The 144,179-nt window shown below is 43.5% G+C and overlaps 3 protein-coding genes across 3 annotated transcripts; 1 reads left to right on the top strand and 2 right to left on the bottom strand.

Moving 5' to 3' along the window:
- Positions 1 to 39,426: 39,426 nt before the first annotated feature.
- On the top strand, positions 39,427 to 67,104 carry RAB1A (RAB1A, member RAS oncogene family). Its single transcript, XM_060116819.1, has 6 exons — positions 39,427 to 39,677; positions 54,672 to 54,744; positions 59,813 to 59,908; positions 64,443 to 64,538; positions 65,897 to 66,028; positions 66,285 to 67,104. Exons 1-6 carry the CDS (start codon positions 39,655 to 39,657, stop codon positions 66,480 to 66,482), a joined length of 618 nt encoding a protein of 205 aa, XP_059972802.1. The 5' UTR covers positions 39,427 to 39,654; the 3' UTR covers positions 66,483 to 67,104.
- Positions 67,105 to 67,895: 791 nt separating this feature from the next.
- CEP68 (centrosomal protein 68) lies at positions 67,896 to 92,509 on the bottom strand. Its single transcript, XM_060116818.1, has 6 exons — positions 92,399 to 92,509; positions 80,377 to 81,906; positions 78,817 to 78,939; positions 76,072 to 76,168; positions 72,360 to 72,532; positions 67,896 to 71,404 (listed from the first exon to the last, which is right to left on the bottom strand). Exons 2-6 carry the CDS (start codon positions 81,904 to 81,906, stop codon positions 71,381 to 71,383), a joined length of 1,947 nt encoding a protein of 648 aa, XP_059972801.1. The 5' UTR covers positions 92,399 to 92,509; the 3' UTR covers positions 67,896 to 71,380.
- A 17,254-nt stretch (positions 92,510 to 109,763) lies between these two features.
- SLC1A4 (solute carrier family 1 member 4) lies at positions 109,764 to 136,035 on the bottom strand. Its single transcript, XM_060117306.1, has 8 exons — positions 135,226 to 136,035; positions 124,090 to 124,132; positions 122,094 to 122,156; positions 119,403 to 119,569; positions 116,926 to 117,159; positions 115,195 to 115,389; positions 114,758 to 114,892; positions 109,764 to 112,694 (listed from the first exon to the last, which is right to left on the bottom strand). Exons 1-8 carry the CDS (start codon positions 135,750 to 135,752, stop codon positions 112,466 to 112,468), a joined length of 1,593 nt encoding a protein of 530 aa, XP_059973289.1. The 5' UTR covers positions 135,753 to 136,035; the 3' UTR covers positions 109,764 to 112,465.
- Between the last annotated feature and the right edge of the window lie 8,144 nt (positions 136,036 to 144,179).

Genomic DNA, 144,179 nt, shown 5'->3' with positions numbered 1-144,179 from the left:
TATTATAGAGTTAGTTCATTCATTTACTCAATCATTCAACAAGTATAAGCTCCAGGCATTGTGCAGGGTCTCAAGAATATAGCTCTGAAGGATGCATGGAGCCCCTAGCGCAAGCCACCTCCCTGGCCAGGTCCTCCCTTGGTTGGGTGCTGCCCCTCAGAGGAAGGGTGGGCTAAGAAGGCTGTGTTCCTCCGTGTCTGCCTCCTGCCGGCCCTGTCCTCTTCAGTTCTCTGAGGGCCTCCACCCCTATCTTCTTCCTGCAGGGCATGGCTCCTCCCCTCTCCCAAGTCCCAGGATAATCCTCAAACCATGATGATCCCAAACAGTCCATTTCCCAGGCTGCATTTTTCAAATAAGCATGTCGGGGTGAAGCAGGAGTGGTACACAGGACTGGAAGAAGCCAAGAGAGGGGTTGTACAGGGCAGGGTGGGAGGGAGGAAAAGAACCCTCTAGTTTCTGTCTTCTTAAAAGCGCAGTGTAGTGAAATGGGTAAAATCTGGTGCCTGGAGGTCCAAGTTGCCTGGGGGTTGGAGCCTGGGCTTTTCCACTTGCCACCTGAGCCACCTGAGATACCTGAGACACATTCTCGAACACTCTCTGTATCCGTTTTCCCAATCATAACATTGGAGGAATATTGTTATTTCCTAAGGCCGTATTCATAATATGGACAAAGCATTCCAGCAGCACCTCAAACATAATAAACATTCTATGTCGGCTGAAAGCACCATTTGGGGAGCCCTCTGCCACTGCGACATCAAGGTAGGTCTGCTCAGCTCTCTGTCTTCCTCTGCAGCTCTATTCCTGGTGACCCGTGGGTAGCTCTCAGGCAAAACTCAACATACTCAATGACTTAACAACTCCTAGGGACGACAGTCCAAATTCATAATGAGTGGAAAAGAAATTTGCATCAAAGGGACAAATCTGCAAATGTTTGCGTGGTCCCACTGTGGATAACCTCTGAGGTTATTATGCAGAGTGATTTCATTCCTGTTTTCTCAACTTCCTGCTTCTAGTCTTGGCCCAGGAGCCTACCTCTGCCTAACAAAGCCCATTGCAGTGCCTTTCCAACAAGATTCCTCCCTTGGCAGCCCTCCTAGTATGTTCAAGCAGCTCATTTTAAAATAGAATCCTTTTTTCCTTTGGTCCTTCTGCCTTTAGAATTCAGGGTTCTAAGTGGAAAAATAGAGTCATCATAGTCCTTTCTCCCATTTTCTTCCCTCCTCTGTCCCAACCCTTTTCTTCTAGGTCTCTTTTCTTCCTCTTTTATTGTCTTTGCTCTTTGTTCCCTTGAACTTCTCAGAATGGAATGACTCAGAATGGAGCTGATATTGCCCTGGACTTGATATTGTTCTGAACCAGATAGATGATAGTCTAGGTAACAGTACTTTCTTTCTTTTTTTTTTTTTTGGCGGTACGCGGACCTCTCACTGTTGTGGCCTCTCCCGTTGCGGAGCACAGGCTCCGGACAAGCAGTCTCAGCGGCCATGGCTCATGGGCCCAGCTGCTCCATGGCATGTGGGATCTTCCCGGACCGGGGCACGAACCCGTGTCCCCTGCATCGGCAGGCAGACTCTCAACCACTGCGCCACCAGGGAAGCCCGGTAACAGTACTTTCTTTTCTGAACTTGGTGCTTTTCTGAAAAAGGAGAGATGAGAGGTTCTTGGATGAAGAATCAGAGCTGGAGAGAGAAGCAACCTACTCCAGGGAAAAGACATTCTGGGAGCTGATTGGTTCATTTTTGGAGCAATCACTCTCCAGCTTCCCAGGATGGCCAGACTTAGTTTCTCTTAGACTTGGAGTAAAATGCATCATGCTGGACCCAAGTGTTCCCCTGGTCTTCAATCCAGTGTCTTTTATCTCTGGGTTTCAGGCTGTAGATAACATCAACTGTTTTATTATTTATTGTAAAGTGACTGTCTCATCTTGGATCCACATATGATTTATTTTGTTGGTTATTATTTCCTGAGTCATGAAGGGAGGGGTTCCAGTGTTCAGGAAGCCCAAGAATGGATGAGATTTGCTTGACTGCTTAGGAAACTCTGTCTAAAAATGAATCTTTTCAGAGATATGCCCAAGGACCAAATACAGGGTGGAATTTTGCTCTTAACCTACAGGTAACCTATTTATCTCAGTTATGGTTAGACTATGAACAGTATTTCAAGGGAAAGAAAATATTTTTAGTTTTTAACCACAGTATATTTTGTGTAGGTAGATGTGAACAGCACCTTTGGGGGGGGGAAAAAGGATAGCTGTGTGATTAAAACAAAAAATCAAGTTGTCATCCAACCTCTTTTTTTTTTCCCTTTAAATTAGTCTTTTAATTTGATTGATTGATTTGAGTTAGTTCTGAAAACTGAACTGATATTTTACCAGTTCAGACACAGCCATGTTGAGACTTGCCCTCCTGATCCTGTAAAGGAGGAAAAATAATTTTTCCTCTACTCTTCTGAGTTCTTGGTTGAGACCCCTGTGATGAAAGACAGATTAGTGAGAGAAAAGCAAACAGAAGTTGATTAACATGTATACCTCATCTACACATGGGAGACACCCAGGGAAAAATGAGTGACACTCCGAAGTGGCTTAGAATTCAGGATTAAATTCCATCTTAGTAGGGAAAAGGGAGTAAGTCCCTTAGGGAGAGTAAACGATTTTTAGGAAAGATGAACAGGCCCTTAGAAGAACAGATGGGAGACAGGATAGTTTGATGTCGACTTCTAGTCTCCTTTCCTGTGATAAGAGTCAGTCTTCTCTGGTTGATGAAACTCCTGGGGCAGGAGATTTATGACAACTGAGCTCCTTTTGGAGGGTCTGTCTTCAGGCAGATAAGAAAAGTCTATCCCAGCATTTGCTGTTTTTCAAGTGCCTTCAGCTCAAAATAATCAACATACCAGAGTTTTGAGGTGGCATATTCTGCTACCCTTTGACCCTTCACAGAGTCTATGACCTGGGGCTTATTAGGTCCCTCATTTAAAACAATCCAAGGGAGTTACCAGATTCCTCACATAATTACTCCTGTCTTAAGTAGACCAAGGAAAAACTAAATTATCAGTTCCACAAGTGTGAAGGAGAGAAACTCTGAAGTTAGAAGGACAGGTCCCATGAATGGCTTTTCTGTCTCTTTACTTTTCGGTAAATGTAAGCAGTCAGAAGAGAAGGTCTGCTACTACACTGCAGCTCGACATCTTTCTTGTTTTTTTCCTCCCTCTGTGGCTGTTCCTTCTGGTTCTTCCTCTTCCCCCAGAACTCTTACCCTTGGGGAGCCCCAGGGCTCTTTTCTTGGCCCTAGTCACCATCTGCTTTCATTCCCCTGTTATCTCATTCAGTCTTGTGACTTTACATTCCACTCGGGAATTCAGGAGTGTGCAAACTTCAAGCGACAAGATGCCCACAACTCTCAAATGGTTCCTTTAAACAAAGAAAACACAGCGGATATAAAAAGAGAAACATAAGACAAATGTGGCAAAATGTTTATATATATATATATATATATATATATATATATATATATATATATATATATATATATATATTTTTTTTTTTTTTTTTTTTTTTTTGCGGTACGTGGGCCTCTCACTGTTGTGGCCTCTCCCGTTGCGGAGCACAGGCTCTGGACAAGCAGGCTCAGCGGCCATGGCTCATGGGCCCAGCCACTCCGCGGCATGTGGGATCTTTCCAGACCGGGGCACGAACCCGTGTCCCCTTCATCGGCAGGCGGACCCTCAATCACTGCGCCACCAGGGAAGCCCGTTAATAATTATTGAATGAAAGTAGAAAGTATATGTACTAAATATATGTACAATTCTGTGTTTATAAACGTACATGTTAAAAGAATGGAAATAGCTAAATAAATATCATCTATAATATAGATGATATATACTGACGACTCCCGAATCATGTCTCCTGCCCAGACCTTTCTCCTGAACTCCAGACTCCAACTGCCCCCTGACTTCCCCATTTGGGGGTCAGAGTAACATACCCCAAACTGAACTGATCTGCCCTCCTCTTTGCAAGGCGTCTCCATCAGTAGCTTCCCCACCTCGGTTGATAAGAGCTCCATTTTTTGTAGCTGTTCAGGCCAAAAACTTTGGAGGCACACTGACTCCTCTTTCCCTCCCAGCCCACATCCCATCCTGCAGGAAGTCCTGTCGCTTCTGTCTGCAGAGCGTATTCAGGAGATGGTCACTTTCCCCACCACCTCTCTGCACCTCCATCTAAACCACTCCCAGCCCTTCCTTGGCTCACTGCAGTGGTCTCCCAACTGGTTGTCCTGTTTCTGCCTTGTTCCCCTACGTCTATTCTCAACTGAGAAGCCAGAGAGACTCTTTAAAAATGAAGTCTAATTGTGTTCCCTCTCTGCTCAAAAGCAGAGTCTCAGCCAGAGTAAACAAGGAAAGAGTGGAAGCTGAAATCCTTCTACAGCCCTGGGCCCTACGTGGTCTACTTCCACTTCCCTCCTGGCCTGCTGTGCTCCAGTCACCCTAGCCCCCTCACTGTTTCTGGGATAAACCAAAATGCTCCTGCCTTCTTGGGACTCTGTACTGGCTGCCACCCTTTCCTGGAAGCCTCCTCCTCTAAACATTTACACCTTTCCAAGTCTTTGCTTACAGTTACTTCTTAACAAGGCCTCCCCCTGTGACTGCAGCCTGCTCTCCACACGGGCTAGATCCATCTAGTCCTGCTCTCATTTCCCTACAGCACTCGCCACTTTCTAACACACTTGCTATTTCATTTCTGTATTGATCACCGTCTCTCCCACTTGAATATCAGCTTGGTGAGGCTAAGGATGTTTTGCCTGCTGTTAAGTGCCCTGTCCAAGAATACTGCCTGGCCCAATTATGAAGGTTGGAAGGCAGTAAATATTTGTAGAATAAATGAATTCAATGAATGGTGACACTTTGGTTGTATTTCTTGAGCCAAAAACCTATACTGTGAACTTTAATAGGCCATAAATTAAACTTAAGTCAAAACTCTTTTAAGTTCAGAATCCTGAGCTACACTCTCCTGCCACTCCAGTTTGTTCTTTATTTTCTTACTACAGTGGTGCAAAGCTGTCTGTGAATGGCCTCTTCTATGAATGATTTCATTGTTCTTTTTATTCGTTATGTTGCAATTCTTGGAACTTGTATCAATTCAGCTGTTTCATTGATTTCACTTAGTACTTCCTTAAGGTGAAACGAAATTACTCAATAGGTGAGAATCAGTGTGAGTTAAGTGTGAGTTAAAGTCCAAATAAGAATAATCTCCCTTTGAACTGGCAGAAATTAAACAAGTGTCCCATGGGATATGAAGATGCACCTTTGATATCTATTCTCCCTAAAACTTGCCCCCACCTCTACATGCAATGACAAGCCAGGTTCTTCCTAAATGTTATTAGTCCCTTGAACCAGTATGAAAAATTCTTTTTGATAACATAATAGATTTTCCTCAGTCTTCCTTGGCTGATTCCTTATATAGGAGATGCAGAATTATCATTATGCTCCCAGAAAGGGCTATATACGTAATGCAACATTGTTCTTTTCTATAGTAATTCTGCTACTAAAAATAGTCTATTCTAGAAGATGGCCCCACTTTTTTCTAGCTTGACCGTATTCATAGACATTTTAAATGACTTTCTTGGTTTCTCAAACTAAATCTTATAGTTTTAAATGGATGAAAGCCCAGTGGCTACTGAACAGAATAAGTTCATCTTATCCTTTCTACTTCATCTCTTCCCTTTCTATTAGACATCAAAATTGGTGAATTCAGAGAGAAAAGACAGCTAATAAAAGCACTAAATGGAAATGAATTTTACAGCATTAAGTTGAACAGAGGTTTTAAAAAAGATCTGATCCCTGAGAGAGAAAATGGTAACATTCATGTGGCAAAATCCTCACCAAAATCCAATTGGTGAATCTGGGCAAAGGGTATCTGGGAGTCCGTTGCACAATTCTTGCAGCTTTTCTCTAAGTTTGGAATTATTTCAAAATAAAGAATTTTTTTAAAAGGTTTGATCCTTTTGGGCTAAGTATTAGTAAATAAGGCATCAGCATGTATTAAGCATTTAGCAGTCTTGCTGGGCATACATAAAGATGAATAGCATTCAGATCTTGTCCACATATTTTTCACAGTCCAGAAGGGGAGAGAAACATGTAAATAAATGTCGCAGGATAATAAAGTGGGGTATCTCTGTCTCAGCTTCAACTGAGGTACCAGTGAATAGATATCAGTGTAATAAAGAAAGTTGATGGTAAGACTCACCTCTCCCCATGCAGAATTTACACAGGAAATGAGAAATAATGAAGTCCTAGGCTTCTTAGTCAGTTCAAAGCTTAGTCAGTTCAAATCATCCTGTCTTCTAATAATCACTCCTCACTAGAAAACCCACCTAAATTCTCAAACCACTTAATAACAACAAAGGTAGAACACAGAAAATCCAGAAGCTGAAAGGAAAAGACAAGGAAGAAGACCAGGTAAACTGTGTTGGACACACGTCTCTTGTTTTCTCCCTGGGCACTTTCTAATGTTCTACTAGGGACTAGGCACACAGGAGACAATTAATAACTACTCTTTTGGGCAACCAGATATTATTATGTCTTCTGATGTAATGCAAGGAAGTACCAATATCACCTATGACACAGTCTAGCCAAAAATGTTTAACTGGAACACATGAAATATTTCGATCTAATTTATAGTTTGCAGGAAATACAGGGGATAGAGGATCAAGCTAATATACACAAGCAAGCAATCAGACAAAAACCAGGAGGTGGGAAACCTGGCCAAGTCTCTTCATTAAGTCAGTGCAATATTGCAGCAGACCAGGCTACATTAAAAGAGACTTAAGGGGCAAAATAACCAGATGGGATGGAAATCCTGGACTGAATCTTCTTGAACAAGATAAGTGATAAAGACAGTTAGGGATGTTGAGCATCCTTTCATGTGTTTGTTGGCAATCTGTATATCTTCTTTGGAGAAATGTCTATTTAGGTCTTCTGCCCATTTTTGGATTGGGTTGTTTGTTTTTTTGATATTGAGCTGCATGAGCTGTTTGCATATTTTGCAGATTACTCCTTTGTCAGTTGCTTCATTTGCAAATATTTTCTCCCATTCTGAGGGTTGTCTTTTGGTCTTGTTTATGGTTTCCTTTGTTGTGCAAAAGCTTTTAAGTTTCATTAAGTCCCGTTTGTTTATTTTTGTTTTTATTTCTATTTCTCTAGGAAGTGGGTCAAAAAGGATCTTGTTGTGATTTATGTCATAGAGTGTTCTGCCTATGTTTTCCTCTAAGAGTTTGATAGTGTCTAGCCTTACATTTAGGTCTTTAATCCATTTTGTGTTTATTTTTGTGTATGGTATTAGGAAGTGTTCTAATTTCATTCTTTTCCATGTAGCTGTCCAGTTTTCCCAGCACCACTTATTGAAGAGGATGTCTTTTCTCCACTGTATATCCTTGCCTCCTTTATCAAAGATAAGGTAAGCAAAAGTGCATGGGTTTATCTCTGGGCTTTCTATTCTGTTCCATTGATCTATATTTATGTTTTTGTGCCAGTACCATACTGTCTGGATTGCTGTAGCTTTGTAGTATAGTCTGAAGTCCAGGAGCCTGATTCCTCCAGCTTCGTTTTTCTTTCTCAAGATTGCTTTGGCTATTCGGGGTCTTTTGTGTTTCCATAGAAACTGTGAAATTTTTTGTTCTAGTTCTGTGAAAAATGCCATTGGTAGTTTGATAGGGATTGCATTGAATCTGTAGATTGCTTTGGGTAGTAGAGTCATTTTCACAAAGTTGATTCTTCCAATCCAAGAACATGGTATATCGCTCCATCTGTTTGTATCATCTTTAATTTCTTTCATCAGCGTCTTATAGTTTTCTGCATACAGGTCTTTTGTCTCCTTAGGTAGTTTTATCCCTAGGTATTTTATTCTTTTTGTTGCAATGGTAAATGGGAGTGTTTCCTTAATTTTTCTTTCAGATTTTTCATCGTTAATGTATAGGAATGCAAGAGATTTCTGTGCATTAATTTTGTATCCTGCTACTTTACCAAATTCATTGATTAGGTCTAGTAGTTTTCTGGTAGCATCTTTAGTTTTCTGGTAACTACTTTACCAAATTCATTGAGTAGCTCTAGTAGTTTTCTGGTAGCATCTTTAGGATTCTCTATGTATAGTATCATGTCATCTGCAAAAAATGACAGTTTTACTTCTTCTTTTCCAATATGGATTCCTTTTATTTCTTTTTCTTCTCTGATTGCCATGGTTAAAACTTCCAAAACTATGTTGAATAATAGTGGTGAGAGTGGGCAACCTTGTCTTGTTCCTGATCTTAGAGGAAATGGTTTCAGTTTTTCACCACTGAGAATGATGTTGGCTGTGGGTTTGTCATATATAGCCTTTATTATGTTGAGGTAGGTTCCCTCTATGCCTACTTTCTGGAGAGTTTTTATCATAACTAGTTGTTGAATTTTGTCAAAAGCTTTTTCTGCATTTTTTGAGATGATCATATGGTTTTTCTCCTTCAGTTTGTTAATATGGTTTATCACATTGATTGATTTGCATATATTGAAGAATCCTTGCATTCCTGGGATAAACCCCACTTGATCATGGTGTATGGGAGAAATGCAAATCAAAACTACAATGAGGTATTACCTCATAGTGGTCAGAATGGCCATCATCAAAAAATCTACAAACAATAAATGCTGGAGAGGTTGTGGAGAAAAGGGAACCTTCTTGCACTGTTGGTGGGAATGTAAATTGATACAGCCACTATGGAGAACAGTATGAAGGTTCCTTAAAAAACTAAAAATAGAACTACCATATGACCCAGCAATCCCACTACTGGGTATATACACTGAGAAGACCATAATTCAAAAAGAGTCATGTACCACAATGTTCAGTGCAGCACTATTTACATTAGCCAGGACATTGAAGCAACCTAAGTGTCCATCGACAGATGAATGGATAAAGAAGATGTGGCACATATATACAATGGAATATTACTCAGCCATAAAAAGAAATGAAATTGAGCTATTTGTAGTAGGGCGGATGGACCTAGAGTCTGTCATACAGAGTGAAGTAAGTCAGAAAGAGAAAAACAAATACTGTATGCTAACACATATATACAGAATCTTTTTAAAAAACAATGGTTCTGATGAACCTAGGGGCAGGACAGGAATAAAGATTCAGACGTAGAGAATGAACTTGAGGACACGGGGAGGGGGAAGGGTAAGCTGGGACGAAGTGAGAGAGTGACATGGACATTTATACACTATCAAATGTAAAATAGATAGCTGGTCAGAAGCAGCTGCATAGCACAAGGAGATCAGCTCGGTGCTTTGTGACCACCTAGAGGGGTGGGATAAGGAAGGTGGGACAGAGATGTAAGAGGGAGGGAACATGGGGTTATATGATTACATATAGCTGATTCAGCTTGTTATACAGCAGAAACTAACACAACATTGTAAAGCAATTGTACTCCAATAAAGATGTTTAAAAAAAATAAAATCATTTAAATTAAAAAAAAGACAGTTAGGGATCTGGATATTGAAATAAAATTTACTAAAATGAAAAGATTGAAAGCATTGACTGAAAAAAGAATTAGATTACAAAGCAGTATGTAAAATATAATCTAATTTATTATGTAGTTAATAATTACAAAGATAAAGATTTCGAATATGAGCTAATGTGATGGTCTCTGGTTTTGATTTTTGCTTATCTGCATTTCAATTTTTTCACTCCATCTATACTACATCTGTAATAATGAGGTCATTTTTTAAATGTTAGAAAATATTTTTTTTACTTCAATAGGTTGGACCCACTCCATTTCCTCTCCCTGTGATTTCTCACAGTTTATTCACTATAAAAAATAACACTGCCAAGCAAAAAGACAATGTTTAATTGGTTTAATTGTGAGGGGAATTCAACTTCACATATAACACTCCTGAGTTAGTTATTTATTGAAATTTATGAATGTTGCAACAAATGATGTTTAATAGTGTACAGACAGCTTATGCACAGCAATTATTTGTGCTTCAATTTATATTCCAGTGGCTTTATTCATTGTTATGTATTTGGTGATAATTCAATAAATACTTGTTGATGATTATGTGAAGGAAAAGTGAAGTTAGAAGATTTGCTTTTTCTTTTCCATCAGCACTACAGTTGGAGACCAAATTATATGTTTCTGTCCTCATTTTCATTTTATTCCGTGGTTGAAGCAGATGACCCAGTTACTGTTTCCTGATTTTGAAGTAATTATATGCAGGCATTTGTGCTATTGCTATTTTAACTTCTAATAGCTCTATAGAGCAGAGACAGCAGTGGACTCAGAGCTATCGTACTTAAATTCTAATCCCAATTTAGTCGCTAGCTAGCTTAGTTTTTCACATATTTGAACAAGGCTAGATGACATCTAGGGTTCCTCCTAGCTCCAAAATTCCATAATTCTAAAACATTGCATATTTTTTCCAGAGTGAGATTCTCCAAGCAAAAACAAACGGACAAACAACAAAACCCTATATATATTGTGAGAGCTTAGCCAGTAGCAAGTTGTATGAATGGTGTCCCATAATTTGCACACGATGACTCCATAAAGAGATTGAAACAAGAAATTATTGTTATTTTTTATATTTCCAGGACAAATAAAAGCAGTAGGTTGCCTCTAGGTCTACAGATGATCTAGTAGATTCCAAAATAACTATAGTCTCAAGCAGACTCTAATAAAACTAGCAATACAAAATGCCCTATTATCCATCACAGGGAAATACAAGTTTATAATTCAAGTTAGATCATGTTAACAAATGTAAGATATCTATCTTTTATTTTCATGGGCTTTGGTGTCAGGCTAACTTGGGCTTAAATGACAGTTTTGTTACTCTGGTTCATTTTCCAAACCTTCTATAGAGTTTTTTATTTTTAATTTCCAAGACCATTCTCTGAATGTTTTCTTTTTTCCCTAGTAGCATACTGTTCTTGTTTCATAGTTACTGATTGTCTTCTCCCTGCATCACCACTGTTTCCAACAGTTTCTTTTTCCTGTTTGCTTGTCCTGGTCCACATCTTTGACACTAGAAGCTTTCTTCTGATGTCTATTAATCCTCAGGTGTCTGCTTTTATTTTTTATTGAATCGTTTGCTTTCTTGTTGTTGAGTTGTGACTTTATTAAATATTATGGATACTGGACCCTTACCAGATACGTGATTTGCAAATATTTTCTCCCACTCTGTAGATTGCCTTTTCACTTTCTTGATAGTGTTTTTTTAATACAGAGATGTTTTAAAATTTGACAAAGTCTAATTTATCTATTTTTTATTTTGTAGCTTATGCTTTTGGTGTCATATCTAAGAAACCATTGCCTAATCCATGGTCATGCAGATTTTCCTGTTTTCTTCTAAGAATTTTATACTTTTAGCAGTTACGTTTAAATCTTTGATTCATTCTGAGTTACTTTTTTAAAAAATAATTAATTAATTATTTTTGGGCTGTGTTGTGTCTTCGTTGCTGTGCACGGGCTTTCATTGCAGCGAGCGGGGGCTACTCTTCGTTGCAGTGTGTGGCCTTCTCATTGCGGTGGCTTCTCTTGTTGCAGAGCATGAGCTCCAAGGCACGCAGGCTCAGTAGTTGTGGCTCGCAGGCTATAGAGCGCAGGCTCAGTATTTGCGGTGCACAGGCTTAGTTGCTCTGTGGCATGTGGGATCTTCCCAGACCAGGGCTCAAACCTGTGTCCCCTGCATTGGCAGGTGGATTCATAACCACTGCGCCACCAGGGAAGCCCATTCTGAGTTACTTTTTAAAATATGACGTGAGGTAGGGATCTAACTTTTTTCTTTTATGTGTGAATATCCAGTTGGCCCAGCACCATTTGTTGAAGTGATTATTTTTTTCCCACTGTTGGGAATCAGGCACACTTCTTAAGACTCAATTGACCTTAGCTGTATGGGTTTACTTCTAGACTTTGATTTTATTCCATTGATCTATATGTCTGTTTGTATGCCACTACTATACCACCTTGATTATCGTAGCTTTGTAGAAAGTTTTAGAATCAGAAAGTGTGAGTCTTCAAAGTTTTTGTTTTCTTTTTCAAGATTGCTTTGGCTATTCAGGCTCTCTTACAATTCCATATGAATTTTAGGGTCAGCTTATCCATTTTTGCAAAAAATGCTGCTGAGATTGTGATATTGAATCTGTAGATCACTTTGTGTAGTATTCTCATGTTAACAAAATTTTTTCCAAATCATAATCATAGGGTGTCTTACTACTTATTTAGTTCTTTAGTTTCTTTCAGCAATTTTTTTTTTTTTTAGTTTTCAGTGTACAATTCTTAGATTTCCCTGGTTAAATATGTTCCTAAGTATTTTGTTCTTTCTGATTTTATTGCAAATGGAATTCTTTTCTTTTCTTTTTTTTTTTTTTTTTTTTTTTGCGGTACGCGGGCCCCTCACTGTTGTGGCCTCTCTCGTTGCGGAGCACAGGCTCCGGACGCGCAGGCTCAGCAGCCATGGCTCACGGGCCCAGCTGCTCCGCAGCATGTGGTATCTTCCCGGACCGGGGCACGAACCCGTGTCCCCTGCATCGGCAGGCGGGCTCTCAACCACTGCGCCACCAGGGAAGCCCTGGAATTATTTTCTTAGTTTCATTTTTGAATTGTTCATTGCTAGTGTATAGAAATATGACTAATTTTTGTGTGTTGATCTTTTATAACTTTGCTGCATTCATTTATTAGCGCTAATGGTTGTGTGTGTGTGTGTGGTTTCTTTAGAATTTTCTATATATATGGTCATGTCATCTGCAAACACAGATAATTTTATCTCTTCCTTTACAGTTTCTTTTTCTTACTTAACTATTCTGGCTAGAACTTCCACTGTAATATTGAATAGAAGTGGTGAAAGTAGGCGTGCTTGTCATGTCCCAATCTTATAGTACTCTTGTTTGAATGTCTGGGTAGACAGAAAGTCTGATTTGAAGCTTTGAGTGCAAACATGGACCTTACTGACTGAAATTCTCTGTAGTTGATCTGGCTGGGCCAGTTGGTTGGGTGACCTTCAATGTCATTACCTTTAGGTTTCTCTGTTCTGCTAAATCCCTTGCCCCCTGCTTTCCAGCTTCCAAAACTGTGATGCTGTTGTCTCTTCTCCCATTCTTCCTGTCCTTGTGAGTTTATACCTTAAAAAAATTCCCTTTAAAATGTATTACTGGGCCTCCCTGGTGGCGCAGTGGTTGAGAGTCCGCCTGCCGATGCAGGGGACACGGGTTCGTGCCCCGATCCCGGAGGATCCCACATGCCGCGGAGCGGCTGGGCCCGCGAGCCATGGCCGCGGAGCCTGTGTGTCCGGAGCCTGTGCTCCGCAACGGGAGAGGCCACAGCAGTGAGAGGCCCGCGTACAGCAAAAAAAAAAAAAAAAAAAAAAAAAAAAAAAAAAATGTATTACTATTGTTTTACTGGGCAAAAGTATTTACTATCTTTCCCTGGAACTCTGGGAATGAAATTAATAGGTTTTGTGCCAGTTGCTATTTGTCATTCTTGACTCAGGCACTCAGGCTTAATCCAGTTCCATGGATAAAATATGCTTTTCACTTCTTAGCAGACTTTCAAAGTTTAGAATGGCCTGAACTTTCTCCTCAGATCTTTTCATAACCCAGAGACACCACTGACATGACCTACTGGCCCTGAGAGGAGTAGTGGTGGACTGTGCCTTGGGAACACCAGAGTTATCCAGCAATAACTCTGGAAGGAACTAGTCACCAGCTAATGGAAACCTCCAGTGTGGTTTCCATCATACTATCCTTGTGCTCTTTTTGTTTATCTGCACCACAAAATAAACTCTAATCACAAATACTACTCGTGAATTCGCCTTATATCCCATCAAGAAAAGCCCGTCTCGTAATCTAGTTTATTGGAAAGCTGTGGCACCAGGAAGCCACTAAAGGGCCTTCAGCAGAGCCATATTTAGACACTTATCTTCTGATCGTTCCTGGGAGTCATTGGTTTCTCTGGTTTTAGGGCATGGGTTCTGAACCCTGACTGCAATGAGAATTATCTAAAACTTAAAAATAAAGAAAAACAAAAGCTTGTCCTCAGCCCTCACTCCATACTAATTAATTCAGAATATCTGGGGATGGAGCACAGACAGTGGTATTTTTTTAAGGTCCTCTGGTGATTCTAAAGCACAGCAGGGGTAAGAGCACTGACTCAAGGGGCTACTGGAGGGAAGTGATTAGCTGAAGTTTTGGGGGCTTCTCCAGAGCTTATTAAGATAGTTCCTCTAGATAGGGCCAAGCCAGAGGAACCCAGGCCACCTCACTTCAACTCTGAGAGTTTGGAAATGAAGCAACAAGATCTTTTGATGGTTTTCCTTCTGAAGAAATTGTTTGACCTATGCAGGTTTTTTTTTTATATATAAATATAAATTTATTTTTGGCTGTGTTGGGTCTTTGTTGCTGCGTGCAGGCTTTCTCTAGTTGTGGTGAGCAGGGGCTACTCTTTGTGGCAGTGTGCGTGCTTCTCATTGTGATGGCTTCTCTTGTTGCGGAGCATAGGCTCTAGGCACGCAGGCTTCAGTAGTTGTGGCACACGGGCTCAGTAGCTGTGGTGCACAGGCTTTGTTGCTCTGCGGCATGTGGGATCTTCCTGGACCAGGGCTCAAACCCGTGTCTCCTGCGTAGGCAGGTGAATTCTTAACCACTGCACCACCAGGGAAGTCCCCCTATGCATGCTTTTTAATTACTTACCCCTTGAGTGTGGCAAGGAGTGCTTAGGAATTGTATGACACTCTTGAGCAGGCAGTATAACATCTCTTAGCCTCAGTTTCCTCAAGTATAAGAAAAGAGAATTAAAGTCTCATAGAGCTCAATAAATAGCAACTCTTCCATTGTTTAAAAATAAAAATAAAATAAGAGGCAAAATGAGAGCTTGAAAATGGTACTACCGAGGTCAAATATGCTACTGAAGAGCTGCTCTGAACGTAATATGTCTGGTCAGCACTGTGTCTGGTAGGGATGTTGCAAGGATGGTGTTGCAATAACAGTGCTTTGCACATTTTAATGTTCCTACAAATCACCTGGGGATTGTGTTAGGATGCAGATTCTGATTCAGTAAATCTGAGGTAGACCTGAGAATCTGCATTTCTAACAAGCTCTAGGTGATGCTGATGCTGCTGGTCCAGGGACCACACTTCAAAGGGTAAAGCAGAGGACACATCTGCCAGCCTTGGTATCTGCCAAAACTGACCCCCCTCCTCCATTGTCTTCCATTCAGGACTTTTGTGAGGGCTGGGGAGAGGAGGATACTGATTGAACCCACGATGGGCCTCTGACCCAAGAAAGTCTTATCCACAGGGGGGGCTTCAAAATATAAGTTGGCAGAGTGTAAGGGGGCTTGGTCATTAGCTGAGCCACTCAGACTAGGAATTTGCACCAAAGCAAAGGCCAGGCCCCAAAGGCAGTACCTGTAGGTCCCAGAGAGCCAGATAGGCACTAGAGTTCCATTCCATGTGTATCTAAAACAACCCTCCCTTTCCTTCAATGAGCCTGGATGCATTCACTCACTCATTGTTTGTTCAACAAGTATGTTCCGAGTACCTACTCAACTCCAGGCACAGTTCCGGATTCCAGAGCTACAGCAGAGAACAAACTGAGGCCTCTGTTCTCAGGGAGTTTGATTCTAGGGGAAGACTTGTTGCAACCAAACAGGAGAGCTAAATGCAAGAGGAATCCCACCAGAGGGCATCCAGGGTCGCTCTGTCATGTTCTGTTAAACACTTGGAATGTGTTTAACTACGTCAAGGGAGCTTGTTATGGAGGAGACTGTGTAAGCCAAAAGTGTGAACACATTTTAGAAGGATCAGACACAATAAAGTAGGATGGAATCTTAACTGTCAATGTATGAAGTATATATGCACTCAGACTACAAAGATAGTGGGAGGTACATGCAGGCACCCTTTAATTTTTCAGAACTGTACTTTAGAGAGCATTTGTTTTTAAACAACTGGATCTGAAAATGGTTTAGGATAGGCACTTGGCCTCGCTTTTATGCTAAACATTTTTAAAGTACTATATAAGCTACAAAAGAAAGACAGTCACTTATATTGAATGTGTAAACTCGTGAGAAAGACGATGAGTCTTTTTCTACAGCATTTAGTAGCAAAATGACAAAACCATGCATATATGCAACCTGCAGCATTCTTAAAAGTGTTTTATAAAGCAATAGTTAAAGCATAAAATGGAGCAATTAGCAACATTTAGAACTCTGATGCTCCCAACCTGTCCTTGTGTTCTGCTTTAGGAAGCAGTGAAGCATAGCAGTTATGGACATAAGTTTTAGAGTCAAACGTACTTGGGTTCCAATCCCAGCTCTTCCTCTTGGGAGCATGTGGCCTTGAGAAAGTTACCCAACCTCCCTGAGCCTCAATCTCCTCATCAGTAAAATGGGAATAATAAAAATACCACCCTCACAGAATTATTATAGGGGTTAACTTTAAAAACCTATACGTAATTCAATACTCTCTGACTTTCATGAATCACTGTACTCACTGTACTCACAAATCACAATACTCTCATCTCCTCCCTGCCCAGTGACCCAGCATTACTAATAGGAGTGTTTCAGTAGAATCTGTCATGACATCCTTCCCCATCTTCTTCTCCATATTTGAATTGCCTTATCCACTGCTGCTGTCTGTAGCCTCATGGTGGCACCCTCTGATTCCCATACCTAAGCTGTGGTCTCTGGGTTTTCTCGACATTTCCAAGTTCTCAGAGCCCAGAAACAGTGCTGAAGCAAACAGAAGGGGGAGGAAGGAGCCTCCTCCTCTTTCTTCCCTGTTATTGACAGGTCTCCCAAAGCCCCTCTTGAATAGTTCCATCAACTTCTGCTTCTAACTCTCTGTCACTAGTGAGCTCAAAACCAGTCCAAGGAACTAGGTGGATACCGGAAGCCCTTCTATTTCCCTCCATTCCCCAATTCCTTAACCTCAGCCTCTCCCTGTCCCCAGACTTCCTCTCCACATCCTGTTATAAAATAAGAACTCCTTACTTATGAATGTGTACACGCTAACTGATATGAACCTGGGTGTAGGATTGGTGATGGAAGTAGGGTGTCTATGTTGACAGTAGCCAGACAATAAATGCCCTGTTTTACACAGAAGTGTTTGGATAGTGATTGCACTTCATCCCACATATGACAACTTTCTTTTCCAACTTTTAATTTCATTGACAAGTGTAGAGTATCATTTTGTACACAATGCACTCTACTAGAGACAGACACTAATTCTTCTTCTATTACTGATGGAACAAATCAATTCCACAGTGTCAGGTATTTATTAATAGGGTTTGGGGCAATGAAAAGAAATAGGGTGCTGCTTCCCTTGTTTTCCCAGTGGGTGAGAGAAACAAGATTCATTCTCAATTCTTAATGATCTGAATGGTTTTTGAGGCTAGTGAACTGAATCCAAGGTTGGCACTCAGAAAAAAAGCATAGAGAGGGCAGTTCCTGTTTTTGAATTGTCCACATGAGCTTAGTGAGTTTATATGGGCTTGACTTGCCTCAGCAATTGGATTTCAGGGATGACTGAAATGGCTGAATTGGCCATAGTGCCATTCAGCAGAACAGCTGGAGACACATTCAACCAAATTCCAAGGAACACTGCGTGTGTCCCTGTATATCACAGTAATGTCATGCCCTTTGCTCCAGAGAAAAGGGCTTTTTGTGAATGAGGTATTATGTTTGCACATTCTTTATGTACATAGTCTTTTTATATTGCTGAATGCTACAATTTAATTTTTTATCGTGACAAAACACACATCACATAAAATTTATCATTTTTATCACTTGAAGTATACAGTTTATTGGCATTAAGTGCATTTTTGTGCAAATCATCACCACTATCTATCTCCAGACCTTTTTTTATTGTCCCAAAGAGAAACCTTGTACCCATTAAATAAAAACTGTCAATTCCTCTAGCTACTGGTAATCGCCATTCTACTTTATGTCTCTAAGAATTTGACTATTCCAGGTACCTCTTATAAGTGGAATTGTACAATATTTGTCCTTTTGTGATTGGCTTATCTCACTTAGCCTAATGGCCTCAAGTTCATGCATGTTGTTGCATGTGTTTCTTTCCTATTTAAGGCTGATTAATCTTCCATTGTACTTATATTTCACATTTTGTTTATCCATTTTGTCCATCCGTTGATGAGCTTTTTCTTTTTTTGGCTGCATTGGGTCTTTGTTGTTGCATGCGGGCTTTCTCTAGTTGCAGCGAGCCGGGGCTACTCTTCTTTGCAGTGCATGGGATTCTTATTGTGGTGGCTTCTCTTGTTGCGGAGCACAGGCTCTAGGTACCTGGGCTTCAGTAATTGCAGCATGCGGGCTCAGTAGTTGCAGCATGAGGGCCCTAGAGTGTATGGGCTTCAGTAGTTGTGGCTCGCAGGCTCTAGAACACAGGCTCAGTAGTTGTGGCCCATAGGCTTAGTTGCTCTGCGGCATGTGAGATCTTCAGGACCAGGGATCGAACCCATATCCCCTGCTTTGGCAGGCAGATTCTTAACCACTGCACCACGAGGGAAGTCCCTGAAAGGTATATTTCTTACTGAGCACTTTTTAATTCTATCAAAGTATCAATACTTTGAAAGTTACTTTTGCATGAAAAAATTAAAAAGAATTTGTGTAAATCCCTCAGATAATATAGTTATTATACTTAAGAAAAAATGAAAGAAAATATGTTATAAATCTAAAACAAACATAAGAAATTATTGAAAATGTTAGAAAAATATCAAGAAATGGCATTCTATGTATCATAATAGGTAGATGAATGCAAACCTGTTGTTAGGTGTATGAACCATACAGTTCAAAGATAGTTACCTACTCTTGGCTGCCTGTCTGTTTTAATAATTCAATTTGCATTCAAAATCCAGTCAGAGAAGATCATGGGGGAAAATTTTGATCAAATTATAGAGTTCTTTTAATGAAAGAATCTTATATTTTCTTTTCTATACACATTCCAGTTCTCGGCTGCAACTTTTTGGTCCTTGGGTATAAAATGAATTGAGTTTGAAAACATGTTTCGAGCAAACCGACTAAACTAGTGGTTCTCAATTGGAGAATGGTCTGAGATGTTTGCCAGTGTCTGAAGACAGTTTTGGTTGCCACAGCTCCAGGGGTGCTGTTGACATCTGGCTTCTAGGTAGAAGCCAGGATGGTGCTAAACATCCTACCGTGCACAGGACAGCTCCCACAAGAAAGAATTATGTGGCCCAAAATGTCAAATATCAATAGCACCACTGTTGAAAAACCTGGCACTAAACAGACAAACTATATCGTACAATTACAATCAACTCAAACAGAATTGAGGTTTGAAAATAGTTGATCACAATGAGGCTATATTTCCACTGATAAAAAATGCTGATTATGGGGCTCTGATATTTCCTTTTCTCTCTCCCTCTCACTTCCCCTTCAACTTTCCTTTCTCCCTTTCTTTGTTTAGTGACATGAAAGAAACTTATCTACCATCTTCTCCACTCATTTTGGACTTTCAGTATTATTTTAAAGTGGTAAGAAATGTGGTGGGATGGATGGGGTTTGGATTGGAAGTCAGGCAGCCTAGAACCAGTCCTACCACCTTGAAGTGGAAAATATTGACCGTGTGACCATGAGGCACAGTTTTCCTGACTATTTCCTCCTCTCACAAATGGGTGGAGCCAGTTTTCCTCATAGGCTCTGCTCCAGCTGCAATGACAGTTCACTGCGGGTGTCACTTCTTATGGGTTCGTGCCTCATTTAGACCCGTGGCGCCCAAGCCAAATATTTTTACAATTGCCACAGAAAATGGATATAATAACTATACCACCCACCCCAAAGAGTTTGGAAGGATCTTGTACAGTAACTAAAAATACTTTCAAAGAATAACAATCATATAAATGTAAGGCCTTAGGGAATGAAAGGATATTAAATTACCAAGGATGAAAACCCAAAGATCAAAATGTGCATGGCCGCGTCTGGGGGTTCAGGATGAGATTATTTTAAATTTGTTTTGCTTTTTAAGCTGAGTCTTTATTTCTGTTACCATTTAATTTTGGGAAAACAAAGGCTGCTATGGCCTTGAACTTTATCTCAGAGTAGTTCAAATCCTTTTTTTGGTCACAGGAGAGCAAATTATGACAGAATAGAAAAAAATCTTCTAAATAATCGGGTCTTCATAGCATGGATCCATGTGAGACCTTCTGGGACAAGATTTAATCACTTTGTAAATTGTGTATGGTGATTGTGTTATAAATAATAGTCCTATGTGCCTCATTAAGCCCCAAATGAAACTCATTGCTCTCCTTGCCCCCCGACTAGATGCATTATCTTTGAGGTTGTCTTGGGAAACAGGTGCACCTGGTTCAGAGTTAGGCAGGTATGAGATATGTCAAGAGCAGTGAAATTTTATGCTCATCAATTTTGACAATCCATGCTGTAGATCAACTATCAAGGTGTGCTCTCTCTCTCTCTTAATTAACTGGTGGATCAACTAATAAAAATTGCCAGATAAGACAAGTAGCTTACCTCCTGAGACTCTGGATATCTGTCATATTCTATATTTAAGGCTTGAGATGGAGTTTTACAAAATGCCAGCCTATCCTAATTTCTTCCACCAAAATCATTTAAAATATATTTGCTTAGAATGAGCCAACTTCTTTGATGCAGCAATGAAAAAGAAACATAGATGTTGAATTCCCCTCTTTCTATAAGTAGTTCATTTACAAGAGACCTATTTATTGTGAAACTGGAAAGTAGGAGATTTGCTTCTTAAGACAGCTTTGTAGGGCATTGCTATTCAAAGTGGGATCCATTGACTGCGACCCATTGGCAAACTATCTGTTACTTGTCTGTGACAACGTAAGCACAGAAATTGAGAGTAAGTATCTAGGAAGTTTTACAGCAATCTAAGCACGTGATTATTGTTCTTGTACTTTATTTTCATTTCATTTGGTAAAAGTGTCAGTAGATGTTGGACTGGAAATTTTAAAAATCTGGTCCTTCACTGAAGATAGTTTGAGAAGTGCTGTGGTAGGGAATCTTTCAGCACCATGCTATCTTCTCCAAGCATAACTGTCTACATAAATTTTTCGTAGGCTATAGAATAATACTGTTGGGCTTCCCTGGTGGCGCAGTGGTTGAGAGTCTGCCTGACGATGCAGGGGACACGGGTTTGTGCCCCGGTCCGGGAAAATCCCACATGCTGTGGAGCGGCTGGGCCCGTGAGCCATGGCCGCTGAGCCTGCGCGTCCGGAGCCTGTGCTCCGCAACGAGAGAGGCCACAGCAGTGAGAGACCTGCGTACCGCTAAAAAAAAAAAAAAAAAAAAAAAAAAATAGAATAATACTGTTCTGTCCTTCTGAGCTGCTCTACTTCGAAGTGTGAAGACATACAACATCCGGTGTTTTCACTGGAGCAAATACCAGCTCTTTGATGGAGAACCAGTTTCCGTTCCTTCTGCCCTGCTAGCCTCCTTAATCCTTACCCGGTAGTCTCCTTAATCATTTCCTTCCAGAATTTATGCAGTACAAAAGTGTGCCCTTTGTAATGTGTGTGTGATACACTGGCCGGGCCCCTGTGCTTAGAGGGTGCTGAGGAATATCTCCTCTCTCTGGTGCCTCCGCATTCCTCCGTCCCATTCCAGGAGGAGTTGTGTATTATTATCATTCTTGTATCAGAGACGAGTTAGGTTAGCTGAGATGTGACGTAACCCGTAACGGGAGATGAGATGACCTTCCAACATTCCGTCATAGATTGTGAAGGAAGCGGCGCTGACTTCGGCGCCCTCCTAGCCTCTTTGTTATCCTTTCAGCCCGCAAGCCCTTCCCCACCCTGAGAAGCACAGACAAGAGCCTCTCATAGCTTCAGGGCTCATCTGGCAGGCGACATAGTATCTGATTAAAACTCATAGGTTTAGGGTCCCTTTTGTAGACCTATAACTGCTTTTAGGAGGAGTATGTGTATATTGCAGGGTAGGGGGGAAATGGACAATTTTTTCATTAAAAACTTTCAAACCTAGAATTAACAAATGCCAGTTTTATCTTTCTTCCAGATATTTTTTTGTTTGTATTAAAAAAACGAACACATTAAGTTCTCCCCAGTCTAAATCTTCTTCCCTCCCTTCCCAGATGTATTTACTATCATGAAGTTGGCAGGTACACTTCCTGTCTCTGTTTTTATACTTTTACTGTTTTATTTATTTTAATAAACACATATATACACCATACAGTTATCTGTTGCTGCATTACATATCACCCCCAAACTCTCTGGCACAAAGTAACAATAATTGTATGATTATCTCTCACAGTTCTGTGAATTGACTGGACTCAGCTGGGCGGTTCTCTAATAAGCTGCAGTCAGATGGTGGCTGGGGCTGGAGTTATGTTGAAGGCTTCCTCACTCACAGATCTGGTGGCTGATGCTGGCTCTTGGTTAAGACCTCAACTAGGGCCATCAGCTGGAACACCTACATGTGGTCTCTTCGAGTGGCCTGGGCTTCTTCACAGCACGGTGGCTGGATTTCAAGAGGAGCAGGTAGAAGTTGTAACACCTCTTATGATCTGTGTTTGGAAGCACATGACATTATTTCCACCATAGTCGTAGGCCCATCCAGATTCAAGAAGAGGGAACATAGACCCTCCCGCTTCTTGATAGGAAGAATGTAAATGTCACAATGTAGGATGAGAAGTCTTGTTGTGGCTATCTTGGAAAATGCAACCTACTGCAAGCACTTATTATGTGCCAGGTACTACTTTAAGTGTTTTACAAATTGTACATATCCACAATCAAGATGTGATACTATTTTGTCTGTTTTTAATCTTTTAATAAATGGCAGCATATGTTATGTATAATTTTGTATCCTTTTTTGCTCACCTTTATAGTTTTGAGCTCTATGTAGCTGATACATGAGTGTTAATTCATTTTTTAATCCCTATTTTGTATTGCATTGCAGGAATATTTCACAATTTATTCATTCCCCATGTCCATATACCTTCATTTTCTAATTGAAATTATATAGTATGTATTTCTTTGTGACATCCTTTTAGAAAAACTACAGCAAATGGTCAGCACTTTCCCATGCCACCAAATACTCTCCTCACACAAAAATTTTAGTGGCTACATTGTATCCATCTATCATACAAATGGAACATAATCTTTGACTAAACCCTTAGAGTTGAAATTTTAGGGGGTTTGTAATTTTTCCCCTGCTATAAATAAAGCCACCACAACCATCCATATTTATAAGTATTTGTGTACATTTTTATTATTTCCTTAGGAAAGTTCCTTGTAAGAGGAATGAGCAGATAAAGGGTATAAACAATTTTAAGGCTTTTAATACAAATCACCAATCTTGGATCCACTTTTGTTTATTTTTACATTATGATCAGTACCAGAAACACACATGTATCCCTCACCCAACTTAAGTAAAACAATGCCAACAGTCGAAGCCTTCCGTACATACTTCCCATTTCATCCCCTCCCTCTTTCCAGAGGACCCCACTATGCCAAATTTGGTATTTGTTATTCCCATATATTTTTATATTCATATAAAAAATTAATCTGCACATATAGAGATGCTTTCCATGTATTCATATTTTATATAAATGAAATCATACTATATGTATCCTTCTGCCACTTTTAAAGATTTTTTTGATGTGGACCTTTTTTTAAAGTCTTTATTGAATTTGTTACAATATTGCTTCTGTTTTATGTTTTTTGGCCACAAGGCATCTTAGCTCTCCAACCAGGGATCGAACCCACACCCCCCTGTAATGGAAGGTGAAGTCTCAACCACTGGACCGCCAGAGGAGTCCCTCCTTCTGACACTGATCAACATTACATTTGTGAGATTTATCTGTATTGATACATGTAACTCAGGTTCATTGACTTTTAATCGTGTGTAGTATTCCATTGTTAGATATATCCTTCAATTTATTTACCCAGTAGCAGTTTGCCACACTTAGTACTGTCAGATTTGCCAATCTGATGGGTGTGAAGTAGAATCTCATTAGGGGTATCACGTTTTAAAAAGCCTCTGAAAACTGGTCTTATATCCAGTGAGGAGTGTTGAGGTTGATGAAAATTATGCAAACATATCACATTAAGAAACAACTGAAGAAAATGAGGCTACTTAGAAAAATCAGAAAGCCAAAAGGGTTATGTTGACAGTCCTCAAATATAGGAAAAGCAGTGATATGGAAGGGAACTTGAGTTATTATTTGTCACTCCAGAGAACAGATTTACTTAAGGACTCCATCTCCCAGACATGGTCAAGCAGAGGTGAGTGGCCAGCTTTCAGGGATGAAGTGGAGCACTGGGAATCTGGAGAGTGGGGTTAAGGATGGACTTTGGGAGTCCAGTGATGCCCCTAGAGATGTTGGCAAGCTGCTGCTTCTTTGGGAACAGAGTTCTTATCTTTTTGTCTCAAAGAGGTATGACCCAGCTGAGACAAGCAGGCTTAAGATCCACCCCAGGAACCATTTCACCAGCTTTGGGGTTTTGTTTTACTAGTGGAAGATGCTGAGAGTTTATTGATGGGGATAATAGGGGGCATGGAGAGTAAGGTAAGGGACAGACTGTGGAAGGAGATTAGGAATAGTGAGTTGAGGTAGGAGTGGTTTGAGAAAGAGAACAGAGATGTCTAATGGGAACGTTCTGTTGTTTGGCCCTGTCTCCCCATGAAAATGTCAGTGAAATCAATATGATTCAACAATGCTTTGGGAACAGTTTTGGTGGGTATATGTATAAGGAAATAAATGTCTGGTCTCAAGGCAGGCCAAAGGACAAAAAAAGGTCTAACCACATAGGCAATTTCAGGTTACATATGCATACACACAATAGGAATGTTTGCATTTTGTATGGAAGGTTGTACTATTTGGTCTCCAAGCATCCTTCTAAATCCAAAACTCCAACCCATTCACAATACTGGTTCTCCCAGAAAGGACTGCATTTTGAAAGATATAAGCAACACAAAACGCCAAGGAATGCCTCATTAATTTCAGAATTTCAATCATAGGCTAAGATAGGTAGATGATTCATTTTAGGAAACTTTGTTCCCCTCAAATTGTATAACTATAGAAAACAGCCTAGAAGCATAGAATTTGGGGGCTAAACTTCATTGCAAAGATGAAAAACAGAAACACAGGGACTTCCCTGGTGGCGCAGTGGTTAGGACTCCATGCTCCCAATGCAGGGGCCCCGGGTTCAATCCCTGGTCCGGGAACTAGATCCCACATGCATGCCACAACTAAGAGTTCACATGCCACAACTAAGGAGCCGGCAAGCCGCAACTAAGGAGCCCATGAGCCACAACTAAGAAGCCCACCTGCCGCAACTAAGACCTGGCACAACCAAATAAATAAATATACATTTTTTAAAGTTAAAAAAAAAACAAACGGAAACACAGAATTCCCCTCCTCATGAATATGGGCTGGGATTAGTGACTGACTTCTAATAAATGGAGTATGGGAGGGAGTAATAATTTTATAATGGAGAAATCTGGCAGACACCGTCTTAACCAAGAGATCAAACAAACATTACCAGTAATGTCATGTTGATATCATGTACCCCCTGATATGATGAGAAGGGTACATCACCTCTGTAGTCTTTCCCCCCAAATCCATAACCCCAGTCTAATCATGATAAAACATCAGACAAATCCCAAATGGAGGGAAACTGTACAAAATACTTCACCAGTACTCTTCAAAAGTACCAAGTTCATGAAAAACAGGAAGAGACTAAGAAGCTGTCATAGATGGGAGGAAACATGATGAGTAAATGGAATGTGGTATCCTGAATTAGATTCTGGAGCAGAACCTGGATGTTAGTGGAAGAACTGGTAGACTCCAAATAAAATTTGTAATTTAGTATTGTACCAATGTTAATTTCTTAGCTTTGATAAATGTGCAGTAATTATGTGCAATATTAACATTACGGAAAGCTCAGTGAAAGGTGTATGAGAACTCTATCATCTTTGGATTTTCTATAAATTTTAAATTATTTCAAGATAAAAGATTAAAAATATAATTTAAATGAGAAAAACTACTGAAGCACTGAGAGGTTAATTGATTGCTTAGGATCACACAACACATAAGCAGTTTATCTGAAATTAGAACTCAGGTCTCTAGACCCAAACCCAGAATCATTTATCCCAAAAGGAATCTCCAGCAGGTCACCCTAACCCTGGGTCCATCATTCTCCTGCTCATCTTGGTGGATATATCTATGAATTAAACTTCTTCTGAACTTGCTGGGTAGGAACCAAATAAGATTCTTCCAACTACGGTTCTTCCTGCAACACTGCAAACCCACCCTCCCATTCTTGGAAGCAACCATTTCAAACTTACTCCACTCCTCCGTCTTCCGATCCTATCACCGTCTTTCTCTCTCCCTCAGATGGTCCAGTCTACTTCACAGCAAGAACAGAAGCCATCATAGAACTTCTTCACTTTCCTATGACCCAACCTACACACCCACCTGCCTCTCTCCATCCCTACCATTCCACCAAAAGAAGTGTTCCCCATGATTGTGCCTGTCGCCTGTACCCTGGATTTTCCTACTGCCGCCATTTCAGGGACCTCTATCTATCAATAAACCTCTCTCCAACTTCTCCCCTCTACTGACATCTTTAAACATAGTTTCTCATCTTCAATCTTAAAAAAATATTTCCTCAATACTACATCCACCTTAGACCTTGCCCTTCACAGCCAAACTTCCTGAAACAGTCATCTCTTTCTTCACCTCCCACTTCACTGTTCTTTTTCTGTTTGATTCCTCTGAGCATTTAATACTATGAACCAGACCATTCTTCTTTTTCTTTAAAAAAATTGAGATATAATTCACCCATTTAAAGTGTACAATTCACTGGTTTTAAGTACATTCACAGATATGTACAACCATCACCACAGTCAGCTTTTCATCACCTCACAAAGAAACCTAGTACCCTTTAGCTGTCACTCCCCTTTCTGCTATCCTCCACTCCCTTCCCTAGGCAGTCATTAATCTACTTTCTATCTCTTTACATTTGCCTATTCTGGACTTTCATATGAATGGATCACATAATATGTGAACTTTTGTGATTGGCTTCCTTCACTTAGCATGATGGTTTCAAGATTCATCTAAGTTACAGCACATATGGGTACTTAATTCCATTTTATCAATTAATAATATTCCATTGTATGGATATATCACATTTGTTTAACCACTCATTAGTTGTTGGGCATTTGGGTTGTGTACACCTTTTACCTATTATAAGTAATGCTTCTATAAACATCTGTGTACAAGTTTTTGTGTGGGCATATGTTTTCATTTCTCTTGGGTATATACCCAGAAGTGGAATATCTGGGTCATATGGTAACACTGTTGAATCATTTGAAGAACTGCCATGCTGTTTTCTGAAGCAGCCACTTTATATACCCATCAGCGCTGTATGAGAGTTCTGATTTCCTTGACAACTCTTGTTAATATCTGACTTTTTGATCTAGTCATCCTAGTGGGTGTGAAGTGGTTTCCATTGTGACACATCATTATTCCTTTTTTTTTTTTTTTTTTTGGTCAAACAGCGCGGCTTGCAGGATCCCACTTCCCAGACCAAGGATCGAACCCGGGCCCTCGGCAATGAAAATGTTGAGTCCTAACCACTGGACTGCCAGGGAATTCCCCCATTATTCTTGACTATAAATGATTACCTTGGTTTCCATGAAGCTACACTCTTAGGATCAAAATATAATTTTCAAAAAAGTTTAAAAACATGACCCTTATACCAATCTAAAATGAAAATGTGTCAAAATGTAATCAATTCATTAATTAATGAGGAAACAAGTAAGATGGTACAGCTGGCTCAAAAAGTATTTCGAGAAACCAGAGTTTATATAATCCTTTTTAAAAAAGTATTTTAGAATAATATTGCTAGGTTAGAGACAAAATTGGTTAATGTCCTACAGGATAATAAACCATAACTTTTGAGGTTGCCACGTGTTGTGCTGGAGCTGGGTCATACCAGCTGATTGTTAAATATTCAGGAACTTTGTAAGCCAGTCCCTCTTCCCTCAGCCAGTTTATCAGCATGCCATTTCTAGTGGAAATAAATTATTCAAATCTCTACCAGACACAAATTGACATGTCAGTTAGTAATTTTACAGAGTCTCAGTCCTTAATCAGTAATAAAGAACAAAGCCAAACATGGCACATTCTTCTCAAAAATTGAATCATCCTTGGGTGGGCCTGTTAAATAGTACTTCACCATAACATTGAAAGAACATGCAAGGACTTCCCTGGGGGTCCAGTAGTTAAGACTCTGTGCTTCCACTGCAGGGGGCAAGGGTTCGATCGCTGGTGGGGGAACTAAGATCCCCCGTGCTGCACAGTGAGGCCCCCCACAAAAAATTTTTTTTTAAAAAGAAAGAAGATACAGTTGCCCTCTTCACCTCATTTCCAAAGTTTTGGACAATTTTTCTAAATACTAATTTTCCTCCAACCTCTCTAGCTCCTACTTTTTAATCTTCTTTGAGAGCTTCTTTTTCTCTACCTCCCCTTAAATAAGGGTGTTTTTCAAGGTTTTATCTCCAGGGATTGTCCTAGGCCATCTCTCTTTTCACTGCTCTCAGTCTTCCCCCGTTGCTGCCTAATTAACTACCACTCATCCTTTAACTTGCCTCTCTCTACAATAAGCCTTCCCCGATTCCCCAGGTAGGATCAGCTTTCCCTCTTTGAGAGCACTTACCACAATTCTAACAACAATTCATTGTGTAATTAGTTGTTTAATGTCTGTCTCTTCCACTAGACCATAAGCTCCTTGGCAGCAGGAAACATGACGATCTTTTCTACTTCCAAAACCCTCAGAGCCTAAATAATTACTTGTTGAATAAATGAATGAGTGAGTGCATGAATGGAGAAATAAACAAGTGGTTTGATGGTGATCTCATCATCCCCTTTCATGGCCTCAATTTTCAGTATATTGGTGACTGAAAAAAAAATGTATCTTTCCCATTCTCTTTCTCTTTTGAAACTGAATAATAAAATGATATTCAGGGAAAGTCTCTTATTATATTCTAAAACAAGTGCTAGGACATCAGAATTCCATGCAGATATTTTGAAAATGCCAAATGTCAACAAAGGGGGCACACGATTCAGCGATTGTTTGATCTAGGAAATAGGATTTGATTTTTTTTTTAACTTATTATTATTTTTTTGGCTGTGTTGTGTCTTCACCGCTGCACGCAGGCTTTCTCTAGTTGCAGCAAGCGGGGGCTACTCTTCGTTGTGGTGCGTGGGCTTCTCAGTGCGGTGGCTTCTCTTGTTGTGGAGCACGCGCTCTAGGCACGCGGGCTTCAGTAGTTGCAGCACGCGGGAAATAGCATTTGATTGCCCACAAAACGTTGGGAGACAATTCTCCATGGGTCTCTAATGTTTCTTCATGTCTTGTGAGCAAAGGCACCAACAGGCTTTTGTTCTACGCTATTTTTTCAAGGATAGTGTAGCATGGGAAGGTGGAGATAGGGTCTCCCTCCAGAGCAGAAAGTTTGTTTGCTATGCAGTATAATAAAGATAGTGTCTTCCTTTGGGACACCTGTAGGAACTGGAGTCAGAGAACCGATGCAAGAAAATGATAGTTCTCTGGCTACTGCTATTGCTCTGAATGCTAAAGTGTCCTTTGTCACTAACCCAGGAGAGTTGTCTTTGGTCAGCCTCCACAAAACTGTGGCAGACTAACTTGTTAGCTTGTAAGTGGGATAAAAATCTTGAATCCTTCACAGTTCTTGACACAAAGCAGCTATTTATAAACATTCATATTAATTGTCTGATGATCAGGAAGAAATGTTTTAAGCATTTTACACCCTAAAATAATTGACTGTCATTCATATATGGGTGCATTACAGTGTTTTAATTTTGACTGAGAATATTGCTCAGGAGTTTGGAGTTGATGCATAACTGATTATAATTTTTCCCCTTTAAATAATACAAACTGGGCTCCCAGTTGGGGTTTTTACACAGAGTTTCCACTTTTCAAAAGAGCTTTTCTGCTCCTGAGTGGAAGCTGCCTGTGCATTTCTCTATACTGACAGGTATGTAGTTTGGGAAGTACCTTAACTCATTCTCTCAAGTGTTTAGCGTTGCCAACAACCACCTCAGAGGCAAGAGCCATGCACGTTATTCTTTTGCACGCCTCTTCTCCTTCTTATAAGGCTTGGCACAAGCTTCTGCCCAAATATTATCACTATTCTAATATGGTAGATCGTACTTTTCAAAGGTTGCTGCAGTGATATCTCCCACCCCACCCTGTTGCTCTTGTGCAGTGTGACCTTTTCCCTCCCTCATCAAGAGATGGAGTCTATTTCTCCATCTCCATGAATCTGGGAAGGCACTGTGACTTCTCTGACCAATAGAACATAGCAGAAGTAACACTGGGGAAGTTCCACCCATTGTCCTTTACTGGCCCAACAGCTTCTGCTCCTGTCTCTTGGAAGGTTACATTTGGGCCGCTTCCTCTCATAATTCAGCCTTCATGCGGTGAGAAGTCCAGGCCATGAGGAGAAGCCATATGTAGGTGCTCTGGGTGACAACCTCAGGTGTACTCCTGACCAACATTCAACATCAACCGCCAGCCAGGTAAGTGAGCCACCTGGGTTGTCTAACTTAGTTGAGCAGTTAGATGACTGCAGTCCCAGTTGACTTACAGCTGCAAGTGCATCAGAGACACCAAGCAAGAACTGCTGATCTGAACCCAGTCAACCCACAAAACCACAAAAGATAATAATAACTTGTTGTTTGAGGGTAGCTTGTTACACAGCCATAAAGAACTGGAACAAAGAGGCCCTGAATAAAGAACTTCACTTGACCATGTAGTTCTAAACCCATCCTCAATTGCTTAGACTCTTTAAAAACAGGGAGCAGGTTTTATTCAAGGACTAGCAGAGCAGCTGGTACCTAGCAGACATTAGTGAAGTATTTTTATGAATTAATGAATGATTAATCCCAGATTTTTAAAACGAATGTTGACTAGCTCATTTACAAATCAAACACATGAGAATTACTCTTCTTCCTTAATTTATCTGCCTTCCTAGGCATGGCCAGATCTCCAGACCAGTATCAAGACAACCTGTTTGATCACAAGTTTGAGTTCATGTAGGAGGATATCCTAGAACTGGTTTTGCTATTGTTGGGCAACAGTTTGAATCCGATGTTATGAGCCTAGCATGGAGGCTCATTCGTCAACCCTTTTAAAGCTTTGAGAATGTTAGATTGAGATTCTGGGGATACAATCTTCAGATCTAAGAGCACAAAGTGTTTTTTGTCTCAGAAAAAGAAAAAAATCATTCTGAAGCAGTGGACAGCAATCTCTTCCCCACGCCCCAGCCAATTAGCTTATCTATGTGCCTCTATCCTCTCAATCCTTGTGCCCCAGCCTTGCTGACCTTTCAACAAGTCCTCGAATACACCATGTTCCTTCCTGCCATGGGACTTTTGCACATGCTATATTATCCTCCCATCCCCACTTGTCCATTTCTTCCTCAAGCCAAACTCATCATTTTGCATCAGTTTAAACACAAGTTCCTTAAAGATGCTTTTCCTGACCTTTGCAGGGTAAGTGAGGTGCCTGAGTTACATGCTCCCATAACACCGTATATTTGTCCATCACAACATATTTTGCAATTATAATTAATAATTAATTGTGTAATTACTTTATTTCTCCTAAGATGCATGTTTTTCACATGTTTATAAGCCCACCTACATAACTTACTCCATACATTAACATGACTTTACTATTCCTCTGCTGTCATCAACATAATTTTACTATTCTAGGAAACTCTTGACCAGGAAGATAAAAGTTACAAATTACTTTATTGTTGATTCCAGGGCCTTCTTGAAAGACCCATAAACTCTTCAGAATAAAGCATCAAATGACAATTTATACTCCAAGACTCTTTGAGCCCATTGCCTCAATTTCTGTGTCTACCAATCCTAAACTATTTTATCATGATCCTTATCCAGTGCTAACCAAGACTTCCCTCTTTCCTCAGTGAAAGACCCACCTTAAACCAGACTTTTAAAGTTCAATAAAAAGTCCAATTTGCCCTTACTCCTGTTTGAGATGCTATGAAGGCTGTCTAGTGTTCTCCCTTACTTTGGTAAGCAATAAACTGAGTTTTGTCATAGCAACTCGTTGCCCTGGTGATATTGGCAGGGAGGCATTTTTGATGCTAACATCCAATCAGTGTACACGTTTAGCACTTTTTTTTTCTTGAAAAACTGCTATTAAATCCATGATGGAAATCAATGATGCCTTAGCTTTGAGGAAATACAGCAGTTCACTGATAGACCTCTCAGGAGAATTTACATTCTTTATAAGGACATAGACCTGGTCAGTTTTGTTCATTGGTTTATCTCTGTGTCAGAGCAGAATAGGTGCTTAATATACAACTGTTGTATAAATGAGTGGATCAAAGAGTAGATGAGAGACCAAGACGGATTTCATGGCGTGCAAAGGCAACTCTTAGTGATGAGACTTCCTGACTGAGACTCTTGTGGCAAAGTGACTCAGAAAAGATAACTCCACTTTCTTACCTTTCCACTCTAGCCCAATTCCAGAGAACATCATGCAGTCATACAGGATTTTACATGGAGTGCTTATGGTGATCTCATATTGTCCTACAGCTACTTATCTGCTAGATCATAATTTTTATTTGCTCAGCCTACTTACATGGTATTGCTATTATATGAAATAGAAGTTGTCCACACAGGTTGCCATTGTTTGAAAAGTGAGTAAAAATGAGTTCCTTGCATATGATATGTCATTGTAGCTTGGCTGATTGAAGAATGAAGGGGAACAGAATATGCCATCCCAAAATATGCCACATTGGCATAAGGATTATTTTCACCTGAAGGCAATAGAGAAGAAGCACATGTAAGAAAACTTCTCTACCCTCCCATAGTTGCCTAAAAGCAGGACATAAATTTGTAAAGATGTACCAGTCTCTCCTCCCTACCTGGAAGGACAGAAGTTAATCATCAGAGACAACTCTAGACCCTTATCAGCCCAGAGATGGCACCAGAGGAATCTACGTAACAAATCTCACTAATTAGCCCTCTTCTTCCATTGGTTCCCCCATATGTATACCTTTCCACAATTTGCTGCTGCTAGAAACTCAAAGTCCTTTCCCTTCCTCTTGACACTTCTCTAAAAGTTTATTATTCTTTTGTTAAAGTCCTAACACCTATGTGAGTAACTCAGCTCTGAGTTACTTTCTCTGAGTGCGCCCATGTGTGTGTACAATGCACATGTTAATAAACTTCTGTTTGTTTTTCTCTTGTTAATGTCTTTTATCCGTCTAATTTATGGGGCACTAGCCAATGAACCTAAAATGAGTAGAGGAAAAAGATATTTTCCCTCTACAAGAGCATCAGCTGAAATTTGAGTGATCCTGTGCAGAAGTTGATGGTGCTATGCCCATAGGTGGTGCCATGGCAGCAGCGCTGGGACATGCCGCATAAGAAGAGCCATCACTGAGATTTGTCAATCAATGGTGTGGTTGATAAAAGCCAGTCACTGTTATGTGTTATACATTCAGCCTGTGTCCTGGATATAGTCTCTCGTGGAGAAAGACACCAACACCTGTGTGTTCAATATAACTGAACGTTTGTTAAAATATATTTGTTGATTTTACAAACAAGTCAAACACTAGATATTTACAGAAGATCTGTTATGGGCTAAGCCCTGGAGACATAAAGAAGTTTACAATCCTCAAGAAACATACACGGGTGGAAATGTAAATTGATAGAGCCACTATGGAGAACAGTATGGAGGTTCCTTAAAAAACTAAAACTAGAACTACCATATGACGCAGCAGTCCCACTACTGGGCATATACCCTGAGAAAACCATAATTCAAAAACAGTCATGTACCACAATGTTCATTGCAGCTCTATTTACAATAGCCAGGACATGGAAGCAACCTAAGTGTCCATCGACAGATGAATGGATAAAGATGTGGCACATATATACAATGGAATATTAGCCATAAAAAGAAATGAAATTGAGTTATTTGTAGTGAGGTGGATGGACCTAGAGTCTGTCATACAGAGTGAAGTAAGTCAGAAAGAGAAAAACAAATACTGTATGTTAATACATATATATGGAATCTAAAAAAAAAATGGTCATGAAGAACCTAGGGGCAGGACAGGAATAAAGATGCAGACATAGAGAATGGACTTGAGGACACGGGGAGGGGGAAGGGTAAGCCGGGACAAAGTGAGAGAGTGGCATGGACATATATACACTACCAAATGTAAAGTAGATAGCTAGTGGGAAGCAGCCGCATAGCACAGGGAGATCAGCTCGGTGCTTTGTGACCACCTAGAGGGGTGGGATAGGGAGGGTAGGAGGGAGATGCAAGAGGGAGGAGATATAGGGATATATGTATACGTATAGCTGATTCACTTTGTTATAAAGCAGAAACTAACACACCATTGTAAAGCAATTATACTCCAATAAAGATGTTTTAAAAAAAAATGATACCACAGGAAAAAAAAAATGAAGCATACACAGAAGGGTAACTAACAAAATACCCAGGCCAGCAGAGTCGTGAAGGTCTCAGTGGTGTTGGTAGTGGAAGTTCAGTGGAGAGAGAGATCATTTCCCACTGGGTGGTCAACAGGGACTTCCTGGAGAGAAAGGGGACTTTAAATTGCATCTTTAGAATGGGCGAGACTTAGAGGAACGAGGAAAGGAGGCGTAGCTCTGGGCTAGATGCCAGAGAGGGAGACAACAGCGGAGGGAGTTGACATTTTTGAGGTCTCGTCCGTGGCAGGTACCTTCACAAACATTGCCTTTATTTAATCACCTCAAGAAATGTGGAGGACAGTGATGGCAATGAGGTCTCTGCTCTCAAGGGCACAAGTATTACACTTAAAACAATTAGAAAATAAAGAAGTTCTTAGAGGAGAAAATACTGGACTGAATATAATCAAGCATGGATCAACTTTTACTTGCTAGTGGATTTCTGGGAGAGATTAGGTTTTAATAACTGAGTCCAGAAGCCCGACTGATTGAGATCAGGTCGGTACCTGAGAGCTGGGGAAAGTCAGGCTGTTGGAGGTATGCTCTGTTGGAGGTCCAAGTTCACTAGCTGAGCCCTTTGTCACTCTGGGCCTGGGGTGTCTGGAATGGTTCTGAGAGTTATTTAGGGAATTTTCAATCTGATTTTATTCGACACACCTGTGGCCTGCCCTACTGATTGCTGAGCACTGTGATGGTCTTAGCAACACAGAAATATTGCAGATTGGAGACAACTCCACAGGAGGTGGAAGTCAAGGAACTAGGCGTTCAGAGAGAGTTCTTTTCAGAGGGTCAAAGGCCTGGAGTTTGATATCCATGCCAGCCTTAGTACACTGTAGCCAATCTCTTCCTGGTGGACAGGAGTTTCTTATCTGTTAGGCTTTGGTGCATTGTTCCTGTTTCTGGGAAGATAGACTGAGATTTATTTTTGGCTGAGGAAAAAGCAAAAAGATTTAAGTAATCCTAGAGCTTACTAATAAGGCAATGCTTTCCTGAGGACCCAATCAGTGAATATGTTGGATATTTATTAGGTATAAATCACTATGTTAAGTGCTGGTGGGAAGGGATATAGAGTTTGGTAAGGTGTGGTCCATGCCCTCATGGAGCTAGCTGGAAAAAATAGTCTAGCTGGAAAAAATAAAATATATACATAAAATATTATAACTAATGGTATGTAGTCTAATAGAACTTTCCGTGATGATGGAAATGCTCTATAATGTGCATTGTCTAATAAAGTAGGCATTAGCCACATGTGACTGTTGAGCAGCTAAGTTGTGGATAGTGCAATTTTTAACTTACTTTTAATTATTTTAAATAACCATATGTGGATCATAGCTTCTGAATTGGACAGCTTTGTATGAGGAATTATGTGAGCACTAAAACAAGAGCTGAGGTAAACAAGAGGGCAAAGGTAACCCACTTCAGGCTGATGTGGACAAGAAAGGCTTCCAGGAAGGGGTGTGATTATAGTTGGGTCCTAGGAATATGTGGAATTCTGACAGGAGAATAAGTAGAAGATAGTGCCAACTTCTGGGAGTTTTCAGAGCCCTGTTAGGGGTACTAGAGAGTAAATATTGAACAGAGTAGAGTCTTCTGGTTTTCATTTCATCTATTGTGTTAAAAAGATGGCTGGGTTTGATGAGACAGTTCTCTTTTTTTTAAATGCCCTCTGACACTTCCTTTCCAGGGGCCTCAGCAAACAATCCTAAGGGCAATGGGAAGAGCTCTAGAATGCGAGTTAGGAGGGATGGGTTCTACTCCTCCCGTGTCGTTAACTCACCCACAGGCTTTAGTTTTCTTGCCTAAAATTAATCAAGTGTTCTTTAGTAAATATTCTCCAAGGTTCTCTCCTGTACCAGTGTTCCCTGATTCCCACCACATTTTAGTGAAACAGGATGGTTCAGCCAATGCCATCCAGCTTCAAGTCTTGCACAACGTTGAGAAGACTCGATGGGGGGGATGTAGGGAAGCAAGAGTCTACATCCTCTCCACCTTCCTGTTTTGGAGGGAGAAAGCAGAGGTGGAGTGGTAACCTCGCCTTGAAACTCTCTCTCAGCCCTAAGGCAATAGGAGATCTTCTGTAGGTTGGGAGAGGTGAGGAAAAGTAGAGGAGGAGTGGAAAACCCCTTAAACTGAATTGGGGATGAGCTGAATGTGTGTTGTGGGTATACTTTTAGGGTAAAGTTGGGTATGGGGAGGGGGTATCTGGAGGAAGGGGCAGGTGGTGACAGAAGTTCAAGTCCTGGAAACCTTTTCCAACTTTACTAAGATTTTTCACCATTGCTGCCTACTATCTGTATCAAATGTGGTACTTTAGAGTCATTGAAATAAAGGGATGGTTCTCACACAGTTGTTGGACATCTTAAAGCCAGAGTTCTGTCTTGACAAAAACTCTCTCCTTGGCCAAAATCTGGTCAACTTCCTTTGAGCCCTCTTCTCAACTAGGTCTCAACCTTGGCCTGTAAATACTATGGACTTTCAGCGCAAATGATTTTGTCTACACCATCCACCCCACCCACTCACCCCTACACACCAAGAGATTTGAACAAACACCAGGATCGTTTCTAACAGCTCGAGGCCACATTCTTAGGATGACCCCAGCCCCCCTTAAAATGCCTGCCTGAGAAAGCACAATATTGCCTGGAGAATTTACCGTTTATTCCAGCCAAAACTTGGTGACAGCCAGACAGGCCACAGGACCCCCTCTTAGAGCAGTTACTTTAGAAAGCTTGCAATTATAAATCCTTTTCTGCTTCTTATATCTTTGAAATGCAAACATTCAAAGAGATAACTCTTACTCCCAGCTCAGTGGACAACTTGCTCTAACTTGCTCCAAGGCCTCTTGTGATAAAGATGCAAAGAGTTTGTCTTCTGCAAAATTCAACATCCATTCATCATAAAAACTCTCATCAAAGTGGGTAAAGGGAACATATCTTAACGTAATAAAGGGGAGGAACAGGTTAGAATTTTTATCTTTGGCTCAAGATGAATTCTTTTTTTTTTTTTAATAAATTTTATTTATTTATTTATTTATTTATTTATTGGCTGCGTTGGGTCTTCATTGCTGCACGCGGGCTTTCTCTAGTTGTGGCTAGCAGGGGTTACTCTTCGTTGAGGCGTGCAGGCTTCTCATTGCAGTGGCTTCTCTTGCTGCTGAGCACAGGCTGTAGGTGCACGGGCTTCAGTAGTTGTGGCATGCGGGCTCTAGAGTGCAGGCTCAGTAGTTGTGGTGCACAGGCTTAGGTGCTGCGTGGCAGGATCAAACCCGTGTCCCCTGCATTGGCTGGCGGATTCTTAACCACTGCACCACCAGGGAAGTCCCTCAAGATGAATTCTTTAGAGATTTTCTTCTGTGGAAGAAGCAGGAAGGGACGAGAGTCTAGGGTAATAAACACTTTTTGACATCTATCACTGATCCATTCAGGGTCCTTCTGACGTGTTGACCACATTCATTTCAGAAACCAACATGATGAGAAGGAATTCTAGTGTACTGTTTGATGAGGTGGTCAACTAAAGCACATGCGTTAAATTTGTGCGTTAAAGGGGTGTAGTTAGTAAATGGGTAGAAATAAGAATTGCCTTCTTTCCATATTTTGGTGTCATGGGAATTTAAAGTGATCATGCAACCACTCTTTTGAGATAATTTTCTCGGTTCTTAGAACAAGTTGGAAGATAAACTTTGGCCAATGTATTATACTATGCCCTGTGTAATTAAGTAACCCAAGATAATGTGTTAAAGTTTAGTGGAGATTTAAATTCCTGAGCTGATTAAAGAGAGCTGTTAAGACAATAAGCTTTTTTTCAAATGTAGTGTTAATATTACTCCTGAAGTTTCCAGATATTGTATAGTGATGACCTGTGCTATTGCTTATTACTTGTCAATCTTGTAGAATGGCTCAGAATTAAATAACAACTCAAAATAAGTATAACTCAACCCGAAGGCTGGAACCAGGGCAGGAAGATCACGATTTTTGTCTGGCTCCGGGTTGTGCTCCATCCACGCAACGTGGGGGCACTGAAAGATGTGGGGTTAGGGATGGAAATGTTGTTTCAGGAAGATACGTCTGGATATGGGTGCAAATGGCATGGGGCAGAGAAGAGACAGAGGCAGATAGTCCACTCGGAGGCTGCTGCAATATCCAGGCTGACAGTGATCAGAGAGGGGCTGGAAAGGGAATGATAAGAGATCAGAAAAGAAAATGGTAGCGCTTGCGGCCAACACTGGTCGATGACCAGACCCAGTGGGGTTGGGTGAGTGAGGAAGAGAACTGAAAGAACTGCTTCGTGTTTTCCAAAGACCCAAAGTTTTCCGCAGAGGCCCCTGGACTCTTCTTCCATCCTTAGAGCGGAGGTCCTGGGACCAGCCGGGAAGCTCAAGCCTCAAGCTGGTCAGGCCAGCAAAAGGCGCACAGGAGGCAAGACCTTCCCTCCGCCTAGACACTCAGGCGGTCCCTCGGGTTCCAACCCCTCTCTCCCCGCCGCTCAGGGTCCCCTGATCCCCACCCCCTTCTTCCGCCAGAGGCCGGCACAGCCCTCAGTCCCTCCCCTCCCCCGTGGGGTGCTGACTCGCCTGGCTGCCACGTCTCACTGATGACATCACCAGGGCCGCTCGGCCTTAGCCAATCCGCTAGGGGGAGTCCTAGCGAAGTCCTAGCCAGCGAGTCCGAGGGGAGGGGAGCAGGGAGGGGCGGAGCGGGGGGTGTTGGGAGAGGGGGGAACAGGGCGGGAGACAACCCCTCAAGTACGCGTGCGCCAGAAACGCGGGGCTTGGCGGGAAGCTGAGTCCGGGTCGCGGCGCCGTACCGTCGTTCCCCAGCGCCCACAGCGACGCTCGCAACTCTCTTTCCCGGCATGCCACGCGGTGCGGCCGCCCTTTGGGCTGTGTAAAGGCCCCTTGGTCTAAGGCTTCCCTATTTCCTGGTTCGCCGGCGGCCATTTTGGGTGGAAGCGATAGCTGAGTGGTGGCGGCTGCTGATTGTGTTCTAAGGGGACGGAGTGGGGGAAGACGTTTGCTCTCTCGGAATAGCGTATCTCATTCCTTTCCCTTCGACTACCCGTGGCGCGGAGAGTCAGGGCGGCGGCTGCAGCAGCAAGGGCGGCGGTGGCGGCGGCGGCAGCTGCAGTGACATGTCCAGCATGAATCCCGAATAGTGAGTGCAGGAGAGCGCCGGTCGGCTGGGTCCGTGGGCCAGCTTGGGAAAGCTTAGAGGGGGCGAGGAGGGCGGAGGCGGGGGCCTCGGCCGGGGTGAGGTAGGGGTGATGGGGCAGGAGAGGTTGGCGGCGGGGAGTCGGGCCCCATTGTCTGACGGAGGAGGGGTGGTCGGGGGGAGGGATCGGGTCGGAGGGGTGAGCCGCCCCGGGCCTGGACCCGATCTGGTTGGAGTCCTGGCCTGAGTGCCAGGCCGGTGCGGAGGAACAGTCTGGTAAGGGGGTTGGGGCGTCGGGGAGTCGGTGGTGGGGTCGTGGGAAGGGGTAGCTTCTCTTGGAGGCAGTGACTTTTGAAGTAGGGCCTGTTTTTAAGGGGAGGGAGGGGATGGGGTAGGAGAACTCTCCTAGAGGACACTGTTAGACCCTGCGCCCGCGGTCTGCGGAGCTGTCAGAGCCGTCGGGGTGGAAACCAGCGTTACTTGCAAATCTTGAGCTTGTTGGCTCTCTCTTCCACCCTCCGCGCCAGGTTGTAGGTAATATGGATGCTTTTCAGGATTGCGTGGGATTTAGGGGAATGGGTAGATGGTGAGAAGCGATTTAAAATTTTTAGTTCGCTTTTTTAGTTTTTTCCTGGAGTTCTTTACGAACTCAGCGGTCCCATTGCCTTCCGAAAAACCTGGGCATTTGAGAATTTTTTATTTTTTTTGAGGACACTACAGTCATTTTGCCATGACCTACAGGTCAAGGGAAAAACAAAACACCAGCACTAAAACCTAGGGACATCTCTGTGATATTACCAACTAAAAGGAAGACTTTGCTTTCAAGTTGAAAGAGAAACGAATGGGCCCTATGATAGATCTGTAGGGTTTGGATTACCTACTTGAATGCTTGCAGATAGGGAATGAGGTTCCATGACGTGTCATGAAAAGTTAATGTATTTCTTTTTCTTGCTTACTCAGTAAGTCACCGCAGCAGATGTGACACACCTGGCACCTTCCCTGGGACCTGGTGTTCACTTTCCTTGGGAAGACTTTCTTGGGTTCTCCTTAATGGCCCTTAAAAACATCCTTCTACAGTTTGCATATTGAAATTAAGGAATAATTGAAGGAGATTTAATTGGTATTCCTCTTCAGTGTCAGAGGCTTTGAGGGAAACGGGGGACTTTTTTAAAGCAAAGATCAGTATTTGACCTAAATGTTGAGTTTATTTGCTGCTTTGGTCAGTTACTGCTGAACATTTCCCCTAAAAGGTCCGCCCATGGGTTTAGCTGACTGTCATGTGTGTGTCACATGGCTCTTGCAAAATGCATTCTGACTTCAAGTTTTGTAATACTGTGGTTTGACACTGAAACGTCCCCTTTTTTTGTTCTAAATAGAAGCCATAGTATTTTATTAAAATTTTATATACCTTAAGAAGTTGAAGACAGTGTTCTAATAGGGACAAATTTGCTGTGTTGGCAGTTTTTTTATCAAGGGCTCCAAGGACAAAGTTGGTTTTGCATAGTTGGGCAGAGTTGAACTTGAGGTCCCTAATTTAGTAGTTTTCCTGGCAACAGTAAAGTACATGGATTTTCCATTTTATGGAGGTTTGTCTTCTGTTCAGGGAGTTTCTTAAATTTGCTGCATATATTTAGTACTGTAAATAGATCTTGAAGATTAGTTGGACAGAACCATGACAAATGATTTAGACTCTGAATTTGTTTCTCCTTTTGTAAAATAGGACAGTCGTCTTTATTCCTGTCTGGGTAGTTGTGAGGCTCAAGTATATAGAGAACAATTTGGTAAACTGTAAGAGCACTGTAGATGGTGTACATCATTATGTGAGGCATTCCAGTAGTGCTGGGATTTAGAAATATAATCCTTACCTGCAAGGAATTTATAATGGAATATAAAAAATATATTTTATATATGTTAAATACCAGTACGTATGGTAAGTTCCAGATGTGTGGCATGGATTGGAGCCACAAGATTTTAAAAGAAGGCATGGGATTGTGGTTGGCTAGTAGGGTTTAGAAAGACCTTATAGAAAACAAACCAGTACGGGAGTTACTAACATTAGATTTGGAGAAACAGTGGGAGTGAGAAGGATTGTTCAAGAGGGAAGAAGAAAGGAGAATGGTTAATAAATGGCAAGGGTAGTAATTCTTAAGTAAATAGAGTGCCAAACCATTCTTTCTTTTGAGGACTCTAGATTAATGACCTCAACAGAATCAGTCCCAGAAATCATTTGTATATTTTTATGGCCTTGAGTGTGCCTGTACCTGGGTTACTGTATTTATATTCTAGACTGTCTCTTAAGTAAAATAACCTAGGAGTTTGGAAAAACGTTTGGAAAAGCACTAGTGAAAAGTACTAAGGTGAGAGGAGGTAGTATTTTATTACAGAAGGTCACAAAGGCAACCAGCAAGCAGATTTTTAGAAATCTGAGTTCAGCGGTTTCTTCTTTTTATCTTTAATAAAGTTTGTTACCATCATAAAAGTAGAGAAAAATTGGAAAATAGAGAAAAGAAGGAAATTCTTAGAGTTTAATCACCCAAACACAAGTCCATTTGCTTTAAGACCTTGTTCTAAACTTTAAAGTCGCATGTTTTTTTCTTAAGTTAAAACTTTTAATGGATGAATGCCTTTCATGATTCCACAGTGTTATCCTAATAGCTAACATTCATGGCCACTTATTATATGCCAGGTACAATATTGTACATTATAATACATGTATATTATAGCATACACTTTATATACTAATTTGAAATAATAGTATACTAGGTAATGTTTACAGGTGCACCCCCAAATGTTCCTTGTTTTGGTTTATCATCTACTATTTATCTTAATCCTTTTAGAAACTTTCAAAATCTGCTTTATGGGTGCTGCTGAATTTGGTACTGAAGATGTGTTCTTGACAAAAGAAAAAGTGTGGTTCTCTCAGAATGAACAGAATTTTAGATTTATATAGGTTGACATACGATTACCTGTTGGTAGCTTTATCATGGAATGCTTTTACTTTATGATCTTTAGTTGTAAGCTTTTGGTTTGGGAGTGAGGAGAATAAGAAATATGTCAATCAATGATTACATTTTAAGCTTTTTCTTTTACTACTTTCTTTGTTATTTGGCTGATTTGGGAGAAATGATGGCCCTGGGTTATCTTTATGGTAGAAATTAAGGGTAATGACTGACTCACTTGAATTACAAATGCTACAGACAAAAACAAAATGCAACTGAAGTGGAATCTGAGCGGTGGAAAAAGTAGATGGAAAGGATCAGAGCTTTCTTTTTTTTCTGGAGATTTGAGGAAAGATTTTGATTTTCCTGAGCTAGGTGGTAAAGCAGGCAGTGATTATTTCAGCACACTGCTTAAGAAATACTTAACATTATTCTCATATCAGAAGCATTTTTCCTAATCCATTAGCTTCTAGCAGATTTTTTTTTTTTAGTGTCAAGAAAATAATTCTGGCCGCTTCATCAAGGAGTGTGTTAAGAATAAAGTAGGTGTACCTATCGTGAATATACCAGTTAACTACGGTAGGAAGAACTATATGTAGTAGTCTCTTTGGATCGACTAGTTTAATGTAGAAAAAATTTGTTAAAAAATTTTTTTTACCTTGTTTTTAACTTTTTAAAATATCATGGTTTAAGTTTTAGTCAGTCTCTTAAACTTTGTTTTTTGTCATGGTAGACTCAAGGAACATCTGACTTTTTTTTTTTTTTTTTTTTGTCAGCACTCTGCTTTGAATAAATCTGTCTTTTAACTTAAGGGTTTAAAGGTAAAAACAAGTTAATCAGTTCTGTTATCTGTCTGACAGTGTAATTTCATTAATAAGTATATCATTACTGCCTTTTACATAATTTTTAGTTAGATTTTTTATTAGAAAAGAAGCAGAAATCAACTAAAAATTGATTTTCTTTTTGTAGGTTGCCTTGATGACTTTTTCGTAGTGTTGGTAATGATTTGAGAAATTCAAAGAAGTTTAAAGAAGAGGTATTCTCACTACTCAGAATACGATTATTTAATGTCCATAGAGAATCAATGTATGTAATTCTTTGGGTAATGTAAGTTACCAGTAGCTATATAGACTTTCCATATTAAGAGTTTTGTGTGAATGGATGATCTTGAAGGATCATTGAAAGAAACAGAAATTTTGCATTTAAAATTTTCTTCTTCCTTTTCATCATAATTAGGTTAAAGTATAAGATGTTGACGGTTTCTTACATATTCAAGGTTTGTTTTTTTTTTTTTTTTTTTTTTTTTTTTTGTCCTAAAGATGGAAGAGCTTCAGAATCAAGTGTTCTCTTGCCGACTGTTTAGTTGACTTTTAAAGAGAATTTTGCTTTCTGAGCAATTTCTTTCTTTTTTTTTTTTTTTGCGGTACGCGGGCCTCTCACTGTTGTGGCTTCTCCCGTTGCGGAGCACAGGCTCCGGACACGCAGGCTCAGCGGCCATGGCTCACGGGCCCAGCCGCTCCGTGGCATGTGGGATCTTCCTGGACGGGGGAACGAACCCGTGTCCCCTGCATTGGCAGGCGGACTCTCAACCACTGAGCCACCAGGGAAGCCCACTGAGCAATTTCTTTAATATTTCAGTTTTTATTCTAGAAGCAATCTTAGTGATTTATCTAAGTGATTATGATTAACAAGTGCTAAGCATCTTGCTGTATTCATATTCTATCAGCAGTCCTTTGGCCATGTGTGTTTTCTCTCCTTGGCAACTTTTGATTGTACATATATGATGGTTTTACTATTTGTAGTTGTAATAGTTAAGTTTCATTTTTGATAGTTAAGAATAGCTTCCTTTTGCTAATGTTACCTACTCTTGTCTCTTTCCTAATATATAAAAACAGCGTTAAATAAAATGCTTTTTAAGATTTTGAGATTTTTAAAGGTTTGCTAAAAAATACTTTTGAGTGTTTTAAGATGAAGAGAAACTGAAAATGGGTGTAGGATGCCAGTGCAGGAGATATTTTAGATGTGTAACTTACCTGCTTTTTACCACTGTTTGTCTGAACTACATTTTGGAGTTTTAGTAAGAGATTTAGGCAAAATGTCCCCCCCCTTTTGTTTTTTAATCTTACAGGGAGAGGGGAACAGTCAGACTATTCCACTGTATTCTTGTAGAAGGTGGGGCTGAGAAGAGATTGCTTCTTTGATATCTGGAATAGAATTTAGGGGAAAAAAACCAAAGTCTTGGCTTTTCTTTGGAACCACCCTGTGATGTTTCAGATTATAAAAGGGTAATGGTGTAATGATATTTTGGGGAAAAAAATAATCCTGAGGCCTTAGGGAACCAGAGAACAAGTGTTTGTTGGTTTGTTTACTGACTTAAACATGTGAAGAAATAGGGTACAAAGGAGAGGTAGGAAGTGAAATATTCCTTGGTACTTTTGTGACTGATGGCTCAGTTGGTCAGAACACCCCACTTTATTAAATCCAAGATTGTTGATAGGTTCCAGTTGTTTACTCTGTTCCATGTTTATAGATTCCCAATTCTGACGGGTAGTGTTACCTTTGCTCACAAAGGTGACCACTCTTTGGAAACATTATTTTCAATAATAATAGCTACTATTTAACAAATGCTTACTCTTTGTGCCAGCTACTTGGCTAGGGTCTTTACCCAGGATATTTTCTGCAGTCTGCATCTCAAACTAGTGATCTTTACAAAGGAAATTGAGTGAATTATATAATTGACGTTTTCTAGGAACAGTGATGGATTTAACTTGTCTGAATGTATTTTCTTTGAATAACAATAGTACTTAAGTGGAATTGTTCTTTGTCCTTGCTACTCTGCCCATAGATATTTTCCAGTAACTTGGTTTAGGGCAGTTATTCTTAACCCGTTTATGGTCATGTACCCTTAGGAGTATTTGATGAACCCTGTGGATCTGCTCCATATGTGTATACGTACTCGTAACATTTTGCATGAAGTTGCAAGTTGTTCACATTCCCTGAGCCTATTCATGAACCTCAAGTTAAGAATGCCTGATTTAGAAGATTGAAAACAGAAAAGAGAATGTTCACTACCAATTCTTAACCCAAGAGGGACAGAGTTTAATATTAAATCTGGTATCCTGAACTGATTAATTTCAAAATGTGAGATTTATTTGGGCGTGGCTTTGTTTTGATGACCTAGTCTGTGCTTTTCTTCTCCTTTTATTAAAATGCTTACCTGTTTGTTTCTCATTAAGTTACTAGTATATGAAGTGTTACCAAGATTCTTGAAACAAAGGCAGAGTAAATTCACAGAACATTAGTGTTCACATTAAGAACAATGTCATCTCTGCAGTATCTTTACTACCTTAAAGTTCATATGGGTGTAATTAGGATAAATGCATAGCCAAGTGTAATATGTAATAGTCTTAATTGAATTAGATGGGATTTATAAAAATAGTTAGGTAGCCAGATTTATAAAAGGACGTTTGAAGCAACTTTGTCAAATATACACTGGCTGATTATTTAGTGCTTAATTTTTGGGTTGGTGGCTGGCATCTGTCCTCATAAAGAGCAACTGGGTTCATCACTTACTAAAGCTAATGTAGTCTGAACTCCAAAATTTACCATGCTCTTTTGAGCTGAGCTAACTTATTCTCTACTAAGACAAATGTTCTAAGTTAATTTAAGCAGTGAATTACACTTTTCTTTATATTTGGTCAGGTCTGTGTGCTAGTTCATAGGTGGTTTGATTCATTCTGATAGGTTTTATATACAAAGTAGGACTTAACACGTTTACTGACATTTTTATCATATCTGAGTATATATCACTGAGGGAATGTGGTGAGATATGAAAAAAACAGAAGAACCCCAGCATTTAGAGTTGTAAACCCTAGGTTTAAGTTCACACCACCACTTACCTCATAAAAGTCATATATGCCTTTGGAGCCTGTTTCTTTATAACGTGATTAGTACCGCCTCAGTTCTGAGTCTCAAGAGTAAACTGTACAGTGCTATGCAGGAGTTGACACGTGTATTCCAGTAAGGGATGTTAGAATATATGTAAGAATATATGTAATATATATATGCAGGTGGTTTCAGTTTTAATGTTTTTCTAACACATTTAATGATTACACGTTGATCTCTGACCTTGTCTATTTGAAAAATGTTTTCAATACAGATATTTAAAATCTTCCAGTGAATGTACACCCATACACACACACACACACATACGCACACACAATTTGATTTCCCTGGGGAAAAAAAGCTTGGTAAAGAATATAGCCAGCCCTTTCTTTCTCTTTTATCACTTAGACTATGCTAGGAGTTGAGGGGTTTTTATTTTTTAATTATAAAACACGGACTTTGCTCCCAGGTGCTTACCAGTTAAGATGACTCAAGCTCAAACAAGCATAATCAATTTAACAGTATTAGCACAAATTAAATCTTGTGATATTTTTAAAGAATAAGATGGCATAATAGTGCAAAAGACTTGGGGAAGGGGCCTAGGATTTCTATTATTGACACAAAGTTTTAGTTATATTGCTTTAGCTGGAGAGGAACACAGCACCGAGGAGGACTCTCCAGAAGCCTTGACACTCGTCCTGGGATAAGGTCAACAAATAACAATTTGAGTTCCCACCACTAGTCAGAAATTTTATGTATGTCCATTATTTCCCCTAATAGTATGAAGAAATAGTGTCCTAATTTTACAGCAATCAGAGCCAGAGAGGAGTTAAATGGCTTGCCCAAGGGCATTCAGAGGAAACAGTAGAATTGGAATTTTAACTCAAGGGCCTGTGATTTTACAGTCCAAGTGTGCTGTTTCCAGCTTAGTGTGTGTGTTTAACTTCTAGGAATTTAAAATTAATCCAGTTAATTAGGCGACTAGCATTTTTGTGGTCAATTATGTCTAAAATTCGTGATTGGAGAGGCCTTTTTAAAAATGTTAAGAAGGGTTTGTGAGGTATGTATTGTGAATGGCCCTTTGACTTTCTTCACATCTTGTTTTGGGTTGATATTTAAAGCTTCTCTAGGCTTGAAGTTAATTATCTTATCCATTCTCAGTTTTTCTACCCTCATGACTATTCTTGAATACTTATACTTGGGGCCTTAAAGTCATGGATGTCTTTCTGTGAGAAAAGCAAGTAAAGCAGAGAATGCCTGTCTCTTGCTGGAGAGGCAGGCACATTTGCTGCAGACCGTGTTACTGTTTTATGTGTTGCTAGACTTTGGGAGTTGTGATCATAGTACTTATAACTGTTAGCTGGTAATTTTTACACTTTTACTTTAGATTATACTGGTAAACTCCTGTGATACTTTGTCACCCATCATCTGTACTGAAACTTTGGATAAATAGCTTCAAAGTTTTTGTCTGTAGCTCTTGAGATTTTTTCATCAGGTTGCATCCTGATTTGGAGGGAGGAAGGAAAAATAATAATAATTGCCACTTATTGTGCTCCTGTACCAGACACTGTGCTAAATGCTTTAGAGGCAATATTTATAATCTTGACCAGAGCCTAATTGGGTGGTAGAGAGTGCTAATTGAACCTTTTTACAGATGAGGAAATAGAGCTTCATGGTGATAGATTAAGTACCTTACCTCAAGATCTTGTAGCTAGTATGTGATGAAGCCTGAATTCAAATACAGTTCTTTCCAGGTCTAAGACCCATGCAGGCTTTGAAAGGTCGGGAGGTATGGACACTCCTTGGTAAGACCATTTACTCTTTTGTCCTGTTGTATGGCTTACTACTTCTTCAGAACAACCAAAGTTTCCCTCATTTTCAGAATTCCAGCTTTGGATTTTTGGAACACTGTTTTAAACAGAGATAAAGTGGAACCTGGAAAATTAAGCTATTGTCTCTAAATATTTGTTTTAATGTAGTTTTAGGGGTCAGTTATGGGGAGAGTTTTTAAAAAATTGCTTGGCTGTTTTCTTAAATATGGAGGAAAGACTGTTGCCCTCTCAGATTCTTGGTAATGATTTATTTTGACTAACAGCCTGCTTTTGTCCATAGCTGAAGGTTTATTTAGTTTTTTTATTAATTTAATCACAAAAGTAATATGTACTCTGTAAAATTCAAATGATATAGAAGCATATGAAGTAACTAAAAGTTCTTACTTCTTTTATCCAGCCTGATGGGCAATTTTGTTGTTGTTGCCGCCACACCACATGGCATGTGGGATCTTAGTTCCCTGCCCAGAACCCACGCCCCCTGCAGTGAAAGTGCAGAATCTTAACCACTGGACCACCAGGGAAGTCCCCTGATGGTCAGTTTTGAATTGCGTTCTGTGGAGCATACTTAAAGTGAGTGAAGAAGAAAAGTAGATGTCAAGCACAATTATTGCAGCTCAAGTTTTATTAATCATTCCATACCCCAAAGACTAATAGACTAGTGTATAGTTTAAAAGTGAATTCAAGTTTATTTGGCCACTATATCATAATATAACCATGATTTTGTTTTAAATTTGTTATGTTAGCTTAGTTTTAGGCTGTTTTCAAGTATGATTTTATAAAAAGATAAAAACTAAATGATTCCTATCATGCAAGTGAACTTGTTCTAAGTGAAAGAGAACGAATTTAGGTTCCATTGAACTTTTTAAAATAGCAGGCCTTTTCTAAGGTATACTTATAGCTGACACTGTGAAATTTGTATTTTGGGGGTACTGTTTGGATAAAAACAATTATATAGTTCTCCACTGTTTACTTTTGTCTTCCTTGGTGTGTTTCCAAAGGATAGTTGAAACTTGTATTAATGTCAGTCAGCTATCTCTTATATTCATTGACAGGTGAACTGTGTCTGGTAATCCAAATTTTGTTTCATAAAAGAAGAAAAAAATGTTTATTCTTATTTAATCCAAAAAGTTGACTTCATATCTTTGTGGCTATATTGGGAATGGGCCAGTGCTGTCTGCTTACAACCTTGACCTACTTTACCTACTTAGGTGTCATTTGTGTTAGGACAGGTATGCTGAAAGAACTTGTAAGGTTGTTCACTCATTGAATAAATCATTGATTAACAATTTTTCCTCCCTTCAAATGACTTTTTTTTTTCTGGTTAGAAAAGTAATACAGTCTGACTGCAGACTATTTTTAAAAAATATAAAGAAAAGATCAAGTGTAATCGTACAATTTAGAAGTGTCCATTCTTTCCCCAAATCTTTTATGTGTGTACAAATTTTTTTTAACAAAAATGGGTTATACTAGACAAACATAGTCTATAATCTTTTTACATAACAGTATCACGTAGTAATCTCTTTTAAGATTATAGAATTCCGAGTAGTATTTTAGATTCAGCAACAAGCAGATTCATCTCCTACTTCATATTTTATAGATGTAGTTTGGTAACTTCATAAAAAGGAAAACATTTTACCTAAATTGAATTTTGAGTCAAAATGGGTTTTGGTAACTTTTTAAAAATATTGTTTCATGCTCTCACAATAGTGGTGTTTTTTAAGGTATAGAAAATGTTAATGCTTACATGCAAAAATGGCATGGGTATCACGATTATGTTCAGATCATAAATAATGAAAATAGAGGATCTAGAGTGTTGCTGAAGGAGACCAGGAGTAGACTTAAGGAGAAACTGATAGCAAAAATAATTTTTCACTTGCTACCGTATTTGACATCCCACCATCCAATTGTTAAAAGGTTGAATCTGCCCCTTTCCATCGAGCCTTAATCTATGTCAGTCTTAACGTCTTACTTTCTCACTGAATTATTTCCACTTTAAATTAATATTCTCAAAAAATACTTGTGCCTCAAAAGCAAAGTTTTTATTTTACAGAATCCAGCATGGTTTATGATTGTTGATTTAACTCGAGAAAACACAAAATATGTCTCTCATGTTTAAAAAATATCAGGGGCTAGCTTTTCAACGAGATTGTACCTATTTCACTAATGTCCTCATAGTTTGTTTTTCTAAAACATTTTTATTTTGAAATAAATTTAGATTTACAGAAGAGTTGCAAAAGTAGTACAGAGAATTCCTGTATACCCTTCACCCAGCTTCCCCTAATATTAACATCTTATATCCCATGGTACATTTATCAAAATTAAGATATTAACATTGGTAAACTGTGAACTAAACTATAGACTTTTATTCCAATTTCTCCGGTTTTTCCACTAATATCATTCTTCTGTTCCAGAACCTAATCCAAGATACCATATTGTATTTAATTGTCATGTCATGTTAGCCTCCTTCAGTCTGTGAGTTTCTCAATCTTATTTTTCATGACCTTGACAGTTTTGAACAGTTTAGGTACTTTGTAAATTTCCCTCCATATGCATTTGTCTGATGTTTTCTTATGATTAGACTGGGGTTATGGATTTGGAGAGAGATACCATAGAGGTGAAGCACTCTACTCATTACATCATATCAGAAGGTACATAATATCAGTATGACTTATTGCTGGTGATGTTCACGTTGATCACTTAGTAGAAGTGGCATCTGTCAGGTTTCTCCAGTGTAAAATTACTATTTTTCCCTTTCTACACTCTGTTAGAAACCAGTCGTTAAGAACCCACACTCAGGGGAAGGAAACTAAGCTCCACTTCCTGGAGGGAGGAGTGTTCAAAGAATTTGTGGGCATATGTTAAAACCACTGCAGTAATAAATATTTGGGGGGGACAAATTTTGAGGCCGTGAAAATATCCTAAGTCTCCTTGAAGTTTCACCCACTAATTTTAGCATTCATCAGTGGATCTTGCCTGCAGCAGTTAATCTACCAGTGATTTTCTATTTCTCTCATTCCTTCTACATGCATTAGTTTGAATCCTCATGTAAGGAATTGTTGTCTCTCCTCTCCTATTTATTTAGTTAATGATTTATACACTTACGGACTCATGGATATTTATTTTATTCTTTGGGTTATAATTCAGTACATGATTGTTTACTTTGTGGCTCAAATTGTTGCCTTGGCCATTGAGGTTGGCGTCTGTCCTTTTAACATGCCATGTCCCTGTAAATTTTTTTCTCTAGCATTTTGCCCAAAATGTTACTCAAGGATGGCTATAGATATTCTTTAGGTGTTTCTCACAATGAAAGAGACCTGATTAAAAATGCAAAATTAAAATGTTCTCTGATCTCTTAGCACAGTGCTTTGTAAAAGGCACAGTGTTACATTTTGGATGAATAAGTCAGTTTACCTTCACACAGATAGGTATGTTAAACATAAGAGTGGGGAAAAACAGACTCCAGACTACTTATGGGGAGAAAATATGAAGTGTCATTGTCATAGTAAATTAGACATGAAAAAAAAACCTGAGGAAATTCTGATTGGGAACAGTGGATAGGATTTACTAGAACTATCTGATTTAGGTGAGTGGTGATTACAGTTGTACATGAAGATTTCTCAACTGATATAATTCAGTTTTTTCACTTAAGTCAAAACGGTATTGCAGACTGAAAACTTAATCCAAATTCTTGAGAATAAAAGAAAAATACATTTGAAGTCTTACTATTTGCTAAATTATTCTTGACTCTTTGTACCAACATTCTGATATTGAGCTTTCTAACTTTAGATTTGTATATTTCCTATCAACATTTTTACTGTGTTCTGTTTTGTAAATTATAGTTACAGAAATGTCTTTAAGTGATCTCAAATCTGAATTCTCTTGTACATCCTATGTATTAATAGTTTAGAAATAAGGTACTATAGGAGTAGGTAATTTAAAACGTTCCAGTGCAGGTAACATGCTGTTGATCACAGTCTCCTGGTGTGTGAACTCAGTAAGGAAAGAAGTTTGTTAGTTGATTTTGTTTGCCACTCTCCTCCACGTCTCTTGTCGTGTTAGTGAAGCTGATGGTTTGGGAGAGAACAAAATAGCCTTCTTTAACAGGATTCATTTTGGAACAGAGTGCTCAACTAGTTCTTCATATTATTTACAACGGCTCTGAGCCTTAAATTATCAGGAACTCATAAATTAAATAACGTTTCAAAATAATGCCATTTGTAAAATTTAAAAAGAATGATAATTGAAAAGTAATTTTTAAAAAATTGACTACTAATTTCCTTGAAATCATAATGTAACTTGTAGCACAGTTAGGAAGCATTCATGTTTTTTACAGCCTTATGGTTATTCTGAAAGAGAGAAATTGATCTTTAAGGTAATGAATGATACTACAGGCAGCATATGTGGCCCAGTGCTGTCTTTTACTGTAAAGGGGTCCAGTACCACTGATTCAGAGGATGTTTATTGAGTGTTTACTGGATGCCTGGCACTGTCCTGAGGGAAACTGGTAAATTCAGGGCATTTGTTGTATCAGAATTTTTGTTAAAAAGTAAGTAATTGTAGTAGTATCGGTGGTATGATTTTTTTTCTTGCTGACTGAAATGTAAATTCATTGCTAATGTTCAGTGTTCAGCATTCTTAAGAATTCATTTGGGCTAATTAAAGAGAAAGCGATCAGTAGTACTGAAGCGAGTCAGCACAGCAACTGTATTGACTAAAATAAAACTTGTTTGGTATTAGGTACCAATAATTTATTAAGGGTAAATTTTTATAATCATTATCCCCACTACCCCCTTTTTTCCTTAGGATTTCAAACTGGAAAGGATGTTAGTTGTTAAGTTCATCCTATGTTTCAATCAACTCTTCCTAATGACTTATTTAAAAGCTTACTTCCTTCTGTGACCTTTATTTTGCTGCTGACTAGGGCACTTTGGATTTTCAAAAAAATTATTTCCTTTAGGTATAATTAGGAACAATAAGTGTACTATGGTAACTCGGTAAAACCAGAAAGCTATGTTTTAAGTAATACATATCACTGTATAAACCTAGGTAACAGTTGATTAATATTCACAGAGATAATCACTTCTAAACATCTTGCTTACATGTAAATCTGATAATTTTAATCTACATTTCATTTGCAAGTGATACTTGGGGTTCACTTTAAGTATGCAGCATTTTTTTAAAAACTAAATCACAAGGAAGAAAATGAAGAATCATGTATATCTTCTGAAAAAAATCTGTAAATTCTGGATTTTTTTGTCATTTTGAAATTGCTTTAAAAGAACATACAGAATTGGTCAGAGTTGGGAAGAATCTATGAGAGATTCCTTTGGAGACCATTGGCTGACCGTCTGTTGTCTTCAGGTTCAGGAAAGAATTCCTGGGAATGTTTTGTTTTGTTTTTTAACATCTTTATTGGAGTATAATTGCTTTACAATGGTGTGTTAGTTTCTGCTGTATAACAAAGTGAATCAGATATACATATACATATATCCCCATATCTCCTCCCTCTTGCATCTCCCTCCCACCCTCCCTATCCCACCCCTCTAGGTGGACACAAAGCACCGAGCTGATCTCCCTGTGCTATGCGGCTGCTTCCCACTAGCTATCTGTTTTACATTTGGTAGTGTATATATGTCTGTGCCTGGGAATGGTTTTTTGAGTTAGGTTTGGCAGTGGTAAAGGTGCATAAACGTAGCCTGGCTTTCAGTGTTTTCCAAAGAATGCTTTAACACAAGCTTAGAATGTTGGTAAAGTTGTGCATTTACACAGCCTTTGCTTTTACTGCATCTCCAGTTTAAGATATTTATAATATAGACTTTCAGAAGTTAAATGATCCATTTTTTTTAAGGGAGAGAATTCCAGGTGGATGCTAGGGAAGGATCATTAAAGCCCTTCATTGGAGGATTGCTATGAAATAATGACTTTAGATTGGAATTTGAAGAAGAGATACGTTTCATTGGCAAGAACAATGAAAAGTTAGCTCCCTGTGTTCTAATATTGCAGAAGAGTGGGATTTTTCTAGCGTAAGTCTTGGACCCTCCAAGAATGCATATCACTTATGTTTCCTTTCAATCTTTGCTTGGAAGTGGAAGTTCAGCTTATATTAGAGATCATGGGTGGCATTGCCTATCTTATTTTTACATAATTCTGTCATGTTCAGTGATTCATCAAAAGGGCTCCTGCTGTTTGTTGCAGTTTGGTCTTCTGTTAGGCCGTTCATGGGCTTTTCAGGAGCTGTAGTCTTCCTCAGTGAGCTGTTATTCTTGGCTATATTTTTGTTGTTGTAGAACTTAAAATACAATATGCTTTTTATTAACGTGATTTTCTTTTTCTCTTTGCAGTGATTATTTATTCAAGTTACTTCTGATTGGCGACTCTGGAGTTGGAAAGTCTTGCCTCCTTCTTAGGTTTGCAGTAAGTTGAAATCAAAATGCTTTTAAAGAAATTAATGCTGTTTATGTTTCCTAGGGAGACAAAAGATTAAACAGTTTTATTCAGAATATTAATTCTTCCAGAATTTATATATTATATATAAAGCCTCCAAGTGTACATCCCCAGTGATATCTAGACTCTTAAATAGAAGAAATGCTGTTGCTCTTCAAAGAAATTCAAGCAAAGTGTAGTTATAAAGTCAGAGTGTCTAATACTCTTCTTGGAGATCAGTGTTTCATTCCAACATAAGTAGTGAGGTAAGGGGAAAATAATAGGTCTGTGTTGAAAGTGACTTGATGGAAAACAAATCTTCAAGTAAAACTTTAGTAGAATAAAAAGAAAAAGCGGGGTCTGGTACAAACTATTTTTGACAATGGCATAGTGTTCTATATGCTGAAATCTACAAACTGATAAGTAGCTTTCAACCTAATAAATAAAATCTACAGTCTTTTTTTTTTTTTTTTTTTTAAATTCTGTCTCAATTATCCTTTATTTGTAGTTTACCTTGAATTACTCTGGTAACCTATTGAGGGTTTTTTTTTTTTCCTCCAATTCGCGCTGTCGCGGCGCACGTACGTGTCACCAGCTCTTTTTTTTTTTTTTTTTTTTATGGCTGTGTTGGGTCCTCGTTTCTGTGAGAGGGCTTTCTCTAGTTGCGGCAAGCGGGGGCCACCCCTCATCGCGGTGCGCGGGCCTCCCACTATCGCGGCCTCTCCTGTTGCGGAGCACAGGCTCCAGACGCGCAGGCTCAGTAATTGTGGCTCACGGGGCCAGCCGCTCCGTGGCACGTGGGATCTTCCCAGACCAGGGCTCGAACCCGTGTGTCCGGCATTGGCAGGCGGACGCTCAACCACTGCGCCACCAGGGAAGCCCCAAAATCTACAGTCTTATTCATAGTCTTATCAACTGCCTTCAAATTTAGCATGTTTTCCTTCTCACTGTCTAGATCATTGGTTCTTAAGAGTATGCACCAGTGGGGATTATCAAGACCGTCTTGGGGTCCATGAGGTCAAAACTACTTTCCTAATAATACTAAACCATTAGTATTTACTAAGTAAGTAATTACTTAGTACTAAGGCAAAAGACATTTGCCTTTTTTCACTCTATTGATCTTTGCTCTGATGATGCAAAAGCAGTGGTGGGTAAAACTGCCAGTGCCTTATTAGCACCATGTTGAAGCAGTGCTAAGCCCCAAATTATACTCATAGTCATGGTGTTTACCTCTGTTCACTCACAGCGGGGAAAAACACCATTTTCATTTAAGAGTGTCTTTGATGAAACAGTAAAAATGATTAATTTCTTTCATACTATTTTAAATTGAGGTATAGTTGATGTACAATATTATATAAGTTTCAGGTGTACAACATAGTGATTCACAATTTTTAAAGGTTATATTCCATTTATAGTTATTATAAAATATTGGCTCTATTCCCTGTGTTGTACAGTATGTCCTTGTAGCTTTTTATTTTATATATAGTAGTAAATCCCCTACCCCTATCTTGCTCCTCCCTCTTTCCCTCTCCCCACTGGTAACCACCAGTTTGTTCTCTATGAACAGACTGTGAGTCTATTTCTTTTTTGTTATAGTCATTAGTTTATTTTTTTAGATTCCACATATAAGTGATATCATACAGTATTTGTCTTTGTCTGACTTATTTCAGTTACAATAATACCCTCCAAGTCCATCCATGTTGTTGCAAATGGCAAAATTTTATTCTTTTTTATGCCTGAGTAGTATTCCATTGTATGTGTATGTATATGTGTATGTATACATCTTTATTCATTCAATCTGTTGATGGACACTTAGGTTGCTTCTAAAAATGATTAATTAAAAAAATCTTGATCCTCGAGTATTCTTTTTTAAATATTCTGTGTGAAGAAATGAGGAGTTTGCATAAAGTAGTTTTACTGAAGACTGGAGTATGTTGGCTGTCTCAAGGGAGAGAAAAGCACTTGTATAGTTGCTTCCATTTTGAGCTAAACTAGCTGCTTTTTTCATTGAACATTTTTTTTTAACTTGAAAGAACAACTAACAAACTATAATTATGTAGAATTGAGTATTGGGTACACATTTTATCAGATGAACAGACATTATCACTTCAAGGAAAATATCTAACAGCATTTGCTGCCTGTAATAAATTCAAGCTTTTCAAAGGAAAATCAGAATTTTAGAAAACTTAAAATTCACCACTGCAAGCTTGACAGCATCTCAAATACTTAATATGACTTTTCTGATGATATAAGTGATATTAATGAATCCCATATATATATATATATATATATATATATATATATATAAAACTTCACTATATATAATAGTTAAAAAATGAGACCATGGAAGTACCAGAATAAAAGTTAGGTGGCTCTTTAATCTTATGTGAAAGTATTTTCTAACACAGAAAAAAATCAGGAAAGAAAAGATTGTTAAATTTGATTGCATTAAAATTAATGCTGAGCACATAAAAATGTTGGAAAACAAATGGTACTAGGAAAAAAATATATATGAGGAAGGGGTGATATTCTCAATATATAAAGCACACTTACACATTAATAATAAAAGGATGTTTGCCCTGATGGAAATATGAGCAAATACATAAGCGGGCAGTTCACAAAAGGAGAAATACAATTGCCAATAAATATGAAAAAAAGTTCAATTTTATTTGTATTTAAAGGACTTTAAAATTAGATATTACTTAATTTTTATTAAATTGGCAAATATTAAAAATTAATTAATTAAAATTAAGAATAATTCCTAGTATTAAATCAGCAATTCTAGGTAGGTGGGAAGAAGCTGGCCTCTCTTGAGGAAAATGGCTATAGCCTGAGGTATTTGTGCTTCAAAGAAAATCCCTTCCAGGATGCCTATTGACCTAAGTCATAGGTTTTCATACTACCTACACAGTAGAATCACCTAGGATGCATTTTGAAAATACTGATTCTCACACCCCTGAAGTAGAGACAGGCTGTGAAAGGTATGATAAATGTAAAATAAGCTTTGGGAGCACAGAGGGAAGAATCTCTTAACTATTGGCTGAATAGTTGGGGAGTGTTTGGACAGTCAGTATTGCCTGAGCTCAGAATTGAAAAATGAATAAAAATTGCCATGTGACCCAGGGACTGGGGAGTAGGGGGATAAAGCTTGGGAGTGGGGAGAAGGAGATACTGAGAATTTGGACAGTAGGAAGGGCGTGTGCAGTGGTTCAGAGGCATGCAAGTGAGGGTCATTTAGGGGTTTATAAGAATTCTAACAAAGTACGTGGCATGTACGAGTGCTGAATGAATGTTGATTGCATTCATTTTGTTCTCTATCCACTTTCTATAGTACCTGATGCTTATTAGACAAGTAAAAAATTTAAATTTAATGATGAGCATTTTGTCAAATTGCAGTCAATGCTTCAAGACTATCCTTTTATCCAGTGATTCTGTGTATGCATTAATGTGAATATATGTGGAGGATAAGTCAGCATAGCTACCTCTAGCCACTTGGAACTCTCTCTGATCACATTTTGTTCTTTAGTGATCTTTGTTTCAGTCTCATGTACTCATCAGGTTCAGCATTATTAAGACTTCCCCACACTGGCTTCATTTAATCCTTTTCCCCCTTCTCTTTTTTGGAAGTGCCACAAATGCAGATCCCAAATATGTCATTTTCCCCTTATATACTTCAATATGTATTTCTAAGAACTGGACATTTTCCTATAAAATACATTTGTTGACAACAAAATTAATTTCCCTAGTTGTCTAAGAAGTGTGGTGTTATAGTTGGTTTGATTCACGATTCACAACATGGTTCACACAGACTCATAGACATAGAGAACAGACAGTGGTTGCCAAGGGGAGGGGAGGATGGGGTGGGATGGAGTGGGAGTTTGGGGTTAGCAAACGCAAACTATTATATATAGAATGGAAAAACAACAAGGTCCTACTGTATAGCACAGGGAACTATATTCAGTTTCCCGTGATAAACCATAATGGAGAAGAATAAAAAAAAAGAATTTGTATATACATATAATTGAATCACTTTGCTGAACAGCAGAAATTAACACAACATTGTAAATCAGCTATACTTCAATTAAAAAAAAAAGGTGTAATTTTAAAAGTTTAACCTTGAGTTAAACATTGTTCTCATAAAAACTTGTACACAAATGTTCACAGCAGCATTGTTCATAATAGCCAAAATGTAGAAACCACCCAAATGTCCACGAACTGATGAATGGATAAACAAAATGTGGTATGTCCATACAGGGTACTATTTTTCATCCATGAAAAGGAATGAAGCCATTAAAAGGAATGATCCGTGCTATAACATGGCTGAACCTTGAAAAGTTTATGCTGAGTGAAAGAAGCCAAACACAAAAGGCCACATTGTATATAATTCCGTTCATGTGAAATGTCCAGAACAGGCAAATCCATGGAGACATGAAATAGATTAGTAGTTTCCAGAGTCTAGGGGGAGAGGAAGAAATGGAGAGTGCTGCTGGGTATAGGGTGTTCTTTGGGTGATGAAAATATGTTTTGGAATTAAATAGTGCTGATGGTTGCACGACCTTCTGAATATACTAAAAACCACTGAATTGTACACTTTAAAAGGGTGAATTTCATGTATGTGAGTTATATCTGTTTAAAAAGTTGTAACTGAGAAATAAAATTGACTTCTAAAAAATTTCAGGAGAGGACATGATCATAGCTTTGTGGTGAATAAGTTGGATGGGGAGGAGCAAGAGTTCCACTGATTAGAAAATTAGAAAAATCTTTCATAATCATTAAAAATATAAAACCTTTTTCTATGTGATGTATGTAAAGAATTTGCCAAGAGATGTTTGGAAAAATTAAAGAATAGCTATTGAAAAAAAATGTTTTAAGAAGAAACCATTGCTAAATAGCACTTTGTCTTCAGAACATGAACAGAGTGCAGGAGAGGATGGAGTGGCTGTTCTCAACATGTTACGCCTTATAAACTTTATCTGCTTTGTAGATAAAAGTTAACTTTGTATTTTCTTATTTACTCTATTGAACATTCATTTTAATTGTTAGCTTTTTTTCCCTTCAGGATGATACATATACGGAAAGCTATATCAGCACAATTGGTGTGGATTTCAAAATAAGAACTATAGAGTTAGATGGGAAAACAATCAAACTTCAAATAGTAAGTAATTTTTGGACTAGAAATTTTTGCGGAAACTATTTTGGTAAATTTAGAGTGTATTTGTTATTAATATGTTAACAAAATTAAAGTATCTTAAGAATCATTCATCTAATGACAGTGGTAGAATAAGAATTGTTTAGATGAAAAATGATAAAAGATTACCCTTCCTCATTGAATTTTCTATTCATAAAGCAGAAATACATGTTTTTAAGTCAAACTTGGTCCTAGTTCTTTTTCTTGTGCTTTTATCAGTGTGGTCTAAGGGGTCTAAGTTGAGGTTTACCTTGTCTTATAGCAGAAGTATATTGAGCAATTTTCATTATGTCTTTTATTGTGCTGAATACTATGGAACATTAGAAGAAACCTAGGAGAGGTTCTTCATATGTGGTTTAGTTGAAGAGTATTTATTAGATAGTATGTAGCAACTCTGTAGAAAAGTAGAATTTTATTGGAAGGGAACTTAGCTTTTCTTACGTATTTTACAGCTCAGAAGATGGATGCTAAGAGATTCAGTGACTTGCCTACAGTTACTAGCAGAACCAAGTGACCCATAGCTCTCTGTTTTCAATATTTTGTGTCCCTGTGCCGTCCTCACTCCCTTATCCATCCTTATATCCTCAACCCTGAATTAGAAGTAGGCAGTTGTAGTAGAAACTTAATATGGGTCTGGGTATTACCAGTGTGGACATACCTATGGTCATAAAAAAAAAAACCTCTGGGTATCTTTTAGATATCTGGGTATCTGGGTATTAGTATGAGGTAACATAGAAAACAAGTGACTGTTCTTTATATAGAATTGATAACACCCTGAACTGGAAGGAGTTCTGAATTTGGAGTCAGAAAACTTGGATTTGTTGTCTTCATTCTGCTATTTATTAGTCATGGGTTTAACTTACTTCAGTCTTTTTCCTGAGACTCAGTTTCTTACCTCTAAAATGAGTGTGATAATGCTTGATTTACTAACTAATAAGGTAGTTGTGAGAACCAAATCTATAGCTCTGTGTATGTGTGTATGATAATGTATGTAAAAGCCCTTTGTAAACTTTTAGGCCATACACAATTGTTACTGATGATACGACACACCCAGACAAGTGGATATTTGATAGGTTATTTTTTTTTATTTGTTCTCTTATGTGACTCTGATAAGGAAAAGAAAGGTACATTACAAAAGAATTGTGGATTTTGATACAAGTGAACACCCTTGATATCCCAAACTAGGACTTGCAAGGATGTAGTTATCAGAGATACCCTGAAATACTTTCAACCAATGAACAGAGTATCTTCCATATTGATTTTTCCCATTATATGTAGAGTGCCAACTTGGCACCATAAAGAATATTTCAGAAAGAAGCACCCAAGCCTGTAACTACTGATGTGAAATGATTGTGTTATGTGTGATCATTGGTCTTCATAACATTTGGGTATATATTTGTGAAACATTTATATATTGCTACTTCCTCTGGCTGGAAGGGATCTTATAGGTCACTCACTCAGTCTTCTTTCATCTTCTTTCATCTTTCCTTTCCCTATCTGGTGCCTTTTTTTGAACATTTCTGAGAAGCTCACCATTTTTCAAAGCAGCTAGTTCCATTTATAAATAACCTTTTAGTTATTAATTCTTATTTTGAGCCAAAGCCAATTTCCTTTAACTTCTGTCTCTTACTACTCTGCCTTTTGCAGCTGCCTGATAGAGATTAATTTCTTTTCTATTGGCAGCCTGCCATTTAGATTGATCTTACCACACCTTCTACCTCTGAAGTCGGTCATTCCTTTCTGGAAGCATGTTTTCAGAACCTTTTACAATTTGGGTTTGGGTTGCTCTTACATTTTATACATGCTGTTTATTAAAATGAGATTCCTAAAATCAAATACAAAGATATAATCCAGCCAGTGTGACTACATGGGGTAAATTCTCTATTGATTCGGACTCTGAATTTCTTTTTTTTCTCTCACACTTCAGGGACTCATGCTATTTTCTCATCACTGGCCCATTCAAGGACATAAAAAGAAAACCTGCGTTTACTACATTTGCTATCTCAATAACCATTTTACCTACTAGTTTGGATCTTAAAGTTTTTTTTTTTTTTGTTTTTAAGTCTTATATTTTGTGACTAGGGCATTAAAAACCTAAATGCAGGATTTTACTTTTAACCCTGTTACATTTCATCTTGCCTGGTTTGAATTACCCTTCCAAGTTTTCTGGGTCTTTCAAAATGATTGGATTTATCTATATTTTAATTATCTTTTCTGCTTTTCCTGTTCAAGTGTGCCATCTGGGTCTTTATCAGAGTTGGTGATTACAGAACATTCAGCGGTGCGGGGCATGTACAGAGTGTAGTCCCATACCATGAAAGGCCTCTTTCTGTGATGGTTTATTCATTTTCGAAGCTTTATGGAAATGCATACATTACACAGACATTCAGATAGATTCAAGGTTGAAGGGATGAATGAAACACAGCCCCATAGGAGGAGATCCCATTTCAGTGGGAGAGACAAACATGGGAAAATCAGTTACCCTGTGATTATGAGGGGTAATGAGGATTATGTACATAGAGGGTGATCAGTTACAGAGGAAGGTGAAGGTACTGTTAGGATATAGAGTCAGCAGAGTTTTCAGAGTGGCAAGGAGACCTCAGAAATTTTGCTCTTTGGATGCCATTGCTTAGTCAGCTACAATTCTTTGTTAACATTTATTCAGAAACATTTTCTTCCTGTTGTTGTGCTATCTTTGTGAAAGGGGTTGGTGGGCAGAGAAGAGAAGGGAACTAACATTTTATTGAGCAGCATCTATAATCAGGCGTTGTGCTAGGCATTTTACAAGCATTAGTTCATTTAAACTTAGCAATTCTATAAAGTGAGCGGTATCTGGGATTTATAGACGAAGAAACTGTTAGGTGACTCTTCCTAGAGTTAAATAACCAGGAAGCCAAAGATGTTTTGAAGTCACGTTGGCTTGGCTCCAGAGGTCATGCTTCTCCAAGGATATCCTGAAAGACTTGAGGCTCCTTACTGATAACAGTAGATCTAGATAGTCTCCTGACTCTCATAGGCTAGTACTTTGGATGAAAAAGGTAATGAAGCTATGGTGGCTTTTGTTTGTTTTAAATTAACAATTGTTAACATACTACTTTATTTGCTTCATTATTACTTCTCCCCGCCCTCCCCCCTCAGTATGTTAAATTATAGATATGATACTTTATTCCAGAAATACTAATTATGCATCTCTATTTTACTATGTAAAATAGACATAGTAAAACAAAACTGACACTAATGCCTTAATGTTATCTAATATCCAGTTTGTATTTAAATTTCCCCAAAATTAAAGCTTATTTTTAACAGCTCTATGTTGGCTGGGTCTTAGAAAAGGAAGTGATTTCACTGAGTGCTCCTGAACTTTTTTTTTTTTTTTTTTGCCATCTAGGACTAGTAGGGATCAATGTCAAGTTCACAGATATATTCCAAAACTTTACAATTCCTTCCCACTAAAGGCTGTGGCATCTTAATCTCCACTTGTCTTAGGCGTTAAGTCCATTTTTTGTTTTTGTTTCTTTAATGGTAACCATTAAGTAACCATTCTGTTATTTCCCCATCAATCAAGATGTTATCTTTTACCGGTATTTTTTAGTGGGGTAGGTAGCTTTTCTAAACAATTTTTTTTAAGAAACGGACATTGTCTAGGAGCAAGTTAAACAAAATTCTCATTGCCCTGCCTGGTTAAAGTCGTGGCTTTAAAAATCTGTTTTCTTGATTTTTTTTTTGGCTGCATTGGGTCTTCATTGCTGTGCGTGGGCTCTCTCTAGTTGTTGTGAGCAGAGGCTACTCTTCGTTGAGGTGCGGTGGCTTCTCTTACTGCGGAGCACGGGCTCTAGGCACACGGGCTTAGTTGCTCCATGGCATACGGGATCTTCCCGGACTAGGACTCGAATCTGTGTCCCCTGCATTGGCAGGTGGATTCTTAACCACTGTGCCACCAGGGAGTCCCTTGATATTTTTAATAGTTTTTTTTAACCCAGAACTTTAATGTAGCAATGTTATTTGTTTCCAGTGTTGGAGCCTAAATGAAATGTGGTAAAGTGCTCTTAAAATGAATTTTATAGAAGTATTTGGAATCATCTTACCTACATTGTTTTCCCTAGGATTAAAATAATTGTTCCTGAGATGGCTAAAGTGCTATCTTGACTGGTGGTTATCTGCATTAGGTCCTTTCAGTGCTTTCCATGATGATAAATTGTGCTAGCAAGTAATTTTGTCTTATGTGTGAGAGTTGTACTGTTACAGGGGTGTTAGTAGACCAGTAGCTTTATAGTATTGGTAGCATTACTGCAAGCTAAATTAGACACTACCTTCTTTTCTGGACCTTCGGGTATTTGGCAGTTACCCTGCAATTTAGTAGTGTGAGCACAGAGAGCTAATGTTTCTATATCAAATCCTGGTAATCCACAACTATGTAAACTAAACTGTTCTCCCTCCTCCCTCCTTTTCCCCAACTCTGTTTTAATGGAATTGTTTGGATTTCTTGATTGTTTTATACTAGTGGGACACAGCAGGCCAAGAAAGATTTCGAACAATCACCTCCAGTTATTACAGAGGAGCCCATGGCATCATAGTCGTGTATGATGTGACAGATCAGGTAAGCTCCAGGAAAAATTGTTACACTGACAAAGTAGTAAGTTACTCCTTGATAAATAGCAGACTAGTCTACCTTCCATATAAGCCATCAGTATCATTTATATGGCAGAAAACTTTGTCCACCCCTAAGGAAGTGAATGACATAAAAAACATTTTTTCTAAACCAATGTATCTTTTAAGGACAGGTACATTGTTATTTTTCTCCCCTACATCATTTGAACACCTAATGAATGGGTCAACCAAAATTTCCTAATATTTTCCTTTAGTAAATAGGAAATTTAGTAATTGGTTTTACATTTGCTTTCAAGGGACCCAAGTTATATTTATTATCAACTAAATAACTGATCATTTTGTCAAGAGTGTGGAGGGAACTGAGATTGTTTGGCTTATGCTGTTTTTGGTGCCAAGTGTTAACAGGAGTTTGCCTGGTAATTAGACCTGTCGGAATTGCCAAAAGTAAGATTAGAGGCTTCTGCCTGTGGAGTATGTGGTTCAGAAATAGGATGAGCTCTGAGGAAGATTTTAAGAGGAGAGTGAGTAGCTAAAGGTGAGCTGTTGAAAGAAGGTAGGGGGATGTGGAGATAGTGTGAAGAATGTGGTCCGAGGGCCATAATTGATCTTTTGACCAGAAAGTTAGAAAATTTCAGGGTCCTTTTATTTTGCCCGTCAAAGAAAAGAATGAAAGATGAACTCTGAAAATTAGAATATATAATTCTTGTAGGAGATGTTAAATCTCACCTCAACTATGAAATCATAGCTAATTAGGAGATAGCTAGAATTACAGACTTTAGATTCAGCACCATTAGGAGTATTGGGTGAGTGATATCAACATGAGGAAAAAAATGTTGCTAGTTTTAAAAATCTCCAGTAATGACTTGTAATATTTAAAAATGGAAAATTTCCTCCCTTAAATATGACTATGGAAAAGAAAACAAGCATCTTTACTTTGGACCCGTTTATTTAATGATTTTTGACATCTCTAGTAGTTCACATTTCGTAGGTTTATTCATAAACCAAAATTCTGTCACGTTTCAAAAACCAGGTTTTGTAGTGCATATAAATGGCATACTCCAAAACAGTTGGATTTGCCTGAGCTGTAGTTTATTGCTGAGCTGTATTTCCCTCTCAGATAAGGCATTTTCATCCTCAAGGCTTCAAATTCTGTTTTCTTATTCATGTACATATGTATCATCATTTTAATGTCAGTTCACTTCTCTCCCAGCATTAGAGTTCTTCTTTTGTAGCTAGATTGTCTCACTAGCTCGTCTTAGGTCAGGAGAGATACATCTGTTTATCACTTGCTTCATTAGAACAGTTGTGTCCAGAACTGTATTATCATTCTTTAAAATGTCTTTTTAGGAGTCCTTCAATAATGTTAAACAGTGGCTGCAGGAAATAGACCGTTACGCCAGTGAAAACGTCAACAAGTTGTTGGTAGGGAACAAATGTGATCTGACCACAAAGAAAGTAGTAGACTACACAACAGCAAAGGTATGTTTAAAGTTTGGTTTTCAAACTGAATTGGAAGGTGCTGAATTTGAATTATCTATGGGTATGGAGTCACACAATGGCCGCAACTGCCTTAGCTTTTAAAAATACATGCGCCAGAATACTTTGACAGTAGTAATTTGTGCAGTGTCTGCTTGGATTCAGTAAACTTAGTCCTTCATCACTCCCCATTTCAGACGATGAAATGCACTAAGTGAAAAAGATTTTTCAATTAATTGTGCCTTATATGTTCTCTTAGGAATTTGCCGATTCCCTCGGAATTCCATTTTTGGAAACCAGTGCTAAGAATGCAACGAATGTAGAACAGTCTTTCATGACAATGGCAGCTGAGATTAAAAAGCGAATGGGTCCTGGAGCAACAGCTGGTGGTGCAGAGAAGTCCAATGTTAAAATCCAGAGCACTCCGGTCAAGCAGTCAGGTGGAGGTTGCTGCTAAAATTTGCCTCCGTCCTTTTCTCACAGCAATGAATTTGCAATCTGAACCCGTGAAAAAAACAAAATTGCCTGAATTGTACTGTATGTAGCTGCACTACAACAGATTCTTACCGTCTCCACAAAGGTCAGAGATTGTAAATGGTCAATACTGACTTTTTTTTTATTCCCTTGACTCAAGACAGCTAACTTCATTTTCAGAACTGTTTTAAACCTTTGTGTGCTGGTTTATAAAATAATGTGTGTAATCCTTGTTGCTTTCCTGATACCAGACTGTTTCCCGTGGTTGGTTAGAATATATTTTGTTTTGATGTTTATATTGGCATGTTTAGATGTCAGGTTTAGTCTTCTGAAGATGAAGTTCAGCCATTTTGTATCAAACAGCACAACCAGTGTCTGTCACTTTCCATGCATAAAGTTTAGTGAGATGTTATATGTAAGATCTGATTTGCTAGTTCTTCCTCGTAGAGTTATAAACGGAAAGATTACACTATCTGATTAATAGTTTCTTCATACTCTGCATATAATTTGTGGCTGCAGAATATTGTAATTTGTTGCACACTATGTAACAAAACAACTGAAGATATGTTTAATAAATATTGTACTTATTGGAAGTAATATCAAAATGTATGGTGATAAGTATTGTTTTAATTCTTATGGCTAAAGGGAAATAGAGCCTTGCATTATACTCAAAACAGCCATTTGTGTGTGCAACCAGGGCATTGTAGACCTATCTATCTTAGAGCAACATCCAATATGCTTTCCAGATAATATAACTAATAAATGACCTAGGGAGGCTTCCGTGCTGCATAGGGATTTAACCAAGCTTAGTGGTTCAGGGAGATATATGCTATCTAGCCTGTTATCTCTGATCCTTCTCTAAAACCATTTGAAATGGCTTCACTGATCAACATTTTAATTCTGTGGTAGAGGTGGAAAGCAGCACACCTCTTCTAAGTGGAAGATGATTAGACTAACGTGTGCTAATATTGTTTCTTCCATGCTTGGAATCAGATGTCAGCTCTCTTATCCTCCACAACTGTGTAGATTGGAGGAGAGTTAAAGCATTGAAGTAGAAGGCAGGAAATTTACTCTTTGCCCTAATTTTAGAAATTATATCCCTTAAAATTAGCTGAAAACAGGAATGCTGGGTGGGAATGATAAATGAGAGAAATATATTTATTTCAGTCGAATTTTGCACACGTGAAAATTTTGTTAACTAGGACCTTAAAGATCCTAGGGTTGGTTTTTATTGTGGGGACAAAAATCTTTTGCTAATAACACTGGCATTTTAAGGTGATAGAAGTCTAAGAAAGATTGTTTCCTTGGGGTTGAACTAGCAGCCAAAACATTCTTTACTTAGGGGCTTGGGATGTGGCTGTTGGCAACGCATTTCATGGTGGGGTCTTTAATTCAATGGTAAAATTTAAGCTAAAACAAGCCAAAAATTATAGGTTTCTTTATTTTCACTAAACAGGCAATTGAAATACACGGTACAAAAATAAGTGGTAAGATTATTGTAAAATGAAATGGACAGAATAAATATTCAATCTAATTTTCCATCTATGAGAATTTCACAATAAAATCACAGTTTACTTTGTATTATAGATGTGCTTGTTGGATCTATTCATCCTCACATAAGGCAACTGAAAAATTCCTCAAGTCACCAGTAGTTATTTGGGTGAAGATTTTTTTTTAATGCTTCAGAAGGTTTGTGTTTTTTTGCCTTATCAATACAGTATACAGGGGGAAAGAATTCAAACTGTGTTTTAAAGTAGATGATACAAATGTTAGAAGTGTGATGCAGTTCAGTTTTATACAGCAAGTTCAAACTGTCAGCTTATTCTTGGTGAGTTAGTTAGCAAAAAACATTACATGAATTTGAGATGTAAGCATATTTACATACTTATTTAGTTTGGAAAATTCTAGTGTTATTTTTCCCCCATGGCAGTCCAGACTGGGGCTTACTGTAAGATGTTTCAGCATGCTTCACTACTTGCTATTTTAAATTTGCCAATAAATGCAGTTTGAGGAGGGGAAATTCCCATTCCTACCCCCATTTTCAAGTACAAATATTTCAAGCTACTATGGGCTTTTAATAATCCGTTCAACTCAGTAGAGGGAATTATTGCTTGCCATATTTTAAATAATACAAGCGGCTGCCATGAATTAGCTTACAGAAGTGAAGAGTGTTCTAAACCTAAGCAGTCACAGTCTCCGGGAATCCTTACAGAATGATGATAGCCATTCTGGTATGAGCAGTAACTTCCTGTTCTTTGACGTTGGACCAGAATTTCCTTTGGCATGTATGTCGCCATTGCAGCATATTTTACATCGGCCCTTCTTTATGTTCCCATTTAAACTTCAAAACAGCCCTGTATTGACACTGTCTCCTATTTGCAGATGAGCTTAGCCATGGAGCTTCAACAAGAACCCAGGTTTTGAAACTGCCAATCCAGCTCCTAGTACTGCCACTTCCCTGTGGACTTAAGTTCTACTAATTTAAGGGGACTACTAGGAAATTATAATACAGGTAAACTTGGGATTTTGGAACTACATGATATGTCACTGGAAGGCACTGCTGTCCTTAAGGTGGTATGTACCACAGTGCACTGGCCAGCCAGGCCTCTTGAATCTAACCTGGCTGTATTTGCTCATGGAATGCTGCTGGCAGCGTCTTCCTAGTCAGAAACAATTTCAGCTTGAGTTGTAAGGGAGGTCTTCAACTTCTTGTAGCACTGCCGAAGACATCATTAACGGTTGTGTTCATACTCTTCAGTGGCATTCACAACTAGGTCCAGAGTAGGCACCCTTCAGTCACACCTTATTTCAAACATTATTCACACCTTATTTGAACAAAAATATCTTAGATCATCTCTAGGTAAAAGCAGTATTTTGTTGGGAAACAGGGTACTCCGAAATAAAATATTCTGTGAAAATTCCTGTCAGCTGAAGCTGATTATAATTATTAGGTTGAATGGTAGAATGGCATGTTCAGCATTCAACTGCTATAAAATACCATCAGCCAGTTAGTTTCTATAGGATTGTCATCTTCACTTTTTTTGCTGACTAGTAAGACTTATTTTCATGCCGGTCAAATGTTAGTAAATAAATGGTTTAACTCCCAAGGGCTATCCTGTAACACACTCATTGGAAAGGCATGTACCAATTTATAGCCACAGAGAGAAGGTGAAATATATCAATTTAAGAACAGAGGCCATTAGATGGGCCTTTTTCACCAATTCTAGGCTTTTAAGAATGTTTTACATATATAATGATCTGCTAGGAAGGTGTTTTGTCTTTTTAAATCTCACTATGTGTGGAACCAAGATTAAAATAGAGATGGCAGAATCATAATACACAGAACATGCCCTTAAGCATTATGATAAATCATACCAGAGTAACAGAGGCACTTGAAATACTGCATTTTATATAGCTACTATTGAATTATATATAGTTTTACTTCATAGTTAATCTTTAAATATTAGAACTTACAGCTCATCTTCCAGCATAGTCTGAGAAATTTTGAAGCAGAAAAGTCACGTTCATACGATTTTAGTTCACACCTAGGTGGACGAGATGGTGTTAAGCTTATGTGGCTCAGCCCCCAAAACTAAAGTCCACAACTTCTCTTAAAGAGGCTACTTTTGTATTAAATGTTTTGTTCTGAGGGGATATCAGAAGTCTGCTTTATGAGAATAACTTCTAATGTTACCTTCTCTGGGTTCAGGTGACTTGTTCATTTCTTTATGAACTTAAAAGATCTTCCTTTCTTAAGCACCCTCCTCAAATGAGAATCTGGAGTTTGAAAAAAAGATCTTTAAATGTTTATCTCACATATTTAAGTGTGAAGAACCTTTCCTCAAGTCTTAGCCCACGGTAATACTAAAAGTAACCGGGGAAAGTGCTTTCCTCCTTCCATGTTCATTCACAGCCCAATAAAACTTTTTTTTTAAGTGCTTTTTTATTTTTGCAGAATCTGTGGTTACCAGCAGTAGCTGATCATTTTGCTTTAAAAAACCACAGAATTGGCTTTAAATGGTTGATCCATAGATTTTTTCTCTCTACAAGATACTTACACGTCAACTCCCAAAGCAACGAAGAATTACCTTTTTCCCCTCACTATTGACAGCCTTAGCTTCTGCAGTTAACCAGGCTGTGTGATCCTATCCATGCCCTTCTCTGACCATGGACTGCTCTTCCAAGGGAGAGCAGGAATGGAGGAAGGCTCCTCCCGGAGGCACCCTTAAAGCGGATAATTAGTCCACAGTCCGGCTGAAGCTCAATGGCAGTTCCCCAAGTCCCTAACACATTCTCCTTTAAGATGTTAGTTAGGCAGACAGATGGAGCCCTGAGCACTTAGGATGATAAAAGATAACCCTAACAGCCCAAAATAACTGACAGAGGTTCTATTTGTTGAGAACCTTCTATTGGGAGAGTTAAAAGTCTCTTCTACAATCTTCAAAGAGGGACTTATAAGTCTATGCTTCATTTTATGAAAAGACCCAAGTTCCTGGCCCACCAGTCTCTTGGATCCTCTTGTATGCCTGAGAATACCAAGTACTGGGTACCTGCTTTCTCATACCTTCTTTAAATGATCTCAGCAGGTGGACTAGTTTAGGAGCACTCTCTCCTCTTTTTAAATGGACAGAAGAAAGACCTGTAAGCCTTGCATTATTTTATCAAGAACTGCAAAGCTACATGCTCTCTGTAGAGAAGCACCAAAGGAAAACCTTAATTTGGAAGGATTCATTTTAAATAAAAATAGTAACTCAACAGCCCTTCAGGGAAGAGAAAGGCATTTTAAAGCTAGTACATGAAAGTTTCCCCCTTGATTTCAGTACTGAATGGCTCAACAAGAACTTCTGAAAGTTTCCCAATAGCCAGATTTTGGCTAACAGATTACATGTCTTCCTGAGAAGATGCCTGAAAGAGAAAGAGAAGCATCTGTTACAGGCAGAATGCTGCACAGGAAGAAATGACACGGCAGTCACCTGCATTCATTTTAGAATTAAAATGACTACTGCTCAGATTTATTTGAGGCAAATAAAGGGACTCCCCTGCTCTTGATATACCTGGATTTATCCTTTACCTTCTTTTTGTCTACAGTGAATTCTCACCCAGAAAATCTATGAGTTAAACGCCAGATTTTGGCTGTAGGACAGGAAGTTTCAGCCAAAGTATGCTCCAGTTGTGGAATCATCATGTTGGGCTGTGGCAACTCCACAGCCGGCAGCGATCCCTCTGTTCTCTTGGCCTCCCTTCCCTATGACTCCTGCTTGACTTTTCCAGAGATAAGAAGTTGTACTGTTAAGTCTCCAAGGCATGGAACTCCCATCTTATCCCCCTAGCCTTTTTTGGAAGGGAGCCTTTTCAGGAAAAGGAGGTATGGAGAGTGGTCAGCAATTCTGGATCCCTGTGGGTACTTGGTGCTGTTAAGAGTTGCTTAGAGATGGGGCACCAAATGAGTTGGGTGAGAAGAGTCTGCAGAACAGAGGCAGCTTGTACTGGAGAAGCGTACATGTGCAGACATTAAAAAGTAGGTACAGGTAAATTTTGCAGTTGTTCTTGTCGGGGGTGGGGGCAGTGTCGGGTCTGCATAGACAACGGAAGCTAGAGCACCCTAGTCCTCAGCAGGTGCAGGGCTGAAACTGAGTAATGGGAAGCACCACAGTGAGCTTTCATCATCACATCATTGCCCCCTTCCTGGCAATGGCAGCATCTCCCTTTTTCAGTTTCAGGGGCTTCTCCCAGCCTCTTATTTGTTTCAGCGGCTCTTAGCTCGACAAGCTTCTAAGAAACAGCCAACTGTTAGAGCAGGAGCTCTGTACCCTAATTGGGCACAAGGACAGATGTTCTTCTCTTGGGTTGCTCTACTTACCAGGCTAATCCCCTTCACACTGGCGTTCCTGTGTGCCATTGGTGTGTTCTCGGGGATGAGGGTGCAGCCAGCCAGTGTGTCCAGAGAGGCTAAGATAGTGTCATACAGGTGATCTGCATGGCTCTCCAGCTCGCTGGGCTGCCTGGAGATCCTCCCGAGGATGTCCTTTAACACTAACAAATGAGGTTTAAAGCAGTCAGGCCAAAGAGACAATGCAAGTGTGTTTTCAAAAGAACACATAAGGGTGTAGCACTTTATACAAGACAGGAACACGGCAATAGTTTCACAATGTCCACTTTTTTTTTTTGACAGTGACTCTCCAGGGACTGTATTGCACTGGAGGATCTATGCTGTTAACTTCTGATGAAAGCTGAGAGAATTATTTCACTGGCTCCACTTTGGAGTTACGTAATCCACAAAAAGGCACAGAGACATAGATGTCTGGTGACTGGAATTATCTGAGTTTTAGAGATAAGACCCAGGGCACACACCCAGATCCTGTGGGGCAGAAGTCTGAAATGAAACAAAACAACATGCCAGGATTAGGACTCTGGGTCCTGCTACCAGGTCCTATCAACTTGTTGGCTGTGGGACTGTCATTTAGCACATATATGGGTGATCTGGTAATGTAATATGGGAATGCTTGTGAACCCTTTTTTGTGGGTCCTAAATGAACAGACTTCAAAAGAAAATTACCTGAAAGCAGGCTAAGACAAGATGGTTAGTGAGGCCAAGATTCCACCCCCTACAGGTCAAGTGTTCATTTGAGGAAGGGATGGGCTAGGTTCAGAGTGCATCACCCACAGCAGGCTTGTTTTTTTCTCTTAAAAACTTTACTTCCTTTGTTAAACACAAAGGCTGCTTTTGCTTCCTGCGCCTTTATCAGCTGTGTTCACACTCTCCCTAGTTTCCTGCCACAGCTGCAACATCTGCTAACAGAGGAAGGGAAAGGGGAAGCTGCATATCTGCAAAGGATACTGACAGATGGGTGGAAGAAGGAACAGGGGCTGGCTGTGTTGAGATCAGCCCCTAGGGAAGCCACGTCAGTGCAGCATCGTCAGGGCAAAGTGCCGACCTGACAACTTTTATGAGAGCCAGCAAGGCAGGCCGAGGAATGCAGCCAGGGCACAAGGCACAGCTCACCTGGAAAGGCGAATGGGCTGGGTTCTCCCCTCCCACATTCACCAGACCTTTGCCCTGTCCTCAGTGGAATTCAGGGGACCTTTATTTTTTGAACTTTTCTTTTAGAATGTTAGAACATTTGGTTGGCTCCAAATAAAAGGAAAGCTGGGAACAGTGATGAAATTATCTTTCTCAGTTGAGACTTTGATGTTTTAATTGAATACATGCATACAGGGGCCTGGTTCAGCTTGATGCCAATAGGTTCTAGTTATTTGATCCCGTATAATGAGAAATTAGGGTGTGAGACAGGACCGTCAACTCATGCACCAAAGTAACTGGGTCAAAATGTGAAAACCTGCCAGATAGCCACTGGGGAGGCCTCTGGCTGGAAGCCGAGGTGGGCAGATTTTGAAGGAATTAATCTGACGACCTGTCCCTAAAGTTATACTTGTGGCTGAGGAAGAAAGCAGGCTCTGAAGAAGCTTGAGCAGGGCGGGGGCGTGGGACGGGATGGGAGGTGTCCGTGCTCAGGCTCCACTGTCTCTGACAGCATGCTCTGGAAAGAAGAGTTGTGCACCTAGCTGGAGAGACCCTGTGAATGTCTAGGGAAACTTGTGATTTTCACAAAACAGCCAAGTTCCTGATTATTCTAAGCAGAGGGTCGGGAGGGGCAGGGTGTCACTCTGAAACCACAGAATACCCAAAGCCTCTTTTTTTTTTTTTTTTTTTTTTGGCTGTGCTGTGCAGCTTGTGGGATCTTAGTTCCCCAATCAGGGATCAAACCCAGGCCCACAGCAATGAAAGGGGCTGAGTCTTAACCACTGGACCACCAGGGAATTCCCTAAAATCCTCTTATTTGGGCAGTAAAATACCTCTAGACTCCTTTGGGAGAGGAGGGCAAAGTGGGTTGTTATTACAGATTAAGCACTGAGAAGTATTATTGAATCACTTTTTAAATGAAGGTCCAAGAACCTGAAGCTTGTAAGAAGCCCACTGTTACACGTGGCCTCCAGGAAGTGTCCTGGTATTGAGCTCTTCTGTGCTGCTGAGTCTGGAGGCGCAGGAGCCTGAGCCGGGGGTCAGCGCACAGGGGTTGGAGCCAGGCTGCCACTCCTTGTGCGGCCCAAGGCAGATGCACAGCTCTGTGAAATAAGAGTAATAATAGTATCCATCTCACAGGGCTGTGATGGAACGAAAAAACTGTATGTCAACTGCTTCAGCACACAGTATGCAAGAAAATACTGGTGTAATTACAAGTGGCAAAGGAGCCTGGCATACTGAATTTCTGCCCCAATAAAAACCAAAAAACCCTAAAAACTCTAGTGCAAGAGAACATCAGAAGAGCCAAGACAAAGGCCTCCCGCAGGCAGGGGATCACCAAGGGCTCATATAATTCACACAGGATAAGCCATGCCCTGCTGAAAACCCTTCAGTGGCTGCTCGTCCCATCAAAACCCCTCTGCCCAGTCACAGTTTTCAGTCTCGGTTTTTTCTAACCAGGGGACTTTTGGCAATGTCTGGAGACGTTCAGGGTTGTCACAACTGGGGAGGTGCCGCTGGCGTCTAATGGGTAGAGGCCAGGGACGCTGCTGAACACCCTGCAACGACAGGATGGCCCCCTCACAGCAAAGCATCCCATGGCCCAGAGCGTCAGCGGTGCTCAGGCTGAGAAACTCTGGTCTCCACCACCTCCCTACCGCCCACCGCCCACCACTTCTGGTCAGGAAAGCGCCACCTCTTCCCATCTCAAGCCAGTGGGTCCTGCCCACTTCTGCTTATGCTGTTTGCTTCCAGCGTAAACCCCATTTCACTCCAAAACTGAGGCAAGACATAGACAGGCTCTTTCAACACTTGGTTGTTCAGTCTTACAGGAAGGTAGCGGCTGCTCTTGGCGGGGGCGGGGGGGTGGTCCATCAGTTCACTGCTTTAACCTAGCGTTCTCCTAGCTCATCCTATCATATCTGCCCCAGCAAGGTCAAGGCCAATCGTAAACCCCTGCACCCTGCACGCTGAGATGTACTCTCGAAATCTGTGATTTTCACACCTTTCTAACCTGGGACCCCATCCTGCAAAAGGGGCTCAAGCTTAGTTTGTGCACTGCTGTCCACTTGTCCCATCAGTTCACTTCTTCCTTCAGTCTCTTCCTGTAGAATAGACTGACCGCTCTCAGATCCTGGAACAAATCCCTCCCCAAACATAACCAGAGAGGGGTCCAGCCTGCACTGCGAAAGGGAGGGAACCCTAGGGGCTGCCTGCTGTGAGCACCCTAGCCGAAAGCCGAGGACAGGACTAAAGCCAGCATTCCCATCCAGGACACCACCAAGGAAAGATAAAAGCAGAAACCAGACAGCACGGTTCTTGCAGGCTCAATGCCTAACTTCGTAGCACCTGCAGGGCTGTGACTGCCTCCTCATGTGTTTGCGGGGCCGTGATGATTCGAGGGGCTGGCAGGCGGCTGTGGGAGTTGAAGGCAACGGGTACGGATGGGAGGGACTCTGGCACTAGGCTCCTTCCCAGAGACAGTGTGGGTCCCGGACTTACACTGAGAGGGATTAAGCCCCGGCTTAATTCAAAACCTCAAGCGTCTCACCTGGGGTATTATCCAACAGGCACTGAAGTAGAATCTCCCCTTTCTGTAAGACGCTGTCCGTCAGGGACTGGTGTTCATCTATATCTTTCTTAAATTGCTTAAAGCATATCAAAAAAAAAAAAGAAAAGAAAAAAAGTTTCATGACTACCATTTCGTCTAAGTTATTAAAAATGATCCCTTGTTCAGTAGCTTGATTCCCCTTTAACCCACCCAGTCTTCAGAATCCAAGTAAACAGTACGATAGTTTAACTTCACCTTCTCTGAGCCCAAGGCAAACACAGAGTCAATCCTTTTTTCTGTTTACAGTTTGACAAAAGAAAAGCTTTCTTTTCCCTGGCAGAGCCTGGCTCACGAACAGCCTGGAGGCAGGGTTTCCTGCTTGTGCCACACCTCACACGGTTCTCTTTAAACTCAAAACACGGACCTGGTAAGCAAGAGCCACAAGAGCAACGCCTTTCACATGACCACAGGGAGCTGCTGCCTTGCCCCACGTCCTCCCCTCAATGTCCTGCTTTCTGTGGACCTCAGGACATGGGAAGGCGTCGGGGAAGCTGACGGTCTCCTAAGCAGCTGATTTCTTTTCCCCTCGCAGTATCAAGCCTTGTAGCCGTTTTTGGTTTTTCCTTTAGCTGCTAATATGTAAAGTCAAATCCGTGACCACCTTTAGTACAGGGTGCAGAAACTGGCAGTTTAATTTTTTTTTTTTTGCGGTACGCGGGCCTCTCACTGCTGTGGCCTCTCCCGTTCACTGTTGTGGCCTCTCCTGTTGCGGAGCACAGCCTCCGGACGCGCAGGCCCAGCGGCCATGGCTCACGGGCCCAGCCACCCCACGGCATGTGGGATCTTCCCGGACCAGGGCACGAACCCGTGTCCCCTGCATCGGCAGGCGGACTCTCAACCACTGCGCCACCAGGGAAGCCCGGCAGTTTAATTTTGAAGTTACAATTTTACTTTTGGATTTACTGTATTCCTGTCTTCAGTTTTCCTTTGCCCTATTACCTATAATTGTTATTTTATTCTTTAGCACTCTCTGCAGTTTATATGCTGCCAGGAACCCACTGTGTTATTCAGACAAAGTATGTAAGACAGAGTCACAAGTGAAAATACATGAACACAAGCGTGCGTGCTTATATTAGGTCAAGGTAGCTCATACATATGCCTGTGTAGGGAGGGACTGACAGTGTGGTCCCACTCTGTGACACAGTTGTGTGGATGACACAAGTGGGCTAGGCTTCGCTGACCTGCAGGGGTAACTCCCAGCTCAGATCTCAGCTCTACCCACAGAGCAAGATAGTTGCTTACGACCACCCTGGAAGTGGAGGTGCAGGAGGACAGGATGCGGGATAAAACGGAGGGCATGGAGCTGTTCTACGTGACACCTGCTCTGTCGGGAGCGGGGCTGGGGCACTCCAGAAAAGCCACCCAGGTAGATCCAACTAGGGCAATTTCCAGGCAATGTCCTCTCCCCACACTGGTGATGCCCCTGGGCCTCCCGTGGGTGGGCCCTGCCCAGCTCTGCACATACTCTCCGGGGGTCCCACACAGAGGACCCTTGCACTCGGCCTTCCTCTCCTTCCCCAAGCGTACTCCGGGAAAGGAACTCTGGCAGCCTCTCTCCATACAGCAGGAAACAGCATTCCCACTAGGGTAGGGCGGCTGGCCCACCCAGGCAAGCCCCCTCCCCTAAACTTTAGTAGGCTCCCAAGTTGTGAAACAAAGGCCCTGCCTCCTGCCTGGGTGTGGTGGGAGCTCTGAGTGGGGTGGTACGGCCGTGGCTCAGGCACAAGTCAATCACACGCTCTCCTACTCAAAGGACTGTCCCAGAAAACCCCTTCTAGACCAGCGTCAGGTTCAGACCACAAACAACACCTCTGCTCCTTCAGAAGAGGTGAGAAAGGCTTGGCCAACCAGACATGCCGGAAGTCAGTGGGCACTTCAGTCACAGTTAACCTTTATACTTAGGGTAACCGATTATCATCCAATTCGGAACACTTTTGAGAATGAAGGGGCACCTACTGATAATTATGCCACAACAGCACAGACTGTCACCCAAAATACACCTGTTCTGAAGTCAAGTTCACCGGAACCCACAAAGAGATTTTTTAAAATCACAAAATCTAAAAAGAGGCCACCTCCACCCCCCAAAAAATACCTTGAGAAGCAAACTGGATCCTATTTTTGTTTATATACCATCAAAATGCCTTGTGTATATTCTGGAGTCAGTACAATTGCAGCTCAGATCCTTAAATCCAGTCAGTGGTGTCCAAAAGAGCTTTCTGTGATGCTGGAAAGGTTCTGAATGCTCTGTTCAATCAATATCATAGCCACCAGACAGATGTGATGACTGAACACTTGGAATGTGGCCAGATAACTGAAAAATCTGATCTTTAATTTTACTTAATTTCAATAGCCATGTGTGACTCATGACTTCCGAAGAGTGCAGATCTATGCCTATCAATCCCTGAGATATTTGGAAAATCACATCACAAATAACCCTGAAGTATTTTTGATTGAGGATAAATAAAATGCACTTTCTTCAAATTCTATTTGGCCTGGGAAATAACTCATACATGTTTACAGTTTTTCAACTCTAAGAATTTGAAAAGAACCTCTGATTAGACTTCAGGTAAAAATCAATGGACCACAACATACATAGCGTCAGTTATTTGAACTTCTATTTTCCCATCAAGTAATTTAGCCACCACTCTCATGAGTGAACAGTCAGATGCCAGGACCACATATTACCCGGTAAAGCTGCAGAGAAGACTTGAGGCCTGTCAGGCTGGACCTGGATGCAGTCAGGTGGTCAGCAGCGTCTGCTACATTATACAGCCAGCGGATCAGCTCTTCCAGCTGACAGCAAAACGTCTGTGTAGACAAATTGACACGTGGTGTTACCCATGGAACCGCTGTTGACATTTTCAAAGGCTAAAAATACCTGGGGGAATCCCAGGATACAGACTGCGCACCTTTCGAGAACATTCCCCCACTGAGGCGCTGTCTCCTCTCTCCTCCATGCCTGTCCCCACCCCGTGACTCCAGACCTCCGCCAGGGCAGTAAGAAGAGCGCACCTGACTCTGAGAAAGTCCAGCCCCGCAGGTAGGACAGAGGAGCTCAGGTGAGGGCAGGGACGGGGACAGCCCAGAAGGGGCCTGCCTGGCACAGAGACCAGCTCCTGGGCCAGCACTACCGCCAACTCTAGAACTGCTCCTGGGGAAGACATGGACGTAAAATACGTGACCGTGATCGTGACTGACCTGATCCTATGCCTGAAAACGACTGAATTAAAACTGCTTGTCCCTGTTCTGCTCCCACCCGCCCATGGAGCTGGGGCCCTAGACTCCTGCCACCCACTCATCAGGGGTGGCTGTGACCCAAGCACTTCACCCCATGGCCTCTCTCGGTCTTGCCTCACAAAGGAGGGCACACACTAACACCTGTCCCATCTGCTTCACCATACAAATAGTCACCCACGGGACATCAGGGGGCAGGTCAAAGCCCTCGAGAGCTAGCAAATTTCTGTGATGTCGCTCCTGGGGACACAGCCCTCGGGCTGGCTGCCCTGCTGCCGTGTGGACACAGCACCTGGGCGCTCAGCCGGAAGGCAGGCCGTGGGCTCTCCGAGCGTGTGTACAGCCACGCTCCAAACATCCTTGTGTCAGGGACCACGCAAAGCCCTCGGCATGAATTACTTCATTTAATCCACACGACAGTCCCACGGAGGCAAAGCTCCCCATTCTACAAACGAGCAAACTAAAGAGACTGAGCCAAAGTTCACATCTGCCTGATGCTGACAACCCGATTCCACGGAGTATCAGCTCCATCTCCTGGTGGTCTTAGGTGGTCCACAAGAGAAGGTTCGGTGACCGAGAAGCCTAGGAAGCGGCGCATCTGATCCCTCCAACCCTGCAGTTACACCGCTTTATCACACTGAAGCTCTGAGAAGTCCTTCGGCCAAGAAGCACTTTCACTGAGCCCCCTATTTCCTAAAGGCATCTGAGCACCGGTCCTTCCTGTGCAGAGTACCTGTTAATCCTCAAGGTCAAGTGCCTCGGGGAGCAGCCTGGGTAGTGGTTAGCAGCTCAGGCTCCAGCCCTTGCTAACTGTGAACGGGTAGGTTACCTCATCCCTCACTGCCTTTTTCTCCAACTGTGACATGAGAACGCCAGTAGAAAGTCATGAGGGTTAGACAGGAGAAGGTGCAATAGAGTGCCTGGCGCGTCAGTACTCAGTGTCACTAGGTTTCAGTATGAGGTTAGTGGACTTGGGGAAGAAGGAAGACTCCTCTGAAAGGCTGAGTTTACCTTCACACACTGCACGAGCGACTCTCTTCCCTGCTCTCCTCCTTTCCCAGGAGGCTGCCCCTCGGCATCTGGATCCGAGAATGCCCGCTGGTCCAACATCGCCGGCAAGGAGGCGCGTGTTCTCAGTGGTCCAGAGGAGACCCCCAGGGCCTGGCTGCTCACCAGATTGCCCTCTCCCGCTGAGCCCCTTGCACGGACGAAGGAGCGTAGCAAACAGTGGTTGTGGTCCTCAGGGCTTCGGGACCCTCTGAGGGCAGCCCCAGAGGGAAGCTGGCTTTGGCTGGAGTCCGACGGGAGGGAAGCTGGCCCATCACTGTCTGACACGTCCAGGGATCTCTGCCCTTCGGCGGCATCAGTGGGCAGGGGCACCAAGGTGGGAATGCAACCCAGATACGAAACCAAGCTAGAAACCTGCGTCAGCCGAGAGGGCAGGGCCAGATACTCGTCATCACTTTCCACCTCCTCTTGTGGTTTCCATCCAGACTCCGTGCAGGCGAAGCGCCCGATACCCTGGCTGGCCCCCTTCTCCCTTTCCAGCCTGGGTGAGGGCCACCCCCTGTCCCGTGTTCTCAGGTTGGGAGAGCCCAGCTCAAGGTGCTTGCCCACAGGTGGCCAGTGCTTCATGCCCCTCAGGGCTGGCTCTCTGCTCTCCCAAGGAGTGTCCCTACTGCCTGGGGCTCTGGGGGTGGAGGCAATGGGGCTACAAGACGCCAACCCCACACTGCCCTGCTTCTGGGGTACTCCTGAGGGCCACCGCTTAAGGCTCGGCTCTCTGGGCCCTGAGGACGGCAGGGCAGCGGCCTCCGCTGGTGGGCAACTGTGCGAGACATTAGTGGGTGACTTCAGGGTGCTTGCTGGGGAGACAGAGAAGCTATCCAGGTCTATGCCCGAGTCCTGCAGGACGGGCTCAGCCAGCACGCGGCTGTCAAGGTGTTTTGGGAGCTGAGGCCCGGGCCTGAGGGGGTAAGTATAGTCCAGCAGGTCTTCATACTCTTTATTCGGGCTCCAGAGCGGGGACTGGCGGTCAGGGGAGGGAGGCAGGGAATCTGGCAGCACGCAGGCCCAGTACTCGGCCTGGAAGGACAGGCGCCTCCTGCCCAGCCCGGGAGCATCGCCCCCTGAGGACACTGGCTGGGGCGACCACTGGAGCCGAGGACCCAGCCCCACCACCGAGGGGGCCGACAGCGGGACAGCCAGCTCCAGGGAGGAGGAGACCTTGGCAAGGGGGAAACTCTGAGGCTCCACCTTTTCCTGGTGACCCTGGAGGCTGCTGCCCGGGGATGAGGCAGAGACGCTGCAGCTGGAAGACGGAGGCACAGTGGCACCTGGGCTCACCGCGGACCTCCACCTTGACGGGAACGGGAACCCTGAGACGTGAGACTGTGGGCTGTGGTCTAGCGCCTGCGGCGACTCCACTGGGAACGGGTCATCTTCAGTGTCAGCGTCATGTCCTGAGCAAAGAGTGGTGGTTCTGGGAACGGTGCGAGTCTGAGGCAGCTCCTCTGAGGCAGAAAGCCTAGCCTCCTCCATCTGCAGTGACAGGAGGGAAGGAAAAGGTGAAAACAAGCACGCCAAATTTCTTTCCTCAGTGACAAGTTGGCACTTTTCTCTGGGGACCCAGATGATACTGAGGAAAGGTCTTGAAAGGAAGAGCCTGCTACCTGGTACAAGAATCAGACAGAGTGTGCCGCTGGTGACTGGAGACGCAGCCTGCTCCGGGGAGCCCCGAACTGATCCTACCCCCCCGTCCTTTCCAAAGTTCTTCCTCCGCAGATGCCTAGTTCGTGAGTGAGCGGAACTCAAATAGCTCTGTCGTGCTGAAGCTGGAACACACTGCCTAACCTTTGAGAAGCGTGTCCTGGGCAGGCAGAGCCTCAACCATTCTGTTGCTGACAAGACTCGCATCCAAACCTGGCAGTCAGGCAGCCCACCTGGCTCAGCTCACATCCAGTGGTGACGCGTGGCAAAATGAGTCATTCACCTCAGCCTCTTCACTTCAGGTTTTTAACATGCTTGATGAAGAGGCTGCCCCCAAGGCGGGCAGGACAGCACAGAGGTTAAGGGCATGGGCTTTGGAACCAGACAGACCTGAGGCCAGCCCCTGGCTGCCAGCTTCCAGATTACGACTTTGAGCCTCACTTCTCTCACCTGTAAAATGGGGGTAGTGATAGGACCGCTTCCTCAGGACATGAGGATTAAATGAGCTCAAGGGTGAGAAGCACAGGGTGATAGCTCAACAAACAGCAGCGCTATAATGGCAACAGACTCACACTCAGGAAACAGCCCATTTCTGTGTTTGCTCACGTGCTGCCGGCCTCACTGAATCTGACTCAGGTACCCGAGCCTTGCCCCGCCCCTAGCCCCCAGGCAGGTGGGCCTAGCCTGTTTTCTCCCAGTCAGCTCAGCGCCTCCTCACAAGATGGGGCTCTGGGGGCAGCATGTGGCAGTCAATGCCACAGTGCCACAGAAGAGATCAAAGCTGTTCCCATGAAAGGCCTTGGCAAGCAGAACACAACAGGACGTAGAGATGGGAGGGACAGGTCCATCAGATAACCTTCTCAACTATACGAAGGGCCTGAGAGATCCGGTGATTTGCCTGAGGTCACAGACACAGGCAGGACTCCATGCTCCACGTGACTCCCATTAGGTGAGGCTGCCCTGTAATCAGGGAGGCCCCCCAAATTCTCCTTGCCCAGAGATGGTGCTGCCCACCATAGGGGCTCTAAGGTACCGCCAGGTTCCCTGGGTCCCAAGGGGATACAGTCTCAGAGCCCTCAGGAGCCCACAGCCCCTGACCCTCCTTTCGCACATCTCCTCAGGGGCCCCGTAAAGCCTACACATCACCGAGTCAAAAACAGGACATGGCTCCCCCTGTCAGGGCTCCCCTGGCCTAGCCCTCTGGACAGCAGGTCTTGGCCATAGCTTCCCTGATCCTCAAAAGGTCACCAGTCACACGCCTGAGGAATAGGAGATGCTGTGGACAGAGCCCCCTGCTGGCCCCAAGGCTCAAGTCTCCATGTGAACCTGTAAAACAGACACCACCACACCCAAGCTCCCCGACTTCCCCACCTCATACGGGGGCTGGGAAAGCGTGTTAGATGCTGGGACAGGGCTGGAAGGTACTCTCACAGGACAGCTTTAGGCGACGCTACAGCCCCACTTGCCTCAGCCCCCACCTGGCTTCTCACGGAGTGCCAATCTCCAGTCCCCAGGCTAGCAGGGGCAAGCAGGGAACTGAGAGCTGGCTGAGACCCACCCGCTGCAGGCTCCCTGCTGACCCCGCTGGCCTGTGGCTGGCAGGCTCCCGAGGGGCCGGGGCCAGGGCCAGCCCCACCGTGGCAGGCAGGGGCAGGGAGCCCCTGGGCACCCCCGACAGGAGAGGCAGGCCCCCCTCGGCTTGCAGGTGGGGCGGCTGCTCCCCGCGCGCAGGCCCTGTGGGGTCCAGCTCCTGATCCGGGCAGCTCCACCCCCCAGGGCACGGGGGCTTCGCGGCGGTGGCTGCCTCTGCCTTTTCTTCTCCCAGGGCCATCGAGATGTTCCTAGATCAGGGCTCTGCTGAAGCTTCAGCTCCCTACAAAACGGGAAGGGCAGAGAAAAAGAGAGGCTTTCTGCATCTATGGCTAAGAAACCTTGTTTTTTACCTTTTAATGATGAAGACAAACACTTTTTTGGCCAAAAGAGCAAACGATGGCTCCCTCCTCAAAGGAAAACAGAGGTCTGGCTTTTCCTCAGCTCCAGACCCTTCCACGGGGGACACGGGAGCACATCACTGTGTCCTCTGCTGTTGTGTGGCTGGCAGCAGTCCCAGCAGCGGGTGCCAGGAGGCTCAGCGCAGGCCCCAATCAGAGTCAAGGTCTGTCCTGCCTCGAGTTGCCTTTCCGCCCCTGTCGCTTTGGCCTAGCCCCGCTGGGTAAGGGGCCTGGCCTGGGCCCTCCCTGCACCAGCCTGCAGCAGTTGTCGGCGCAACACAGCCGGCGGCAGGCAGCTCCAGGCCACAGCGGCCGAGAGGCAGCCTCGCACCCACACCCGGCCTGGGGGGCTCCAAGATGGCCCGTGACCGGAGGGAGCGGCAGCTCTCCTCCTGCTGACTGGGTTGCAGGCGGCGGGCAGGTGGGCAGGCGGGGCGGGGGACCAGGGTGAGCACTCGGGGTGAGAGAAGGAACAATCTGGGAGCTGGATCTGAAAACAGAACCGTTCCAACAGGAGCTTCAGGGACCACAGAGGGAGAGCCCCCAGCCTGAGTGTGCAGGCAGGGGCTCTGCCAGGAGCCCTGGCTGGATGGGGTGGGACAAAAAGCGGGCAGGAAGAGAACTCCAGGAGGAGCTGGACAGGGAGGCGAGGGAAGCGCAAGCGCCCAGGATTTGGGCGGCCGCCTGGAAGGCACTGGGTCAACCTCAAAGCTAAAACCTGGCCAGAAACAGCCCCGTGTCCTCAGAGACGAGAAGGCGGGTGACGGCAAGAGGAGGCGCTGGTGGCGGCAGGGAAGCCTGAGGGGGCGGAGCGCTGGGGCCGCGGGCTCATCCTGCTGGGCCCTCACACGGGGAACCACCACTGGTGAGGACCGTGTGCCCGGGAAACAAGAGTGTCCTCCCTGCCTGCCTGGCGAGGCTCCAGACAATCAGAGGCGAGCCTAGAGCACAACACACGTCACACGCACCCTCGTCTCCTTCTCACAGCCAGCAGCACGTGCGCAGGGACTAATCAGAAGAATGACTGTCTTGAACCGGTCACATGCGGTTCAAATATAAAATGCACTGCACGTGCAAGTCTCCCTCCAGCCCTGTCCCCATTCCTAAAACGAGCCAGGGCACGCGGGGCATGATGACACCGCCTGTGCACAGTGCACGCTGAGTGTCAGCTAGTGCTTGGGGGGGCAGGGGCGGAATCAGCGCAGGAAGTCACCTTGCAAGGAGCGAAGGAGTCCAACAGAGGAAGAAAAAGCAGGTATTTTTTCATATAAATCAAGCAAAATGCTTACCACTACATACTCCCACAAAAACAGGTAAATATGCTAATTAAAGTCGTGTGTGTTTCTCACCTCGATTGTATATGCAGACAAACACCAAAATCTACTTCATCCTTCCCCCTCTTTTTACATAAAAGTAGCAAACTGTACAGGACTCGCTGTTCAGAACCTTGCTTTTCTTTCTTCTTTTTTTAAAAATGAAATATCTTGGAGATCTTTCCTAGCGCTCTTTTTTTAACCACTGCGCAGCACTGCACTCCACTGTAAGGATGCACGCCAGCGTATTCCACCAGTCCCCTACTGGTGGATATTTACGTTAGATCCAACCTTTTGCTACTACAAACAACGCTGTGATCAACAACCACGTACACACACCACTGCACGTGTGCTAGCACACCCACAGCGCCAACAGTCAGAAGGAGAACTGCTGAGGCGAAGGGGACCCGCGTGTGTACTTCTGGCATATGTTCTACCTCTACGGGGTGGCATCAATTTATACTCCCACCGGTGGCCTGAGAGAGCGCCAGTTTCCCGCAGAAGGCAGGTCCTCCTATCCTCATTTCCCAGGGGGAAACCTCTCAGAGAGAGTCAAATCCAGGCCTGTGTGACTCCAGAACCCAACCTCTTTATGAACTGGGGAACAAGTTACAAAACAGACAGACACACAAAGTAGAAGAGGGGAGAGACTGGTACAGGGACAAAGAGATGAGTGACCAAGTCCTGTTGAGAACGATTTTCATGGAGCCACATCCTCACCTAGTGGCTATTTAAGAAACTGCACATGAAGACGATTCAGGCAAACTGTGTTTTCACAATTATAGGAATAAGCTGAGCCCACAAGCTGGAAATATTAGGGTGACGGCTGAACCTAGCCTGCAGCCTCCAACTTCTACTTCTTGCTCCACCTCTAGAGATTCTCTCAATGGCCAGAGTTGGGCCATGATGGGTGGCTAATACCCCTTTTACTCTCCTAGTCCCCTCCCCCTCCACTAAAACGTGTGGTCATAAGACAGGACTGGAATAAGATGCTGCTGGGGCAAAAGAGGGGTGCAAACAAATGATCTCTTTGTTTTAATGATGTATTTTTGATTTGTCTTGTCTGGATCTCATTATTCAAAAAAGAAGGTATCCATTCATTCTGGGGGTGAGTGGTGAGCTAGAATTATAAGCTATGCAGGAGATATACCTCTAGATAACTTTCAAGTATACATACAAACTTGAACTAAGTTAACAGTGTCGCCAGAGACACTTCAGCAACCAGGAAAGAAGGTCTGTAATTCAGTGATTTTCATGGAAATGGTACTTCTGAAGAGACAGATTATAGGTGGTTATTTTCTCAGTCTGGATACACAGTCCCTTCATAATCTTACTTATTAATCTGCCTAACAAATCATGCTGTATTTTCCCTGCGCCACAGGAGTTTTATGTGAGAACTAAGACAGATTCATGTGAAAGAAAAAAAGTCCATGAGCGTTCATTCCAAATTCTGTGTAAAGTAGTAAAGAATACAAAGAAAAGAGAAATCAACTCGGAGCGAGATAATCAAGGGAAACTCCTTGAAGTAATGACTGCTGAACATATCAATCATGTCGAAGAAAACATCAGCCTAGCAAATGTACAAGCTTTGGATTTCTAGGGCTCAACTCTGTCTGCATCTGTCAGGTGGGCATCTGTAATACTGCATGAAAGCCCAGTCCTCATTTCCATAGATTCTAGATTTTACACATCATCATTCCTTCTAACCCTCTGAGGGTGAGGATGGAGATGGGGATTCTGCCTGAACCCTTCCAGTGAGAGACAGCTTACTCCTTTCCTAAACACCCAATGGACTGCTCAGATGAAAACAACTTGCTATGCTGTCGGTAGCTTCAAACAACCTACTCCTCTACGTGGGTCCTCCCTGCTCTCTGATCACACATTTTACAGTGTTTCTGGAGGCCAGCAGCTCCTTGGTGGGCAGAGGTCTCAGTCAGCCTCCTTCCTAACCGGGAAGCAACAGGAGATTGGACAGAGTGACTGGAGAGCTCTGAGCACAGACAATGAACAATGAATTCAAGCCTCCCATCTGAGAAAGGTGTGCACACACCAGTTCAGCCCTGTGCTTGGCCAAACCAAGCGACAAGACACATAAGCTTCAGGACGTTCGAGGGACCACCTGGAATTTGGTATTAAAATTCTCCATTAGTTTCTACGGCCTGCAAAGACCGTATGACCTACCAGCTATAATGAGGAGTTATGTAGGCTTGGCTTACTCCTGCCCTACAGTAGAAGTATGGGGTCACACTACGTGGGTAAGCCTGGCCTCCTGGCGCTTCCCGCTACCTGCTGCACCACCCTCGTGCAGGCCTGTCACGGCTACCAGGACTTCCTCCCACTTGCTCCTGTCCAGGATGGAGAACAGAGGACTGGGAGGTGTGCGTGCGTGGGGTGGGGGGGTGATGCCCCTCCCTTAACTAAACCATTCAAAGGTACAAATGATCGACGACTTAGGGAGCAATCCTCCTCTGATCAAAAAGACTTTCCCCACGATTCTGTAAATCACAAGCTCCCCTTCCAAACAATCTGATCACCACCAACTCTGCCCAGGAAGCTGGGTTCTGGTCAGGGCCTGTCTCTGTAGCCAAGTGCACAGACGGCACCTGTACGGGCCGCGGAGGCCAGGCGCTGCCTGACAGAGCCAGCCCTACCCGTTCAGGGGCCAAAGCCTTGAAGCTCCGTTGCTGTTTTTGCAGGAGGCCACAGGTGTAAGTGGTCACGGCGTGCACACACAGCGGCAGAATCTGGCCAGAGAAGCAGACAAAGAGGCTCTCAATGCCGCTCTTTCTCTAGGAACATAAGGCTACCCACAAGGAAAGGGGGCCAGTGGGGAGGACCCAGCACTGTCAGGTTCCTGGAAGGCTTCTGGGGGAACCAGATGGACAGCAGAAAGGAGCTCAAAGGCAGAAGCCAGTCCAGGCATGGGAGGCAGCATGAAAGCGCGTAAAGACTTATGCGGGGGAGGCCAACAAAAGGGGCAGCCACAAGAGGGCCAGGCCCGCCTCAAAGGGGTGTGGGGGGTGCCGCGAACACTGCGGCGGGAGGTTTGAGACTGGGAGGCCGACGGCGGAGAGCTACCGCCGTTCCACCTGCTCCTTCCTTGGATGTACGAGCCCCGCGGCCATTCAGGCCTCCACACTGGCCCTGTCTTTCCCTGTGGGGCAGGTCACCCCGAGTGTTGTGTCCCCCTCCTTCGCAGGTGAAAGCAAGCAAACTGAAAAGGGAGAACAGGCTCAAAGCTATGACGGGGTAGACGTGTCTCCCACAGCTTGGCAACAGGTCGACGCCGTCTTCAGGATCCTTGGCCCCAGCAGCCCTTTTCCTGCCCGCCCCCACTGGGGCAGCTTCCTTACCTTTTGCTTGGAGTCAAAGAGTCCTCCAGGGCCCTAGGAGGCACACTGGGTCCCTCTAATAACGTGGTGGGAAGGCCGCCACCAGGCTGCTCTCCCCTCCTTTCACACTCTCAATAGCTGGCTGACTGCCTGGGGCCGCAGAGAACCTCACAGCAAGGCCAGTCTGCTAACTTGTCATGAGAGGTCTTTAGATGACCTATAAAGAGGTGCAACTGCCACACCTACGAGGATCTTAACTGAGCTTCCAGCCACCCCTCCCCTCAACCCCAAGCTCTCTGGCCTCCTCAGCAGTCAGTAGATTGCCGCCATCCAACAAAGCTCCAAGTATGAGGATGATGGGGACTCAACATGTCAATCAACTGGACACTCTGTTCCCACCAAAGAGCAAGGCCGAAAAACAGCTGCCCTGTAACAAAAATCATTCCTACTGTCTGAAGAAGCTGGCCCTGGACCACATGGCTGCAGTTCCACAGGCCACTGCTTTTACTGTACTGACAGTTTTCTGTGAGTCTGTTGGGCTACATCGTATGAAGATGGATAAGAATCTTACTGATTTTCTGGAGATACTATTCAGAATACTTCTCTTTGGAGAAGAATTCTCAGGTCTCAGTAATAGAAACAGCTGTTTCACTGAGTAGCCAGTTTGTTTTCACTTTATATACGTACTGGCAAAACTAGTTCCAAAAAATATTCTCCTCTTCGCTCTTGCTGCTTGGAAGCTCAGAACCAAATCAGTAGTCCCACCCAAGTAAAATGTATAGCACAGAGAGGCACTCACCTTTTGTACTTATCTTTGACTTCTCTTAATTTTCTTTTACCCTATCTGCCTCAATCACTTTTATTAAAAATCTCGTTACACTGAAACTATTTTGGAAAGATTCCTCAAATCATTTTTGGAACAAAATAGAGGAACTGTTAAAAACAGAAGGAAAAAAAAAACAGCTCCTAAATCCAAGACTTCATCTCAATACCAGAAGGAAACAAAGCCTGTTTACCAGTACATCTAAAAAGCAAATGTAGATACTTATGTTAGTACCTTTCTACTCAAAGTCCACGGAAAAGCAGCATATGCAGCACCTCAGAGCCTGTTGGGAATGCAGATTCTCAGGCACTACCCCAGAGCTTTGGGATCAGAATCTGCATTTTAGCAAGCTCCCGAGGTGGCTGGTAAGCACAGTAATGTTTCAGAACCACCAGGTTAGTAAGCCTGTTTCAGCGCCCTGAAAGGGAACTATGATGGGTTTACAACCATTCATCAAGCGCCTACTTATGCGAGGCACACAAAAGAAGGAAATTTATGGTCCTTGTCCTTAAGGTCTTTCCAACAGGACACTAGAAAAAGCTCACACCTTGTGGCAGGTTTTTAATGGTTAATTATAGAATGTCACAACTGGAAGGGCATCTTCAGAAAGAACAGTATTCCCTAGAAAGGATTCAAGATTCATGTGACTACACTAAAAGCAGAATCAGAGACCAGAATTCTCCTGAGATAGTTGTAAGTGAGAAGAGGTATGGTCTTTGTTTTGGGACTCCAAATAATTTGAGAAACTGACATGCCAAGGGGACCTACAGCTGGAAGGAAATGGACAACTTAGCTTGTTTCCTGTGACCAGAAAGTGGTACAGGAAAACCTGGAAGTGAGGCAACATCCTCCTAGGGGATGTATGTGCCACCTCAAGGTCTGGCAAATAGATTTGGAGCTACTAGAAGACTTCTTCCACTTTTCACAATGTTTGTGAACAACTTTAAAGACAGGAGACAGTTTTTAAGAGAGAACAGATTTAAGTTAAAAGGAGAGAAGCCACTTCAAGTCCGCCTCCAACTGAACCAACATTTTTGTCAGCCATATCAGCCCCCATCTCCTCTGCTTTCACATGACCATTTTGAGTAACAGACCACATGAAGAGTGCATCAAATACTACTGTACTACTTGGCCAAACTGTTATTCGTCACTCCATCAATCATGCATAAACAAGTAATCTTCCAAGGAATACTTTTACAGTGGGGGGGAAAGTCTGGAATGGCTTAAGGGATTTTTTCAAATCAAGGAACAGATAAGGACCAAGAGGCAGACAGAACCCGAAGGGTCAAATACTATACAGATACTTAGCACTAGTGAAACTGTTCAAGTACGTTTATTTTTATCCTAGCAACTGCTAACAGCTACTGAACATTTTCTTTGTGCCAGGAACTCTGCTAAGCACTTTATGTCACTATTTTACTTAAACCTCAGAAATAATGGAGTAGGACCTATTGTCACTCCCACTTTAGAGAGACTGAGGCATACAGAAGTTACATAACTTGTCCAGAGTTAGTAACATGGCGGAGCTAAAGTCTGATTTGACTTGAGAGCCAGAGCTCAACTGTCTCCCTCACCTGTAAGAATAATCGGGCCGAGTTAAAGGAATTAAAGTTTTTATTTGTCAACTTTTGGCTACACTGCTGATTTTTTGTTTTCTTTTGGCTTCCTTCCATCACTGAGTGTCTTCTATGCTCCAAGCACTATGCTACGGGCTGGGGAAACCACAAGACAGTGTGATGTATAAAATCAGAGGCTATGGAAGGCTGTGCAAAGGAGGGAGCGATTATTAGTTGTGGGGTAGGGCAAGGCCTTTAAAAAGCTTTCCAGAAGACATGAAACCTGAATTATTTGCTCTTTTCTGTACCGGGTGGCCCAGACCTGATGGACCCAGGTAGTGGAGGGAACAAGGATGAGAAGGGGCGACCTCTACCTCTTTTAACCAAGCCCTGTATCGTTGACTCCTTGACCCAACACATTCTGCCATGCATTTTAACAATACCCTTTACACCCGAGGTCCAGGAACGTGAGGGTATTTATGAATGCCATCTATCTCTGTGCCCGCCTTCCCCCACCCACTCCAATGAATTCCCAGTGAGGTCCAAATTTGCTCTGGCACTAGCAGGTTTCCGCTCATTTTTATTACAAACAATACACCGAACCCAACCTAATAATTATAAAGGGCCTGAAACAGGTTTTGGACTTGTGCCCCTGGGCTGAGAACCGTTCTAGCGATGACAGGTGGAAAGGGTGGCCCCTCCACGCAAAAAAAGTGAGACAAATTGCTTTTTCCCCTCGGCAGCGGGGCTGCTGCATTCAAGGTGACCAGAAGGCATCGTTCGTCTCCATCTTAACAGTGGCAATGATCCTGACCGGGTGATAGAGGGTCTCTGCGGTAGACCAGGTACGGGAGCAGCGCGGGCCCCTAACTCCTGGGGAACCTGGGCCCGGCGAGCGCGCAGTGTAAACAAGACACGCCCAGGGCGAGGCCGCTAGGGAACGTGAGCCCCCAGGAGCCGAGGCAGACCCGCGGCGCAGCTGCTCCGACCGGAGGATGCGCGGACACGCGCGCTCCCGCGGCCCGGCCTCGCGGCGCTCAGGCTTTTCCAATGCCTGCCTCCCACCTCCGCGCCTAGACTCCCGGCCGCTATCCTCACCCACCGTTTCGCCTGCAAAATGGAGTCTCAGGCAAGAGGCGCCCCCGCCTCCGCGAAGCCTCTGCGCCCTTCCAGGCGGGGGACGCGAGGCCCAGCTGCCAGCCCGGCCCGCCTCCGCAGACCCCGAGACCGCAGAGCAGAGGGGGCCGGGCCAAAGCCCCCTGCGCCGCGGACCCCCGAACCCCGCGCCCATTCGCCGACAGCTACATACCGCGCCTCAAACCCTTCGGACTCCCGGACCGAGCCGAGGGCGAAAGCAGCCGCACGCAGCGGCCCCCAAACGGGATTCCTAGGTGGACACCGCCACCCTCCCGCCGGAGTCCTGAACGCCTGGGGCGGGACCGAGTGATGACCACGCCCTTCGGGCCCGCCCTGCCTCCGCGCGGAGGGCGCCTTTGGAGGCGCGCGACCAATCCCAGCCGTCAGTCCGGAAGATCGACCAATGTACGACCCACTCCTGCAAGAAAAGCCCACCCCTGGCACTGTCTTGGCCTATGGGAGGCCTGATTTTCTTGTCTCTGCAGTCCTCCCTCGCCTTCCGCGCTCGCCGCTCGCTTTGCGTGTTTGGGGCCAATGGGGTCGCGAGAGGGCGCGTAGTCCCGAGCAGCGAGGATCGGGGAGGAGGACTTGGGGCGCTCTCCTTGCGAATAGGCCGCAGCCGGAGGCATGCGTTCGTTGATTCATTTTGCGCAGAGCGCCAGGCAGTGTTCCTGGCGCGCCGCTGCCAGGGAGGCGGATCCACAGTCTTTGTGCGTCTGTTTACATTCGCATGTAAACAACCAGGCGTGAACCGAGGCCTGAACAGGTGCCACGGGGCACAAGCACCGGAGGAGGGCGAGGTCATCAGGCCGAGTGGTTGGAGACAGCCTTAGCGGGCAGGTGGGACTTAGGCAGGCTCGGAAAGGATGGGAGGGGTGTGGATAAATGAGCCAGGAGCTGCTTAGCGTCTCTCGGAGCAGCCTGGTCCGATGGGAAATCGGTAATGGTATTTGAGGGGAAGTGGGATCCAGCTCGTGGGAGGCTATGATGCATATCTCCTTTCTCCACGTCCTCCTCCCCTCCGCTCCCGCCAGCATGAGGCATGGGAGCCTCCTGGCACAGCTCTTTAGCTTGTACCACTCAGCGGAGTCCCACCGGGCTGGGATGGGGAAAGGATCACATGGTAACCCCTCTCAGACCGGTCCTGCCTTCTGATGCTTTTGCCCAGCAGCACTTTCAGCAATCTGGGTTACGTTGAATGCCTCGCCAGTTGGTAAAACATGTCTGTAAATGTCTGAACCCCAGCTGTGGGCAACTTGAATTCCAGAGTACAAATTATTTACCGTGGAGCTCTTGGGCGTCAGAGAGTTTAGGACAGCAGTCCCCAATCTTTTTGGCACCAGGGACTGGTTTTGTGGAAGACAGTATTTCCGGGGCCGGGGGGGGGGGTGGTTTCGGGATGATTCAAGCGCATTACATTTATTGTGCACTTTATTTCTATTATTATTACGTTGTAATATATAATGAAATAATTAGACAACTCACCACAGTGCAGAATCAGTGGGAGCCCTGAGCTTGTTTTCACTTGCGACTCATTAATAGGGTTTTGATATGAGTCTGCAAGCAATTGATTTATGGTCTGTGGTGCAGTCAAACCTCTCTGCTAATGATCATCTGTATTTGCAGCTGCTCCCCAGCGCTAGCATCACCGCCTCATCTCCACCTCAGATCATCAGGCATTAGATTCTCATAAGGAGCAAGCAACCTAGATCCCTCACTCGTGCAGTTCACAGTAGGGTTCACGCTCCTATGAGAATCTAATGCCGCTGCTGATATGACAGGAGGCACAGCTCAGGCAGTTAATTCGAGCCATGGGGAGCGGATGTAAATACAGATGAAGCTTCGCTCGCTCGCCCGCTGCTCACCTCCTGCTCTGCGGTACCCGTCCGTGGCCTGGGGGTTGGGGACCCCTGGTTTAGGAAATAAAGACTTGTTGGGTTTTCCAGAACCTGTCATGACAGCTGGAGGTTTTGTCTAATCCAAGAGTCACAAACTTTGACAGCAAGAGCAGAAACTAGCCCACAGATGTTTTTATTTGGGCAGCATGTTGATTTTATTTGCTTTTGTTTTTTTTATATAAGAATTTAAATCCCACAAGCGCTACTTCTGTATTAAGTAACAGCCACCTACTTCACACATTTATTACCTGCCTGACACTGAAAGATGTTTACGTTTGTGACCCCTGATCTTCTCTGAGTACACAGAAGACCTCTGGCAGTGTCACCTAATCCCACTGGTTGAGACTTGGGTCTTTCCCAGACAAGACAACCAGCTAGACAGAGAATGGGGCCAAGTCCAAATGGGTAACCAGGTCAAGCATAGAACCAGGGCACCAAATCCAAGTGAAGGGAACTTGAAGACAAAATCAAGCCCAAATGAATAAGCTCTCAAAAAGCCAAGGAAGTTATGGGTAGTGGAATTTGATATAAGCAGACTATGAGCATAAAAGTAATTCTGGCGGCTTCCCTGGTGGCGCAGTGGTTGAGAATCTGCCTGCCAATGCAGGGGACATGGGTTCGAGCCCTGGTCTGGGAAGATCCCACATGCCGCGGAGCAACTAGGCCCATGAGCCACAACTACTGAGCCTGCGCGTCTGGAGCCTGTGCTCCACAACAAGGGAGGCCGCGATAGTGAGAGGCCCGCGCACCGCAACTAGAGAAAGGCCTCGCACAGAAAAGAAGACCCAACACAGCCAAAAATAAATAAATAAACAAACAAACAAATAAATAAAGCTGAGCTGATTAAAAAAAAAAAGTAATTCTGAAGTTAGAAAAAAGCAGCCCAGTATACCTGCTGTATGTCAGATCCCAGGTCAGATCCCATCCTGATCTCCTCAACCAGATGTGCACTCTCCCTCCTTTGAATTCTGCAGCATCTGTGTTCACCTTTCCCATCATAGCCTTTATAATTTTCTACCCTGTATGATTTCCTTATCTGTAAGATGGCATAGGATGGATGACTCCTGAGGTTCCTTTCAGCTATGACATTCTGTACTTTTGTGTTGTGAGCATCTTTTGCTTTTGCCTGACAAGTGATCTTTCCTTTGAGGACTTGTCTGAAATCCCCTGGACCAGATTATTCTTTAGGGGCATCTCATTTCTCTCATTTCTCCTTCCAAGGCAGGAAAGGTGGAGAGTGAGCAGGCATGGAGCCCAGGCCTGGCCAACTATAGTCTCCTTCCTCTTCTCCACAGAGACCCAACCTGAGATGGTCTGAACCCTTGCCTGGGATTTTAAAGAATGAGGCTGGCAGAGAGTTTATCTCCTCAGGTGCCTCTAAGCTTAAGCAAAGTAAACCTAGAGCTGTGTATGGTTATATTCCTTATTATCAGAAAACCTGGGGGACCAGGTCTGGAAATGGTAGAAATCCAGGAAGGTCAGGCAGCAAGATACTCAGCCAAAGTCATGCTGCTTGAGCTGCTCTGGTTAGGGTGTATGCCTGTACTTTTAATGCCACCATGAATTATTTTTCAACTCTTCTGTGATGTTAGGTATTCACTCAAGATTCTCTCTCCCTCACTGGCTCGGATTGAAGCTGGCTGCCATGCTGTGAACCACTCCATGGAGAAGTCCACGTGACAAGGAACTTAGGGAGGCCTCCAGCCAACAGCCAGTGAGGACCTGCGACCCTCAGTCCAACAGCCAGTGAGGACCCGTGACCCTCAGTCCAACAGCCAGTGAGGAACAGAATCCGACCAACAACCACATGAGTGAGCTTGAATACAGATCTTTCCCCAGACCAGCCTTCACGTGAGTCTGAAGACCTTGTCTGCAGCCTCGTGAGAGACCCTGAGCCAGAGACACCCAGCTAAGCAGTGCCTGGGGCCCTGACCCACAGAAACTGTGACATGATAAATATTTGTTCCTTTAAGTAGCTGTTTTGGAGTAATTTGTTTCACAGTGATAGAGAACTAATTCACTAAGTAAAGGATATATCTATTGTACTCTTTTAATATTTCTGTGCATTTGCAGTTTTTCTCACCACAGGGACACTTTGGCCCACACACTGCTATTGGCACCATGGCCCTGCATATGGAATCCAGCCACTGCTGACATTTGATGTTCCTGCAGTAAATTATTTCTCAACGGATTCACTAGCAGGATCGTCCTGTGCCCAAGCTCAAGCTTCCAGGTGTAGGGCCAGAAACAACCGGGCTTTCTCAGCTTCCACAGTGGGAACTGTGTTCCTGCCTTCTGCCAGGACTCATACAATGGGGGATTCCTCTCAGATGGGAAAGTTATTCAGATGCTGGGTAGACCAAAAAATAATAATGATGGGGAGGTGGAGGAAAAAACGGGGAAAAGAAAGAAAAGGAGAAAGGAGGGAAAAAAGGAGATGGGTGGGGGGGGAGGAGAGAGAGAGGAGAAGAGAAAACATCTGTACTTTCTTCTGCTCCCCAACTGTCTGGAAAGCTTACCTGCAGTCGGGGAGAATGCGATCCACAGAGAGTTAGGATGACTTAATTTCAATTCTTGGGTACTTACTGTAGACAAAGAACGTTGCCTGCCATTTCAGGAAACAAAGGATGCTGAGGCTATCAAGCCATCAGCTACCACAGCTGCCCGTGTAGGTGTACCCTTAGGGGAATTCAGGATGGAGAAAAACAGGATACTGGCCCTAGGTAGTTAAGGTGCATATCAAAGGAATAATTTCAATAAGCCCAGACTCTTGCATCTTCACATAGTTAGAAAAGGGCTAAATCCATTAACTTGAGATGTCTGGTTTTCTTTAATTAGCAGTAATCTTTTTTTTTTTTTTGCGGTACACTGTTGTGGCCTCTCACTGTTGTGGCCTCTCCCGTTGCGGAGCACAGGCTCCAGACGCGCAGGCTCAGCGGCCACGGCTCACGGGCCCAGCCGCTCCGCAGCATGTGGGATCTTCCCGGACCGGGGCACGAACCCGTGTCCCCTGCATCAGCAGGCGGACTCTCAACCACTGTGCCACCAGGGAAGCCCAGCAGTAATCTTTTGATGTTCTGACTACCTGGGGTTTTGTTTGTTTGTTTGTTTTGCAGAAACTCCTATATATCCTGGGTACTCCCTTACCTCTTTGGAGCAGTTCCTCAGAGCTATCTGAGGCTGTATCCCAGGCTTAAGTCCTCAATAAGTCCACTGAATAAAACATAATTCTCAACTTTTAGATTGTGCATTTTTTTCAGTCAACATCATTATGATAGCTCAACTACTATCTATCTTTATCTCTACTTTTACTCTCCTGCCAGTATTAACCCCATCTATCTGTGTCTCTTTCAAGCCCCCAGAGAGATGATCTGATTGTTTGGCTGGCCACTACTTAATAGAGGGTGTTCTCACTGGTCAGTGCCTTCACTTTAAGCTACTTCAGCAGTGCTAGATTGGCCACTAGCATACAGTGCCCTTGGGACAGACCTCCCTTGCGGACTGAAAAAAAAAAGCACAATGTTAGAGTTGTGAGTTAAGTATTATTGGGGGCAAAATGAGAACTCCAGCTTGGGAAACAGCCTCTCAGAGAGCCCTGAGGAATTGCTCTGAAGACGCAGGGGAGGAGGTCAGTATGTATGCGATTTGGGTGAAGGGGTTACCTGCACTCAAGCACACATTTTGGCAGAAGGTTGCTGTTAGTCATGAAGAGTAGACGTCTCCGTTAATGATTTTAGTGCTTTTCTAGGTATGAGGAGATATAAGAAACTGGGCTCATAAAATCGCCTCCTGAAAATATCTAACTATCTGAAGACCTGTTCTGCCAGTTTTTCCCAGAGCACAGAGGGCCTCATTCCTGATCTCCACCCTGAACTCCTTTCAGGGTGTGTTGAGGGTCAGCGACTGCAGTGGCTGATGACTTCATTCTTATAGAACCAGATGGCGAGTGACAATTTTTATTTGGTACCTTCCAGTCCATTTATTTGCCTCTGAGGTGGTACCAGACAGAACGTCTGCAAAAGAGCCCCAAAACTGGGGGCTTCGGCAGGCATGGATGCTTCTGGAAGGGCATAGCGTCAAGGAAGGAACTTTGCTTGGCCTATACACTCCATCTCACTGACAAAAATAAGATATGCACAGAGAAAGCTGACTTTGGGTAAAGGTTAACTTTGGACATAAAGTAAAAGACGTCTAGGTGGTGCTGATTTGTGGTCAGTTAGAGAGACATGGAGCTGAAGTTCAGAAGTCAGGGCTGGAGGTGAAGATGGGATCATTGGTCATATACACATGTAAAAATTAATAAGCAGAAACCACAATTAAATAATTTGGAGACTAGAATGGGGAGCTCTCACACCCTGCAACCATAGCGGAGCCCAACAGGAAGAAGAAAGACTCCTCTTTTTTCCTGGGAAGGAAAAGCCATGGACTCTGTTTACTATAGCTCTCCCCACTTCCTTTTCCCTTCTATAAAAGTGTTCTCCTTCCCCTGCAGTGGGAAACTTGCACAGCAGGCTTGCAGAGCCTGACTTGCAAATTTTGGCTGGTCCTGAATAAACCCATCTTTGCTGGAGAAAAATCTGGCAGTCTATTGGTTTTAGATCAACAGACGTGATATAGCAAAAGCTACAGACAGGAAAGAGATTTCCACAGGCGTGGAAGAGATTAGAAAGCTGGAAATGCAGAGGGCCACTGCTGTAATAATATCTATTGCTTCAACCATTTGTACCTCTTCCCTTTCCTCAAGCAGGTATAGCAGGCTCTGTGTTTACTTTCCTCAGGGGAGGTTTGTGGCGAGATGAAAGAAGTTGCCTAGGAAACATTCCATTCCTGGCTTTGTTTTCCGAAGTATAGCCCCCTGAGGTGATTTAGTGCACTGTGGGGAGAGGAGACAGGAAATGGCTTTGAGGGAGCAGAGGCACTGGTGGGTTTTCTCCAAAATAAAAGATGTCCCCGGGCTTCCCTGGTGACGCGGCGTGGCAGTGGTTGAGAGTCCGCCTGCCGATGCAGGGGACGCGGGTTCGTGCCCCGGTCCGGGAAGATCCCACATGCCGCGGAGCGGCTGGGCCCGTCTGTGCTCCGCAACAGGAGAGGCCACAACAGTGAGAGGCCCACGTACCGCAAAAAAAAAAAAAAAGTTATAATTTTATAAAGTGATTGGAAATTTGATCTCTGACTAGAAGTTTGATTACATTAAAGAATTATTGTTAATTTTTTAGATACAATAATGGAATTTGGGGGACTTTTTTCAGAGTCCTTACTTGTTAGAAATACATACTGAAACATTTATGGCTAATTATATGATGTCTGGTATTTGCTTCAGAATAATACAGGAGGGGGATGGGGATGGGTATAGGTAAAACGGAATTGGTCAGTGGGTAATGAGCACATGAAGGTTCTTTATGCTATTCTGTTACTTTTGTGTGTATTTAGGATTTTCCATAATAAAAAGGCTTTAAAGGAAAGAACACAAGGTGACAACAACAACAAGTTAGCAATTAAGTCTCTATTCCCAGACCTACACCTCTGGCTAGCCTGTAGCCCATTAATGTGAAATGATCCAAAGACTAGCCAACTACTGATATTTGGCCAGTCAAGATTTCAGTTTTCAAATTTTTCCTTAATAGAGCTTTCCAGGCACATTTTTAATAACATCTTATTAATTTTTTTAAATAAATAAATTTATTTACTTATTTATTTTTGGCTGCGTTGGGTCTTTGCTGCTGCGCTCGGGCTTTTCTCTAGTTGCGGTGAGGGGGGCTACTCTTCGTTGTGTTGCATGGGCTTCTCATGGGGGTAGTTTCTCTCATTGCAGAGCACGGGCTCTAGGTGTGTGGGCTTCAGTAGTTGCAGCACGCGGGCTCAGCAGTTGCGGTGCACGGGCTTAGGTGCTCTGCGGCATGTGGGATCTTCCCGGACCAGGGCTCGAACCCTTGTCCCCTGCATTGGCAGGTGGATTCTTAACCAGTGCGCCACCAGGGAAGTCCCCCTATTGATTCTTATGAAAGCTAGACAGATTTAATTAATCATTCAGGCGACTAAAAAATAACCCCTTTATGTTAAATGCTAATTATTTTGATTAAACTTTTTTTAATGTCTTGTATCACTCCCTGTCATAGGAAATTGAGTCACTAACAGCTTTTTAAGAAATTTTTATGACTCAGAATCATTGTCAGGAAACCTCAGGCACTGAGCTGGCTGTAATCTAGCCTCAGGGGCTATTTAATTACCGGCTGTTATTAGTGTAATTCATAAGCCCTGAGACTTTGATTCTCTTCTAGATGGTGATCTTCCCGTTTCCTCCTCCTTGCTGCAGTCAGCATATCTGCTCCCCACGTCCCCACCTTGTAACTGTAGTCTGTTCTCTATCCCTCTTACACTCCTCATAGCAGCCTAATAGGGTGCCCTGCTCACAGTAAGCACCCAATAACCATTTACTGAATTGGATTAAGCCTGGGAAGAATGGAAGTTTGCCAAAGGAAATCAAATGATTAAGCTTATTAAATCATTAACTTTAATTTTAGACACATCCCTTAAGCCGCTGAGTGTAGTTTGGGAATTCATACCTGAGTTCCAAATGGCTGAGGTAGCCAGGAGTCTGGCTACAGAATTAAATCGGGGATGAGGCTCTAGTATGCATCAAAATGTATGTTTGCAGGCACACATAACTGCTGCTGATTTGTACCGCAGGAAGAACAACAGTAGCAAATTGATAAAGAAGTTCTAGTTCCACGTCTAATATGAAGAACAGCCCTTGATTACCTTAAGTACAACCTCTACCTTCATTGTAGATACCAGTGTACGAAAGTATTGTCTGTTGCAGCTCTATTCACAATAGCCCGGAGCTGGAAACAACCTAAGTGTCCATCATCGGATGAATGGATAAAGAAGATGTGGCACATATATACAATGGAATATTACTCAGCCATAAAAAGAAACGAAACTGAGCTATTTGTAATGAGGTGGATAGACCTAGAGTCTGTCATACACAGTGAAGTAAGTCAGAAAGAGAAAGACAAATACCGTATGCTAACACACATATATGGAATATAAGAAAAAAAAATGTCATGAAGAACCTAGGGGTAAAACGGGAATAAAGACACAGACCTACTTGAGAATGGACTTGAGGATATGGGGAGGGGGAAGGGTAAGTTGTGACAAAGCGAAAGAGAGGCATGGACATATATACAGTACCAAACGTAGGGTAGATAGATAGTGGGAAGCAGCCGCAGAGCACAGGGAGATCAGCTCGGTGCTTTGTGACCGCCTGGAGGGGAGGGATGGGGAGGGTGGGAGGGAGGGAGATGCATGAGGGAGGGGATGTGGGAACAGATGTATATGTATGACTGATTCACTTTGTTATAAAGCAAAAACTAATAAAAAAAATAGAAAAAAAAAAGAAAAAGTATTGTCTGAAATTCCAGGCTACTTGTTGAAATTAAAACGCATTTTTATAAAAGATGATGAAATATTTTGACTAAAACAAAGAATTAGGTAAATGGTGTGGAAGGAAAAACTCACAATCTTCAGTTCGTCTTTCCTACTAAAACGTTTGATCTTTAACTATGAGATATATCTTAAGTGTATCTTTAGTAGGCACCTTATTTCTCACTAAATATAGTTTTGTTCAGGCACAAAACCTTGGAGTCATCCTAGATTTCCCTTGGTCTCATCTCACATCCAGTCCATCTGTATTCCTGCTGACCCTACCTTCAACATCCATCCAGGATTGAGCCAACACCTCTGCCACTACACCCCAGTCCAGGTCACCTCTCTCCCTCTCCTGAGTTTTGTTTTAGCTCCTTATCTGTCCCCTACTTCCACCGCTGTCTGTTCTCTACCTGTACCTGGAGTGATTGTTTATGAGAAGACAGTCTTATCCTGTCTCTTCCCGGCTCTGTACTCTCCAGTGGCTCCCATGACACACCACGCCTCATCGTGGTCGACTGTCTACACAGCCAGCCCCTGCCTACCTCTCCAAACTCATTGCTTCCACCTCCCTGTTGGCGGCTTTGCTCCCATCACATGAGCTTTCTTGCTGCTCTTTAAACATGCAATAAATCTGTGTTGAATGAATGAAATCCAATAGTTGCTGAATGCATGAATTAGTGAATTGAATTCTATAATAATTGTAATCAATATAACAATTAGTACAAGCTGTTATGCTAGCCCAGCCCAGGGAGATGCTTCTGTTTTTATCCAACTGGTCTAAACTGGTGGTTCTCAGACTTTACCTGGCATCAGAATCACCTGAAGGGCTTGTTAAAACTCAGGTGGTTGGCTCCACCACTAGAGGAGTTTCAGATTCAGTAGATCTGGGGTGGGTCTAAAAATCTGCATTTCTAATAACTTCCCAGGTGATGCTGATGATTCCGACCCAGGCACATACTTTGGCTTAAATATTCCAGCCTGGAGGGTCAATTGAACATTCTGAGCAGACTTTTGGCAAATTTTGTCCTGGTGTTCGGGCGTGGGGAAAAAAAAAAACCCGGACCTCATTTTTTTTTAAATACTTAGCCACAAGGTGGCCCCCTAGCTCCGGTAATGACTCCACTGGCCCCCAATTAAACAGCTTTTGTTATCAGGAGAAGTTCCCAACCATTTCTTTTCTTTCTTTTCCTTCCTTCCTTCCTCCCTCCCTCCCTCCCTTCCTCCCTTACCTTCCTTTTTTTGGGTGAATTTAGCTGTAGGGCCAGTAGTTTGCCGTTCACAAAAGGCTGTCTCATGGGGCATGCTGGTGGCCTCCTCAGCAATGTAAGCTTCTGTGCTCTGTCAGAAATCACCACTGTCCTTCACATGGAAATGACACAGGGGAAAATAGGTGTGTAAGTGTGAGAAGACACTGTATCAGAAAATGAAAGGAGATTTTGTTGGAGCCTACAAGGAAGGAAACACACACAGGACAGACGTCCAGCTCTGTGTAGCCCAAGGTGCCCTGTACACAGTAGACGCTGCATAGGCTGATCAGCCTCTCAACCCCTCACACCCCTCCACGCCCCTCCTTACTGTGGGTGAGGAGGGCGCCTTTCCTTCAGCGGCCACCCGCCCTTCCCCGGCGTCTTCACTTCACTCCCAGCCAGCCAAGGGGGCCCTGGACCAGCAGGAGTCGGAGAAAAGGACGGAGGATTGAGAACAGGGCTTATCGCTTTCCTGGGCGAGGCATTGGTACCTGCGGAGGGGCTGCCCTGGCAGCTGATGGGCTAAAGTGGAGAGTGCTGGGTGGGGCAGCGTGCAAGGACTCAGTGTATGGCTCTCCTTCTTCTCCCCTGCACACCTGTTCTCTTGCTTCTCTTTCTTTGTAGGCTGAAACATACATATATTTCATACATTCATGGAGCCCGGAAAATGCAGCCAAGTGATAATGTGCAAAAGTTAAAAACAGCCTTCCTGACATATATACACTAATATGTATAAAATGGATAACTAATAAGAGCCTGCTGTATAAAAAAATAAATAAAATTAAATTCAAAAAATTAAATTACAAAAACTTATAATTAAATAACTTATATTTTTATAAATTAATGTTTATGTATAATATATAATTTAGTATTATACAGTATTATCTAAATAAATACTCAGAACTCCAAAAAAAAAAAACAAAACAAAAAACAGCCTTCCACATTACAAGGGGGTTTCCATTCCCAGAAAGGATGTTCTTTACATGTTGATCTTTTTGTCACATAAAAGGGTCTCACTGAGGCTATAGGTGGACCTCTTTGGGGACTGCTGGTCATCTTTAGTCTTTCAGTTTTATTAAATTTATGAGAACTTTGTTTCTTACCACAAATATCATTACTCTCATATCTCTGTTTTCTACTCATTTGAGAGAAAAAAGAACAAGGGGAGGTAAAGCTTCAAATAGCTGTAAAACAGATATTGCTGAACGAAGATGGCGACACCACAGCGACAGACCCACTGGCTAGTGGGCAGCAGCATCGCGAGAGGGTTTGCGGTATTTGTTCACTTGTGGAGATCTGCATGCATCATAATGCAGGCATTTAGGGGAATCCAGACCTTGTCTGGAGTAGGGAGATATGTCCTGTAAATGGGAGCTGTAGCAGACCCTGCCCACTGGCCCCTCAAGTCTCATTGTAACTCCCTCAGGAGTAAAGCCTGAAAACCTAGAAACCCCTTTCCCAGACTCCTTTGAAGCTCTGCCGAGCAGAGGCCCCTGTGTGAAACTTAAAAGGTGCACCTGGGAAGGTGCAAGTGAGGAATACAGGGTAGAGCTATATTGGGACGTCGAGATGCAGTAGCTGGGGACGGGGTTCTACTGCCTGGTTCCTTGTATCCAAGGTGTGGGGCAGTGGGCAGTGCCAGCAATGGAACTTCTGTTAGAACAGTTCTAGAACTCAGAACTCTTAACTGCATTGTTCCTGGCTACTGGCTAATAGTAACCTGTTTCCCTATTATTCTCAGAAATTCTGCTTCTTACTAATACCTGGTATTCGATACTTCTCGTAACTACAGTGGATTCTGTTGTCTGTAACTCGGAACTCTTACCAATAGGTTACTCTGTCTAAATCAAAGCTATTCAGACTGGCTCAAGGAAATGTGACATCATTCCCTTTAAATCCTCTGAAGTTGTAACAAATCTCCTGTTACCCTTTCTTCTAGTTCCTGTTCACAGTTTGCATCTCTTCCTCCCACGTGCTCTGATGCGTGTCAGTCAGGGAGGTTCTAGCGCTCCTTACCTGACTGCAGATTCTGCTGTTTCCTCATCCAGTTCCCTGAAGGTGTTCATTTTGAAAGCCAGCTGACACTCTTCCTTGGCGTTTTTGTGGCACCTCCAGCACTGTCACTTGGATGTTTTTTGACAGCTATTACCATGAGAACATAAACACCATGGAGAAGTGAACACATTGACTTTCATGACTCAAAATGAAGAAACACAGCACAAGTGCTCATTGATCAGGGCTTACAGTACAGGATGCCATGACAGCTCTCAGCCAAGGGTGTATAATACTCCATCTACTTGCTAATGGGTATTGTTAAAAACAAAATCTGTGTTAACCCTGTTCTTCAATACTGTAATTCCTCATGTGAATGACACTATCAGCTTTGCATAGAACAATGCTAAATGTAGTATACTTTTATTGTACAAAAAGACACACGGCAGGAAAATCGAATATAGGGACTGAAGGCTGCCTAGAGATGTTTCATGTCAATAGCACTGACTAGACACTGAGAGAAGGCACCTGTGCTAAGAAAGGACTAAAGTGGCTAGCTCCAACTCTAACACCAAATCCCAGTGTGCAGGTGGGAGGGGGGGGTTGGTTTTCTCACACCACCAATCAATTCTCCAGCACCATCTGGGTGTCCTAAAATTCAGCTCAATTCTGACACTAGCCACCAGGAGAGAACATCAGATTCCACAGGTTAAGGGCTCGGCTCAGTCCCACAAGACTGCCCCCCACTTCAGATGCCAATCGCAAGTCCAAGTTGTCACCTGTGCTTCTGACTGATTGGCTATAAATCAGGGGTCCCCTTGGTCCCCTCCTTGGTTTGATTAATTTGCTAGGGCTCACAGAAAATACTTACCAGATTACAAGTTTATTATAAAAGGATATAATTCAGGAACAGCCAGACGAAAGAGATGCATAGAGCAAGATATGTGGGAAGGGGTGTGGAGCTTCTGTGCTCTCTGAATGTGCCATTCTCCCCCCAAATCTCCACGTGTTCACCAATCCGGAGGCTCTCCAAACCCTGTCCTTTTGGGTTTTTATAGGGGCTTCATTACATACTACTTTGCCAGATATGATTTTTGTAGAGGAAGAGATTTAGATTTTATTAACACCTTTATTGTGATACTGACATAAAATAAATGGCATTTATTTAAAGAAAAATGATTAAATCATTGGCCACTGGTGATCAATTCAACCTCCAGCCCGTCTCCCCTCGCTGAAGTTAGGGGGTGGGATTGAAATTTCCAACCTCTAGTACCGGTTGATTCCCCTGGCAACCAGCTCCCATCCTTAGGTGCTTTCCAAAAGTCACTTCATTAACATAAACCAAGTTGTAGAAAGGGGCTGGTTATGAACAACAGGACATTCATTTCACCCTTATGGCTCTGAAGCAACTTCAGGAACTGAGCACAAGAGATCAAATACTGTGACAAAAGATGCTGCCGTGCTCCTAGCACTCAGGGAATTCCAAGCGTTTGGGGAGCTGTGAGCCAGGAACTGCGGATGAAGACCAACTCTATATGAGAAGTAGATTTCGGTCACCTGAATGACCAAATCTATATTTATCATAAATCGCTAGCTCAGCAGTTCACAGCCTTGGCTGCACATTAGAATAACCTGGGACTTAAAAATGAAGATTATTCAGGTCCAAACCTAGACCAATCGAATCAGACTCTTTGAGGGTGGGGCTTAAGCATTTATTAAGCTCAGGTGATTCTAATGAGAACCACTGGGTAGGACTTTCTACTTTGCCTCATTTATTCTCATGAATGTGGCTTTTTCTCCTCTCACTATAGGCGTCTGAGGATTTAAGTTTTTCTAGTAAGTAGCATTTGTGGCTGGAGGCCAACTTCCGGTTAAAAGACTCGTTCGCAGATGAGGCCTACTTGGTGTGGATGGGAGCTCCACCAGGGTATGAATACTTGCAGGCAGGGATTGCTGGGGGCCATCTTGGAGTCTCCCGGAGATACGTGCCTTTGCTTGTCTTCCGGCTAGTAAAACTTCCAACCAGCCAACCAACAAACCTCAGGCCATTGTCCTAGGGTTGGGATGGTTGGGCCCTCTTTCCTGGGCTGAACACTACAGCACAGTTTACATGATTTTCCAATTTCCACCAAACCATACCAGTGGCAAATCGGTCAGGAGAGAGGGAACGTATTTTCTTCAGAGCAGGGGTTGACAAACTTTTTCCATAAAGGACCAGATGGTAAGTTATTTAGGCTTTCTGGGAGAAGGGCCAAATAGAGGATATAGTGTAGGTTCTTATATAACAGGAGAGAAAAGTCCTGCCCTGCCCCATCCTACCCCATTTGCCTGGGGTGGGCCATTCCCAGCAGTGGATACCTTGACGTCCAGGTGCCATCATCTTGGAGACACTTTCAGGACAGAGAGCCACTGGCCTGATGGGGAGAGACTTGACAGACGGGGCGGGAGGCTGGGCTGCCACAGTCTGTTTCATTCCGCCAATGTCACCTGAGCCTGGAGCATAAGTCCAGTCATCTCAACTTGGGCCACTGGTCAGAGCAGAGGCAATTTGCCAAGTTGCCAACACCTGGACTGGGCTTCTACTGCCTGGTCCCCAGCATTTCCTCTAGTCCCCCTCTAATCACCACCCCCTCTCTCCACCTGAACAGGCTACTCAGCTGACTTCTAACTCTGTAGGTCAGTTTTGTTGGTGTAAATGGAATAACACCACACAGAGCACTGCACTCTTTGGTGCCTGGCCTCTTTCACTCCTGGCCATTGTTGCTCTTGTGTCTCTGGAAGGACGGAGTGGAGTGGGTCACCACTCACAAGATCCTTTTGTCGTGAGATTGCTTCTCTTACATGGGCTTGGCTGGAGGTCAGGAGGGCCTGTGAGCAGCCCAGCCAACCAGCCCAGGGTGCTCTGTGGCCTAGAGATAAAATGTACATTCATGCTACAAAGTGGCTGGCAACAAACCCTTGTGACAGGCACGCTAACAGGAAAACCAACCTGACCGGGGAAGGTGATTAAGGATGTTCCTCTTAACTTCAGCCTCATTGCCTCTGAGACTCATTAACCACTACTTATTAAAAGGAAAAAAAAATTTTTACAGGGCAGACATATTCCACGTGCTTTACGTTTGAGCGAGAGTCAAATCTTTTAACTGCAACTCACCTCCCGAGTTCAGGGCTGCCATGTATAACCATGAAGTCTGCACACTGCATAACTCCAGGGGGCATCGTTTACAAAGAATATGATGTGCCTGGTGCTGGGCATGGAACCACACAGTGCAGGGAGCAGAATGTTAGCAGACTCAGTTGCCTGGATCCAGACCACATTGTAACTTAACATGTAGTCTGGGTACCTAGACCTTCATCAGTTATATGTGTTTGCGGAAAAGTTCTTCAAATTAGTTGTGTTCTGGTTAATCCATTATTTATTTATTTATTTGTTTGTTTTTGGCTGTATTGGGTCTTCGTTGCTGTGTGCAGGCTTTCTCTAGTTGTGGCAAGCGGGGGCTACTCTTTGTTGTCGTGCGCGGGCTTCTCATTGCGGTGGCTTCTCTTGTTGCAGAGCACGGGCTCTAGGTGCGTGGGCTCAGTAGTTGTGGTGCGCGGGCTCAGTAGTTGCGGCGCATGGGCTTAGTGGCTCCGTGGCACATGGCATCTTCCCGGACCAGGGCTTGAACCCATGTCGAGCATTGGCAGGCTGATTCTTAACCACTGTGCCACCAGGGAAGTCTATTAATCCATTATTAATCCAGGAATCCACCTCCCCACTTTTTTTGCCCCAATAGGCTAAAATGATTGAATCTGTATTTGATGATTAACAAGATCTTACAGGCTCTCCTGTGGGTGTGTGGGGGGAGAATGGAAGTAGTGGGAAGGTGGGCAGTGTTTACATTTTGAACACCAATTCTCTTTATCTGGGATGTATCTATAAAAGAAACATTTTGTATCTATATATACAAAATGTCCAGAATAGGCAAATCCATAGAGACAGAAAGTAGGTAAGTGGCTGTCAGAGGTCCTGGGTTTATTTTCTGGGCTGATGAAAATCTGGAATTAGATTGTGGTGATGGTTATACAACTCTGTGAATATACTAAAAACCACTGAATTGTATACTTTGAAGGGGTGAATTTTATGGTGTGTGGATTATATCTCAATAAAGGTATTATTTTTTACAAAACTGAAGAGCCACTGAATCTCTACTGACCTCAGGACACTTGCTGAAAAAATTTTTTCAAAGAAGGAACACTTCTGAGATTGATGCATGGTTTTCTTTTCCCTCTAAAGGTGGAGCTAGGGGACAGTCTTGCCCTAGGACCTGGGGAAGTTCAGCTGTACAAACCACCCTAAGAATCCCAGGACCATCATCTCAGTCTCGTGTCTAGCTCCAAATAATCCTAAATCTGCTAAAAAAATCTAGAGTGGTAGGAAAGCTCCCAACCAGTCTGTGGCCCTTTGCATCAAGCCCAACAAATGGCATGTCCTTGTTTGACCCTTTTCCCCTCGGAGAGACAGAAAGGAAGATCTATTTCAACTAGTAGGCCCCTCTGCCGATGCACTTGAATGTCCGATGCACTTGAATGCCCCAAGAGCCAAGTCTGTAGAACTGTAGCCAAGTCTGTAGAATGTTCTTGGGGCATTCTTTCAGCTTGGCTCTAGGCTTACAGTAGATGGTCAATTAAGGCCTGTTGACCTACTTGTCCTAACGAGACTTGACTTTATGGAAGTATGCGGCAAAACCACTCACTGTTTCAAGATCCCTGCTAGTGCCCAGGAGTCTGGACGCTCACCACCGCAAGTGACATCAGTGACTGTCTTGCAGCAGCTCTGCCACCTGAGTGGCCTGCCATGCCTCAGGGGGTCCTGCTGGCTAAACGCTACTAGAAAAACAATCAATTCAGTCACCCCCAGGCCCTCCCCTAGAAGAGCTCCACCAGTAAATACCACTTCAAAACACAAGGAAGGAATAAAGGAACGTGCAGATCCTAGTAGAAAGGCTGTATTCTTTTCTGAGGACTGCTATGTTTTAAGGCAAGTGTCACACATACAAAACAGTCAGAGATGAACAGTATTTACGACAACATGTTAGAAGAGCAGGGGAGACATCTTCAGACAATGAGAAAGTGGCATTTTCCCCAGCCGGGTCACTCCTGGTCTGATTCCTGTTGCAGACAGAAAAGCAGGGAGAAAGCCAAGGGAGGGGGAGCAATCACCATCTGGATTTTACAAGGAAGCACCCTTCCCCAGGCACGGCGCTCCCCTCACCGCAATCCCAGGTCCAGGATAGAGGATGCGCAGTCCCTGAGTCTGATTATCCAGCTCTACTGTCCATGTTTTGTAAAATTCACCTTTAGAAACAGGAAAATCAGGATGCCAAAGACATGCAACTTGCAATTAGTCCACCTCTGTCCAAATTCAAACTCGCCCGGACTGGAGCTAACATATACACACACACATACATATAGATGTTACCCGCATGTATACCTCCCACATACATGCTGCATATATGTATGTGTACCTACATAGCCATGTATATATGTGGAAGAAGGAAAGATGAGATCTAGTGACACCTGAAAAATAGTGAATGTTCATTTGCAGTTTGGGATCCATCAATGTGATTGTTTCCCCTTTGAAAACAGAAGGCATCAGCAACAAGCCAGAGGGTCAAGCCTTCCAGGCTCCTCTCAGCCCAGCTCCTGGTCACTCCTGCTTCATAGGAGACGGGAGTGACTTAGTTGGTTTAAAGAGGGCTGAAGGGAAAAGGGCCAGGTCTGCTCTGTGCCCCTTGGTTCTTCCCCACCCACTCTGCTCAGGTCCATGCCCCCCAGTCTTAATACAGGGGAGCTTCACTCTCTGTCCCCCCTTCCCCCATTCCAGTTGTGACAAGGGAATGAGTGAGGCTGAAAGTTTGGGAGTTTTAATGGCCAGTGTGCGGTGGCAGAAATGGTGCCTGGGTGTGGGAGTCACGGGGAGGTCAGGTACCCAGTAGTGTGCTGGGAGGTGGGGTAGTTAATTCACAAAAAGATGAAGGACATCAGGAAAAGGCTGCATTTGATGCTAACAAGAAACTACTAAGAGAACAAGTGACGTGGTAACAGTTGCTCCTGCACACAGAACAAAGCCCTGCTCGTAAAAGCTGTCCTCCCCAGAAGAAGGAGCCTCCTGGAGAACTTAGGTATCACTTAGGTAACAGTAAGGAGGGTACGGGGGTGTTAGCACTTGATATCCAAGAAGCAAAATGCGAAATGGTCGTTTTTCACGGATTCACTCAGTTTGCCTCACCAAATCCCTCTGAGGTAGGTAAGAGGCAGGTGACATCAGCCCCATTGTACTAATGGGGTAAAGTGAGGCTCCAGGACTTGCTGCAGGTAACCCCACAGATACACACCAACAGCCACAGAGAAATAGCAGTCTAATGCCTTTTAGGTTTTCCTTTCCTATCCTGGGCAATGCTTGTTCTCTCCGTAAAGCCCCCTCCCCTAGGTTCAGCTCAAGTCAGTAAGTATCAGGTGGACCATTTAGCTTATAATTTTAAACTTTGATGTCCTGGAGGGAAAGGAAACCAAGTCTATGGAAATCAGCCAAAGCTAGGGCATCTGGGAACAGGGGTACCTCACTCTAATGAAGGGGTGGGTTTGTGGGGTTTTGAAAATATTTGTTTTTGCTGCAATGCAGCATTTTAGGGAGGGTCTAGTTGGATTAAAACCTATTGCTAGACCAGCCAGGGTCCTGAATGTGATGAACACATCACACCTCCCCAGAGGAGGGGGCCCTTCTCTGGCCTGTTGCCAAATCAGAGTGGGTGGGTGTAGAACCACAGTGTTGACATAAGCCCAGGCCAGGGCTGGGGCCGGAGAGAGAGAGAGAGAGAGGGAGAGAGAGAGAGAGAGAGAGAGAGAGAGAGAGAGAGAGAGAGTGTGTGTGTGTGTGTGTGTGTGAGAGAGAGAGAGAGAGAGAGAGAGAGTGTGTGTGTGTGTGTGTGTGTGTGTGTGTGTGTGTCTCCTGGCCTGATCAGGCTTCCCTTTCCCCTGCAGCCTGTACTCCCCCTCCTTTCTTTGACTTCAGAATGTAATTGTTTACTTAGTGCCACTGACCAGAGACCCTAGCAGTGCTAACACCATGGAGTATTTCTAACTCGACGACCTGCAGTGCCTCCAGCCTAGTGACCCAGAAGCCAGTCACGCCGATTTGTAGACTCTCAACACCTGAGGCCCAGCTCAGAGAATTCCAGCCACGGCTATGAATTTGGGAATTTTTCCAATTACTGTGGCTCACGAGGCAATGCGACAGATGACTGCCACCCGTCCAGGTCTGCCCGGAAAGCACCCAATGCTGAGCTTTCCTGGGTGCAATGAAGTAACACGTGCATCTTCCAAGCTTTAACCACCAGCTCCTATGAGCCTGTTACTCCCCGCGCCTAGCAGCTCGAGGGTGTGTTTCCAAACAGAGCTGGGGTGTACACAGTTGCACCTAGACATGGTAAGCCAAATGGTAGAGTGTCCTGGTCCTTGGGAACCAGTTCCCGCTGGGAAGCCCAATGCCTGTGCTGAGAAGTAATCCTCAAACCGGTGACTGGGCCAAAGCATTGCACGGGAGGCTAAAAGTCAGTGAAGGCGGTGCCCGGGTCTGCCAACTGGACCGATGGGGCGGGCATCCCCGGCAGGCAAGCTGGAAGCCCAGCCCCATCACAGAACTGACTCCTTGGACTCGGGGGTGCTGGCCGCAAGGCCAGTGGGGTTTGGGTGTGTCACCAAGGGTGACGTCTCCTCCTCCGACTTGCAGTTGGGGATGGCCTCCACTTTGACCTCGCTCAGCTCCTGCTCGCCTCTCTTCATCGCCTTCTGATTCAGGTGGTGGAGGATGCCTGCACCCAGGGCATCACCCTCCACGTTCACCACGGTGGTGGTGCGGTCCCTGGGGGGAAGAGAACAGGCAGGCATTACAGCCAATGCTGCCTGGAGCCACCAGGGGGCGGATGTCGCCTTGGGCTGAGCCACCAGGAAGCTGTGTGACACTGAGGGAGAGCAAGCTAGTAAGGGCACAGGGCCTCACTTGATGCTCAAGTGATTTTCTCCAAATACTGTTTTGCTTTGTTTTTTTTGCGGTACGCGGGCCTCTCACTGCTGTGGCCTCTCCCGTTGCGCAGCACAGGCTCCGGACGCGCAGGCTCAGCGGCCATGGCTCACGGGCCCAGCTGCTCCACGGCATGTGGGACCCTCCCGGACCAGGGCACGAACCCGCGTCCCCTGCCTCGGCAGGCGGACTCTCAACCACTGCGCCACCAGGGAAGCCCCTCCAAATACTTTTTATGAAAGTAACAGATCCTCAAGAAAACTTGGGAAAAAGAAAAGTACAAAGGAGAAAACAAAATTCACTCTGCGCCCCCCCGCCCCATACTCCACAACCCTGAGTGAACCAGTATTGAACTCTGGATCTGTTTCCTTCCAGAAATCTTTCAATGTATGCATTTCATGTGTGAGACACCATCGTATAAAAGTTACAGACAGCTGGGATGATCGCATAGATTCCGTCCTGGGTCCAGCTTCTCTCCCACTCACGGTTGCGCTGTGGGAACCTGCCTTCTTGGTCTCACTTTGACACTGCATCTCTACTGAATTGTAACCTCCACATGCTTTCCCTGGCTGGTGGCAAACACCATCTCACAGAGAACAGCGCTGTCCTTTCCAGAAGCTTGTCTTCCCAGACCCCCATAACCATCCCCCATCCCTGGGGCTCAGAGGAAGTATTGTGCCCATTCTGAAGAAAGGGGGAAAATGTGACCTTGCCCGCAGCACTGGAGAAGCTGAGGGCTGTGGAATCAGAGGTCGCGGTGGTACAGGGCTCCTGTGACTGCAGGTCTCGCCTGGGCAGCCCGCTTGGCGCCCTGCGTCCCTCGTCCTGGCTAAGCGCCCCTTCGTGACTGTACTTCCCACGTAGAGGAAACAGCGGGGTGAGGAAGGAGGCAGGGCCTCAGACACGCAGCTCTGGTCCCCTCCAGCTCGCCACAACACACCATCGCAGGGACTGAGTCCCCTCCCAAGTGCTCTCTGGACAAGGTGGGTCTCCAAGGCACATGTCACAATTTCACCCCCGAGGAGCTGTAGGGATTCTGAGAAGCCCCTTCAAGTCTCCAGGGCTTAAACACAAGATTGGAAACCACCATTCCCAACCACCATGGGTAGAGCCACGAGCCCAGGGCCAGGCTCCAGTGTTTAGGGTATCCTATGCCCAGCGCTGACTAGCCTGGCCAGGAGTGTCTTTCTTCCCCAGTGTTGATTGAACGCTCTCCCATGTGCCTAGAACTCTTCTATGTGCTGTGCATGTGTTAACGCATTTAGTCTCCACCATAACTCTGGTGTAGGTTCTGTTCTTATCCCCATTTGACGGATGGGCAGACCAAAGCACAGATGGTTCATATCATACAACTAGTAAATGGCAAAGCTGGGATTTGAACCCAGGTACCCGGGCTCCAGTGTTCATTTTCTTATTCACAGGCTCTACTGTCCAACATCAGTACCTCAGCGGACCTTCCCTATAAAACAGGTATTGTTTGTATCTGAGAAAGGTATCATGGGACTCAAGGAAGCAACACTCAGAAACTGTTCTGTGTCTTTGTGGGAGCCCTGGTAATGGTCATCTGGATCACAGTTCCTTCCTAACTCCACTCCTGAGCCCAAGCCATGGCATTCGCATTAGCTGGGCTCATCTTTTCTCCCCTTGCAGAAATCACTCCTTGGACGTTCCAGGCCAAGGATGATCATTCCCGAAGGCTCGCTGCTCCAATGGCTATGACCCCTATGCAGCCAACAATCTCCACAGTCCCTTGGGCCCCTGGCTTTCCTGAATGTTCTGAGCAAGTTCTCAGTAATGACATGTTTTAAGTTTCTCTGCATGCCCCAGGCCAGTGGAGCGCCAAGCTTCTAGGGAGCTCATTACAGACTTTCTTTTATTCGGTGCCCTTCGGACTTGCTACTTACACAATCCAGTCCACAGCCAGGATCAGAGAGAGGTCCTGAGTGGGCAGCCCAATGGCCTCCAGGATAATGGCGATGGTGAGGACCCCTCCAGCTGGCACGCCTGCTGCTCCAACACTGGATGCTGTGGCCGTCACTCTAGGGGATGGGACAGCAGGATCAGCCATTAGCCCAGAGTATGAGGGGGCACAGAGACATGCAGAACATGGCAACCATGGCTTGGAAACTGAAGACCACACAACCCTAGAGTCTGTCAGCTGTGCCCTTGAGAGAGGTTTCACCCTCTTCAAGTAATGAATTCACGCTGTTCTCAGTTTACAAATGAGACACCCGACTCATGGTGAGATTGGTATTCACAAAGTTTTTCTAAGGAAATCACAAGAAAAAGACCTCAAGTTTTGAACCAGGCCTAATGATGAAGGAAAGACCACAGAACTTACAGAATGGTGAAAATCTGCCCTGCTTTCAGCTCCACGTTGTTGAGCTGGGCAATGAACACTGCGGCCACACACTGGAAGATGGCTGCGCCGTCCATGTTCACAGTGGCCCCGATGGGGAGGATGAACCTGCTGATCCTCTTGTCTACACCATTGTTTTCTTCAATGCACTTCATCATAGAGGGAAGGGTTGCAGAGCTGGAAATGCAAACAACCAACCATGAGAATAGTCCTTCCTCGCCAGGTTAACATAGTACTCAGCTCGGACCTGGGAACAGAGCAATTGGCACCATCCTAGTTTATGGCACTCTTCCCTTGAAATAAGAGAAATATCAGAATTGTTGCAAAGTTTCTGTCACATGTGGGGTTTTGTTAACTCCCAAAGTATTCACAATTGGACTCCTTAGATTTACCCGTTTTTTTTTTTTTAACCTGGATACCCCTGTTCCAAATTTCTCAAGAACCACACATTGTCTCATGGTACAAAATGTGCGTCTCCTCTCTTGAATGTTTTTCCTCCCAAAAAGTAAAAGGCAAACTATGATTTTTTTTTTCTTTTAGACCAAGAAGCCGAGATGGCTCTGAGAGTTTAGAAAGAGTAACTGTTTTTCTAGATTACAAAGAATAAGACCCGCTCTCTCCAGTGGGCTCGGCAGATTCTGCAGGGTGTGGTTGGCACAGTTGAGAGTAGGTTTGTTTCTGCCTAAGCTGGAGACACTTACCTGCTTCATTCTTTCCCCCCACTACCTTGTCATATACATAGCCAGTCAGGATGGGAGGAAACACGCAGTAAGAAGGCAAAAACTAAATATGTGAGTGAAACGATGTGCTGCCATCCTTTGAAAGTTTCCTTTAATGTATTTGGAAAGCCCAATTTTTGTGTGAAGGATTTCAAATAATGACAAGGTCCATCTTTTGTGCTAAATGAGATAATCCCACAATACTGTGGACTCCTAGAGAGCTGAGCATGCATCCCTCACCAGGATGCCTTGGTCTTATTTAGGAAATAATTCACCCATCCAAAGGGAGAAAGAATTGGGCAGGTATCATTCTGGAAACTTCCCTGCAGTTTTTGTTTTTAACATCTTTATTGGAGTATAATTGCTTTACAATGGTGTGTTAGTTTCTGCTTTATAACAAAGTGAATCAGCTATACATATACATATATCCCCATATCTCTTCCCTCTTGCTTCTCCCTCCCTCCCACCCTCCATCTCCCACCCCTCTAGGTGGTCACAAAGCACTGAGCTGATCTCCCTGTGCTATGCGGCTGCTTCCCACTAGCTATCTATTTTACATTTGGTAGTGTATATGTGTCCATGCCACTCTCTCACTTTGTCACAGCTTACCCTTCCCCCTCTCCGTGTCCTCAAGTCCATTCTCTAGTAGGTCTGCATCTTTAATCCCATGCAATGCGTTTTAAGTAGCTGCCTTCTTACACTTAGGCAGAGGTCTAATTAGGGTGAAGACCCACAGTTGGACTAAGTAATGGTCCAGTTGACCTCTAAGCAGCAAGAAGGAGAAGGGAATGAGGCAATCCCTCATTCTGGCAATCCTAAAAATCCACTTCCAAAGACCTGTGGGGCTGGTAGTACAAAAAAATCAGATGACACCAATTTAGAGTCTTCAAGAAATCAAAATATGTCAAGATGATGGTTGTGCATCCACCACAGGCTCATCTGGTTCCATATTAATACAGCTCAGAGCAGCCAAGGGCACCTGAAATCCACTCACCTGGAGCAGGTGGCAAATGCTGTTGCAAATGGTGTGAGGAGGCCCAGGAGGAACCTGAATGGGTTTTTTCTCGTGAAGACAAAATAAATAAGTGGCAGAACAATTCCTCCGTGAATAAAATGGCCCAATATAGATGTGAAGATATATTTCCCCAGGCTGGTCACCAGCACGATGATGTCCTTCATTTCCACAATCTTGCTTCCAACCAGGAACATGATGCCCACAGGTACGTACCTAGGACATGAGCAAAGGGCACTGGTTAAGTAAGGGTGGTGATGCTGGGGCTGAGAGATGTAGGCCTTTCCTGCGTTTCACAAAACGCAGGTACTCTCAACTAGGTGGTCTTCACCTCTCCCTAGGATGACCCTAAGGAACAGAAAAGGATGGGGGTATACCGTGCCCATTTTACAGGCCACGAAACTGAGTAAAACTAACATGATTGCTCATTGTCGGTGATGGAGTCAGGACTAGGACACAGACTTCTTTCCCCTTGGATATTGTATGTTCTTAACAGCTGGATGCAACCAACCATATGGGCTCCCAAGTGGAAAGCAAGGAACTCTTCAAGAGCAAAGCCTCTGGGGCTGTGAGCTTGACTTTCAGCTTTGCTCAGGATTGTTCTGAGAACTTAGAAACACAAAAGACACCTATTTTGCAGAATTGCTGTGATACAGAATTGAGCCAAAGCTGGGTCTTTTGTGAAGTTTTAAATTCTTTGTGGTTTGGAAAACATGATTCTGTGGGAAAAAGTCATTAACAATGACCCTCTGGGAACACTCCTGGAGCGTGAAGATTTTTTTAATGGCAGGATGGGAAGAAGGAAGGGAAGAAATGAACTATGGGCTCTACAAAGAACAAAAGTCTGCTGTTTTGAATTTAATATAAATTGAGGCAGAATTTTATAACTATCGACTTTATTTGTAAATTTTAATTATATACATAATAGTGTCCCACGGTTCAAATTTTAAAGGGTACAAAAGGGTGAAGTCTGCCGCCCACCTCTGTACCCAAGTACTCATCTTCCTTCCAAGGAGAGAGCCAATGTCACTGGTTTCTTGAGTTTTCTTCCCGGAGATATTCTAAGCAGTATTATTTTAAAATCCCATAGTAATACATGAAAACATTCTCCTTTCAAAAAATTAAAACATTATAGATTAGGCCAACATCTTTAGGGACCATCCTCAAGCCAGCCCCATCCTCTGATAACCACTCCTACTTCCTACGCATGCATAGGCAATTTTTGGGCAACAGATCTCTCACTGCGGTTAAGACACTCAGCTGGGTCTGCCCTTCCAAATATCTGCTTCTGTAACTAATACATCACATTGAAGGAATGACTGTAAATTGGTTTCCAGATTGAAAACAAATGTCTTAACATACGAACATCACTTTCTTGCGCAGTTTCCTTTAATCCAACCTTTGGGAGGATTTTAGACTAAAAAAATAAGCCAGGAAAAGAACTCGACATGATGAAAACATTTTTTCCTTTCTGAAAATACTTTTTTCCCCTGAACAACAGCAGTCATATAAAGTGTCATGTTTACAATATAGAGTCAGACTCTGGAATTTTGGGGTGAGCAAGAAAATTTGGTTAAGCAAGATAAACACCACCAGGGGAGGCTCCGAACTTGGCTTCCCACCGAATCTCAAACTTTCTTACCAAATTCCAGGCTTCTCTCCTAAAATCAGTGCAGCTGCCATCCCAATGCCATCTAAGAGAGAGGCGTTCTGGGATATTTAAGGGTTGACAATAAGGAAGATGCTTTGTGCACAAAAGGATAAACTAGTTTCTCAGCAACGAATGGGTAGAAGCTAAAACCCACAAAGTCTGGCTTGAGTGAAACAGCAGGATAAAGCTTCTGAGGCATTGGCACTGAAATCGGTATGATTTCTGAGAAGTGACTTTAAGAGATCTTGTCAACTTTTTCCTTGTTAGCCAGAAATCAATCTGATGGTTTTTATTAAACAATTACCCTTTCATTGATATTACATAAAGAAACATTCACATAAAGGAAAGACCATTCCAAGTTTACATATATGTACGGAGTGAAGATGGATTTACCCTCCATGTTGTAAAATACTATAGGAAGGGGCCCTTCTGAAGCTTGAAGTCTATCCTTTAAAGTGAAACGAGCCTTATTTTATACAGCAGATAGCAAATTTATGGAATTCATTGCCCCACAAGATGATATGGGCATCCCATGTGATATGGGATGGTGGTGGGGCTCATAGATAAATCCCCAATGATAAAACCCAGGGGTCATTGTGGGTGATGAGGAAGTGAATGGTAACCGTGACACATGCCTAGTTCTCTGAGGTCCTTCACCCCTTGTACCAAGACTGGCCTGTGGTACGTCAACCACATACAGAGCACTGGTCCAGGTGGCCCCATAGGGGTGACCTAGAACAGCTAAGTCAGGTTCTTTTCTGGATGGCAGGAGAAATGAGAGGACAGCAGGTGGCAGGGTGACACTCACCACATAATCCATGACACCAGCACCATCGTCGCCTCATTGAGGGCATTGAAAAAACGAATGAGCTCTTCTCCTTCAGAGCCGAGTTTCTTCAGGGCCACTCCTAACACCAGGGCAAAAAGGACCAATCCTAAAATGTTCATACCTTCAATTTCGGTGCCAATGGGGATCTGTAGGATCAGAGGGGACAAAGGGTCTAAGTTTACAACAGATGAGTGAGAATTAAAGAATGCATTTGCTGCAAATCAAAACTACAATGAGATATCGTCTCACACCAGTCAGAATAGCCATCATCAAAAAATCTAGAAACAATAAATGCTGGAGAGGGTGTGGAAAAAAGGGAACACTCTTGCACTGCTGGTGGGAATGTGAATTGGTACAGCCACTATGGAGAACGGTATGGAGGTTCCTTAAAAAACTACAAATAGAACTACCATATGACCCAGCAATCCCACTACTGGGCATATACCCTGAGAAAACCATAATTCAAAAAGAGACATGTACCAAAATGTTCATAGCAGCCCTATTTACAATAGCCCGGAGATGGAAACAACCTAAGTGTCCATCATCGGATGAATGGGTAAAGAAGATGTGGCACATATATACAATGGAATATTACTCAGCCATAAAAAGAAATGAAATTGAGCTATTTGTAATGAGGTGGATGGACCTAGAGTCTGTCATACAGAGTGAAGTAAGTCAGAAAGAGAAAGACAAATACTGTATGCTAACACATATATATGGAATTTAAGAAAAAAATGTCATGAAGAACATAGGGGTAAGACAGGAATAAAGACACAGACCTACTAGAGAATGGACTGGAGGATATGGGGAGGGGGAAGGGTAAGCTGTGACAAAGTGAAAGAGCGGCATGGACATATATACACTACCAAATGTAAGGTAGATAGCTAGTGGGAAGCAGCCGCATAGCACAGGGAGATCAGCTCGGTTCTTTGTGACTGCCTGGAGGGGTGGGATACGGAGGGTGGGAGGGAGACGCAAAAGGGAGGGGATATGGGAACATATGTATATGTATAACTGATTAAATTTGTAAAATAAAAAAAAAGAATGCATTTGCTCGTTGTCTCTGCCAGACTGAAACACTGTGCCCGGAAGGAGGAAAGGCTCATATTTTCTTTAACCCTCAGTGATTTCACAAATCAAGGGGCAGGAAACTCAAGGAGAGATGGAGTCTGAGGATATGGAAGTCAACAAACAAAATCTTCAACTAGTTGTTAACTCTGAGAGCTGTTCAAAATGGGCCTAGGTTGAAGCAGAAAGTAGTGAGCTCATCATCACTGGATATATTCAACTAGAGGTTGGACAATCACTTCAAAGGGTTGCTTTTAAAAGAAGAGCTGATTGGTGAAAAGGTCCTTCAGATCAAGAGTCAGTGATTGTAACTTTGCCTCCTACATGTCAACAAATTCTTTGTTGCTAGGCTCTTACCATAGTCTCCTCACTGACGAATTTCAAAAAAGATGTTCAGAATCAACATGTATATTTTCAAGATATTCTTTCCTAAATCACTGACTTAAAATGTACAGGTATAATGTATTCTGTTTTTCCAGCAGTGCTGAATCTCACTACTCTGAGCATATGTTTGAGGAACATTTTATTCCATCACAACACATTATGAAATTCTGAACAGGAAACATGTCAGCGTGGTAAAAACCGAAAGAGCATTTTTACCACCGTTCTAGTCTGAACCCTAGTCCCAGCTCTGATACTAAATAACTTCTCTGAGCTTCAGGTGCTTCATCTGCAAGATGAAGTGAAATGGACTAAACTAATAGCTTTCGACTTTTTTAAAAAAGTAGAACTTTTCCTTCAGTCAAAGAAAGGCTGGTAAGACTCAGAGCCACTCAAGCCCTAAGGAGGTGTACTAGGGGGTGGGGAAGGGCAAAGTCCCTCCTTCTCCCCATGGCAGCTCCATGGCTGGACTGAATAATTCTTGAGGTCCCTTGTCCCTTCCAGCTATATAGCGTGAATGCTGGGACTTAGCTCAGTGTCTGGTAAACAACAGGTACTCAAAAATACTCGTGAATGGGGGCTTCCCTGGTGGCGCAGTGGTTGAGAATCTGCCTGCCAATGCAGGGGACACGGGTTCGAGCCCTGGTCGGGGAAGGTCCCACATGCCGCGGAGCAACTAGGCCTGTGAGCCACAACTACTGAGCCTGCGCGTCTGGAGCCTGTGCTCCTTAACAAGAGAGGCCGCGACAGTGAGAGGCCCACGCACTGCAATGAAGAGTGGCCCCCGCTTGCCACAACTAGAGAAAGCCCTCGCACAGAAATGAAGACCCAACACAGTCAAAAATAAATAAATACATTTATATTAAAAAAAAAAAACTTGTGAATGAATGATGGTTATAGTGAGTTAAAGCCCCAAGACAAATTCTATGTGCAGGCACAGGTTAAATCACCTATTAATTATATTTCAGAATAGCAGAAGGGCTGTTATAAAATTATTTTTTCTAAGAAAGGGGGCAGTAGCTCCAATTCAATGAAATGGATCCACTAAACAAGGTAAATGGCCAAAGGAGCAAACCTAACCCGTGTGTTTCAAACAGCCCATTCAAACCCCAAAGTCTTCAGTCCAGCTGAGAAAAACAGGCATCGCGTATGCTCCTTCAGTTATGAAGCATTATTTGTGCTATAAGTATTTGCCACAAGTGATCTCACAAAAAGTTTTACCTTTTCACGGGTTATGTTTCCAGTGCTTGTGTTGTGGGTCACCTCTCTATAGTCGGTTGCATACTGTGAACGAGAGAAAGAAAAACTCCTTTCAGTTCACAGCTGAAGACCACCTGGAGGAACCGAGAGGACTGCTGAGCCTCTTGCTACTGTGTCCTTCTTCATTGCAGGTCTTCTGGGCATTCCTCACTTGGCTGGCCTGACAAGGGCCTCTGAGGACTGTGCAAAAGTTACTTAAGACCAAGGCAGCATGCACTCCAGACTTCTGGTTATTTAGGAAGCCAGGGAAATGGGGAGAATTTCCTATGTCCCCTGGTCGCTGGTTTGGAGAAGGTCTGCACACTTTCAAGCTGATGGTTTGATACCTCAAACAGCTTAGAGTTCATATTATTTGGGGAAACTTGGAATTCATTCCACAATGCCGAAGTATATTTTTCGATGTGTTATTTTATTTTCATTCATTTATTTATGCTCCACTATGTTCCAGAACTTATTTGAGCCTGACTGCTTTTCAGCATCTGTTTCTAATCTGCCTTCAGCCTCTACTCCCCAAAGCAAAGGCTGGAAGGCAAGACAGCATTTTCGCGCTAAGTCTTGGGAGACCACTCATCAGAGGTGAAACGTCCCTCCAACTCTGGTCCTGCAGTTGACTTCACACACTTCTGCCCGACGCATCACCGTTGTCTCCCTGGGGCAGTATGCATTATCGTTGAGGGGACTCTGTTATAAGACACCCTTCCTGACCCTTCTAAGGACACCTGGCTTCTGAACTGTTAAGAGGAGCCCCTTAGAGGATTCAGACCCAGAGGCTTGCTTTGAACTGGCCTCTCTGGTCTCTCTCAGCTTTGACTTATCAAGCTTTCAGACGGGCAGAGATGTTCAGCTGTCCCACGATTAAGCATGGCAGGGCAAACAAAACCCACCCCACACCTTCTGTGCCAGGCACTGAAAGCCCCGCAAACCTTGTATTTTTCTCCTAGCTCATATTATACATACAAGCCACAGCTATGTTTATATGCAGGGTTTTGTTTGTTTGTTTGTTTGTTTGTTTTAAAGAGAGGCTGTAAGTAGAAACAGAAAAGTCTTGGCTTGAATAAGGCAATCAGTTTAGTCCATCTAATCTAGACCTTTATATTCTTTCTCTATATAAAGCATGGCTGCAGGGGAGTTACTTGAAGAATTGCTAAAATTAGGGAAAAACTGGAAACAACCATCAACAAGGGACTGGTTGAGTAAAACTATGATACTCTCATACAGTGGAATACAGCCAATAACTTATGCAGAAGGATATTTACCGACATGAGAAAATGTTAACAATAAGAGCAGGTTACAGAACAATATGTGTAGCACGTGTACATACTAACAATGTTATGTAGTATAATTATTTTAAAATCATGTGAATGTGCACATGTATAGAAAAAACATACTGGAAGAATGTATACCAAAATGTTAATGGGTAGCTCTAGGTAGTGATTATGGGCGATTTTTATTTTCTTCTACTTTTTTGCACTTTATTTTTATTTTTTGCAAGGAGCATACGTTATCCCTATAATCAGAAAAAAAGATTAAAATGTATTTTTTTAAAATTCTAGGGAATTCCTTGGTAGTCCAGTGGTTTGGATTTGGTGCTTCCACTGTAGGGGGCACAAGTTCAATCCCTGGTCAAGGAACTAATGTCCCACAAGCCACACAGTACAGCCAAAAAAAAAAAAAAAAAATCTAAAATATTTAAGAGCTCCCAAAAATGTGATTTGAGGGTATTAGGTGATATGAAAAGATACTGGAACTAGTGGGATATTTTGGAAAAATTTTTGGTTTCTTGTTGTTTTGTTTGTTTTCACTCCAGGGGTATATCTATAAATTTTAGGCCAATGATACTAAGTGTTGTTAACAACACAACCCTCCCTGTTCCACCTTACCTAACTCTATAGCAGTAATTTATACATAACCCACCCCTCCCCAAAGTTTCATATTTTTAGCAAAGCATCAAGCTTACCGTACGGAAAGCTGCAACCACAAGATTTGAGGGAAACAGGTTTCTGTTGGAAAAGAAAGCATTTTGTCAGTATTCTTAAAATTCGGCATTCAAAGTGTCCACTTTAAGATGCCCATTCCTGACAGCCTGACACACAGGGTTCCCTCTTTCCCCACGTCCAGTTTTTACTGCCATCTTCTGCTTGATCCAAGCACCCACTGTGCTTCGGCTGCGGGGCCCCAATAGATACTTTGAGGGCACTGATCTTTATCCTCATCTCCCTCATGGTGCCCCTGGATATTTAGGTAAGCTGTGTCCAAGGAAACTGGAATAATTGCATCACTTTCCTTTCCCCTAGAGGCTAAGCCCTAGTGCAGTGATTTTCAACGGGGAGTGGCACTGCCCACTAGTGAAATCCAAAGGAGTGTTTTGTTGTTGTAATAACTGGGGGGCATTCCTGGAACTGGGGGGGGTGTGTTCAGGGGGAAGTGCCAGGTACCAGCCATTTGTTCTGCTAAATATCAGTCTGAATGTAAAGCTGTCCCATTAATGGTGACTCTAAACTCAGAAGCAAGCACCTAACCATTTTGGTTTAGAGCATTCACATCCTGACATTATTTTTATTATAAATTACTCTCCTTTAGTATTTTTTCTTTTTTAAAACTTTATAGCATACTTACATTTTTATTTCTATTTTTAAAAATATATAATATCCCCTTCTACCTATTTCTCCCACTCTCCACCCCCACCTCTGGTAACCACCAAGCTGGTAGGTTTTTTATATTACAGTCAAGTCATATTGATGTTTGAAATTATGTGTGTGTAGGTAAATTCTATTTATGGATTTCATTTCAGGATGAAGGATAGTATAAAATATTTGTTATAAAAGGAGAGCAGTAGAACTGATCCAGTTAAACTAGATTTTGAAACCAAAATCTATTCATGCACACAGTTTTTTATTGAGGGCCTCCTTTGGATCATATATTGTACAGATGCTGGTCATGATATACAAGAAAATCCCACTGATAATCCGTTTGTTCTACCCACTTCCTATAAGAATAAGTCTAGAAGAGTAAAAGACCATCCTTTACAATCTGTGCCAACCTTATCCACTCATTCTTACTTCTGTGGTTGAGTTGTTCATGGCACTAGAATCTCTAGGCAACTATTTACATGCATTCGGTTTCAGAGGTAGGCAGGTCTGACTGTAGCCCAGCTTGGCAAGCAGAGTCTAAGAGGCCTCCTGGTAGTCACACCTTTGTGTAATACCCTCCCCTTCAGTGTGTGTGTCATGGGGGGTGGGGAATGGGCATGACTTGCTTCTAGCCAACAGAATACAGCAAAGGTGATGGGATGTCACTTTTGTGATTTGGTTACATAAACTTGTGGCTTCCATCTTGCTAGAAGACACTCTTTATTGCTTTCTGGGCTTGCATATTTGATGAAACAAGCTGCCATATTGGAAAGACCCGTATGACAAGACATGGAGGGTGGCCTCTGGCCAACAGCCAGCTAGGAACTGAGGTTCCCAGTCTGAACCTCAAGGAACTGAATTCTGCCAACAACCACGAGTCCTCAGAAGTGACTCCTTCCCCAGTCAAGCCTTCAGATGAGACCCTAGCTGGGGCCAACACTTTGATTGCAGCCTTATAATAGACTCTGAAGCAGAAGACCCAGCTAAGCCGTGCCAGGATTCCTGATACCACAGATACTATGAGATAATAAATATGTGTGATTTTAAGCTGCTAAATTGGTGGTAATTTGTTATACAACAATAGATAATGAATACACTCACCAAAAGGGTTAACGAGACACAAAAATGACTTCATTAGAACACTCAGGAGGCTTCCATAGACAGCCAGCATCTAGAGACTGCAACACAGCCTTTCCCATCTTGCTTGTCTATGAAATCTGAATTGCTTTTAACATACTTAGAGAACACCCGAAAGTACACGCCTGTATTTAAACAGACAAAACGTGATCTTCTGTTGAATTAACCATTGCAAAATGGTGATCTTAAGTTTGATTCCTATTACAAGCATATTTACTTTAAAAGAAAGGCAGAAACAGACTAGGCATTTGTATTGACTATTCTTTAGTGTGTAGATGACTAGCAACTTACATTTGCCTCTTATTTCCATTACAAAGCACCCTTCTCAGTCTTGTAGGAGTAGTTTGGTATCTCATTTCCATTTGCTACACTAGTTAGAAGCAGAAACAGGCTCTGAGCCAAGGTTTCGCCCATTCTGCATCCACCACAGTAGTTCTCAGACTGAGCTGGCCACCTGCTTCTCCCCCTAAGAAGACAGGGAAGTTAAGGAAAGAGCTGGGTTAGAAGCCCTCTGTCTTCTCCATGGGGGATGATTTCCCCTGCAAATACTTCACATCCTTCAGGAATGAGCTGTTGACCTGCCTGGTGTCTTTAGCATAAGCAATAACCCAACACTGTCTCACCCAGAATGGACCCTAACCCAGAACTTCTAGACCAAACAGCCACTGTTTGGTCAACCTGTTTTCAGACAGTCTACAATATCTAGTCTATAAAATCCAATGGGAACAGAGGGGTATATTCAATACTAGAGTCAAAACAGTGACTCCTGACAAAAAATCAAGTTCCTAAGAACATGATGTGTTCTGGTAGTTTGTTATAAAGTTAAACATACACTTACCATATGAACCAGCAACTCTACTCCTAGACATTTACCCAAGAGAAATGAAAATATATGTCTGCAAAAAGGACCTGTATGAATAACAGCATTATTCATAATAGCTCAAAACTGAATTGTCCATCAACTGATGAATGGACAAATAACATTATGATAAATCCATACAATGGAATCCTACCTGGCAATAAAAAGGAATCAACCTCTAATATACACAACGTGGATAATCTCAACAACATCGTGCTGAGCAAAAGCAGCCAGACAAAGGAAAGTACATGCTGAGCGATTCCATCACCATGAAACTCTAGAAAAAGCAAAACTAATCCATAGTGATAGAAAGCAAAACTTTCTATCCAAAACCGCCTGGGGCCAGGGATGAAGAGTGGGAATTGCTGAGAAGGGTCATGGGAGACAAAAATGTTCAGTGTCTGGATTGTGGTAGTGATTAAATGGTTTATCTATTTGTCAGAACTCATTGAACTGCACCCCTGAAATGGATGCATCTTTTGTAGGTAAATCATATCTCAAAATTGCTTAAAAAGTTAGGACAAAAGATACAGTGCTAACTGCAAAGGAGATTTGACAACCAAAAAATTACGTACATTCAATGGGATGACTGAACTCTTTTTAGATAACATAACTCAGCTCTCAAATATTGATCCTTTGGAAGGAATCGCCTGCAGGCAGTGAGTTGAACCCACAGAATCACACTCCTTTCCTTCAGTTCCCCTGGTTGCCACAGGCCAGGAGCAGGGGCAGGAGCATGTGAGGCTGCAGGAGTAAGGCAAAACATTTTTCTCTACTCTTCATGGTTTGTGCCTTTGGTGTTGTATTTAAAAAGTCATTGCCATACCAGAGGTCATTTTATGTTATCTTTCAGGAGTTTTACAGTTTTGTGTTTTACATTTAGATCTGTGATCCACTTTTTTTTCTTTTTTAAGAAGTTTTTTTTTTTTTTTTTTTTTTTCTTTTTGCGGTATGCGGGCCTCTCACTGTTGTGGCCTCTCCCGTTGCGGAGCACAGGCTCCGGATGCGCAGGCCCAGCGGCCATGGCTCACGGGCCCAGCCGCTCCGCGGCATATGGGATCCTCCCAGACCGGGGCACGAACCCGTATCCCCTGCATCGGCAGGCGGGCTCTTAACCACTGCGCCACCAGGGAGGCCCAAGAAGTTTTTTTTTTTTTTATTTATTATCTTTGGCTGCATTGGGTCTTCGTTGCTGTGCGGGAGTTTTCTCAAGTTGCGGCGAGTGGGCTTTCTGAGTTGCGGTGCGCAGGCTTCTCATTGCGGTGGCTTCTCTTGTTGCTGAGCATGGGCTCTAGGCGCGCAGGCTCAGTAGTTGTGGTGCACGGGCTTAGTTGCTCCGCGGCATGTGGAATCTTCCCAGACCAGGGATCGAACCCGTGTCCCCTGCATTGGCAGGCAGATTCTCAACCACTGCGCCCCCAGGGAAGCCCTGATCTGTGATCCATTTTGAGTTAATTTCTGTGAATGGTGCAAGGGCTGTGTCTAGATTCGTTTTTTTTACGTGTGGATGTCCAGCTGTTCCAACGCCATTTGTTGAAAAGATTATTCTTGTGCCACTGTATCACCTTTGTTCTTTTGTCAAAGATCAGTTGACCATATTTACGTGGGTCTATTTCTGGGCTCTCTTCTGTTTCATTGACGTATTTGTCTATTCTTTTGCCAACACCACACTGTCTTGATTACTGTAGCTTTGTAGCAAGTCTTACAGTCAGGTGTGTCAGTCCTCTGACTTTGTTCTTCTCTCTGCACTCTTCTTATCTCTCTTTCCTTTGACTTTTAAACAAGATGCTACTGTGAACTCGGGCTTTTTCTTACTCCTGAGCTCTCCTGTATTCAGGGATGAGCTGCTCGTCATGCAAGCAGTTTTGCTCCCCCAGAGCTCTGTCTCCAGGCACTTTTCCCAGCTCCTCACATTGACAGAGTAACCATCTCGGCTTTCAAAATGAGGGACATTTGAGCTGAAAGGGATCTTGGAAATGATCAAATTCAACCCCTCATTTAGTGCCCAGAGACATCAATTTGCTATATCTACCATTCATGTTCCATACAGACCAGCACTCTCCAACAGAACTTTCTATATTTATGCTGTCCAATATGGTAGTTGTGTGGCTATTGAGCACTTGAAATATGGCTAGTGCTACTGAGGGTCTGAATTTTTTTTGGGGGGGTGTGCTGTGTTGGGTCTTTGTTGTGGTGTGCGGGCTTCTCATTGCAGTGGCTTCTCTTGTTGTGGAGCACGGGCTCTAGGCGTGTGGGCTTCAGTAGTTGTGGCACATGGGCTCAGCAGTTGTGGCTCTCAGGCTCTAGAGCGCAGGCTCAGTAGTTGTGGCACATGGGCTTAGTTGCTCCGCGGCATGTGGGATTTTCCCAGACCAGGGATCCAACCTATGTCCCCTGCACTGGCAGGCGGATTCTCATCCACTGTGCCACCGGGGAAGTCCTTGAATTTTTTATTTTATTTACATTTAAACTAGTTAAATTTAAATAGCCACTTGTGGCTAGTGTTTATCATATTAGATAGTAGAGATCTGGAATTGTGACATCCACGGTCTGGAAATCAGAAGGATCAAATGGTTTTCTCAAGCTTACCTCTGCACAGCACTCAATTTCACTGGGTATTAGGGTGCTTCTAACCATTGAGGTTCTTTATTTTATTTAAATCCTCAAATATGTGATTTTTCTGTTATTTGACCCTGAGAAATTTCCTTGAATTACATAATACCAGATACACATTAGACCAAAGTTTTTCAAACATTAGTTGGCCATGGAATCAATTTCCTGGCTCTAACCAGCATTTTATAAAAGATGTAATACATTAGACAGAGTAGAAAAGATCAGCATGTATCACACTTAAAATGTTGTTTTGTAGGACTTGTGTTTCAGATTGTATATGTGGGAGTGAAGGTGCCTGTATGTGGATATGCCATTATTTAAAATGTATTTCTCATAGTGGGTCTAAGTCAAAAACATTTGCAAAAAATGCCAAGACTGTACTACTAAATCCAGAGACCCAAGTCAGACCAAATTGGGAGAGAATGAATGGACGAGGCTTTCCGGTGCTTTAGGAACCTTTGGACACAGTACTTAAAGAAGCAGAAAAACTGGTATGAGCTCAGGCTGAAGTTTTGAAAGCAGAACTTCTCTTAGTGGTACTGTACAGACTGGTGCAGCTCACACCATGAAAAACTTCAGAAATGTTCCTTCTTCATACATCTGGTGTGTTTGTTCTTCTGATCCTATTGTCAAGGGTGGTATGCATTTCCCTGTTCCATATGAGAAGACTGTAAAACAATTTACTTTGGCTTGGTATACTTTTTCTGTTCCAAAAGTATTTCCTTTCATTTAAGTTCAAAAATTCTTTACCGAATTTATGAAAATTTCAAAGACTCTTCGGAACAGGATACGACACTCTATGTACACCTGATAAATATTTATTATCCCTAGTGCTTATTGTTACAGGTTCAGTTAACAGGAATATGCCCCTTCAGATCTTGGTACCCCCTACAAGGCTGGGAGCAGAGGAAGGGCTGGGGGTGACGGTCTCACACTATGGAGACAGTAGGGGGTAGGGGAGTAACCTATCCTCTTTCTGAGGCCCACATCCAGTTTTAGATTCCAGCCTGAAAGGCTAAGGCTGGGACCCTGGGGTGGGGGACGTTTAAGGAAATAAAGCTAAGAGCAGCACTCATTCTCTATCAAGTAGCCCTCAGCTGTCCCTGAGAGGCTGGGACACACTAGAATATTAGCAACACACTCAAGTATTAACTCATTTAATCCTCGTAACAAGTCTAGGTAGTAGCTATACTATTATTAACCTCATTTTACAGATAAGGCAACTGAGGTACAGAGAGGCTAAATGACTTGTCCATACAAGTAGTAAGTGGTAGAGCTGGATTCAAAACCGGGTAGCTGACTTCAGTGTCTGTTCTTCATCACTATCCACACTACCTCTCTGGGTTTATGTTCTTTTCTAAACTATTCAGGCATGGTGTCGAGCTAAAGAATTTTTTTTTTAATATTCTAAGCTGCCATTTTTAGTGACTAGTTAGGCTGAGAAACCTCCATTAATTTGGATCCATGTTAGATTCGCTAAGAGTCTTCATCTTGCCTACAGGTTTCTTCGCACCTACTGAAGAAATGTGTTCTTTGCAGCCTGAGAGGCATCATATTCACCCAGTTCTCGGGAAGGAAGGTAAGTCCCTAGCACCACCCTGTGTGAAGGGAAAGGCTCCAAGCACTGTCCACTGTTGAGAAAATGAGCACAAGAAAAGCAATAAAGTCTAGAAAACTGGGCGACAGGCAAAATCTCAGTTGTCTTTACCAGGCACATGGTAGCCCCTCCTGCAAGACAGTGGCCCAGGACCATTCTTCTGGCTGCCAGTGCAGACAGTGTCCCGGGCCCAGGAGCTACCTGCCTCATTGGCAGATAAGCCTCTGGTTTTCCATTTGAAAACCACAAATATTATCACTCAGAGGAATGTCTGAGGTCAGTTGCCTGAATTCTTTCCATTGACAGGTGAAGAAAACTGAGGTCAACTTTGGAGACCAGACATGTGTCATGCAGGGGAAAAAGAAACTGAGATGTCAGGAAGAATATGTGGGGATTTCTGCCCCATTTCAGCATGGAAGGCTCTTCTGTGTTTAGTTTTTTTTTTTTTTTTTTTTTTTTGCGGTATGCGGGCCTCTCACTGTTGTGGCCTCCCCCGTTGCGGAGCACAGGCTCCGGATGCGCAGGCTCCGGACGCGCAGGCTCAGCGGCCATGGCTCACGGGCCCAGCCGCTCCGCGGCATATGGGATCCTCCCAGACCGGGGCACGAACCCGTATCCCCTGCATCGGCAGGCGGACTCTCAACCACTTGCGCCACCAGGGAGGCCCCTGTGTTTAGTTTTGATTTTCTCCATTTTCCAAATTTCCTACAGTGTTGATTATATTAGTTCAAAACATAGTCACTGTTCACCTTTTTCTCCAGGCTCCATGTGATTCCCAATATACCTAAAGGCTACATTAGCTTCAAGTCATCTTGAGGTCTCAAACATCTTTTTCTTCCCACTCACTCTCATTTATTTCAGACTATGAAGAGAGAGCCATCCCCATTAACTCATGTGAACCAAAAAAACACAACTGTTCTGTAATCTTGCCCCATTTATAACATGAGCAAGCATCTACTGGGTCAGCCCTATTCTTAGAGCTTTACAGACATAACTCATTTAACCCTCACCACGATCCTGGGAGGCAGGCACTCTCATCATCCCCATTATAAAGATGAGGAAGCCAAGGCACAGAAAGGTATGGACATGTCCTAGGACCCACAGTCAGTAAGCGTTGTTAGGGACCAAGAAGTTCCACAATGACTGGGTTCCTGAAGACCTGCTTAGAAGTCACTTTGGGTCACACCCAGTACTGAGTCCCGTACTCTTCCAGGTTCCAAAGCATGGTGCTTGGGCTGCTCAAGAGGAGACCATGACTTTCCCACCTGCCAGTTGCTGTCCACTGTCCTTTCTCAGCTCGCAAAGGGCCTGCTCTAGCCTCACCCCCATGCCCCAGTCTGCTATGCTATTTCTAATACATTGTGTTGCGAAATCAAACCACTTGGCAACGGCATTCTGAATTTCCTAAAAGGCATAATCAGTGTCTGTTAGCTTCATTTCTCTCTGACTTGTAGTTCCATCTTGAAAAACTAAATTAGAAATCATGGCAGAGAGAGGCAGTGGGAGTTTGGGGGCACTCCACGATCTGGAAAGGTCGTGGACTTGAGCAAAGCCTTGGCGGCAGCTGCAATCAGTCACCTGAGACTTACCCCACTCCTTCCAGGCGTTTAAGTTCTAGGCAGTTACCAGGGGCAGGCCTGCGGGATCATCGAGGTGTTTGCCCACAGAATCTCATATTCACTCACTTGCCCACAGGCAGAAAGGACTGCGCCCTGCCTTTGCCAGGGAACATGCCTGGAGTCACATAAAATTGGCATCCATAAAATTGAAAATTGGCATCCATAAAATTTTATGAAACCATAAAATTGGTCTCTTTGATGGAAGCAATTTTAAAATGTTTACCCAGAGAGTCCCCAGACCCAGGAAGCATTTCCACGTGGCTCAGGACTCCATTTCTCCTCAAAAGCTGCTCAATGAGAGTCAAATCCAACCTGCACAGTCACTTTCCTTCACTGAAGAGGCTCAACTCCTTTGCTTACAAGAAGTGAGCGTCTGCCCTGAGCCGACTATACCCTTACCTGGTACACTTACATGCGCATCAGAGCAAACATTTCGGAGATGGGACTAGGCCACCAGCATGGCCTCATTTCTATGGCATGTTGACTTGGGGAAGGGAAGAGTGGGAGAAATAGAGCCCTGAACTAGGGGGCATGAGACCCATAGTTCTTCTAATCTCTCTTTCGACAAACCACTCTGTGTCCTTGAGCAAATCACTTAATCTCTGTCTCAGTTTCCCCATACCACCTTCCCTACCTCTATCCATGACCTGCTGGATTAAAGAAGTTTGGCCCTTGGAAGCATTATGCAACACTACCTACCCCCAACAAGCTACGACAAATGTTCTCTTGGTCCTTCCCTGTATTTGTGGCCCGAGTCACTGAAAGTCTGTACTTACACTGACCACTAAGCCATAAGGATGGGTCATTCACTTCAGAAGCAGGAGCTGAAGGGGTTTGTATCTAAAACTAGAAAACCATGATCAGGAAATAAGTCCCTTCTGGGGCTGGTAGAATAAGGTAACCCCTCCTTCACTCCCACCCCCGTCCCCTGTTTCTTGGCCATTGCCTCTCTCGGAGATAAAAGAACGCTACTAGCGTTCTAACGCTACTAACTATGGGGTACCACCAGCAGGTCAGAGCATCCACACTCCGAGCCACTAATCCCTGCAAAAAAGACTCCCTTAACCCCATAACCTTCCTCCCTGACTGATATGCTGAAGGTAATAAGCCAAAGGTACTCTCACCCTCAGTAGACTTTTTCAGTACCCACTTAAAAGTTAGTCCTCAAACCTTAAGGATCTTTAAAGACTCCAAATATCAAGCTGCTAGACACTAGACAAACGCTGTAGCTCATCAAAGTTCTAATAGGCCACCTCCACCTGTCTTTTTGGTAAGAAGTTTTGCTAAGAACTTTTTGGTCCCCCTCATCAGAGAGGTTTTGTTTTTTGATTTTTTCAATGTAAATTCCTTTGGTTTTTTTTTTGTTGTTGTTGTTGTTGTTGTAATTTTATTTATTTGGTTGCACCACACAGCATGTGGGATCTTAGTTCCCTGGCCAGGAATTGAACCCGTGTCCCCTGCAGTGGAAGCGCAGAGCCCTAACCACTGGACTGCCAGGAAATTCCTGTAGTAATTAAATGAACACTCTCAATCTTAAGTGGCAGACAGTCATCACATTTTCCAGAAGGAGAAATAGAAACAGCAGGGAGTCAAGTCACTTTGCCCAGAGTTTGCTGTTTTTCACAGCCTCAGCAATGAGGAGCTTTGCTTCGGTGACTCAAGACAAAACATATGTCCAAGGCTCTGAATCCAGAATTATTGGAAATCTGGAGGGGGAGCCAGCTGAGGTCCTCACTCAGCTGAACCTGGCCATGTCAGTAAATGCCTCTAGGCTGCAGTTTTCCCATCTGTGAACTCTGGGCTAATGGAGAAACCAAAAGAGGCTGAGGCTTTGGCCAATCCACAAAAACTACACTACATCTCAAGGGGTGAAATGCAACTTCTAAGAGTCACAAAAAGCAGGCAAAGCTAAGTGAAGATGCTTCTTTCTCTCTCCTCTCTAGAATTCACATCTTCCCACAAATAAAGCCCCTTGAAACTCAAAATACTCTACAATGTTCCTGACTATGGGGATTGACAGCAACCTGTCCCAAGTTCCCAGGAGAGGCATGTTTCTGGGCAATGAGCCCTGCACAACTAATTCCAGCCTTGTTATCCTTGGGTCCACTGACAACTCTTCAAAAAATTGCCAGCTTCCTACCAGCCAAAGGGCTGAAACAGAGGCCATAGATTACAGGCGAGAATGGTCCAACAGGCAAAATTTAACCAATGCTCCCAGAAGCTTTTGGGCACCGTTGGGGGAGAAAATTGGGTGAGGACATTGGGGCGTGGTTGGAACGTTTTCCCTAGTTAAGGCAGCCAGAGAGCATAAGGAGTAAAGTACAGGTGAGACCGCTGCCTCTTCCCTAACACACTCCCACCTAACGGTAGGACTGGTTCTTGCTAAAAGATGCAGTACCGATCCTTGAGAATGTCAGGTGCGCCCCGGCTGACGTCTGCAAAGGTGTGGTCAATTTGCAAAGCCTCCAGACGTTATTTTGATATTTAATAAATGTTAAGAGCCACCAGCAGCCAGTTAAGAATGAACTCTTAGGAGTATATGAGGGTGTATGAGTATGAACTAGAGTGCATTAGAGAGCTGGCGTCTCCCACGGAGCACTCGGCGAGGTGTTGGCTGGCGGGGAAGGGAGGACGTTACCTGGCCAGGTCGAGGAATGAGTCCACCGTCTCTTTGGGGACCGGTGGGGGCCCCGTCTCCTCCAGACCCAGGTCGCTGGACTGAAGGGTCTGCGCGCCAGATCCAGGCTTGATGATGAACGCCAAAGCGACTGCGAGAGCCGAGGCGCCTAGTGTGGTGAGGCCGAAGTAGGCTATGGCGATGCCGCCCAGGCGCCCGAGAGAGCTGGCGTCAAGGGAGGCGGCGCCCGATACCAGGCTGCAGACCACCAGCGGCAGGATGATCATGCGGAGCATGCGGAGCAGCATCTCTCCAGGAAAGGCCAGGTAGGCGACCTGTGTGCGGTTCAGCTTGAGCCCACGCAGCGCCGCGCCCAGGCCGGCACCCGCCACCACTCCGGACACTGTGAGCAGCACCAGCGCGTGGCGCCGTAGGAAGCCAGCACAGCGCCGCGCGCGTCCGGCCGTGCTCCCCTGAGCGCCAGGCCCCGCTGCAGGCCCCGCCTGGGCGCTGTCTAGGTAGCCGTTGGTCTCGCTGCTCTTCTCCATGGCGCTACCCGCGGCTCCGAGCTGGAGGAGGCGGGGGACTGGGGCTCCGGAAAAATACGCGGCTCTCAATGAATGGATCAGGCGGAGCTGCCGAGGTCCGCTAGCTGTGCCTAGCGGGTTCTGGCAGCTAGCCCGCGGGGCTCTCCCGGTCTTGGCCCTGGAGCAGGTGCGGGGAGGGCCAGGAGAGACGCGGGAGAGCGGGCTGGAGCCGCGGGGTGAGTGGATCGCGCCGCGCCCAGTCCTGCACGGCGACCACGGGCCGAAGATGATGTAATGAGGGAGCTCGCAGTTGCGGAGGAGAGGGGGAGCTCTGAGAGACCTGGGCCGGCCCCCTTCACACCCACCGCCCCGCCCCCTCGGCTCCGGCCAATCAGCGCCCGAGAGTCTCCTCCGCGAGCCCCTCGCCCGGCTCCTGGCCACCGGCGCAGGGGGAGGGGCGGCCCGGCCGGGGCGCCTACTGAGGCGGCTGGGGTGCGGGTGTAGCCGGCTAGTCCCGGCGCCCGCAGGCTAGCAGGCCCCGCTAACCGAGGCCCGCTCCCGGCGACCGCGGGGGGGGCGGGGCCTGAGGGACAGCCAGGGCTCGTTGGCACCTGCCGGGGCCGCTCGGGCCGGCCGGGGTCTGGGCCCTCGGGGTCAGAGGGTCGGGGAGAATGTGGAACGCAGTGACGTTCCTTGTCCTGGGGGTTGGGGGAGGGGAGGGGTTGCCAACAAGGTTGGTGCTGTCGCCCCCGCGCGGCCTGTTTTCCGCCGCAGAGCCCGCCCGCCCGCCTGCCTCTCCTAGGAAGGGTCCTCGCGTGAGGGGATCCTGGGCGCGCTCCTAGCGCGTGGCTTGGGGCCGCCGGGATAGGCCCTGGGTCGCCAGGCAGCTGTCTGCGGTATGTGAGCTGAAGACCAAAACTCTTAGAGAAGAAACAGAGCTCTTACCACCACTTCCAGTCGCGTTTCTACCTTGTAACGTCAGCTGAAACACACAAGCCACTGGGTTTTAAGCTTTTCCATCCCCTGGGCCCCAGCCATCGTATGAAAATAGTGCAGACAGCGGTTTAGCCAGCCTGAATAGATGGTTCCTTAGAAAATTCCCTGGCGGTCCAGTGGTTAGGCCTCCGAGCTTTCACTGCTGAGGGCTTGGGTTTGGTCGGGGAACTAAGATCCCACAAGCCGCGTGTCTTGGCCAAAAAAAAAAAAAAAAGTTCCTTAATGTTCACATTAGATTCATTTACTTTTTTTTTTTTTTTTTTTTTTTTTCTTTTTGCGGTATGTGGGCCTCTCACTGTTGTGGCCTCTCCCGTTGCGGAGCACAGGCTCCGGATGCGCAGGCCCAGCGGCCATGGCTCACGGGCCCAGCCGCTCCGCGGCACATGGGATCCTCCCAGACCGGGGCACGAACCCGTATCCCCTGCATCGGCAGGCGGACTCTCAACCACTGCGCCACCAGGGAGGCCCAGATTCATTTACTTTTTATTTCAAATTTTATTTATTTTAACATCTGCTCTGGTCACAGCAGATATGAGAGAAACCTCTGCAGAGTCGTTTTACTGTCACATTTATTAGATTTTCATATTTTTTTCATTCTGCTTTTGAAAGGAATTGTTCTTTTAAGACTTTTGTGAAAGAGAAGCCTTCTTATGTGTGGCCAACCTGAATTAAGGAGGAAGACAATTTACTATAGATCTCTTGCAGAAAAGGAGTCACCTTAAAACATGTCAGCACAGATATTTATGCAAATCAATATGCCTTAGTAAAGAACTTTAAGGAGATGTCCACATTTTGAGACAGTGAGGATTTCATTGCTTGAAGCCAGCCAGCCAGCTGTTAACTGGAGTTTGTAGGGTTTTTTTGAGGGAGGGGGGTACAAATCAGGTGAAGAGCTTACATATTTTTATCTGGTTTTGCAGAGCAAAGTTTATTTCTGTGTGCACTGAAGAAAGAGGAATTTCTACAGACACACTCTCTGTTTTGCCAACCAGCCCCTCCATTCTGACTACCACTTTTATGCAAAGGATTTGCCATTTCCAACTGCCTGCTTTACATCTCCACCTGGGTATCCTGCAGGCATCCCAACTCAACATGTCCAAGACTGAACTCCTGGTGGCCTTCCTCATGCCTGCTCATCCTGCTGATTCCCCTATTTCTGTTACCAGCATCATTGACTTCCCAGTCAACTCTGCTTGAAACCTCAGAATGACCTTTAATCCTTCCTGGTGTCTCCTCTCACCTGACCAATTGTCAAGTCCCACAGACACTCCTTGCACAATGTTTATCCCATACTCCCCTCCCATCCGTTCCCAAAGCTGCCATACTGGCTCAGTTCTTATTTCCACACTTCTTACCTCAACTATCAAGATCTTCCCACCTCCAGTGCTCATCCTATATTTTGCCTTGCCCCAGGCCAATCTTCCTAATGAATAACATGCTTGTTAGGATTAGGTTGGGCTTCCATCCAGCAGGAAAAAAAAAAAAAGGCGCAATGCCTTCTTCCTTTGAGAACACTTCTTAAAAGTTGCACACACTATTTCCTTTATATTTCATTCACCAGAATTCAGTCACATGACCACACCTAGCTGCAAGAGAAGTTAGGAAAGCTAATCTTAATTTGCACAGGCATAAACCCAGTTAGAAACTGGGGCTTCTGTTACCACAGAAGTAGGAAAGAATGATATTGGAGGACAACTCCTTCAGATCACTTTTTAAAATTTATTTATTTATTTATTTATTTATTTATTTTTGGCTGCGTTGGGTCTTTGTTGATTGGCTCGGGCTCCTCTTTGTTGCGGTGTGCGGGCGTCTCATTGTGGTGACTTCTCTTGTTGCGGAGCACGGGCTGTAGGTGCATGGGCTTCAGTAGTTGTGGCTCGCAGCCTTTAGTAGTTGTGCCTCACGGGCTCTAGAGCGCAGGCTCAGTAGTTGTGGCGCACGGGCTTAGTTGCTCTGCGGCGTGTGGAATCTTCCAGGACCAGAGCTCGAACCTGTGTCCCCTGCATTGGCAAGCGGATTCTCAACCACTGTGCCACCAGGGAAGCCCCAGGTTACTTCTTGTTCAAAAGTTCTCAGGGTTCCCACTGAACTAAGAATATGCTCTTCAACCTGGCATTCAAGATTTACCATGATCAGCTCACTCTCCAGCCTTGTGCCGTCTATACATGCAACAAAAATGAGACTGTGCTGCTTCCACATTTTCTGGCCTCTGCATCCAGTTCCAGTTCAGATACCACTTCTCTCCCAAAGCCTTTCTTAAACGCCTCTTTGCTCTAACTCTGCCTGCTGCCCATAGCTTGTTGGGCTGGTCCCACACACTTCACAGCTGCGTTAATAGTTAACCCTCAACTGGGAGTAGGGAACTCCCTGCAGTGTTGGCACTTTCATTGGCTATAAGTATGGTGCTGAGTGGGACAGCAGTGTTTGGAGGTGCCTTATGCCATGCCAGATGCATCTGTCATTGAATTAGCAAAACCTCTCCTAAAGGAGGAGCTGGTCTCTTGGGACTTCTTTCAGGGACTGGCTGCCCTGTAGCAGTTCCGCCTACATAAGAGGCAAACCAAGAAACAGGTGTCTGCCCCTGGCCTCCCCAACAGCTGGTAAAGAGTTTCATTTTCTGCCTTCTTTTTCTCTCCTTTCTTTTTTTTAATCCCTCTCCTTTTGTTCTTCTATTACCTTTTCTTTGCCTTTTCATAATTTTACATGCCTCCTGCTTGTAGGGATTTAGTATCAATAAATCATATACATTGATAAATAAATATTTATATTATTAATAGAAACATTATTTATAACATAATAAATAAAATAAATAATTATTGATTCCTGTATTTAGACACCTTCCCCCATTACACTCACAAGTGTTCTCTCTGGGTTCTAGATGTATAAGTACCAAATTACAGAAATACCTTAAAACTGGGCCAGTCTGACACCACTCACTATCACCACCACCATCATCTGATGCTTGAACCTCTCAATAGGTTGCAGTACTGTTCATCAAGTATCTCCTTTCTTCCTCCTCTCATTTGGATGGGAGTGTACTTACCCCTTTGACTTTGAGCTTGATCATGTGACCTACCTGGCCAATAATTAAGCAGAGGAGTAAAATGTTTTTGCAGAGCTGCACTTGGACTCCTGAATACCCATCACCCAGCGTGCCCCAGGTAGATGCTCCACCTTCATCCTGGCACCAGAACAAAGACAGAGGAGTGTGTCTCAAACCAGCCCACAGGGGTTTGCCTTGCCCAGCCCCCTCACAGCCAAAAGGAGAGCACCCCAGACAATGCACAGCCCCATGAGTCAGAAAAATAAATACTGTTGTTGAAACCCACCGAGTTTTGGAGTCATGCATTATTGTGGCAATAGCCACGTAATACAAATCATCTCTTCAACATCTATCCCAGTTATCTATTACCATAACAAACCACTCCAAATGTTGTGGCATAAAATAACAACCAGTTTCTTATGATCATGTATATACATATATATATATATATATATATATTTTTTTTTTTTTTTTTTTTTTTTTTTTTGCGGTATGCAGGCCTCTCACTGTTGTGGCCTCTCCCATTGCAGAGCACAGGCTCCAGACGCGCAGGCCCAGCGGCCATGGCTCATGGGCCCAGCCGCTCCGTGGCACGTGGGATCTTCCCAGACCGGGGCACGAACCCGTGTCCTCTGCATTGGCAGGCGGACTCTCAACCACTGTGCCACCAGGGAAGCCCGATCATATATATTTTTAAAATTTATTTATTCATTATTTTTTGGGTGCGTTGGGTCTTCGTTGCTGCGTGCGGGCTTTCTCTAGTTGCGGTGAGCGGGGGCTACTCATCGTTGCAGTGCGCGGGCTTCTCGTTGCAGTGTCTTCTCTTGTTGCGGCGCATGGGCTCTGGGCGCGCGAGCTTCAGTAGTTGTGGCTCGCGGCCTCTAGAGCGCAGGCTCAGTAGTTGGGGCGCATGGGCTTAGTTGCTCTGTGGCATGTGGGATCTTCCTGGACAAGGGCTTGAACCCATGTCCCCTGCATTGGCAGGTGGATTCCTAACCACTGTGCCACGAGGGAAGCCCTACGATCATAATTTTGTAGGCCAGAAATTCAGAGAGAACACAGCAGAGGTCCTCATCTCTGCTGCACGCTGACTGCAGCCCCAGCTGGGGTGGCTTGATGCCTGGAGATGCCTGGGATGGCTCAACTGGGGCCATATGCCTGTGGCCTCAGCTCTGGCTATTCACTGGGATCCTTGGTTCTTTTACACATTGCATTTACTGAGGCTGGACTGTCCAAAATGACTCTTTCATTCACACTCCTGGCACCTAGGCTAGTGTGGTTAGAACAGCTGGGGCTGGCTGGATATCTCATTCATCGTGAAGAAGGATCAGTTTCCCTCATTAAAGCAATGATATGGATTTTTTACTTACACGGTGATAAGAATAGTGTTTTTCCTACCTTGTCAAAGTGACTGTTTATCACTCCCAATATACTCGTGTATCCATGAATATTATACATGAAACCGAGCAGGACCCTGTGAGGCTCCTGGGCACAAAAGCCTTTCTGTGTCCCCCATTTCTTGTTAACAGGAAATAGGCTTCCTTCAGCCTCCATGACCTTCCCTGTGTTCCAACGGGCAGGTTTAAGCAGTTGCTAATTAGGGAAGGGAGGGGATGTGGAGACAAGGGAGGAATAGTCAAGAAACTGAAGAGTAGCCTTGGGGCAGGGTCCTGGTTCCGCCTCAAGGGATACACATAACAATATCTTTGAGCTGCTTTACAGATACTGAAACCTCCACCAGGTGGGAAAAGTTAACAGTATGCTGCCCACAGGCAGGTAGACCCCAGACCGGGTGGAAACAGAAGGTTGATGTTGCTGACTCCCACTTACCTCACCACCAACCAATCAGAAAAATGTCCACGAGGTGATCACGCCCTCCTTGAGCCATTACTATAAAACTCCTCACTACCCCCTCCAGGTCAGGACTGACTCAGTTTTGAGGGCATTAGCCTGCTGCGGCCCCCTTTGCCTGGCAAAGTAACAAACCTATTCTTTTCTACTTCACCCAAAACTCTGTCTCCAAGATTTAACTCAGTGTCGGGGTAAACAGGCTGGATTCAGCATCATATACACATGCTGGCTTCTTCTGGTAAAGAGATTATCTCTGTTCTAACTTTATATCTGATGACAGTTTCATATTTTCCACATTATTTCACTAGAATTGCTAGTGGCATCAAGCATCTGGCAGGAATTATTTTCTGCCAATGAATGGGCTGAAAAAGGAAAACTGTATCCTTCATCACAGGCAAATTTGGATTCTAGAGTGCTTCTTTACCTTTACTAAGAGACACCAGATATTTTAACTAACGACTATATTAAAAAGGTTAAACTTCAGCTTAACTCTTTCCATGTCAGCAAAACACAGCTTTGCAGAAAATGCAATGTGATTTTCAAAAAAAGAATATTTGCTTTTCACATAGATCAGATTACCTAGCAAACAGAGCAAGCAAGGTGAAAATCCAAAATAATAAACAGGTTCTTTTTCTCCCATGATGGACAACTTAGTTCAAAGTGGCATACTGGAATCAAAGTGTGGGTGACTTTACAATCTGTAATCCTCTGGACTCCCCTCCATATCATCTCTACCCACCAAAAATAAAAAATAAAAAAGAGGCCATAAAGATGTCACCAGAACCGAAAGGTCAGGCACAGACTCAGATAAACAATTTGAGTCAACACTAAAAGGGAATTTGGCCAGAGTGGGAGTAAAAGGCAGGGTGAGGCAGAAATAAGATGCCTGTTTCTATGGTTTTAGAGAAAAGCTAAGGCTCTGTGAAGGACATTTTCTACTGAGACAATTGGTCAAATAGGAGCATTGAAAGAGATGAGTTAAAAGACGGGAAGAAAAGTTCTTTTGCTGTCTGTTTTGTGGGCAAGGGTTCTAAGCATAGAGGTTTATTTCAATGACACAACCAGAGGTTTACTGAGTTGCTTATTAAGAGTAAACCACCCTGAAAGGCCCTTAGAATGAAATACAAAAAAAAGGGAGTATGGGGGCCTCCCTGGTGGCGCAAGTGGTTGAGAGTCCGCCTGCCGATGCAGGGGATACGGGTTCGTGCCCCAGTCTGGGAGGATCCCATATGCCGCGGAGCGGCTGGGCCCGTGAGCCATGGCCGCTGAGCCTGCGCGTCCGGAGCCTGTGCTCCGCAACGGGGGAGGCCACAACAGTGAGAGGCCCGCATACCGCAAAAAAAAAAAAAAAAAAAAGGGAGTATGGACTACTTAGGGAGCTGACTAAAATGCATATTCCTGAGCCCAGAGGAGGGCCTAGAAATCTGCATTTCAACAAGCCAATCCTTCCCTCCCACATCCCCCTACCCCCACCCCAGATTATTCAGTTCAAAAGTATTTATAAGGTCATTGAATTAACAGAATTTGGAATTAAAGAGAAGTCCAAGATATAGTCTAGGGCTGGGCCTTCAAAACCTGCCACTCAAGTTCTTCTGAGTATAAGGTTAATGGGTAAGAAGCAGGTGGGATTAGAGGGGAGGGGCAATGGTTAGGGTACAATTAGAATGAGTTATAGTTCTCCCAGCAATTTCTTACTCCTGGCACAAGAATTCACTGAAATCTGTTTGGGAAAACAGCCATAGCCAGGTGAAAAGATAATTAACCTTCCAGGTAGAATTCAGTGATTCCCAAACGTGACTCTCATCAGAGTCATCAGAAAGAGTTTTAGGGCTTCCCCGGTGGCACAGTGGTTGAGAGTCCGCCTGCCGATGCAGGGGACACGGGTTCGTGCCCCGGTCCGGGAAGATCCCACATGCCGCAGAGCAGCTGGGCCCATGAGCCATGGCCGCTGAGCCTGCACGTCCGGAGCCTGTGCTCCGCAACAGGAGAGGCCACAACAGTGAGAGGCCTGCGTACCGCAAAAAAAAAAAAAAAGAGTTTTTAAAGGAGAGATTCTGGGCTCCAACCCTGGAAATTCTGTTTTTGTAGCTCTAGGGTAAGACCCAGGCATCTATTTTTTATTCTTCCTGTTAATAGATTAATGAGATATAACAACTAAATGCAGTGGGATCTGGATTAAAAGATAATTTTCAGACAGGCAAATTTCATGTAAACTGTATGTTAAACTTAACGTTGAGTTTGTCAGGTGTGACAACAGTGTTCTTAGTACTAGGACAATGGCCTCATTCTTGGGAAAGGATAGAGAATTATTTAGGGGTGAAGTGCCATGGTGCCTGCACACCACTCTTGGATGGCTTGGTAGAGGGGAAACGTGTATATAAAGAGAGAATGTATCGATAGTATGGGAGGCAAGAGGTTAATAGCTGGTAAACCTAGGAGAGGAGCGTATGGATGCTCACTGTTTTGTTCCTGAAACTTTTCTGTAGGCTCAAATTTTTTTCAAATTTACGAAACGTTAATTTTTTTTTTTTTTTTGCAAGAGAGAATAAACAACGGAA

The sequence above is a fragment of the Mesoplodon densirostris genome, chromosome 14 (genome assembly GCF_025265405.1).
Source record: "Mesoplodon densirostris isolate mMesDen1 chromosome 14, mMesDen1 primary haplotype, whole genome shotgun sequence".
NCBI lineage: Eukaryota > Metazoa > Chordata > Mammalia > Artiodactyla > Ziphiidae > Mesoplodon > Mesoplodon densirostris.
Note: the sequence above shows the minus strand (reverse complement) of the source record. Positions and strands in the feature narration are given on the sequence as shown.

Coding starts and splice junctions, on each gene's coding strand:
- RAB1A (XM_060116819.1), top strand. CDS start 39,655: ATGTCCAGCATGAATCCCGAATA. Junction 54,745..59,812: donor GCCTCCTTCTTAGGTTTGCA/GTAAGTTGAAAT, acceptor TTTTCCCTTCAG/GATGATACATATACGGAAAG. Junction 64,539..65,896: donor TGTATGATGTGACAGATCAG/GTAAGCTCCAGG, acceptor ATGTCTTTTTAG/GAGTCCTTCAATAATGTTAA.
- CEP68 (XM_060116818.1), bottom strand. CDS start 81,906: ATGGAGGAGGCTAGGCTTTCTGCCTCAGAGGAGCTGCCTCAGACTCGC. Junction 78,940..80,376: donor CGCTCGTGCAGTGTGTGAAG/GTAAACTCAGCC, acceptor TTGTCTACACAG/ACGTTTTGCTGTCAGCTGGA. Junction 76,169..78,816: donor CTTCTCTGCAGCTTTACCGG/GTAATATGTGGT, acceptor ATATGCTTTAAG/CAATTTAAGAAAGATATAGA.
- SLC1A4 (XM_060117306.1), bottom strand. CDS start 135,752: ATGGAGAAGAGCAGCGAGACCAACGGCTACCTAGACAGCGCCCAGGCG. Junction 122,157..124,089: donor TGGTTGCAGCTTTCCGTACG/GTAAGCTTGATG, acceptor TCTCGTTCACAG/TATGCAACCGACTATAGAGA. Junction 112,695..114,757: donor CTGGCTGTGGACTGGATTGT/GTAAGTAGCAAG, acceptor TCTTCCCCCCAG/GGACCGCACCACCACCGTGG.